This window comes from Excalfactoria chinensis, chromosome 12 (genome assembly GCF_039878825.1).
Source record: "Excalfactoria chinensis isolate bCotChi1 chromosome 12, bCotChi1.hap2, whole genome shotgun sequence".
NCBI lineage: Eukaryota > Metazoa > Chordata > Aves > Galliformes > Phasianidae > Excalfactoria > Excalfactoria chinensis.
In genome coordinates this window covers 17,782,205-17,924,742 of record NC_092836.1, presented here as the reverse complement: position 1 = coordinate 17,924,742, position 142,538 = coordinate 17,782,205, and the positions used below count along the sequence as shown (strand labels likewise).

Below are 142,538 nucleotides of genomic sequence, written 5' to 3'. Positions count from 1 at the left end.
TTCCGCCGCCATTTTGGACATGCGCAGTAGCGTCCCTTCTGCCGCGGTGCATTGTGGGATATCCCGCCAAAATTGGAGGACGCCATTTTGGACATGCGCAGTAGCGCTGTATTCGCCGCCATTTTGGACATGCGCAGTAGCGTCCCTTCTGCCGCGGTGCATTGTGGGATACCCCGCCAAAATTGGAGGACGCCATTTTGGACATGCGCAGTAGCGCTGTATTCGCCGCCATTTTGGACATGCGCAGTAGCGTCCTTTCTGCCGCGGTGCATTGTGGGATATCCCGCCAAAATTGGAGGACGCCATTTTGGACATGCGCAGTAGCGCTGTATTCGCCGCCATTTTGGACATGCGCAGTAGCGTCCCTTCTGCTGCGGTGCATTGTGGGATATCCCGCCAAAATTGGAGGACGCCATTTTGGACATGCGCAGTAGCGCTTTTCCGCCGCCATTTTGGACATGCGCAGTAGCGTCCCTTCTGCCGCGGTGCATTGTGGGATATCCCGCCAAAATTGGAGGGCCCATAGGGTATAATGGGGGCCTGCAATACCATTAACAGCCACCAGGCGGCGCTATAATGGAGCCCATAGGGTTTAATCGGGACCATAGGTTTTAATGGCGCCAATAGGGTATAATGGGGGCTGCAATACCATTAACAGCCACAAGGCGGCGCTATAACGGAGCCCATAGAGTTTAATGGGGCCCATAGAGTTTAATGGGTCCCATAGGGTTTAATGGGGACCATAGGGTTTAATGGGGCCCATAGGGTATAATGGGGGCCTGCAATACCATTAACAGCCACAAGGCGGCGCTATAACAGATCCCATAGGGTTTAATGGGGCCCATAGGGTTTAATGGGGACCATAGGGTTTAATGGGGACCTGCAATACCCTCAATAGCCACAAGGTGGCGCTTAAATGGAGCCCATAGGGTTTAATCGGGACCATAGGTTTTAATGGGGCCCATAGGGTATAATGGGGGCTGCAATACCATTAACAGCCACAAGGCTGGACATGCGCAGTAGCGCTTTTCCGCGGCCATTTTGGACATGCGCAGTAGCGTCCCTTCCAGAAATATAGTTTTATTAGTTGTTAGTTTATTAGTTTATTAGTTTATATTTCCGAAAATATAGTTTTATTTCAATTAATCTTTTCGATTGGCAATGGAGTCTCATTTATGGGCAATGGAGCCTTACAATCAATACACTCTTACTTATTGGCAATGGACTCTTATTTAATGGCAATGGACTCTTAAGTCTTAATGGAGTTATATTTATTAGCAATAGAGTCTCATTTATTAGCTATAGAGTCTTACTAATTAGCATTGTAGTCTTGTCTGATGGCAATAGAGCCCATAGGGTTTAATGGGGCCCATAGGGTATAATGGGGGCCTGCAACACCATTAACAGCCACAAGGCGGCGCTATAATGGAGCCCATAGGGTTTAATCGGGACCATAGGGTTTAATGGGGGCCTGCAACACCATTAACAGCCACAAGGCGGCGCTATAATAGAGCCCATAGGGTTTAATGGGGCCCATAGGATATAATGGGGCCCATAGGGTTTAATGGGGCCCATAGGGTATAATGGGGGCCTGCAATACCATTAACAGCCACAAGGCGGCGCTATAATGGAGCCCATAGGGTTTAATGAGGCCCATAGGGTTTAATGGAGCCCATAGGGTTTAACGGGGCCCATAGGGTTTAATGGGGCCCATAGGGTTTAATGGGGTCTGCAGTCTCCAGTCTAAAGGGGCGGAGCCCCATATGCTAATGAGCCATGAAGCCACACCCCCGGTAGGCTGGAGTCCAAAGGGGCGGCCACCAGGTGGCGCTCTAACATAAGCTATATGGGACCCCATAGGGTTTAATGGAGCCCATACGGTTTAATGGGGCCCATAGGGTATAATGGGGGCCTGCAATACCATTAACAGCCACAAGGCGGCGCTATAATGGAGCCCATAGGGTTCAATGGGGCCCATAGTGTATAATGGGGCCCATAGGGTATAATGGGGCCCATAGGGTATAATGGGGGCTGCAATACCATTAACAGCCACAATGCGGCGCTATAATGGAGCCCATAGGGTATAATGGGGCCCATAGGGTATAATGGGGCCCATAGGGTATAATGGGGCCCATAGGGTATAATGGGGGCTGCAATAACATTAACAGCCACAAGGCGGCGCTATAATAGAGCCCATAGGGTTTAATGGGGCCCATAGGGTATAATGGGGCCCATAGTGTTTAATGGGGACCTGCAATACCCTCAATAGCCACAAGGTGGCGCTATAATGGAGCCCATAGGGTTTAATGGGGCCCATAGGGTATAATGGAGCCTGCAATACCATTAACAGCCACAAGGCGGCGCTATAATGGAGCCCATAGGGTTCAATGGGGCCCATAGTGTATAATGGGGCCCATAGGGTATAATGGGGCCCATAGGGTATAATGGGGGCTGCAATACCATTAACAGCCACAATGCGGCGCTATAATGGAGCCCATAGGGTATAATGGGGCCCATAGGGTATAATGGGGCCCATAGGGTATAATGGGGCCCATAGGGTATAATGGGGGCTGCAATAACATTAACAGCCACAAGGCGGCGCTATAATAGAGCCCATAGGGTTTAATGGGGCCCATAGGGTATAATGGGGCCCATAGGGTTTAATGGGGCATGCGCAGTAGCGCTTCTCCGACGCCATTTTGGACATGCGCAGTAGCGTCCCATCCGCCGCGGTGCATTGTGGGATATCCCGCCAAAATTGGAGGACGCCATTTTGGACATGCGCAGTAGCGCTTCTCCGCCGCCATTTTGGACATGCGCAGTAGCGTCCCTTCTGCCGCGGTGCATTGTGGGATATCCCGCCAAAATTGGAGGACGCCATTTTGGACATGCGCAGTAGCGCTGTTTTCGCCGCCATTTTGGACATGCGCAGTAGCGTCCCTTCTGCCGCGGTGCATTGTGGGATATCCCGCCAAAATTGGAGGACGCCATTTTGGACATGCGCAGTAGCGCTGTTTTCGCCGCCATTTTGGACATGCGCAGTAGCGTCCCTTCCGCCGCGGTGCATTGTGGGATATCCCGCCAAAATTGGAGGACGCCATTGTGGACATGCGCAGTAGCGCTGTATTCGCCGCCATTTTGGACATGCGCAGTAGCGTCCCTTCTGCCGCGGTGCATTGTGGGATATCCCGCCAAAATTGGAGGACGCCATTTTGGACATGCGCAGTAGCGCTTCTCCGCCGCCATTTTGGACATGCGCAGTAGCGTGCCTTCCGCCGCGGTGCATTGTGGGATACCCCGCCAAAATTGGAGGACGCCATTTTGGACATGCGCAGTAGCGCTTCTCCGCCGCCATTTTGGACATGCGCAGTAGCGTCCCTTCCGCCGCGGTGCATTGTGGGATATCCCGCCAAAACTGGAGGACGCCATTTTGGACATACGCAGTACCGCTTTTCCGCCGCCATTTTGGACATGCACAGCAGCGTCCCTTCCGGCAATATAGTTTTATTAGTTGTTAGTTTATTAGTTTATTAGTTTATGTTTCCGAAAATATAGTTTTATTTCAATAAATAATAAATAATAATAAAATAAAATTAAAATAAAATAAAATAAAAATAAAATAAAATAAAAATAAAATAAAATAAAAATAGAATAAATAAATAAATAATAATAAATAAATAAATAATTTAGGGTATAATGGGGGCCTGCAATACCATTAACAGCCACAAGGCGGCGCTATAATGGAGCCCATAGGGTTTAATGGGGCTCATAGGGTTTAATGGAGACCATTGGGTTTAATGGGGACCTGCAATACCCTCAATAGCCACAAGGTGGCGCTATAATAGAGCCCATAGGGTTTAATGGGGCCCATAGGGTATAATGGGGGCCTGCAATACCATTAACAGCCACAAGGCGGCGCTATAATGGAGCCCATAGGGTTTAATCGGGACCATAGGTTTTAATGGGGCCCATAGGGTATAATGGGGGCCTGCAATACCATTAACAGCCACAAGGTGGCGCTATAATAGAGCCCATAGGGTTTAATGGGGCCCATAGGGTTTAATGGGGTCCATAGGGTTTAATGGGGCCCATAGGGTATAATGGGGGCTGCAATACCATTAACAGCCACAAGGCGGCGCTATAATGGAGCCCATAGGGTTTAATGGGGCCCATAGGTTTTAATGGGGCCCATAGGGTTTAATGGGGCCCATAGGGTTTAATGGGGGCTGCAATACCATTAACAGCCACAAGGCGGAGCTATAACGGAGCCGATAGGGTTTAATGGGGTCCATAGGGTTTAATGGGGTCCATAGGGTTTAATGGGGCCCATAGGGTTTAATGGGGGCTGCAATACCATTAACAGACACAAGGCGGCGCTATAACGGAGCTCATAGGGTTTAATGGGGCCCATAGGGTATAATGGGGCCCATAGGGTATAATGAGGGCCTGCAATACCATTAACAGCCACAAGGCGGCGCTATAATGGAGCCCATAGTGTTTAATGAGGCCCATAGGGTTTAATGGGGCCCATAGGGTTTAATGGGGGCCTGCAATACTCTCAATAGCCACAAGGTGGCGCTATAATGGAGCCCATAGGGTTTAACGGGGCCCATAGGGTTTAATGGGGCCCATAGGGTTTAATGGGGTCTGCAGTCTCCAGTCTAAAGGGGCGGAGCCCCATATGCTAATGAGCCATGAAGCCACACCCCCGGTAGGCTGGAGTGCAAAGGGGCGGCCACCAGGTGGCGCTCTAACATAAGCTATATGGGACCCCATAGGGTTTAATGGAGCCCATAGGGTTTAATGGGGCCCATAGGGTATAAAGGGGGCCTGCAATACCATTAACAGCCACAAGGCGGCGCTATAATGGATCCCATAGGGTTTAATGGGGCCCATAGGTTTTAATGGGGCCCATAGGGTTTAATGGGGCCCATAGGGTTTAATGGGGGCCTGCAATACCATTAACAGCCACAAGGCGGCGCTATAACTAAGCCCATAGGGTTTAATGGGGTCCATAGGGTTTAATGGGGCCCATAGGGTTTAATGGGGGCTGCAATACCATTAACAGCCACAAGGCGGAGCTATAACGGAGCCCATAGGGTTTAATGGGGTCCATAGGGTTTAATGGGGACCATAGGGATTAATGGGGCCTGCAATACCATTAACAGCCACAAGGCGGCGCTATAATGGAGCCCATAGGGTTTAATCGGGACCATAGGGTTTATAAGAGCTGCAATACCCTCAGCGGCCACAAGGTGGCGCTATAATGGAGCCCATAGGGTTTAATGGGGCCCATAGGATATAATGGGGCCCATAGGGTTTAATGGGGCCCATAGGGTATAATGGGGGTCTGCAATACCATTAACAGCCACAAGGCGGCGCTATAATGGAGCCCATAGGGTTTAATCGGGACCATAGGGTTTAATGGGAGCTGCAATACCCTCAGCGGCCACAAGGTGGCGCTATAATAGAGCCCATAGGGTTTAATGGGGCCCATAGGATATAATGGGGCCCATAGGGTTTAATGGGGCCCATAGGGTATAATGGGGGTCTGCAATACCATTAACAGCCACAAGGCGGCGCTATTATGGAGCCCATAGGGTTTAATCGGGCCCATAGGGTTTAATGGGAGCTGCAATACCCTCAGCGGCCACAAGGGTATTAATATTAATTAGCAATGGAGTAGTATTAGTGATGGAGCATTATTAATTAGCAATAGGCCATTATTATGGTGATGAAGGTGATGACGATGGAGATAGATGATCCTACAGCACACAATGGGACGATCCTACAGCACACAATGGGGTCCTGCAGCCCATGGGATGATCTTACACCTAATGGGATGATCCTACAGCACACAGTGGGGTCTGTGGTGCACAATGGGGTCCAGCAGCCAATGGGATGATCCTGCAGCCAATCGGTGACTGGTGTTTCATTGTGCACACAGATGCTGAGCTGACACACATGGATGCGGAGCGGCAACAATCTGGACTCAGTGGAGGAATCCAACCTGCAGCATGTGAGGATGGAAAGCAGGGAGGATTAATAAAGGCATCAGCAATAGGAACAACAGGATGGATATGGGGTATAAGGGATGGTTAATAAAGGCATCAGCACTGCAATAGGAACAACAGGATGGATATGGGGTATAAGGGATGGTTAATAAAGGCATCAGCACTGCAATAGGAACAACAGGATGGATATGGGGTATAAGGCAGGGATGGCTCATAAAGGCACCAACACACAACAGGAACAGCATAGGGACAAAACTCCATCCAGCTATGGGATATAAGGCCATTATTCAGACACACACACAGACACACACACAGACACACACACAGACACACACACAGACACACACACAGACACACACACAGACACACACACAGACACACACACCTCACATCAGTTCTCTATTGGGTTTAATGGAGGCCTATGGGGTCTTATGGGGTCTCTATGGGGTCCTATGGAGTTCAAATGGGTCTTATGGGGTCCTATGGGGTTCAAATGGGACCTATGGGTTCCCATTAGGGCCTATGGGGTCTCTATGGGGTCCTATGGGGTTCAAATGGGGCCTATGGGGTCTCTATGGGGGCCAGTGAGGTCTTATGGGGTATATGCACACATACATACACACACACACACACACACACACACACACACACACATCATGCCCCATAAATATCCCAGAAGATCCCATTAAGCCCCATAAGGACCCCATAACATCCCATAGGCCCTTATTAAACCCCCATAGGGATCCCATAAGACCCCATTAAACCCCATCGGACACCCTAAGGCCCCAAAGGCCCCATTAAACCCCATAGAGACCCCATAAAGGCCCCAAATGATCCCATAAAACCCCATAGCGCCCATTAAACCCCATAGTGACCATAGAGGACATTAATAGCAGCAGTCTGAATCTCCCTTTGCATTGCAGCCCTATTAACAGCAATGGGAGCTACAACAGCGCCGCCTTGTGGACACAACGCAGAACTGCAACGGAGGAGCAACAGCAGCAATAAAGAACTGAATGGAGCCATGGGGGAACAGAAACGAACTTGAGGGGCAGAATACGATGGCTGGACTTGGGGGGCAGAACGTGATGGCGGCACTTATGGGGCACGACACACAGGCTGGACTTGGGGGGCAGAAAGAGATGGCTGCATTTGGGGGCAGCAAAAGGCAATGGCTGCATTTGGGGGCAGCAAGAAGGGCACTGCAATAAGAATTAAGCACTGAAGTGCAGAAATGAGCTCTGGAACGTTACCTTGGGTCTCAGTATGGAACAGATCCAACACAGTCAGTGTGTGCTGCTCTTATCTGCTGGGCAGGCAATTCCCGGCCAGCAAAGTTGAGTTCCGAGGCGTTCCAGGCAATGCAGGTTTCTGTTCCTCGCTGTTCTCGTCAGGAGCTGCACATCTCTCAGGGCTCTGCTGGCACCTGTTGGACACAATGCAACAATGAAGGCACTACCCACATGTGCAGGGCAGCACCTTTTGCACAAGCAGGCACTGCAGTGGTCGGGATACCTAAAAATGGCAGAGCTCACAGCCCTGAAACAAAGCAGAAACCAAAGACAAACACTCACCCACAGCCCGCAGGAGGCAAACTCCAGGGAGATACACCACCCGTACAGCTGCTGACACTTCAATGTGGTCAGGCTGCCCCAGAAATGAGGGCAGCACAGCCCTGACATAAAGAACCCCTCACCCCAATCCAAGGCCCAGAGCTCACCCCACACTCCAAAGGAAGCAGTCCCCAAGGAGAGATACTGCCCTCATGGCTGCCAGCCTTCCAATGCAGCTATGAGCCCCAACAGGGGCAGATCACAGCCCTGCAATAAGGCAGGAATCACTCACCCCTTCCCAAGGAGCGGGGCTCACCCCACAGAAAACAGTCTGCAAGGAGATATGTGTCCCTTGCAGGTGGCACCCCTTAAATATGGTCACAACCCCCTGAGAAAAACAGAGCTCCCAGCCCCAAAATAAAGGAATCACTCACCTCATTCCAGAGACAAACAGCCCACACTCCCAAGGAAGCAATCAGGTACAGATGCTGCTCCTGCCGCTGCCAGCCCTGAAATGGGGTCAGGATCCACTAAAAGGAGAAAAACACAGCCTTAAAATAAGGAAAGGATCACTCACCCCACTCCATGGCTCACCCCATAAGGAAGGGAACACTCACCCCACCCCACAAGGAAGGAATCACTCACCCCACCCCACAAGGAAGGGATCACTCACCCCACTCCATGGCTCACCCCCACACTCCTAAGCAATGGAGGGCTATAGGGGGCAATGGGATGATGGGGGGCTATAGGGGGACATTAGCAGCAATTTTATATATCATAAGTAAACCAACAATAGACGACCATCTATTTCATACTCAGTCACACACACTGCCGGCTTCACACTGCACTGAGTCAGAGCTGCAGGCCTTCTTTCAAGCGCTTTGATAGCACTGACTGCAATACACGGTACCTGGCCATAAGCAATAGATGGGAACAGCAGCACGAACACACCGTTATCGTTGCCATGGCTGAGAACAGCAACGAGGCAACAACCTGCAGCTCCTGCTGCGACGCTCCCGGACTTTTCCCTGCGTCCAAACGCTGTTCCACGGTCCGACTGTTGTTCCCCGGGCAGGAACTGCCGGCAGCTTTTCTACCCCAGCCGGAACCAACCGGACCCGGGAGCTCACCCGGCCGGGGGCAGCGACGATCGCTGCGCTTCTACCCCGCGTAGGACGGCTCCGTCCGGCTGACGGGCTGCCCTGATCCCACGCACAAACCGCTCCGCCGATGGCGGCTCCTTGGCGGCTCCTTGGCGGCTCCCGCGGGGTTCGGCTGAGGGAGAACGAACGAGAAACCGCGGGGCGCGGCAAAGGCGGGAGAGAACGCCGCTAAAATAGGAGGTCGCCATTTTGGTCATGCGCAGTAGCGCTTTTCCGCCGCAATTTTGGACATGCGCAGTAGCGCTTTTCCGCCGCCGTTTTGGACATGCGCAGTAGCGTCCCTTCCGCCGCGGTGCATTGTGGGATATAACGCGGCAGGAGGAGGTCGGCATTTTGGACATGCGCAGTAGCGCTTCTCCGCCGCCATTTTGGACATGCGCAGTAGCGTCCCTTCTGCCGCGGTGCATTGTGGGATATCCCGCCAAAATTGGAGGACGCCATTTTGGACATGCGCAGTAGCGCTGTTTTCGCCGCCATTTTGGACATGCGCAGTAGCGTCCCTTCTGCCGCGGTGCATTGTGGGATATCCCGCCAAAATTGGAGGACGCCATTTTGGACATGCGCAGTAGCGCTGTATTCGCCGCCATTTTGGACATGCGCAGTAGCGTCCCTTCTGCCGCGGTGCATTGTGGGATATCCCGCCAAAATTGGAGGACGCCATTTTGGACATGCGCAGTAGCGCTTTTCTGCCGCCATTTTGGACATGCGCAGTAGCGTCCCTTCTGCCGCGGTGCATTGTGGGATATCCCGCCAAAATTGGAGGACGCCATTTTGGACATGCGCAGTAGCGCTTCTCCGCCGCCATTTTGGACATGCGCAGTAGCGTCCATTCCGCCGCGGTGCATTGTGGGATATCCCGCCAAAATTGGAGGACGCCATTTTGGACATGCGCAGTAGCGCTGTTTTCGCCGCCATTTTGGACATGCGCAGTAGCGTCCCTTCTGCCGCGGTGCATTGTGGGATATCCCGCCAAAATTGGAGGACGCCATTTTGGACATGCGCAGTAGCGCTTCTCCGCCGCCATTTTGGACATGCGCAGTAGCGTCCCTTCCGGCAATATAGTTTTATTAGTTGTTAGTTTATTAGTTTATTAGTTTATATTTCCGAAAATATAGTTTTATTTCAATTAATCTTTTCGATTGGCAATGGAGTCTCATTTATGGGCAATGGAGCCTTACAATCAATACACTCTTACTTATTGGCAATGGACTCTTATTTAATGGCAATGGACTCTTAAGTCTTAATGGAGTTATATTTATTAGCAATGGAGTCTCATTTATTAGCTATAGAGTCTTACTAATTAGCATTGTAGTCTTGTCTGATGGCAATAGAGCCCATAGGGTTTAATGGGGCCCATAGGGTATAATGGGGGCCTGCAACACCATTAACAGCCACAAGGCGGCGCTATAATGGAGCCCATAGGGTTTAATCGGGACCATAGGGTTTAATGGGGGCCTGCAACACCATTAACAGCCACAAGGCGGCGCTATAATAGAGCCCATAGGGTTTAATGGGGCCCATAGGATATAATGGGGCCCATAGGGTTTAATGGGGCCCATAGGGTATAATGGGGGCCTGCAATACCATTAACAGCCACAAGGCGGCGCTATAATGGAGCCCATAGGGTTTAATGAGGCCCATAGGGTTTAATGGAGCCCATAGGGTTTAACGGGGCCCATAGGGTTTAATGGGGCCCATAGGGTTTAATGGGGTCTGCAGTCTCCAGTCTAAAGGGGCGGAGCCCCATATGCTAATGAGCCATGAAGCCACACCCCCGGTAGGCTGGAGTCCAAAGGGGCGGCCACCAGGTGGCGCTCTAACATAAGCTATATGGGACCCCATAGGGTTTAATGGAGCCCATACGGTTTAATGGGGCCCATAGGGTATAATGGGGGCCTGCAATACCATTAACAGCCACAAGGCGGCGCTATAATGGAGCCCATAGGGTTCAATGGGGCCCATAGTGTATAATGGGGCCCATAGGGTATAATGGGGCCCATAGGGTATAATGGGGGCTGCAATACCATTAACAGCCACAATGCGGCGCTATAATGGAGCCCATAGGGTATAATGGGGCCCATAGGGTATAATGGGGCCCATAGGGTATAATGGGGCTAATAGGGTATAATGGGGGCTGCAATAACATTAACAGCCACAAGGCGGCGCTATAATAGAGCCCATAGGGTTTAATGGGGCCCATAGGGTATAATGGGGCCCATAGTGTTTAATGGGGACCTGCAATACCCTCAATAGCCACAAGGTGGCGCTATAATGGAGCCCATAGGGTTTAATGGGGCCCATAGGGTATAATGGAGCCTGCAATACCATTAACAGCCACAAGGCGGCGCTATAATGGAGCCCATAGGGTTCAATGGGGCCCATAGTGTATAATGGGGCCCATAGGGTATAATGGGGCCCATAGGGTATAATGGGGGCTGCAATACCATTAACAGCCACAATGCGGCGCTATAATGGAGCCCATAGGGTATAATGGGGCCCATAGGGTATAATGGGGCCCATAGGGTATAATGGGGCCCATAGGGTATAATGGGGGCTGCAATAACATTAACAGCCACAAGGCGGCGCTATAATAGAGCCCATAGGGTTTAATGGGGCCCATAGGGTATAATGGGGCCCATAGTGTTTAATGGGGACCTGCAATACCCTCAATAGCCACAAGGTGGCGCTATAATGGAGCCCATAGGGTTTAATGGGGCCCATAGGGTATAATGGAGCCCATAGGGTTTAATGGGGCCCATAGGGTTTAATGGGGCATGCGCAGTAGCGCTTCTCCGACGCCATTTTGGACATGCGCAGTAGCGTCCCATCCGCCGCGGTGCATTGTGGGATATCCCGCCAAAATTGGAGGACGCCATTTTGGACATGCGCAGTAGCGCTTCTCCGCCGCCATTTTGGACATGCGCAGTAGCGTCCCTTCTGCCGCGGTGCATTGTGGGATATCCCGCCAAAATTGGAGGACGCCATTTTGGACATGCGCAGTAGCGCTGTTTTCGCCGCCATTTTGGACATGCGCAGTAGCGTCCCTTCTGCCGCGGTGCATTGTGGGATATCCCGCCAAAATTGGAGGACGCCATTTTGGACATGCGCAGTAGCGCTGTTTTCGCCGCCATTTTGGACATGCGCAGTAGCGTCCCTTCCGCCGCGGTGCATTGTGGGATATCCCGCCAAAATTGGAGGACGCCATTGTGGACATGCGCAGTAGCGCTGTATTCGCCGCCATTTTGGACATGCGCAGTAGCGTCCCTTCTGCCGCGGTGCATTGTGGGATATCCCGCCAAAATTGGAGGACGCCATTTTGGACATGCGCAGTAGCGCTTCTCCGCCGCCATTTTGGACATGCGCAGTAGCGTGCCTTCCGCCGCGGTGCATTGTGGGATACCCCGCCAAAATTGGAGGACGCCATTTTGGACATGCGCAGTAGCGCTTCTCCGCCGCCATTTTGGACATGCGCAGTAGCGTCCCTTCCGCCGCGGTGCATTGTGGGATATCCCGCCAAAACTGGAGGACGCCATTTTGGACATACGCAGTACCGCTTTTCCGCCGCCATTTTGGACATGCACAGCAGCGTCCCTTCCGGCAATATAGTTTTATTAGTTGTTAGTTTATTAGTTTATTAGTTTATGTTTCCGAAAATATAGTTTTATTTCAATAAATAATAAATAATAATAAAATAAAATTAAAATAAAATAAAATAAAAATAAAATAAAATAAAAATAAAATAAAATAAAAATAGAATAAATAAATAAATAATAATAAATAAATAAATAATTTAGGGTATAATGGGGGCCTGCAATACCATTAACAGCCACAAGGCGGCGCTATAATGGAGCCCATAGGGTTTAATGGGGCTCATAGGGTTTAATGGAGACCATTGGGTTTAATGGGGACCTGCAATACCCTCAATAGCCACAAGGTGGCGCTATAATAGAGCCCATAGGGTTTAATGGGGCCCATAGGGTATAATGGGGGCCTGCAATACCATTAACAGCCACAAGGCGGCGCTATAATGGAGCCCATAGGGTTTAATCGGGACCATAGGTTTTAATGGGGCCCATAGGGTATAATGGGGGCCTGCAATACCATTAACAGCCACAAGGTGGCGCTATAATAGAGCCCATAGGGTTTAATGGGGCCCATAGGGTTTAATGGGGTCCATAGGGTTTAATGGGGCCCATAGGGTATAATGGGGGCTGCAATACCATTAACAGCCACAAGGCGGCGCTATAATGGAGCCCATAGGGTTTAATGGGGCCCATAGGTTTTAATGGGGCCCATAGGGTTTAATGGGGCCCATAGGGTTTAATGGGGGCTGCAATACCATTAACAGCCACAAGGCGGAGCTATAACGGAGCCGATAGGGTTTAATGGGGTCCATAGGGTTTAATGGGGTCCATAGGGTTTAATGGGGCCCATAGGGTTTAATGGGGGCTGCAATACCATTAACAGACACAAGGCGGCGCTATAACGGAGCTCATAGGGTTTAATGGGGCCCATAGGGTATAATGGGGCCCATAGGGTATAATGAGGGCCTGCAATACCATTAACAGCCACAAGGCGGCGCTATAATGGAGCCCATAGTGTTTAATGAGGCCCATAGGGTTTAATGGGGCCCATAGGGTTTAATGGGGGCCTGCAATACTCTCAATAGCCACAAGGTGGCGCTATAATGGAGCCCATAGGGTTTAACGGGGCCCATAGGGTTTAATGGGGCCCATAGGGTTTAATGGGGTCTGCAGTCTCCAGTCTAAAGGGGCGGAGCCCCATATGCTAATGAGCCATGAAGCCACACCCCCGGTAGGCTGGAGTGCAAAGGGGCGGCCACCAGGTGGCGCTCTAACATAAGCTATATGGGACCCCATAGGGTTTAATGGAGCCCATAGGGTTTAATGGGGCCCATAGGGTATAAAGGGGGCCTGCAATACCATTAACAGCCACAAGGCGGCGCTATAATGGATCCCATAGGGTTTAATGGGGCCCATAGGTTTTAATGGGGCCCATAGGGTTTAATGGGGCCCATAGGGTTTAATGGGGGCCTGCAATACCATTAACAGCCACAAGGCGGCGCTATAACTAAGCCCATAGGGTTTAATGGGGTCCATAGGGTTTAATGGGGCCCATAGGGTTTAATGGGGGCTGCAATACCATTAACAGCCACAAGGCGGAGCTATAACGGAGCCCATAGGGTTTAATGGGGTCCATAGGGTTTAATGGGGACCATAGGGATTAATGGGGCCTGCAATACCATTAACAGCCACAAGGCGGCGCTATAATGGAGCCCATAGGGTTTAATCGGGACCATAGGGTTTATAAGAGCTGCAATACCCTCAGCGGCCACAAGGTGGCGCTATAATGGAGCCCATAGGGTTTAATGGGGCCCATAGGATATAATGGGGCCCATAGGGTTTAATGGGGCCCATAGGGTATAATGGGGGTCTGCAATACCATTAACAGCCACAAGGCGGCGCTATAATGGAGCCCATAGGGTTTAATCGGGACCATAGGGTTTAATGGGAGCTGCAATACCCTCAGCGGCCACAAGGTGGCGCTATAATAGAGCCCATAGGGTTTAATGGGGCCCATAGGATATAATGGGGCCCATAGGGTTTAATGGGGCCCATAGGGTATAATGGGGGTCTGCAATACCATTAACAGCCACAAGGCGGCGCTATTATGGAGCCCATAGGGTTTAATCGGGCCCATAGGGTTTAATGGGAGCTGCAATACCCTCAGCGGCCACAAGGGTATTAATATTAATTAGCAATGGAGTAGTATTAGTGATGGAGCATTATTAATTAGCAATAGGCCATTATTATGGTGATGAAGGTGATGACGATGGAGATAGATGATCCTACAGCACACAATGGGACGATCCTACAGCACACAATGGGGTCCTGCAGCCCATGGGATGATCTTACACCTAATGGGATGATCCTACAGCACACAGTGGGGTCTGTGGTGCACAATGGGGTCCAGCAGCCAATGGGATGATCCTGCAGCCAATCGGTGACTGGTGTTTCATTGTGCACACAGATGCTGAGCTGACACACATGGATGCGGAGCGGCAACAATCTGGACTCAGTGGAGGAATCCAACCTGCAGCATGTGAGGATGGAAAGCAGGGAGGATTAATAAAGGCATCAGCAATAGGAACAACAGGATGGATATGGGGTATAAGGGATGGTTAATAAAGGCATCAGCACTGCAATAGGAACAACAGGATGGATATGGGGTATAAGGGATGGTTAATAAAGGCATCAGCACTGCAATAGGAACAACAGGATGGATATGGGGTATAAGGCAGGGATGGCTCATAAAGGCACCAACACACAACAGGAACAGCATAGGGACAAAACTCCATCCAGCTATGGGATATAAGGCCATTATTCAGACACACACACAGACACACACACAGACACACACACAGACACACACACAGACACACACACAGACACACACACCTCACATCAGTTCTCTATTGGGTTTAATGGAGGCCTATGGGGTCTTATGGGGTCTCTATGGGGTCCTATGGAGTTCAAATGGGTCTTATGGGGTCCTATGGGGTTCAAATGGGACCTATGGGTTCCCATTAGGGCCTATGGGGTCTCTATGGGGTCCTATGGGGTTCAAATGGGGCCTATGGGGTCTCTATGGGGGCCAGTGAGGTCTTATGGGGTATATGCACACATACATACACACACACACACACACACACACACACACACACACATCATGCCCCATAAATATCCCAGAAGATCCCATTAAGCCCCATAAGGACCCCATAACATCCCATAGGCCCTTATTAAACCCCCATAGGGATCCCATAAGACCCCATTAAACCCCATCGGACACCCTAAGGCCCCAAAGGCCCCATTAAACCCCATAGAGACCCCATAAAGGCCCCAAATGATCCCATAAAACCCCATAGCGCCCATTAAACCCCATAGTGACCATAGAGGACATTAATAGCAGCAGTCTGAATCTCCCTTTGCATTGCAGCCCTATTAACAGCAATGGGAGCTACAACAGCGCCGCCTTGTGGACACAACGCAGAACTGCAACGGAGGAGCAACAGCAGCAATAAAGAACTGAATGGAGCCATGGGGGAACAGAAACGAACTTGAGGGGCAGAATACGATGGCTGGACTTGGGGGGCAGAACGTGATGGCGGCACTTATGGGGCACGACACACAGGCTGGACTTGGGGGGCAGAAAGAGATGGCTGCATTTGGGGGCAGCAAAAGGCAATGGCTGCATTTGGGGGCAGCAAGAAGGGCACTGCAATAAGAATTAAGCACTGAAGTGCAGAAATGAGCTCTGGAACGTTACCTTGGGTCTCAGTATGGAACAGATCCAACACAGTCAGTGTGTGCTGCTCTTATCTGCTGGGCAGGCAATTCCCGGCCAGCAAAGTTGAGTTCCGAGGCGTTCCAGGCAATGCAGGTTTCTGTTCCTCGCTGTTCTCGTCAGGAGCTGCACATCTCTCAGGGCTCTGCTGGCACCTGTTGGACACAATGCAACAATGAAGGCACTACCCACATGTGCAGGGCAGCACCTTTTGCACAAGCAGGCACTGCAGTGGTCGGGATACCTAAAAATGGCAGAGCTCACAGCCCTGAAACAAAGCAGAAACCAAAGACAAACACTCACCCACAGCCCGCAGGAGGCAAACTCCAGGGAGATACACCACCCGTACAGCTGCTGACACTTCAATGTGGTCAGGCTGCCCCAGAAATGAGGGCAGCACAGCCCTGACATAAAGAACCCCTCACCCCAATCCAAGGCCCAGAGCTCACCCCACACTCCAAAGGAAGCAGTCCCCAAGGAGAGATACTGCCCTCATGGCTGCCAGCCTTCCAATGCAGCTATGAGCCCCAACAGGGGCAGATCACAGCCCTGCAATAAGGCAGGAATCACTCACCCCTTCCCAAGGAGCGGGGCTCACCCCACAGAAAACAGTCTGCAAGGAGATATGTGTCCCTTGCAGGTGGCACCCCTTAAATATGGTCACAACCCCCTGAGAAAAACAGAGCTCCCAGCCCCAAAATAAAGGAATCACTCACCTCATTCCAGAGACAAACAGCCCACACTCCCAAGGAAGCAATCAGGTACAGATGCTGCTCCTGCCGCTGCCAGCCCTGAAATGGGGTCAGGATCCACTAAAAGGAGAAAAACACAGCCTTAAAATAAGGAAAGGATCACTCACCCCACTCCATGGCTCACCCCATAAGGAAGGGAACACTCACCCCACCCCACAAGGAAGGAATCACTCACCCCACCCCACAAGGAAGGGATCACTCACCCCACTCCATGGCTCACCCCCACACTCCTAAGCAATGGAGGGCTATAGGGGGCAATGGGATGATGGGGGGCTATAGGGGGACATTAGCAGCAATTTTATATATCATAAGTAAACCAACAATAGACGACCATCTATTTCATACTCAGTCACACACACTGCCGGCTTCACACTGCACTGAGTCAGAGCTGCAGGCCTTCTTTCAAGCGCTTTGATAGCACTGACTGCAATACACGGTACCTGGCCATAAGCAATAGATGGGAACAGCAGCACGAACACACCGTTATCGTTGCCATGGCTGAGAACAGCAACGAGGCAACAACCTGCAGCTCCTGCTGCGACGCTCCCGGACTTTTCCCTGCGTCCAAACGCTGTTCCACGGTCCGACTGTTGTTCCCCGGGCAGGAACTGCCGGCAGCTTTTCTACCCCAGCCGGAACCAACCGGACCCGGGAGCTCACCCGGCCGGGGGCAGCGACGATCGCTGCGCTTCTACCCCGCGTAGGACGGCTCCGTCCGGCTGACGGGCTGCCCTGATCCCACGCACAAACCGCTCCGCCGATGGCGGCTCCTTGGCGGCTCCTTGGCGGCTCCCGCGGGGTTCGGCTGAGGGAGAACGAACGAGAAACCGCGGGGCGCGGCAAAGGCGGGAGAGAACGCCGCTAAAATAGGAGGTCGCCATTTTGGTCATGCGCAGTAGCGCTTTTCCGCCGCAATTTTGGACATGCGCAGTAGCGCTTTTCCGCCGCCGTTTTGGACATGCGCAGTAGCGTCCCTTCCGCCGCGGTGCATTGTGGGATATAACGCGGCAGGAGGAGGTCGGCATTTTGGACATGCGCAGTAGCGCTTCTCCGCCGCCATTTTGGACATGCGCAGTAGCGTCCCTTCTGCCGCGGTGCATTGTGGGATATCCCGCCAAAATTGGAGGACGCCATTTTGGACATGCGCAGTAGCGCTGTTTTCGCCGCCATTTTGGACATGCGCAGTAGCGTCCCTTCTGCCGCGGTGCATTGTGGGATATCCCGCCAAAATTGGAGGACGCCATTTTGGACATGCGCAGTAGCGCTGTTTTCGCCGCCATTTTGGACATGCGCAGTAGCGTCCCTTCTGCCGCGGTGCATTGTGGGATATCCCGCCAAAATTGGAGGACGCCATTTTGGACATGCGCAGTAGCGCTTCTCCGCCGCCATTTTGGACATGCGCAGTAGCGTCCCTTCTGCCGCGGTGCATTGTGGGATGTCCCGCCAAAATTGGAGGACGCCATTTTGGACATGCGCAGTAGCGCTTCTCCGCCGCCATTTTGGACATGCGCAGTAGCGTCCCTTCTGCTGCGGTGCATTGTGGGATATCCCGCCAAAATTGGAGGACGCCATTTTGGACATGCGCAGTAGCGCTTTTCCGCCGCCATTTTGGACATGCGCAGTAGCGTCCCTTCTGCCGCGGTGCATTGTGGGATATCCCGCCAAAATTGGAGGACGCCATTTTGGACATGCGCAGTAGCGCTGTATTCGCCGCCATTTTGGACATGCGCAGTAGCGTCCCTTCTGCCGCGGTGCATTGTGGGATACCCCGCCAAAATTGGAGGACGCCATTTTGGACATGCGCAGTAGCGCTGTATTCGCCGCCATTTTGGACATGCGCAGTAGCGTCCTTTCTGCCGCGGTGCATTGTGGGATATCCCGCCAAAATTGGAGGACGCCATTTTGGACATGCGCAGTAGCGCTGTATTCGCCGCCATTTTGGACATGCGCAGTAGCGTCCCTTCTGCTGCGGTGCATTGTGGGATATCCCGCCAAAATTGGAGGACGCCATTTTGGACATGCGCAGTAGCGCTTTTCCGCCGCCATTTTGGACATGCGCAGTAGCGTCCCTTCTGCCGCGGTGCATTGTGGGATATCCCGCCAAAATTGGAGGGCCCATAGGGTATAATGGGGGCCTGCAATACCATTAACAGCCACCAGGCGGCGCTATAATGGAGCCCATAGGGTTTAATCGGGACCATAGGTTTTAATGGCGCCAATAGGGTATAATGGGGGCTGCAATACCATTAACAGCCACAAGGCGGCGCTATAACGGAGCCCATAGAGTTTAATGGGGCCCATAGAGTTTAATGGGTCCCATAGGGTTTAATGGGGACCATAGGGTTTAATGGGGCCCATAGGGTATAATGGGGGCCTGCAATACCATTAACAGCCACAAGGCGGCGCTATAACAGATCCCATAGGGTTTAATGGGGCCCATAGGGTTTAATGGGGACCATAGGGTTTAATGGGGACCTGCAATACCCTCAATAGCCACAAGGTGGCGCTTAAATGGAGCCCATAGGGTTTAATCGGGACCATAGGTTTTAATGGGGCCCATAGGGTATAATGGGGGCTGCAATACCATTAACAGCCACAAGGCTGGACATGCGCAGTAGCGCTTTTCCGCGGCCATTTTGGACATGCGCAGTAGCGTCCCTTCCAGAAATATAGTTTTATTAGTTGTTAGTTTATTAGTTTATTAGTTTATATTTCCGAAAATATAGTTTTATTTCAATTAATCTTTTCGATTGGCAATGGAGTCTCATTTATGGGCAATGGAGCCTTACAATCAATACACTCTTACTTATTGGCAATGGACTCTTATTTAATGGCAATGGACTCTTAAGTCTTAATGGAGTTATATTTATTAGCAATAGAGTCTCATTTATTAGCTATAGAGTCTTACTAATTAGCATTGTAGTCTTGTCTGTTGGCAATAGAGTCTTATTTATTGACAATGAAGTCTCATTTATTAGGAATGTTTAATTAGCAATGGAGTCTTACTTATTGGCAATGGACTCTTCAAGAAAAGGAGTCATAATTATAAGCAATGGAGTCTTATTTATTAGGAGTGGAATCTTATTTATTCGCAATATAGTCTTACTAATTAGCAATTGAGTCTTATTTATTGACAATGGAGTCCTACTGATTGGCAATGGAGCCTTATTTATTGGCAATGGAGTTATATTTATTGGCAGTGGTGTCTTAGATATTGGCAATGCAGTCTTATTTATTAGCAATTGGGTCTTACTAATTAGCTGTGGAGTTATATTTATTATCAGTCGAGTCTTATTTATTGGCAATGGAGTCTTATTAATACCAGTGGAACTTTATTAGCTATAGAGCAGTATTAGTATTTGATGGAGCATTCTTAATGAGCGATGTTACATTATTAAAGCACTACAGCATTATTATTGAATTTCAGCATTATTAGCAATGGACTATTAGTAATTAGCAATGGAATGTTATTAAGTAATGATGGAGCATTATTAGTTATTGATTTAGTATTAATATCGATGGACTATTATTAATTCTCAATGGAGAATGATTAATTGCCAATGGCAAATTATTAGTGATGGAATAATATTAATTAGCAATGGAGTAGTATTAGTGATGGAGCATTATTAATTAGCAATAGGCCATTATTATGGTGATGAAGGTGATGACGATGGAGATAGATGATCCTACAGCACACAATGGGACGATCCTACAGCACACAATGGGGTCCTGCAGCCCATGGGATGATCTTACACCCAATGGGATGATCCTACAGCACACAGTGGGGTCTGTGGTGCACAATGGGGTCCAGCAGCCAATGGGATGATCCTGCAGCCAATCGGTGACTGGTGTTTCATTGTGCACACAGATGCTGAGCTGACACACATGGATGCGGAGCGGCAACAATCTGGACTCAGTGGAGGAATCCAACCTGCAGCATGTGAGGATGGAAAGCAGGGAGGATTAATAAAGGCATCAGCACTGCAATAGGAACAACAGGATGGATATGGGGTATAAGGGATGGTTAATAAAGGCATCAGCACTGCAATAGGAACAACAGGATGGATATGGGGTATAAGGGATGGTTAATAAAGGCATCAGCACTGCAATAGGAACAACAGGATGGATATGGGGTATAAGGGATGGTTCATAAAGGCATCAGCACTGCAATAGGAACAACAGGATGGATATGGGGTATAAGGCAGGGATGGCTCATAAAGGCACCAACACACAACAGGAACAGCATAGGGACAAAACGCCATCCAGCTATGGGATATAAGGCCATTATACAGACACACACAGACACACACACAGACACACACACAGACACACACACAGACACACACACAGACACACACACAGACACACACACAGACACACACACAGACACACACACAGACACACACACAGACACACACACAGACACACACACAGACACACACACAGACACACACACAGACACACACACAGACACACACACAGACACACACACCTCACATCAGTTCTCTATTGGGTTTAATGGAGGCCTATGGGGTCTTATGGGGTCTCTATGGGGTCCTATGGAGTTCAAATGGGTCTTATGGGGTCCAATGGGGTTCAAATGGGACCTATGGGTTCCAATTAGGGCCTATGGGGTCTCTATGGGGTCCTATGGGGTTCAAATGGGGCCTATGGGGTCTCTATGGGGGCCAGTGAGGTCTTATGGGGTATATGCACACATACATACACACACACACACATACACACACACACACACACACATCATGTCCCATAAATATCCCAGAAGATCCCATTAAGCCCCATAAGGACCCCATAACATCCCATAGGCCCTTATTAAACCCCCATAGGGATCCCATAAGACCCCATTAAACCCCATCGGACACCCTAAGGCCCCAAAGGCCCCATTAAACCCCATAGCGCCCATTAAACCCCATAGTGACCATAGAGGACATTAATAGCAGCAGTCTGAATCTCCCTTTGCATTGCAGCCCTATTAACAGCAATGGGAGCTACAACAGCGCCGCCTTGTGGACACAACGCAGAACTGCAACGGAGGAGCAACAGCAGCAATAAAGAACTGAATGGAGCCATGGGGGAACAGAAACGAACTTGAGGGGCAGAATACGATGGCTGGACTTGGGGGGCAGAACGTGATGGCGGCACTTATGGGGCACGACACACAGGCTGGACTTGGGGGGCAGAAAGAGATGGCTGCATTTGGGGGCAGCAAAAGGCAATGGCTGCATTTGGGGGCAGCAAGAAGGGCACTGCAATAAGAATTAAGCACTGAAGTGCAGAAATGAGCTCTGGAACGTTACCTTGGGTCTCAGTATGGAACAGATCCAACACAGTCAGTGTGTGCTGCTCTTATCTGCTGGGCAGGCAATTCCCGGCCAGCAAAGTTGAGTTCCGAGGCGTTCCAGGCAATGCAGGTTTCTGTTCCTCGCTGTTCTCATCAGGAGCTGCACATCTCTCAGGGCTCTGCTGGCACCTGTTGGACACAATGCAACAATGAAGGCACTACCCACATGTGCAGGGCAGCACCTTTTGCACAAGCAGGCACTGCAGTGGTCGGGATACCTAAAAATGGCAGAGCTCACAGCCCTGAAACAAAGCAGAAACCAAAGACAAACACTCACCCACAGCCCGCAGGAGGCAAACTCCAGGGAGATACACCACCCGTACAGCTGCTGACACTTCAATGTGGTCAGGCTGCCCCAGAAATGAGGGCAGCACAGCCCTGACATAAAGAACCCCTCACCCCAATCCAAGGCCCAGAGCTCACCCCACACTCCAACGGAAGCAGTCCCCAAGGAGAGATACTGCCCTCATGGCTGCCAGCCTTCCAGTGCTTCTATGAGCCCCAACAGGGGCAGATCACAGCCCTGCAATAAGGCAGGAATCACTCACCCCTTCCCGAGGAGCGGGGCTCACCCCACAGAAAACAGTCTGCAAGGAGATATGTGTCCCTTGCAGGTGGCACCCCTTAAATATGGTCACAACCCCCTGAGAAAAACAGAGCTCCCAGCCCCAAAATAAAGGAATCACTCACCTCATTCCAGAGACAAACAGCCCACACTCCCAAGGAAGCAATCAGGTACAGATGCTGCTCCTGCCGCTGCCAGCCCTGAAATGGGGTCAGGATCCACTAAAAAGAGAAAAACACAGCCTTAAAATAAGGAAAGGATCACTCACCCCACTCCATGGCTCACCCCATAAGGAAGGGAACACTCACCCCACCCCACAAGGAAGGAATCACTCACCCCACCCCACAAGGAAGGAATCACTCACCCCACTCCATGGCTCACCCCCACACTCCTAAGCAATGGAGGGCTATAGGGGGCAATGGGATGATGGGGGGCTATAGGGGGACATTAGCAGCAATTTTATATATCATAAGTAAACCAACAATAGACGACCATCTATTTCATACTCAGTCACACACACTGCCGGCTTCACACTGCACTGAGTCAGAGCTGCAGGCCTTCTTTCAAGCGCTTTGATAGCACTGACTGCAATACACGGTACCTGGCCATAAGCAATAGATGGGAACAGCAGCACGAACACACCGTTATCGTTGCCATGGCTGAGAACAGCAACGAGGCAACAACCTGCAGCTCCTGCTGCGACGCTCCCGCACTTTTCCCTGCGTCCAAACGCTGTTCCACGGTCCGACTGTTGTTCCCCGGGCAGGAACTGCCGGCAGCTTTTCTACCCCAGCCGGAACCAACCGGACCCGGGAGCTCACCCGGCCGGGGGCAGCGACGATCGCTGCGCTTCTACCCCGCGTAGGACGGCTCCGTCCGGCTGACGGGCTGCCCTGATCCCACGCACAAACCGCTCCGCCGATGGCGGCTCCTTGGCGGCTCCTTGGCGGCTCCCGCGGGGTTCGGCTGAGGGAGAACGAACGAGAAACCGCGGGGCGCGGCAAAGGCGGGAGAGAACGCCGCTAAAATAGGAGGTCGCCATTTTGGTCATGCGCAGTAGCGCTTTTCCGCCGCAATTTTGGACATGCGCAGTAGCGCTTTTCCGCCGCCGTTTTGGACATGCGCAGTAGCGTTCCTTCTGCCGCGGTGCATTGTGGGATATAACGCGGCAGGAGGAGGTCGGCATTTTGGACATGCGCAGTAGCGCTTCTCCGCCGCCATTTTGGACATGCGCAGTAGCGTCCCTTCTGCCGCCGTGCATTGTGGGATATCCCGCCAAAATTGGAGGACGCCATTTTGGACATGCGCAGTAGCGCTTCTCCGACGCCATTTTGGACATGCGCAGTAGCGTCTCTTCCGCCGCGGTGCATTGTGGGATATCCCGCCAAAATTGGAGGACGCCATTTTGGACATGCGCAGTAGCGCTGTATTCGCCGCCATTTCGGACATGCGCAGTAGCGTCCCTTCTGCCGCGGTGCATTGTGGGATATCCCGCCAAAATTGGAGGAGCCCATTTTGGACATGCGCAGTAGCGCTTTTCTGCCGCCATTTTGGACATGCGCAGTAGCGTCCCTTCTGCCGCGGTGCATTGTGGGATGTCCCGCCAAAATTGGAGGACGCCATTTTGGACATGCGCAGTAGCGCTGTATTCGCCGCCATTTTGGACATGCGCAGTAGCGTCCCTTCTGCCCCGGTGCATTGTGGGATATCCCGCCAAAATTGGAGGACGCCATTTTGGACATGCGCAGTAGCGCTTTTCCGCCGCCATTTTGGACATGCGCAGTAGCGTCCCTTCTGCCGCGGTGCATTGTGGGATATCCCGCCAAAATTGGAGGAGCCCATTTTGGACATGCGCAGTAGCGCTTTTCTGCCGCCATTTTGGACATGCGCAGTAGCGTCCCTTCTGCCGCGGTGCATTGTGGGATATCCCGCCAAAATTGGAGGACGCCATTTTGGACATGCGCAGTAGCGCTGTATTCGCCGCCATTTTGGACATGCGCAGTAGCGTCCCTTCTGCCGCGGTGCATTGTGGGATATCCAGCAAAAATTGGAGGACGCCATTTTGGACATGCGCAGTAGCGCTTTTCCGTCGCCATTTTGGACATGCGCAGTAGCGTCCCTTCTGCCGCGGTGCATTGTGGGATACCCCGCCAAATTTGGAGGACGCCATTTTGGACATGCGCAGTAGCGCTGTATTCGCCGCCATTTTGGACATGCGCAGTAGCGTCCCTTCTGCCGCGGTGCATTGTGGGATATCCCGCCAAAATTGGAGGACGCCATTTTGGACATGCGCAGTAGCGCTGTATTCGCCGCCATTTTGGACATGCGCAGTAGCGTCCCTTCTGCCGCGGTGCATTGTGGGATATCCCGCCAAAATTGGAGGACGCCATTTTGGACATGCGCAGTAGCGCTTTTCCGCCGCCATTTTGGACATGCGCAGTAGCGTCCCTTCTGCCGCGGTGCATTGTGGGATATCCCGCCAAAATTGGAGGACGCCATTTTTGACATGCGCAGTAGCGCTGTATTCGCCGCCATTTTGGACATGCGCAGTAGCGTCCCTTCTGCTGCGGTGCATTGTGGGATATCCCGCCAAAATTGGAGGACGCCATTTTGGACATGCGCAGTAGCGCTTTTCCGCCGCCATTTTGGACATGCGCAGTAGCGTCCCTTCTGCCGCGGTGCATTGTGGGATATCCCGCCAAAATTGGAGGACGCCATTTTGGACATGCGCAGTAGCGCTGTATTCGCCGCCATTTTGGACATGCGCAGTAGCGTCCCTTCTGCCGCGGTGCATTGTGGGATATCCCGCCAAAATTGGAGGACGCCATTTTGGACATGCGCAGTAGCGCTTCTCCGCCGCCATTTTGGACATGCGCAGTAGCGTCCCTTCCGGCAGTATAGTTTGATTAGTTGTTAGTTTATTAGTTTATTAGTTTATATTTCCGAAAATATAGTTTTATTTCAATTAATCTTTTCGATTGGCAATGGAGTCTCATTTATGGGCAATGGAGCCTTACAATCAATACACTCTTACTTATTGGCAATGGACTCTTATTTAATGGCAATGGACTCTTAAGTCTTAATGGAGTTATATTTATTAGCAATGGAGTCTCATTTATTAGCTATAGAGTCTTACTAATTAGCATTGTAGTCTTGTCTGTTGGCAATAGAGCCCATAGGGTTTAATGGGGACCATAGGGATTAATGGGGCCTGCAATTCCATTAACAGCCACAAGGTGGCGCTATAGTGGAGCCCATAGGGTTTAATCGGGACCATAGGGTTTAATGGGGGCTGCAATACCCTCAGCGGCCACAAGGTGGCGCTATAATAGAGCCCATAGGGTTTTATGGGGCCCATAGGATATAATGGGGCCCATAGGATATAATGGGGCCCATAGGGTATAATGGGGGCCTGCAATACCATTAACAGCCACAAGGCGGCGCTATAATGGAGCCCATAGGGTTTAATCGGGACCATAGGGTATAATGGGGGCTGCAATACCATTAACAGACACAAGGCGGCGCTATAACGGAGCTCATAGGGTTTAATGGGGCCCATAGGGTATAATGGGGCCCATAGGGTATAATGGGGCCCATAGGGTATAATGGGGCCCATAGGGTATAATGGGGGCCTGCAATACCATTAACAGCCACAAGGCGGCGCTATAATGGAGCCCATAGGGTTTAATGAGGCCCATAGGGTTTAATGGGGCCCATAGGGTTCAATGGGGGCCTGCAATACTCTCAATAGCCACAAGGTGGCGCTATAATGGAGCCCATAAGATATAATGGGGCCCATAGGGTTTAATGGGGCCCATAGGGTTTAATGGGGCCTGCAATACCTACAATGGCCACAAGGTGGCGCTCTAACATAAGCTATATGGGATCCTATAGGGTTAATGGGGCCCATAGGGTATAATGGGGCCCATAGGGTTTAATGGGGCCCATAGGGTTTAATGGGGGCCTGCAATACCTACAATGGCCACAAGGTGGCGCTCTATCATAAGCTATATGGGACCCCATAGGGAATAATGGGACCCCATAGAGTATAATGGGGCCTCTAGGGTTTAATGGGGCCCATAGGGTTTAAAGGGGCTCATAGGGATTAATGGGGTCTGTAATACCCTCAGCGGCCACAAGGTGGCGCTATAATAGAGCCCATAGGGTTTAATGGGGCCCATAGGGTATAATGGGGGCTGCAATATCATTAACAGCCACAAGGCGGCGCTATAACGGAGCTCATAGGGTTTAATGGGGCCCATAGGGTATAATGGGGCCCATAGGGTATAATGGGGGCCTGCAATACCATTAACAGCCACAAGGCGGCGCTATAATGGAGCCCATAGGGTTTAATGAGGCCCATAGGTTTTAATGGGGCCCATAGGGTTTAATGGGGCCCATAGGGTTTAATGGGGGCTGCAATACCATTAACAGCCACAAGGCGGAGCTATAACGGAGCCCATAGGGTTTAATGGAGCCCATAGGGTTTAATCGGGACCATAGGGTTTAATGGGAGCTGCAATACCATTAACAGCCACAAGGCGGCGCTATAATAGAGCCCATAGGGTTTAATGGGGCCCATAGGATATAATGGGGCCCATAGGATATAATGGGGCCCATAGGGTATAATGGGGGCTGCAATACCATTAACAGCCACAAGGCGGCGCTATAATGGAGCCCATGGGGTTTAATCGGGACCATAGGGTTTAATGGGAGCTGCAATACCCTCAGCGGCCACAAGGGTATTAATATTAATTAGCAATGGAGTAGTATTAGTGATGGAGCATTATTAATTAGCAATAGGCCATTATTATGGTGATGAAGGTGATGACGATGGAGATAGATGATCCTACAGCACACAATGGGACGATCCTACAGCACACAATGGGGTCCTGCAGCCCATGGGATGATCTTACACCCAATGGGATGATCCTACAGCACACAGTGGGGTCTGTGGTGCACAATGGGGTCCAGCAGCCAATGGGATGATCCTGCAGCCAATCGGTGACTGGTGTTTCATTGTGCACACAGATGCTGAGCTGACACACATGGATGCGGAGCGGCAACAATCTGGACTCAGTGGAGGAATCCAACCTGCAGCATGTGAGGATGGAAAGCAGGGAGGATTAATAAAGGCATCAGCACTGCAATAGGAACAACAGGATGGATATGGGGTATAAGGGATGGTTCATAGAGGCATCAGCACTGCAATAGGAACAACAGGATGGATATGGGGTATAAGGGATGGTTAATAAAGGCATCAGCACTGCAATAGGAACAACAGGATGGATATGGGGTATAAGGGATGGTTAATAAAGGCATCAGCACTGCAATAGGAACAACAGGATGGATATGGGGTATAAGGGATGGTTAATAAAGGCATCAGCACTGCAATAGGAACAACAGGATGGATGCCGATGGAGGCTCCTTGTCTGCTCCCGCGGGGTTCGGCTGAGGGAGAACTAACGAGAAACCGCGGGGCGCGCCAAAGGCGCGAGGGAACGCCGCTAAAATAGGAGGTCGCCATTTTGGTCATGCGTAGTAGCGTCCCTTCCAGCGCGGTGCATTGTGGGATATAACGCGGCAGTAGGAGGTCGCTATTTTGGTCATGCGTACTAGCGTCACTTCCGGCCAGTTGCATTGTGGGATATACCGCCTTAATAGGAGGTCGCCATTTTGATCATGCGCACTAGCGTCACTTCCGGAAAGGTGCATTGTGGGATATACCGCCATAATAGAAGGTCGCCATTTTGGTCATGCGCAGTAGCGGCTTTTTCGGCAAGGTGCATTGTGGGATATAACGCGGCATGAGGAGGTCGCCATTTCGTTCGCGAGCAATTTCACTTCGTGTTCCGTTCAAAGTAATGCCTGCTGACTTATTAAAGTTTTGTTGCTCCGAATGTAGTGCCTCCTTGTTGTTTGGGGTTTGGGTCGCTCCAAAAATAATGCCTCCTGACTGACTGCACTTATTGTTAATAGGAAAGTATGGCGCAAAAGTGCGCATGCGCTGACTCAGAACTCGCAGTACCTTTCACCTTTTTATGAACGCTTCCGGCATTGACGCGAATACTGGCGCATGCGTGTTGCCGTTCTGGCTGTTGCGCATGCGTTTTGCAATTTCAGAATCTGCGCGTGCGTTCTGCTACTGCCTAAATTGCGCATGCGCACTGCTTTTCTGGAATTGGCGCATGCGTAGTGTTTCTCTGGATTTGGCGCATGCGTACTGCAGTTTCGAGTCTCGCGCATGCGTATTGCAGTAACGGAGCTCGCACATGCGTAGTGCGATTCCAGACGTCACGTTTCCGTAGTGCCCGGATGGAGCCACTGGCGTTATTTGTTTGTTGTGCGTGTCTGGCGGCAGCTCGCGTTAAAACCGAGCGGCATCACCAGGCGCTCATTTGTCTAATGCTATGCATCACTATTCGTGACATCTCAAAGCTATCACAGCTTTGCAAGCAAAACCTGTTCGCACACCACAACAATTCAATAGTAACATCCCTACGAATACTGAACGATAGGGCATATTTACTTTTCCAAATCAGAAGGAAAAGACACGGGGCACCACAACCGATATTTACAGCGTCCCCGTGCCGCTCCAGCGCCTCTGTTCTGCGCAGGCGCACGCAGCCAAGCGGCAGCGGGACACGCAGCAGCTCGGGCTGAGCAGTCAGGCTGAGCAGTCAGGCTGAGCAGCGCACGGCGCCGCCCGGGGGAGGTGCTGCCCCAAAGGCGGGGCGGGGCTGGGCGGGGCGAGGTGGGGTCCACGTGTGGCGGCAGCATGGCGGCGACGGGGCGGCGTGCGAGAGCGGCGCGGCGGCGCCGGCGGCTGCAGGTGTCGGTGAGCGCGGGGTCCGACCGGGCGGGGCGGTTCCGAGGGCGGTTCGGCGCTGACGGTGCCGGCGCGTCCCCCCAGGGTCCAGGCGGCGAAGGGAAGTCCCGTCCGGCGCCGCCCCGGAGCCGCGACGAGGAGGTGTCCAGCGAAGAGGAGGCGGAGAGGTGAGCGCCGATCCCGCGGCTCCCGGGTTTCCGGGGCTCCCGGGGCTGACGCGACTCCCGACAGCGCGGCGGCGGGGCGGCGGCGGGAGGAAGCGGCGGCCGAAGAGGAGGTGGAGGAGACGCCGCAGGAGAAGAAGCTGCGCCTGGCCAAGCTGTACCTGGAGGAGCTGCGGCGGCACGGTGAGCGCGGGCGGCGGCGGGGCCGCGCGGCGGTGGCGGCGGCGGGGCGGCTCTGAATCCCGTACCCGTCGTAGAGGAAGAGCGGGCGGAGGAGGAGGAGGAGGAGGCCGCGGGCTTCCCCGGGGACCCTCTTGGCGAGCGCCTGAAGGAGGCCGTGGTGAGTGGGGGGCGGGCGGCGCGGCGGCGGGGCGGCCTCGGGGCCCTCCCTTAACCCGCTGCGCTCCCCCAGCTCGAGCAGCAGGGCCGACTGCGACGCCCCGCAGCGCAGGACGTGAGTATACGGCCCGCGGACCCCGCTCCTTGCTCGTGGCCAGGCCGAGCCTGAGCTGCCCCTAGCACGGCCCTGCTCCCATTAGGTGTGCCCTCCGGCCCCGGCCGCCATCCGAGTACTGCGGGGGCACCAGCATTCTGTCACTTGCCTCGTTGTCTCTCCGGATGACAAGTTCATCTTTTCAGCCGCTAAGGATGGCTCTGTCATCAAATGTAAGTGCTTTCGCTTCCCTTGCGTGCTGCAGTCGGCTGTTGTTGTGGTGGGGACCTGGTGGGAGTGGGGGCTGCAGGTGGAGGTGGCTCTGACTGTCCTTTGGATGGAAGTGGCTGCATAACACAAGAGCTTCATGTTCAGCCAGGATAAGGCTTCAGGGAGACCCTGTTGTGGCCACCCAGGATTTAAAGGGAGTCTGTAAACAGGGAGAGCAACTTTTTACATGGGCAGATGGTGGTAGGGTTGGTTTTGTACTAGAAGAGAAGAAATACAGATTACATGTGAGGGGGAAATTCTTTTCTCAAAGGATGGTGAGGTCCTGGCAAAGGCTGCAAGTAGAAGCTGTAGCTGCGCCTCTCTTGGAGGTGCCCACGAGACAGGCTGGGTGGGGCTCTGGGCAGCCTGATCTGGTGGGGGGCAGCCAGCCCACAGCAGGGGAATAGGAGCTAGATGGTCTTTAAGGCTTTTTCCAAGTCATTCTATGATTGGCCTCTGGGCAGGGTGGGTTGCATCCTTCTGGGCTTTGTGCACAGCTCATTTGTGCCTCCTGAGGCAAGGGAGGCTTCTGTGAGTGATGGCGCTGCCTGTCCTGCAGGGGAGGTGGAGAGTGGGAAGAGACTCTGCGTGGTGCCTGGGGGCAAGAAAAGCGTGGAGGGGCAACCCATGGGGCACACAGCCCACGTTCTCTGCATTGCCATCTCATCGGACGGCAAGTACCTGGTATGGTGACTGGATGCTGGTGCTGTTCCGTGGTGCCATGTGCTGTCACGAGTAGCTCTTGTCCCTGTTCCCATATTGTCATGAACCTGTGAAAGGGGAGGCTAGGTGGGGAGGTACATCCTTTTCTAGGATTCTGGAGCACAGCTCCTTGTGCCCAGCTTCTTTTTGCTGGTGAAGCTGGATTGAAACAACTCCTGCTTCAGCCATCATCAGGAGTGGTCCTGGGCACCTTCCCCCCAGCAAAACACGTGGAGTGGGAGTTGTGGGTCTGCTGGGGCACTGTTGGCCATCCCCTCCTTTCTGCCAGGCTACAGGAGACAGGAACAAGCTGATTCTGATCTGGGAGGCAGCCACCTGCAAGCGCCTTTATACATTCACTGGTCATCGTGATGCTGTGTCGGTGAGTAAGGACGTCCTTCCACTGGTGGGACCAGCGGGGCCTCCCTGCAGTGAAGACCCAGCTCTGAGACTGCCCTCAGGGACACTTGGGCAGGGCACTGTTTCATCTGTTGGTCTGTCCCTCCACAGGGCTTGTCCTTCCGGAAGGGCACGTATCAGTTATACAGTGCATCCCATGACCGCTCCGTCAGGGTCTGGAATGTGGAGGAGAATGCTTACGTGGAAACCCTGTAAGACTCCAGTAGAGTGAGGATTTGCCACCATATCCCCAAGCAAAGGGAGGAAGAATGAGGGTGCAGGGTCATGGCCTCTGCAGCTTCTCCTCATCTCCCCTGCCAGTTTTGGGCACCAGGACATCATCACAGGGATGGACAGCCTGAGTCGGGAGTGCTGTGTGACCTCAGGGGGACGGGATGGCACCGTGCGTTTCTGGAAGATCCCCGAGGAGTCACAGCTCATTTTCTATGGGCATCAGTAGGTCTGGGGCAGGAAGGGGATGTGCTTCCTCTGGCGGCTCCAGCAAAGCTTCTGTATGTGTTCATTATCACCAGGAGCCTGTCAGTACTGTGGGAATTCTGTCAAGCCCTTTGTGCCTGGAGCTCTGCACCCTACAGGATTCCACGGTATGTTCATGGTTACTGTTAACTATCTGCTCTTGCAGGGGCTCCATTGACTGCATCCAGCTCATCAATGAGGAGCACATGGTATCAGGTGCTGATGATGGGTGAGTGCAGGGCTGGGAGTATGCACAGCCTCGCCAATCCTTGTGCCTCCAGTGCCTTCAGCCCCTTCCCTGCAGGTCAGTGGCCCTGTGGGGGCTGGCGAAGAAGAAGCCACTGGCGCTGGTGAGGCAATCGCATGGGACGCAGGGCTCTGCCCAGGATCTGCAGCAGCCGTACTGGGTATCTGCAGTGGCTGCCTTACTCAACAGCGACCTTGTGGCTACAGGTGCCTGGTGCTGGGAGAGCTGTGTTCTCTTCTGGCAGTGCAGGATTGGGATCCTGTGCTTTTGCTGGTGCTAGGGTGTGTGCCCTCTTTGCTCCAGGTTCCCACAGTGGCTGTGTGAAGTTGTGGAAGTGCGGTGAGGGATTTCAGAAGCTGGAGCCCCTCTGTGATATCCCATTGGTACAGATGGGGGATGTTGGAGCTGGGGGGGAGTAGGCCTCGGGCACTTGCAGTGTGCTGGTGCTGACACCTCTGCTATTTCCCCCAGGCTGGCTTTGTCAACAGTCTGAAGTTCTCATCAGCGGGAGACTTTTTGGTGGCTGGCATTGGGCAGGAGCACCGGTATCATCCCTGTGCCCCATTTTCCAAGGCTTAGACTCTTCCTCCTTGCACCTGGCTGGACCAGGAAAGGCACGAGGGGACACTCTTTTCACCTGCAGGTTGGGCCGATGGTGGAGGATAAAAGAAGCCAAGAATTCCATCTGCATCATTCCCCTTAAATGTAGAGCTGGAGCCCCTGGTCCCATGGCAGATGATAACTCATAGCCTTCAAGCACTACCCCGAGAGTTACAGGAACTGGATCGTTAAAGCCTGTGTAGTACAGAGGACAATAGCTCCAGTGTTGTCAGTACTCCTTGGGGCTGCAGTAGTGCACCAGCCCCTGCCCAGATACCTGCTGTGCCCTTGAGTTTCAGCCAGACCTGTGGTCAGGTAGAATGCATTGGAAAAACAATAAACAAAAAACATTACTAAAACCAAACAAAAACCAGCACAATTTTGTGTACAGAAAAAGATGGCTTTTAACAAGGGATAGGGCTCGTCTGCTGTGGCTGTTACTCAGCTGTGGTCTGAGCCTCTGCACAGGAACTGCTGGGATCAGCAGCGCCCTGAGGCGTGGAGCAGATGTTTGCAGTGGGGCTCTTTTCCTGTTGCCATGGGATCAGTGGTGTAGAGGGACCTCTGGTTCCCCAGGGAGTCCCATCCCCCAGAGTGGATGGGATCATTACAAACCCAGGAGTAAAAGTGACAAGGAACATGGAACTGCCAAAGGTACAGCCCTCTCTGGTCAGTGCTGGCTGCAGATGTGTTGGGAGAGGTTATTTGTGGCATGGATCAACACAAGGGAAATGTGAAATTTGAGAATGTGAAGGAGAAAGTGGTGTGAGCAAGAGGGGTGCGCTCCCAAATTATCTCTGCATGGGGGAGGCATAGGGTGGGTCATGGCACAGAGCAAGTGATGCACGACCGATAAGCATGGCTTAGTGCAAGGGAGCCAAGGCTGGCAACCCGGGACTCGCCAACGCCTTGTGCTACGCCGAGCAGTTCCGCCCCGCGTCCCGCTGTCTCGCCCAGCCACGAGCAGCAGCGGGCCGGTGCCGCCCGTTCCGCGCGGAGGAGGGATGGGGCCTCCCTGCCGCCGGGGGGCGCTCGACAGCTCGCCTGTCCCCGCGCGCAGCTTCGTTGCTACGGGGGCGGGGAGGAGCCGAAAACAAACGGCAGCGCGCGGAAGGGCGGCATGGCTGCTGGCGGCACGGTGAGGGCTCGGGCTTCCGCGCTGCTGGGCCCGGCTGTTCGGGGTCCGTGAGGCCGCTGAGGTCGGGTCGGAGGCGCGTTAGCGGTGGGCGGGGAGTAGCTCTGGTCCTGCGGGGGCCTTAGCGCTGCCGAGGCCGGGCTGCATAGCGGGGGTAGGACTGCGCTTGGTTGGGGGCGGGGGCAGCCAGGCGCGATTGGCCGAGACTGGAGGATTAGGGGGAGAGCTGGGCTCGGTGGGGCTTAGTGCTGCTCAGTGCTGCTCTTGGGCTTGGGATCCTGTCAGCTGCGGCCGGTTCCGGTGTGTGGGGACACCTGGGGGCGTGGGGTGCTCGCAGTATGAACCTGGGGGGCTGCAGAGTGGGAGGGACTTGTGATCAGCAGGGGCACAGCGATCGGGATGGTGCTCATGCATGAGCTTGGTTAGGGAAATGGGAGCGGTGTGTGTAGGAGCAGGGATTGAAGGCTGATGAGCTACTTTTGAAGTCTGAAGGACTTTCCTTTTGTGATTTTGTTTTCAGCGATTTGTTTGGTTATTTTTTAATTTTCCCCTAATTCCATGTTTTTTCTTGGCCTTTGCAGCACATCATGGTGTGGAGGTGTGCTGTGCTTGCCATCTGTGGGGGGATGCTAGCAGTCCTTTTTGCTGCAGTTCTGTTTATATCTATTTTTGTAGGTGTGCTGACTTGCGAGTTTGTCCCTTCTATGCAAAGCTCTTGTGTACACCTGATCTGAAACAGGCAGTTAGTGCAAAGCTGTACCTGGTGACTGATGTTCCGGGGTCAGCTGTGGGTTCTCCACACCAGTAGCGGTGGGAGGTATATTGCAGAAAATGCACAGGTGGTTTGCACAAGTTGGTAAGACCAGGACAGATTATCAGCATGGATAATCTGCCTTTTCAAGAACTTAATGGTATATGGGGGAATACATGTTTTGTCCTGCATAATAATGTGTAATAATACCTGACTGTCATGAAGTGAATATGTGGCTTGGTTAGCTTGCCATGGAAATAAAATGATTTTATTGTGTGAAGGTGATTCTTAATCTTGCCTGACCATCATTGTTTTCTAGGAAGATCCATCCCTAGAGAGACATTTCAGAGGCCACAGAGATGCCATCACTAGCGTGGACTTCAGTCTCAATAAGAAACAATTGGGTAAGTCATCATCTCTTTGTATTTTGATGGCCTGCTGATAAAAAAAGGATTTCTATTCTTAAATTATATGAGGGGAGCTATGGAGGTCCTGAATTCTAAAAGAATTAATGTATGGGAAACTGGTAATCACAGCCTGAACCTCTGATTAATCAGCTGAGGCAAGTGTGGGGTCAGCTGTGGGAGCACAGGTGAGAGTAATTGAGCTGTGCTCCCGGAAGGGGTGGAGCTTGACTCCACCTCCTCTAGACCTCATTTAAGGGCTGACCACCACTAAAGCAGCATCTCTTGGAGATTGCTTCTTGGTGGAGGTTGCCTCAGCATTTCCCAGCAGACTGAAGGCTTCTATATGGGTGAGTTTTTCCTGTAGATAACCTTTTGGGTATTTATTACCACCTCTCTTGTACCATCTTTATGTTGTTGTCACCGTACAATTAAGAGTTCATTTTTGCAATGAAGAGGTTGGTAAGTTTTGGGATGAATGTTTTATGTGTGACCGGAAGAATCACAGAACTGCAGAGTGGTTGAGGTTGGAATGGACCTGTGGAGTGTGGTCTAATCTCCTTATTTTTATTGGATTCCTGAGAGGATGTTACCCAGGACTCTATACATACGGCTTTTAAGCATCTCCAGGGAAAGAGTCTATAGCCTTTCTAGGCAACCTGCTCCAGTGCAGGGTCACCCTCTAGGGGAAGAAATTCTTCCTTGTATTCATTTGCAGCTTGCTATCCAAGTCTCTTGTCCTGTTTTTGAACTAGGGTGACAGGTTGTGAGCATCCTGTTGGAGCATTAGGAATGTCTGCTGCTGCCTAAAGCTACCTTGCTTTACAGTGCGGTAAACAAAGCTACCTTGCTTTACAGTGCGGTAAACAAAGCTACCTTGCTTTACAGTGCGGTAAACAAATCTACCTTGCTTTACAGTGCGGTAAACGCAAAGTAAAACTGTACCTTTTTTTCTTCTTTTTTTTTTTTTTTCTCCCCTATTCTGTGTAAGTGTTTTTCTTCTTCTATCTTCTGTTTCTCTTGGTTTGGCATTTGCCTGTGGTTACACCAAGGCTTGTGTCAAAGGTGTTGTTAGTTAACTTGTGTAGTCTTGGAACAGGAACAAGTAGGAGTTTCGGCTCTTGATGATGCGGTTGTTTGGTTTGTGAGAATGTTGCTTTGGCTCAAAATAAAGATCAGGCAGAAATGGTTCTTTGAGGCAATGTGACTGGTGGGCTGTGGACACAAGCATGAGTAAACAGGAATACAGCAGTCTAGCAGGTGTTGCAAGTTGTAATAATCCTATTCTGTGTCTTACAACCTGCAACACTGTAGCTCTAGAAGATGCAAGGAAAGGAAAATTAAACCTGTCTTGGACCAATACTGTTTGTATTGTTTTCTGCTGTCTTTTTCTGTCATCCTTCTCCTTGTGTCTTTGATTGTGGAGTGAGATTTTGTTGTTTTCTTTGCATCCGTTATTGTTTGGCTATCCCTAAAAATGTATCTAGTCAGTGCAAGTCTCTGCTCAGCAAGGATGCCCTCAATGTAACTTAGCATTGCTTTGGCCTTTCTGAAGTAGCATGTGAGCCTTTACCTCCTCCAACCAAACCTTGAAAGAAGTACTCTTGATATTTTTAATAAATGTGATCGTGTAAGAATGCGAATGTGTTTTAAGCATGTTTCTTTTTTTTTTTAAACTGTTGAGTATAGAAGTAGATATGAGAATGCTGAGTGGGTATGGGTAGGTAGAGGGACTCGTGTTTCCACCCATAGTCTCTTAAAGCTTCTTTTGATTGCCATGAAGTCCTACTAACCCCTCCTGTTGCAAAATGAGCACTGCTCTGATTTTATTGCAAGCTTGGATTTTTCGTAAGTCCTGAGCTAGGTGTGATCAACATTTTGCTACAAGAAAAGAGCTAGGTGTCAGGGAAACGTGTATGGTTTGCCCTTAAATCATAGCTCCACAGGGCTTTCCTGCCTAATCAGTAGGGTGCTACTTGATATTTAGACTGCCTGTTTTTCCACAAGAAAGTGATGAGATAGCCTTCCTCCATAGAACTTCTATACATTTCCTTAGTGTGTGTTTATTTGGCTTTGCAGATTGTGTGGCCTTTTCCTCTGCAGCTGTTGCATTATCTTGGGAGCTGAAATGTCAGTTCAATCCAGTGCAAGGGTATGAATTTCTAATTAAATAAATAGTGTGCAACATATCAGTGAATTGTAACGGTATGTGTGAAGCGGTTGGAAGCTGTGTTGCCAAATGGAGTATGAAAAGCAGCTTCATTTTAATTGGAGGAGAAGTAATGCAAGTTACCTTTATTCTTTTCAACACAGTAAGTGGCTCAATGGATTCATGCCTGATGATCTGGAGTATGAGACCTCAGATGAGAGCCTATCGTCTCGTGGGCCACAAAGATGCAGTGATGTGTGTTCAGTTTTCCCCTTCTGGCCACCTTGTAGCTTCAGGCTCCAGAGACAAAACGGTCTGCTTATGGGTTCCAAGTGTGTAAGTATCTATTCCCTGTGTGTCTTTCTTTGTGTTTAACTCTGGCCTGGGATTTTTACCTCCCTCTTGAGAGCAGTTCTCCAGGTTGTGGACTGAGGAAAGGACAGTTTTATGCAGCAGCTCAGACAGAGAAAAGATAATTCAGTTTTGAAATACCACTGGAAATAAAATTGAAGCCCCTTACAAAGCTTAAAGTCACTAATGTAACTCCTTCGTCCCCACCCTTCTCAGTTTTTTGTAGCAAACCAATCCTTTGCTTCTCTGCCAATCTAAAGCAAGATGCTTGAACTCAAGCTGGAGTACAGTGATGAAAATAAACGTTCTGTGAACAGGGTGAAGGTTACTAGCTTTCACGCCTGTTGTAGTCCACCCAATATTAGATGGTTTTTAATCTTTATTTCTCAATCTAAAACTAGTAACTTTCATCCACTGGCTGTAAATGATGATGTAGTAATAAAAGATGATTTTTGGATTGTGTATTGACTGTTGTATGGGAAACTGGTAATTACAGCCTGAACCTCTGATTAACCAATTAACCTCTGATTAACAATTAATTTAATGTTTCTTTCAGTACTTTGCAGAGGTCATTACCTCCAGTACATTACAGGAATTTCCTAGACGTGTTTGTTGTGGCAGTGTTAATGAATTTTATGATTTTGTTTCTCTGCTGTGAAATTTTGCCAGATCTGGGAATGTTCTGTGGTTTTGTACAAAAAGGAAACTTCACCAAGAAGAAACCGTTACTGTTTTTTGCCTTCTGGCAATTAATGATTAAATAAAACTTAGCAGCTTTGACCTTTCTGAAGAGCGTGGGGGTATTGCTGGAAAGCATATACTGTGATTTTCTGCATTTTAGTTTTGGTAGTGCCTAGGAGCTCAGCATATGGCAACAGAATCCACTTTTGCAGAAGATTCAGTAGAATGCTAGGTTGCTAAAGAGAATGGGAGTAAAACGTCTCCGCTGTCCTTGTAGTTGTATTCATGATAGTACAGAATATATTGTGCGTACATGAGACTCTTGGTCCAACATACTTGTTGAATCTGTAAATACGTTGCGCTCTGTCGAGCACTCATTTGGTGGAAAAATGCCTCTTGCATTTATCTGGGAATGTTGGAGAAAGAAGAATTATCTGTACCTTGTCTTTTGTCTAGCCTGACTGCGTTAACATTACTCAGTGCTGTACAGCAGTGGTCATTCTGGATTTAGTTGTAATGCTTTTCCTATGATGCTACATCTGAGGCTGTCAGCTGAAGTTTTCTCCCTAGTGTCAAACATAAATTTCCATAGAAATAATGGTTAATAGCAATTCATAGACATACAGAAGCTTCATTACAATACCTGAAAATATGTCTTTGCTGTGCCTTTGCTCAGTTCTGAAGTTTTCTTTCCTTCTGCATAGCAAAGGAGAATCTACTGTGTTCAAGGCTCACACAGCAACTGTGAGAAGCGTTCATTTCTCCAGTGACAGCCAGTCCTTAGTTACAGCTTCTGATGACAAAACAATCAAAGTGTGGACAGTTCACAGGCAGAAGTTTTTGTTCTCACTCAGTCAACACATAAATTGGGTGCGTTGTGCCAGGTAAGTACGGCGCTCTGTTGCTGGCTTATCCTCCAAAATAGAAACTGAGCGTTGTGGTCTCATGATTCAAATGTGTCCAGTGATCGTAATGTGTTAGTAACCTGCAGAAAGCGGCCTCAGATATCAGTTGTGTACCCATTTTATATTTCTTTAGTGATCTTTTCTGCTTAGTTCTGTCTTTCACTTTTTATCTGTCACGAGTTTTAATCTTGAATTTACCAACAGAAGTAAATGAAGGATTGTAATATAATTGTTTTTGCATCTTGGTTACTTACAGTATTGTCACGTGTGTATTCAAAAAGGTCATCAGTGCCTCATCATTAACATCTGGTTAAGGAGAGTACTTACAAGTACATAATAATCGACAAATGTTTTGGTGCATCATGTTATTTGTTTTACACACTCGGGAAGTTCAGCTAATGATCTTTGCATTTTCTGTGAATAAGAATGCTGAAAGGGCTGCCATTACAAAAACATCATTTCCTTGTTACTGCCTCAAAACGTCAGTTTTCAGTAATATGTCATAGTTCTGAGGGATTTCTATGTATGTATGTTTTTAGGATAAAGCTGCAGGTTTACTTAAGTGTGATTATTTCATTAGATACTTTCATAGTGGCAGTGACCTGTAGTATTATAGATGTCCACAGCAGAGTAGGAGGGAAGCGTTTTCTGCCATGCGTGATGATCTTAGACTCAAGTCCTGATCCTGTGTTATATTTGCCTCTGAAGCTGTATGTTGATTTTTCTTCTCTTACATTAAGCTCCCATCTAAAAATTTCACATATGTTCATTTGATGTGCTAGAATGTTGAAGCTTATCCTTTGAGAGCCATTATCTTGGAAGTAGTTACATCGCTGTGAATACTTGTGCCAAAAGTAGGAATTGTTTTGAACCAGGATAGAGAAACAACTTGAAATACATTTGAAACAAGTCAGACAAGAGACCTTAAGTCAGACTGAAGACTTGCCTGGAGATGATGTAATGCACTTATGGCATTAGGGATAGTTTGAGGACTTACAGGTTGCTTCTTTTATCTCAGCCTCTGACAAATGGATTTTCAGTCTAACGAATGTTGGTGTGGCTTCCTGAAGAATGAAGTGTGTGTTTACAGACTGACTTTGACAGCTGTATAATCCAGTTGATCCTGGACATCTTAAATTTGGGTACACTTCTTTACTGCCATAACTCTTTTCCTAGATTCTCTCCTGATGGACGACTAATAGCATCAGCCAGTGATGATAAAACTGTTAAACTGTGGGATAAAACTAGCAGAGAATGTATACATTCCTTCTGTGAGCATGGGGGGTAAGTACCTGCCAGGGCGTAAGGACTGGCCTTGTGATTGTTGAAGTGGGGATGTGTGATGGATGTTCATTTGTTTTTGTTAGTGCAGCCAGAGATTCCTGCCCTGGAAATAATTTCCTTCTCTGAGGGTAGCATTAGCACCTACTACAAAAGCAGCCATCAGAGAATGAAATGCAAGAAGAGCATCCAGAATTGCTCTGATCTTGACCTAAGTTGAAGTGAACTAAAAGCAAAAAATGCTTTGGATGTTTTGTGCATCCTCAGAAAGACAAAGAGTTACTCAAAAAAAGTTTTTGTTTTTTTTCAGTTGTCAGATCAAGAAATTTTGTTTCATACAAGATGTTGAACTACAACAAAAGTTAATGTGCTGAGAAATACAAAGTGTCCTTACAGTACTGTAATGGGCCTGTTCCCGGGTTCTCAAGTGGTCATGAATTTTGCCCAATTTCGTGCAAGATGTTTTTCACTAAAGATTGAGGCTTTTACTGTAGTTTTGTTTTAGAAAATAAAAGAAAAACGATTGCAAACAAGTCCAGAAACAAGTTGTTTTCAACTCCACTGAGTGAGTAGCAGCATGGGATTTGAGGTGGAAATTTAATTCAGTTCTATCTTTAAAATTAGTTAAGACTAATAATGGAAAAATACAGTATCTATGTTTATTTTTGTATATGCTGATTTAGAAATACTGCTAACTTAGTAAAGTACACATATTACAGAGACGCACTTGAAAATGTTTTATGGTCAGATCCATCGTATTTCAGGAGGCTCTTTAGTACCTACAGCTCCTAACACAAAGCAGTAATGAAGAGCTTTGAAGACAGTTATTTTGAGATATGATCCTGCAGTCTGCTTGGGTTTATGAGCTTGGTCCTAAGTGAAATTTGCCAGTGTGAATTTTCAATTTGTTTCCTCCTTTCCTCCATTACAGCGTAACGTTCGCTGTATAGTGATGTAGTTTTGTCTCCTGAAAAGACCTTTTTGATCTCAAGCAAAAGCTGAATATAAACAGTTGGATTTAACTGCAATTTGCAGGTTTGCAAATCATGTGGAGTTTCATCCCGGTGGTACGTGCATTGCTGCAGCTGGCACAGATAACACTGTGAAGGTGTGGGATGTTAGGATGAACAGACTCCTCCAACATTATCAAGGCAAGTTAAGATCTTTGAAAAACCTGACCTGTCCATGTTTTGGTATTGATCATCTACAGTTCTCGGAATGTCTGTTACCTACTGTTTTTGCAGGAAGGCCCTGGCTTAGGCTCACAGGGGGAAGCCTTTCCTCACCAGCCTCTTGCTTTGCTTTTTCTATCTTGGAGATTAATTCTTGCCTATTGATAAGAAATACTTTTGTTCTGGTTTCTCTTTGCTCTTGGAGCTTAATTTACTGCTCTGTGCTACTTGAGCCTAAATTTGGGCGCTCTTCCATTACCACTAATGATTTTTGCGAAAAGAGGTTGGTGAGGAGCAGGAACAATCTGCAAATTTTGGAAACCTTCAGTAATTCTCCATGTATAGTGGGCTGTTCTGCTGTTTGCATTTTGATCACAAAATCTGGCTGTTATGTACTGAATGTGACATCATCATCATTGATAGTTTTGTTCTTGGGTTAAAATATATGTTTAGGGTATTCCTCTACCTGGATTATGTTTCGTTTTTAGCTTCTAAGTTCAAGCTCACCTTTTCAAGTGTATTGTCTCTTTGCAGCTGGGTCAAATAAGGTTTGAACTCTGAGCATCTCAAACTCTCTTATAGGGTTATTTTTATTTTACTTATTTCCATGGTTATTACTGACTCATAATCACTTCTAGTTTTGATAGTTAACGTGCTCAAGGAATAGAACTTTTTGACAATTGTTGTTCCAAATCATTGTAATTGTACCAGCTGTATCATCAGCAGTGAATGCTGAGAAGTGACTGCGTAGTATTTTTGTGAACCTCAACATAACTTGGCGATGCCTTTCTGAAGTCTTGCTGCTAACGTAGGAAGCAAGTTTAAGTACTTGAATGGCATTGCATTGTCCTGAAACCTACTTATCAGCTTTTCAACAGTGACAAGGTTTGCAGTGCTTATTTCCAGCCACTGTATCATTTGGCTAAAAAATGATCTCTTCCTGCTCTCCTCTTACTGCTATTAAATTGTCCGAGTGTAATGTAGTTTAGGTTCGACTGCCAGGTTTACTTTCATCTTGGAGTTGTATATTTTGCCTGTTTGCTACCCTTGCTAAATCGCATTTTTGTCTGACACTCTTTCTATTGAAGTGATCTTTTCCTGTTATGGGTGTTACTTTTAGCAGCTGCTGTTCCCAGTCCTCATAATTTATTAAATTTCGAGCTTAGAGTTGTCATGAAAGCCAAAGAAACGTACAACAGCAGTGATAGCTGATACATTTGTGTCTTCAATGTGATACGTTTATATCGTATTTTCAAGATGTAAATCCTGCTCTGTGAGGGGCTGCACCTTGGGCCTTCTGGCTAAACCTGATGTAGTTTTGTGGCTTTCCCAGGTGGATCTGCCCGCTCAGCCCCACTAGGGGGCGTCTCTTTCCTTTGTATGTGCGTAACGCTGCCTGATTTCAGGGAACCCATTTTAAAAACGCATCGCGCTCAGGAGTTAACGGCTAAGCAGGTTTACCGCAGACTCTCCATATTGAAGTCTGGTTGTTTAACAAAAGGGACAAGTCTTTTAGCTGCGTTGCTTCTGCTGCCAAGGCTTGCTCCACCTATAACATTTGCAAAGGAAAATTGGATGTGGAGTGCAAACTGCAGAACTTCCCGCATGGTGTGTATTTAGAAAAGTAAAGATGCTCTGGTCCCATTTGCTGTTCAGAAAAGTACACAGATGTTTTATTCACTTAGCTAGCTAGTGCTAATGCTTTTTGTGCAGTGAGTCAACCCCTAATTAAAGAAGCCAGTATTTATTACCTGAAGACGTTTTTTTTCCTGTGTAAAGTTGTGTGTAGGGCATCTCACTCACATGTCTGTGGAAACATCCTCAACCTAGTTTTTCATTGCTAGTTTGAAAGAGCACTTGGTACATGTCTACACTTCAGACAGCTGGGTGGAGGACAACAGCTTCTGGGGTTGTGGCAGTGTCAAGTGCACACTGGGATTTTTTTGCCCGCTTGTCACTACTTCTGTGTAGTCAGTCATAAGCTGGAGTGACAGTATTCAGCGGCTAACTTGTAAATGCTATGATTGAGCACGACATCAGTTGCTGAACTGGAAGTTATTTTTCTCAGGCTTTGACAGCAAAAGAGTCAGATTGTAGCAGCATGGCTGTGGGAGATGCCACCTCGTGCTGCACCCCATTTATTGGTTATGGTGTGAAATTGCAGGCTGTGTTGGCTAGTTTCTGGGGAGGATGTTGTGAATGCTTTTTTTTTGGGAGGTATGAGCTGGTGTGGCAGAAGAAAGATGCTGTTTTCCCTGAGCTTACGGCAGTCTAGAACTGTGACCGCTTCCATGGGCACAACCTGTGTGACTTCTTTCCATTACGAAAAGTTTTTGTCACAGACCTGGAAATACTTCATTAACTATCTGGAACTCCAAGGTTGTGTCTTTAGTTTCATTTCTTTCTTATTTGATTCCTGTTAGGACTTGCTTTTGTTGGCATAACATGTGCTTGCTTCTATCTGAATGTAGACACTGAAGGGCCAAAGGATATTACAAATTACTCAGAATAAAATTTTCAAAGGAAATATGTTAACTGAAAATCTACCTGTGCCTGTGACAGGGGGGCAGCTGGCCCGAAAAGGGGAAAGGGAAAAGAAAACAGCGGCAACGATCTAAGGAGGCACACTTATTTACTATTTACATGATGTTATGTGGAATACTGATAGCAAAATTACAAAACCATGACATATGTATTTAGTGTTCTTTTAGAGGCTAAAATTCCACATACGCTTTTTCTCCAGTATGACATAATAAGGGCGAGGGGTTGAGAGGAAGACCTAGCTGTTTGGTGCGGGTGGTGTTCACCTTCAAGAACAACTGTGGAGAAGTTACCAGCCTTGTGTTAAGATGGGGATTTTTTTTTTTTTTAAACAGAGGGAAGGGCATTCTGTATGAGGCAGGTTATTGATGTTACAGTAATGTAAAAGGTGTTTTTTTCCTGGAGCATTTTCTTTATCTCTCTTCAGAGTAACTCTTAGGTTACATGTTCAAAAAGAATTGCTTTATTGGAGTCACAGAATTGTAGCATCACCAAGGTCAGACGATACCTTCATGACCATACTACTAACAGCTTGTCTACTCATTCTTGTTATTTTTATTTTTTTTATTTTTTTTTTTGTGGGAGGGAATTGGACGGATGAAGAAATAACATTTATATTGGACCATTTTCAATTGTGCCGGTTCTTTTTTTCACAATTCTCGCTAAACCTAGTGTTGGTTAGAGTCAGGGAGTAAATAAAGAATGATAATTAAAAACAAAAGCAACCAAATGAACACCATTGTGCAATACTAATGTTAAGTTTGTCTTCCACAGGAATTCCAGTCTTCTTGTTAATATATAAGCTAATAGATTCTATTCTGGAGTTATTTGGGAACAAGAACAGCAGTTCCCCTGTGGTCAGATACATCAGTATCCTTCCCTGTCACAGAAGTGTGTAACTCACTTGTGAATATAGTTACATTATCAGACTACACTGGAAGCTTTTGTAGTCTTAAATCTCAGAATAATTGCCAAAGCTTCCTTTTTCCCTTCAGTGAAGTAGTGGCTGTTTTTACAAGAATTGAATGCTGCCCTTGTTCCCTGGTGCTTTGAAGAATTTGATGGAATGTTTCCCCCTTGATAGTTTTCCTATTTGGAATATGCATGTACTTTATTTTTTGCCTTGGGCTTATGTAAACTGGTCTTGGTGATTATTGTGTACATTTTTTCCATCTCTTAGTGCACACTGCTGCGGTAAACAGTCTTTCCTTTCACCCCTCTGGAAGTTACCTGATTACTGCTTCCAATGACTCAACTCTCAAAATTCTGGACTTGCTCGAAGGAAGACTTTTGTATACTCTTCATGGTCACCAGGTGAGGAAAAGCCTTTTGTATAAGAGTACAGAAACACACAACTCACTGGGCAAATCTGTGCTCAAGCCCTATGTGTTTGCACCTGTTTGCAGCCAAAAGTCTTTAACTTCCTTGCTTATTAAATTAATAATGATGATAATAATGAAAACCTCTGAGATCATTCTGGAGGGAGGGAGGTCAGGAACAGAGAGAATAGATGATGACACAGCAAGACGGTATTGGTGCTCAAATACTGAGGGTGAAGCCTGAGGGATACCACCAGTTCTGTGCTTCAGACTCTGACACTGCTGTGTAGTCTCTGTTCTGCAGATCAGACCGTCTCCTGCTCTCTAAAGAGGTGCAGACAGCACTCAGCCATCTGACATGAGTGAGGATATATGCTGTCTGTCTGACAGTAGGTGTATAATAGAGGAAATTATATTTTGAGACATCATTTGGGCACGTTTCTATTTTGTTAACTGACTGAATTAAATAATTGAGGGTGATAAATGCTGCCAGCTGGTTAGGTTTAACTGATTGAACTATTAGTATTATGCTGCTAGATGTGTTCCTTCTAAAGTTAATTATTATATGAATGCTTGGAGCTCTCATTTTAAATTGATTAATTTCATTGTCCGTTCCAATTGGGGCTCAAAGGCACAAAAAAGCAAATGTGTTTTAAAGATTCATTTTCCTAGGGGACAAAACAAATTTCTAACCCACTTGTCTCTTTGTTATATTGAGGCTGAGTTTTGAAACATCAAAACTATCTCGGGAAAGTCACACCCTGAAGCTTTTGAATGGTTGATTCTGGGCAACAGCAACATCTGTGTAAGCTGCAGAACTATTAATTCTGATTTCTTGCGGCTTTATGTTTAGCGATTGCTTTGTGTGATATATAAAATCCCTGTATTAATTCTGCAACTTCTCCTTAAGTGTGTATTAGTAAACTTCTTGTGGTATTAAGGGGTAAATGCAACAACTTCATACTTGAAGCTCTGCCCCATGGAAAGATCTGATTTTTAAACTCCTTTGGTCAGTTTTTATGCTGAAAGGAATGGAACAAAGATTTTAGGAGAAGATAATAAGTGCTGCATATCTCAAGACATAAACTTTAACTGCATAAAACTTTTCTTTGGATAGTGGTGAGTGGGTGCTAATATCAGATAGGACTTGGAAGCTTTTACCTATTGTTCTAATCTTATTTTCATATTTGTCTTTGTTAATTGGCAAAGCAAAAGCTTAGGAAGTAGCTTTCTGGAAAAGGGTCAGTGTGGAGGGACAGTGGATCTTTATGCATTCCAAAATGTAGACAGTTTAGCTCTGAATGAGAATCAAACATGGATTACTGCAAACTAGTGTTCCTCAGAATTAGATGATAGAGTGTTTAGACCGATGCTGTATTAAACTCAGGGTTTCTACAAAATGATTTTTTCTTAAGTCATCTATTCAGATGTGGGGTTAAAGCCCCTTGATTTTTTTTTTATTTTTTTTTTATTTATTTCCCCCCCCCCGTTGTTTCAGAACAGTAAGATAACAGCCTTCGCTCTCTCCTGGTTATCTAACTAGAATTGGAAAGGCTTTGACTGCAACACAGCTAGCTGCTGTTGTAGGGTTGTATCTCTTCCATTTTGGAAACAAGTAGAAGTATGAAAGTGGCAGACAGTGCTTTCTGATCTTTTAAGGGTATTACATTAAGCTGAAATGGGAATAGAACCAGTTCTGGCATAATCCTGAGTTGGCTTTCACTCTGTTGATCACTGTATTACGAGGTTTTTGATTTCTGATTCAGCAGATGTATCTTACTTTTTCACTTGACATGTATGATAACCTGTTCTTTGTTCTCGGTGTTGGTATATAAATGTGGATTTTTTTGATCCTTAGGTCTTTTTTCTTCCAGTCTCACTGTGATTTCTGCCAGCATCTCTAAGTGGCGAAAAATGAAGTGGGTGTGGATTTTTGTTGTTGCTCTTCATTAAGTAGATTTGTCTTTTCAAGGAAGGACTGTAGGTTAGTCACCAAATGAACAGCCCATTCTGAAGACATTCTTTAGTTGTGACTTTGTGTGGGTGACTGTGTTGGTCCATAGTTCTTATTCTGGCAGCTGCTGTGCTGTTCTTGGAAGGCTGTGTTTAAGCGGACACTTGAAGGAAAATGCCTTCATGTCCTTCTGATGTACTTTGACGCAACTGTTGGAGTGCTGGGAATTTGTTACCAGCTGATTAGCTGTAGTTTACATAGGGAGGACTGCCAAATTTACATTCCTGTCTTTTTAATGTTGTGATGGAGCTGGCCCCGTTGTAACAGGGCAAAGGCTGAAGTTGTAAAACCTGACTTGTTCCTCGCTCCCTCTTAATGCCATGGATAGTGAACAGAGAGTATCTTAAAATGCAAGCAAAAGTGGGGGAAAGGATAACTAAGTGCCATTTATCCTAGTGCAGTAACTGTGGGGTGTTTACCTGACAGAGAAGGTTTTTGACATCTTGCTGACTTCAGAAGAGAAATACCTTGTAGTCAGTGGACCTTGTTTTTTTTTGTTTGTTTTTTCCATATTTGTTTTAAATCTGTCTTTAAATTTTATTCACAGGGTCCAGCCACCTGCATAGCATTCTCCAGAACAGGAGACTTTTTTGCCTCTGGAGGATCTGATGAGCAGGTTGGTGACTGGTGTACTTGGTGTGTTGCTTCGAAGTCCTCTAGATATGTCTAGTTTCATGATGTTCCTAACCCAAGAAATGTTGACAGAAGACACTTTCAGGTTGAGAACTACATCTGTATTCAGTAACATCAGCCTTCTCTGATGTGGAGGTGAAACTGGCCTCTAAGCAAACGTAGTAAAAAGTTTTCATAAAGGTAACTTATCCATCTGACCTTGTTCTGCAGGTGATGGTATGGAAGACTAATTTCAGTGCAGCAGATTACAGTGAAGTTCTGAAAACACGCAAGTCTGATGCTAATGTGGATGGGACCCATCACAATCTGGTAGGTCAGCATTCAGAATTACATAAAGCTGCTTTTGGGGAACGATGTCTACAAATTGAAAAATACATGACCCAGTTTCAGGTGGTTGAACTACAGAGCCATCTTTTTCCTTAGTATTAATTTGAGTTGTCGTTTACTTGTTTGGTATTGGTTTATTTAGACATATGTACTTTTGTGGAAAATGATAAAATGAAATAATGATTAAAAAGAGGAATAAATGTAACTACATTTATGTGCATGTTTGTTAGCAGCCTGTGTTTAAGAGTATGTGAGCGGATTGACAATATTCTGCGCTCCCACCTCTCCTCACCTCTCAAAAATAAAAAGCACAGATGTGAGTAACAGCTGAAAGCACTCTTACTAGCTGGTAGACATCCTTGAGTGCTGCCACTAGTTCTGAAAATAGACATTCATTAAATCTTCCCATTGACAACTATCAAAGACAGAAGAAATTTCTGTGCGGAGACTTAATGCAGATGAGAAATAGGTGACATTGTACTGGAGCTTTGTTTCTAAATATTTGGAGACATCTTAGTTCTGACTATATCTAATGGATGGATCCATTAGCTGAATAATACAGTATGATGCAGTGATCTAAACATTGTGTTGATATTAGATGTCTTGGATATTAGAAGAGTATTAAAGCTGTTTCCAGTGTGAGTGATGTTTCACTTGAATTTTTGTATACTCTTACAAACCTTTGGGTGTTTCCTTGATCTGTTGAAGTATAACTGCAGCGTTATTGCTATGATTGTTTTGTTACATGTGGTTCAACATGTGCTTTAAGATAAAAAATGGGTGTGTGAGTTGTTTTTGCGTGTACAAAGTCTTAACTGGAAGGTAAACTTCTACCTGATACCTTTTACTTTGTGGCAGTATCTGTAGTCTTTCCAATTTAATTTCTTTTTGCTAAACTACTGAACTATGCTCTCTCTTATATATAATAGTGTTTTTTTACTTAGTAGAACCTCAGCCTGTTGCTGAGGTTGTTGAGGTTTCTGTTTTGAGCAAGGCACTGCTTTTTATTTTTGAGTAACGGATATCAGTCTTACTTTTCCCATTTCTCTCCTAACAAAATGACTTAAAGCAGCAGCATGTGCTTTCTCATTGCCTATTGATGGCCTTTAATGGAAAGAGAAACTGTTTCAGTCTTCTCTACTGCTGTGCAGTAGTACCAAGATTCTTCTGGAAAAGGACAAATTGTGCAGATGTTCTTTATAGCTATGTGCCAGGGGCATGTTGATTGTAATTTATTTTCAGTAGCTGTAAAATAAATCAGCATTGTTCTTGACATGTTTTAATCTGTGCACCTTTTACTTAAAGCAAAGAGAATATTTTTCTTAGAGCAGCATGTGCTGTATTATATAGTTCTGTAACTTTTTTTCTTAAATACTTTAAAAGCGTGGCTGCTAATCAAAGCAGTGGATGTGTAAAAACTGTTTTGTATTCAGTTTCTCATGGAGGAGTCAGGCTAACATGCAAGTGCTAGGAAAGAACAACTGAATACAGACTTTAAAATGAGTCCATCATTGAGGTGAGTAGGAAGAAAAAAAGAATTTTAAATAACTTCTGGCATAAAAGAGGCACGAAAAATCCTGTTAGGGTGGTGAGCTTGAAAACAAACTTGCTCTGAAACAATTTTCATTTCAGTAGATAGATGGAGACTGAAGCCTATAGAAGATGCTAATTTCTAAGGCAGGCGGTTAAAGTTCATTGTGAATCAAGGCATAGAGCTTGTTTGCAGTGATAGGTGTGAACTTCAAAGTTGCTCTGCCCGCCTGCTGTTGTTTACAATATGGGGCTGCTTGGTGATGCAGCTTGCTTTGAAAGCAAAGCTTCTCTCCGCAAGAATGATTGCAAATTAAAGAAGGCTGTGATGAGTAGGAATTACAGTCACAACTGTGGTGTAAAAGCATAAAACACAAATATGTGGTAGGAAAGAATGCTAAAACTGTCTGATATAAACTATAAATATGGTATTGTAGGTGTGAGAGATTCTAAGTACTTGATCAGAATTATGGAATCTGAAATGCTTACTTACCATTTATAAATTAATAACTGCTGCTAGAAAGTGTTGCCTAATTGCCCTGAAAACATCAGTTAAGGGCAAACACAGTGAGTGCTGTGTGAAGCTCAGGGGAAGAACTCTTACAGTCCTGTATCTTGATTTAGTTTTTGGTTTCGATCTAAAATCTAATGGGTACAAGTAAAATTATGTCCTAAGCTGAAATACTAAGCATTGAAGACCTACAGGAAGGTCATAATAGTCATTCATAGATTTTTGTCTATTGTTTCATATGTATGGCTCCTGCTGTTGTCCTGAGGACAGAATAGGTCTGTATAAAGAGCTGCGCTAGATAGGATCAAAGGACATGTTCTCAGAACGGGTATGTTATTGAAAATATTTACTTAATTCTACAATTGGTTATTTTTCAGAGAAGGTAGATAATAATGTGTTTTGGGGTTTGATTGTGGCTATCTTCTGTTGTTTGTTTTTGGTTTTTTTCAGATATGAGGAAAGCTTTGTACATGCAGCTATTGCTGACATGAATGTACAGTAACACTAGCTTATTTGTTGGATGGATTTGCTGCTATTGCTTGGCAAATTCCAAGCAGGTGATCTATGGTAAAGTGTAATGAACAAATGCTAAGCAGTTTGTGTTGCATGGACAGTTGGAAAGTGCTTGGCTATTTCTCTGTATTCATACTTATTGAAAAATGATGAGTGTTAACAAAGATATTGAGTGAGCCAAGTTGGTTAACATTTTAACGTAATGTTCTGGAAAATAGGAAATACTCATTGATAGAAGGATTCTTTACTCAATCTTAAATGTAATTATAGACATTCTTTTGGCATGTTGCAACTTGTTGTGCCAAGTACTCCTATGGGCAAAGGAGGGATGATGAGGAGACTTTCCATCTAACTCTTTGATTCTTCTTGCTGTTGCATCAAGCTTTCTAAGGAAAAATACTTCAATTGTAAGCTTTAACAGAGGGAAGGGTGGTTTTTCATGTTCAGAAGGCAATGAAGCCTGTGAGTTTTGTGAGTGCTTTGCTTGTTCGTCTCAGGGTATCCTGGTATCCAGGGTATCCACTTAAATTTCTTTTGCCCTTTCAGATTTTCCCAGCATAAAATGTTTTTCCATGTTTACCCTCCATAAAACAGTGAATCTTTTCTAGTTGTTTCTGTTGCAGTAGCAGACTATATCTGTTTATTTTTCTAGCCATCTGAGATGGATTGTGGTGTTCATCTTAAGAAAACAAAATCTCCAGATACTGGTAGGAGCCATGAACGGCGAGAGGAGGATATGCAGCTTGCAGATACCTTGGAGCATATTATAGGACAACTGGATGTTCTGACTCAGGTATGGTGTGCTGTTTGATTTTATTATGACAATGAGAACGTTTTGCAGTAGATTCATAGAATAGAATCACAAGGTTAGAAAGGGCCTGTGAGATCATCCAGTCCAACAGTCCTCCCACTACCACTGCTACCACAAGCCAGTAAACTTTCTGTTAGTAGCCAAAGTTTATCCAACTGAAGGCGTAGCTAAAATTGCAGGTAGTAGAACTGTCTCAGTGAGTAACTAGCTGGTTACACTTCCTTCCCCCACTTATGTTGCATTCTGTTGGCAAACTCAGATCCTTTCTCCCACCCAACATTCACCTATGCCATCCAATTTCTGCAGTATTCTCATCTTACATATCTGGGCCTTCCTGGGCCCCGTCTCCCAAATGAGCTTTTCACCTACATCTAGCTAGCAACTAATCCCTTGCAGAGCTTTCACATGCTGTTCTTCCCCAGAGACCCAAAGTAGTGCTGGAATGGTACCAACTGTTAATGATGGTCTATTGAAGTGTGTTAACTCTATCCCAAAATTCTTAAGCAGTCTCTTCTATTTAACCAAATCATTGTTCGTTATTTCTATTAGGAAATGTTTGTTTCTGAACATTTCTTGGGGCTAAATTTCATTGTATATTTTTGAGGGATATGAGAAGTGGGGAGAAGGCATAGGACAGTAAACATCATCAATTTGTAGAGCACACTGTTGTGTATGAAGAAAGAAACCTGTATGGGAGTTATTTTCTGCAAGTTTGAGTGTTGTTTCTGGGGAAGAGCAAGCAGATGTTTAACACTGAATGTTGAACACACTAGTTACTGGTTTGAGTTGGCTTTCTTTTCTTTAGAGAAGTACATGTCCAAAAAGAAGTCAAGGATAATGCACTGGAGAACCCAACAGGTATTGAAGAATGGCTGATTTAGGGGTATCAAGCATTGTAAGACCACAGACTGTCTAAAATAGAGTGAAAACCAAAAGAAATTCATTTGGCAGAAGTGCAAGAAGGCAGTTTTCTGTAGTTTTTAAAGTCTTTAGAGCACTGGAGGGGAAAAAAAAAACTTCTGTGACATTGGTTCTGCATTTTTATGATGAAGATACAACCTGGTATATATATAAAATACTTTTCTGTTTTTGTCTCCTTAATAGGTTTGTGTTATTTATCTTTGATTACACAAATCAGATCCATAGTTCTGATGAAGCATGTGTAGTGTCTTCTTTCCACTTCATAGGTATTTAGAGGAGGCAAATATTGCAGTAAACGGTATGTGTGGGGTTTAAACTAGATAAAAGCAATTCAAACGTCTCTGCAAGTCATTGCATAACTGAAAAAAGATAATTTAAAGATAATTATTTAAAACCTAGCAAAAAGAGTGAAATAGAGATCACTGCGGGAGGAATAAATTAGTAGGTTTTAGGATAAAATTGTAACTAGCCCTAAAATAGTGTTGTTTTTTTTTTTTAAAAAAAAAAAAAAAGCAAAGCAAACAAAAAAAGTAGAAGCTGCTTTGAGTAACTGTATCCAGCAGCCTTTCAGCTGTAGCCTTTTTTTTTTTTCTGCCATCTGTGCAGTATTTTATTTTTCTTTGGTTCTAGTCTGTTGTTGTATTTTGTTTTAACATCATGTGTATGCACAAGTAAATGTACCCAACATGTTGTTCAAGTGGTTTCATAATTCATTTTAATTTTAACTTTGTAATATTTAGAAGTGAAACAAGTCTACGCAAAACCATCAAGCAATGCAAATGAATGTGGAAGTATCCCTTATGTTTAGAGGAGATTCCTGAAGGAGGAGGGACACAGGTGCAGTTAGCAGTGCAAAGAAACAGAAGGTAACAAAAAGGAGCCTGCTTGTTTAGCTGCACATTTTTTTTCTTCTGATAGGCATACTGTGTGGATGAGTTATAACAGGGAAGGGAGCACAGATTTATCAAAGGCACCTTTATCGCCTCTTCCAATCTTTTATCACCTGGTCAGCACCAGTTAGATGTTGTCCAGGTGGAACCACAACATGCTGGTTGCTAGCTGAGATCTGAGTGAAGAGGAAACAGCAGCTGGTGATAATTGGCTGATTGTTTTTCTTGGCTGCTCCTCCCAGAACATAACAGAGCATTGCTTTCTGCTAATGTCATCAATTTTTGCAGAGTTCCACCAGCTTTGGAGTTTGTGACTTCTTTCTGTGAAAGGACACCACTGCTGCTTTTTTTTTTTTTTTAAAAAAAAAAAAAAAGTTTTCACAAATAAACAACAAAATGTCTCCATGAAGAAATAAGACATCACAAGCTTCATCATCTTTCTCTCTTCAAGAAAGGTGGAGACTATACCAGTAGTCTCCCAATGCTCTGTTAAAAGTCATTGCTATGTAATTCCTGTGTATTGATCACTTAAAGACAACACTAACAGCATATGTAGGTTGATTTTTAAGCTATTTACTTAGCTGAAGAGAAAGGACAGGCACACCTCACCTGCACCCCAAAAGTATTTCTGGAAATTTTCTATTGATATAGCTATCCATGAGTTTACCAAGAATTTCTAATTTGGTGGTGGTGTGGGAGCTTGGGTACGTTTCAGTTGTGACACCTTGAGTTCCTGCTGTCCTTGTGCTTGTCACATTTTCCAACGCTGTTTCAATATAACATGGAGGAAAGTTGAAGTTGTGATAAACTATTCTGCAAAGTTATGCAAATGTAAAATTAATCTATTGAGTTTATCATTTTGTAGCATCTCCTTAGCTAGAAATAATGCTTCTTTTTCGGCTATTTGATGCATAGTAACTCTGCAGAAAACTGACAACCATTAGGGATGGAATGAACTTTAGGAATCTTTTTACAGAAGGAAAGTTAGGAAACTACTTCTACATTCAACTGAGAAAGGGATTTTATGGTGTGATTCATGATGTCAGGAATAGAGGAAGTATATGTGTAACATTTTGCCTGCAAGAGTGCCTGTACTCTGTGGTTGGTGTTTGGCTGTATTCATTGTAGTCATAACCAACACCTGATATCAGTAACATTGTGCAGATAAATGTTTTGAAGGGTCTTGCAGTGATCAATCAGAGTGGCATTATGTCCCCTATCCTTTACTCAATCAAACCCAGTCCCATCCCCAACTTGTTAGGCATCCTGTAGCCTGGTGTGCACAGTGTTATTTGTTTTTATGCTCTTGTCTGCCTCACTACCAGTTCTGTGCTCAGTAGTTAGTTTTAGATAATTACTGGCCTTCTGTCCGGACTGCTCGCTCTCGTGGTTAACCACAGGGACTTGTCTCATTGCTGTCCTAAATGGGTATGATGGCTACTGGGTATGATGAGGAGTCTTTGTGTCACCTGAGGAACACAAATGTCCTCTGCTCTGGACTCTGCTGCTTGGGTTCCCTTGGGCAGTGGAGGAACTGGTTTCTGCTGACATTCAGTTACTGCTGGGCTCTGCTTATCTGTGGTCCTCAAAAGTGGCCAGCTGTATTGCCCCACAGGGCTCTGCAAAAGCCTCTGCCTTGAGGCTGACAGGAATGTTCAGCTAAGTGGTGGTGTCCCCAATGAAAGAATTTAATTTGAATTTAAAAATAAAAAAATAAAAAATCGATAAAAGCTGAGACTGTTGCAGGATTGTACTTGGTCCACTGTCACTACAATAACAAGGGGGAATGAGATGGGGAGTTTATCATCATGTAAGCAAATACGACTGCTACATCTCTCAGCTTAGAGGAGAATGAAGCTGAATATTCTCTGGACCTTAAAAAGTAAATGATGTCTCTTTTATGTGGCTCTCCTCACCATTTCCCAGTGTGCAGTAGACATGGGTAAAGATACTGACATCCTGAGAACCTAAAATCCTGCCACAGAGAAACAGTTTGAGTGCAAAGCTGCACTCAACTCAAAGCAGACTGATGGCATTTGCTTCCTTGCATTGGTTCTTTACCTTCTGAAGAGTGGCACCAGTTGAATACATGTGGTTTAATTTGCTTCCGAAGTGTTTGGTTTGAGAATAGGCCGTAGAAACATTGTAAAACTGTCAACTGGAAATGAAGTAACCTTTTTGTGTGGAAGTTATTTTCTTTCTCTGCTTGAGTGTGTGTGTGTATATATCAGTAATGGCATTTTCACACTTTCCTGTACCTTTCTATGACTGCATATTTTAAGCATTGTGTATTCAAAATGGTCTGTGTTCATCTTTGAATTTAGTGCATCTCCAATCTTTTCTAGTTTGCAAAACAGTGCTCACTACAAATTTATTGGAATGAAAATTATGTGAAAATATTAAGCAGACAAGATCTTCCTTGCAAATCTTCATAAAAATCAGCATATTCTGTAGTCCACTTTATCTGTGCTTTGTTCCACTGCGTTGTGTGTAGGAGAATGGTTGGCTCCTATCGGCTCTGATATGCTGCCTGGTGCCTTAGTTAAGATTTGAGCTGTGTTTGGAGGGAGAAAAGAAGGTGTGTTATGGCAAATCTTGATGCAAAACCCTTTCTGACTTCGTGATGTTGCAGTGTGGCTGAGGGGGCTGGCTTTGTAGTAGTGCTTGGTGTGCTTTCACCACGCCTGTGTTTTCGCTTCATCCCTTCCAGCCGTTCCTCTCATTTCCCAAATGGTTTTGTAGGAGACATTTCCTCTTCCATCAAGTGACCTTAGCCAAAGTATTTCCTTTCTTTCTTTGCATTTTAGTTTTCCCAGTAATAAAATGGAGATAAAGAGACCTGCTTTCTTTTGTTAAGCACTTAGTCATGTGCTTATGAAATGTGCTATTTAAAGATTTTCTATTTGTAACTTCTATACAAACAGCCAAAGTTTGTTTGAAATACTTTATTAAAGTCTGAGGTTCCGAACATCCTTTGTTTTTGACAGGGTATATTATTGATGGCAGTAAAAATGCTCAGAATATGAAGCTATTGACTGCTGCTGCAAGTTGATGGGTATTAAAGCATTAAATGTAATTACTGCCTATTATCAGTTATTCCAGTGTCCTTGGAATCTGAAAGTGATTTTCCACAAATAGGTCTCTTGGTTACCTCAGAATGGTCCATTAAAGGGTTTTCAGAAGAGGCTTTTATTGCTTCATGGTTAAAATGTTTTTCTTGTATATTCTGCCCGTGATGACTTCAGCTGTAGGAAGAGGCTATAAAAATCCCTTTGTGAGGTAACTGGATTGCACAGAGATGTTTAGGCCGTATGTTGAGGTATATGCTACCAGTTTGAGTTTTAATTCCCCTCCATCACCCCACTGTGCTCCCTTACACTGGGAGGGTTTCTTGCTTGACCCTGGCGTTACAGCTCCAAAATAGCTCAAGAGTACTTCATTGAACATAACATTCCATTGCCCTCTGAGAACACAGCATGTAGCTTGTCTGAGTGGCTTGGTGGCAGCTTTCCTTTTGTTTTGCAGACAGTTTCCATCCTGGAGCAGAGGCTGACGCTCACAGAGAACAAGCTGAAGGAGTTTCTGGAGAACCAGCAGAAAATCATTCAGAACAAAGAGAACTGAGTTTGTAAAAGAGGAGCAGTGCTGAAGGCCCTTGGAGGTTGCAGAGGTTTATATTCCTAATAGACTGGGTGACTTTAATGATTTGGAGAGCAATCAATTTTTAATTGATATGTACAGTTACTGTATCTGTAAATACAAAGCTTTATTACTTTACTAAAATAAAAAATTGTTATTTGTAGGAGTGGATGTTTTTTGTGATTTCTTGTGTTTTCCAGGTACTATAGGACCTAGTGAGGGGTCTGAGGACCATCTGAAAAGATTTCATCTCTCCTGCCTTAGCTGCTGCTCAGTTAAAGTGTTTAAACATCGTAGAGCTGCCAAATGGTTTGATGCTGGCTATATGGCACAAGCAAAAAGCTCCTGGAATATCCTGGCCATTGGGAGCTCACCTCCGTTCTCAGATCACAGCAAGCATGGAAGGTCCTAGTCAGCACCTGCTGAAGGGTCTGCCTCACCTAGTTCCAGTCTGTGCCTGGCAAATCTGACAACGTGTATTAAATGCTGAGTTTGTGCAGAGGCTGGCCCAGTGGTGGGAATTAACTTGTTTCCTCATGCGGTTTGTGGAAAACTATTTGCTGTGCTGAGGCTAGAGGAGAGGACCTAACTACTGGGTCAGATGCTGAGTGGATTGTCAGGCTGCTTGTTTTGTATCTTTATTTATTTATTTATTTAAATTAAAGGCAGGGTAGAGGGGAGGGAAAAGGCAACCAGATAGCATCACGCTGATTGCAGTCAGAAACCTTTTCTCTTTTCACACTGGATTGCCTTTGATTTTCAGTCATTCGGTAGAAGATTTTACAGCTGAATAGCTCATCACTCACCCTGTTCCCTGAACCACACTTTTAAGACCTTCAGGTCTTTAGCAGGTGTTCAGTATGTAGCTGCACAAGATTTTGGACTTCCAGTAAATACTGCTCTGTAACATCTCTTTTGCTAACACACACTGCATTATCTCCTTTCTTGTAATAAACTGTTATGTACATTCTCAAGAAATGACCTGTAGGAACTTGAGTGTCTCAGGGTTAACTAGACCCTCCCCATGACTGTCTTTCTGAACTGTTAGAAGTTCTCTCCCTACCTGTGACAGTCACACTTATTTGCCAGACTCCAGAGCTTCCAAAGCCCCCATCTCCAGATGTGCTGTGGGCATCACAGATGCTTGAGACTTGGCTGGCACCCTTATTTCGCATGGGGCTTTACCGACCTTAAGGCTAAACCAGTTTTTTGTGCCAGTTCCTGTTGCCATCTGCTTGTACTGTGTCTGGACTGTGTTAATCCTCTTCCCATGTGGACAAAGCTGTTTGCATCCCCTGCCATTGCCAAGAGGTTTTTAGTCTCTTTCCATTCTGGTGCTTTCCACGTCTTTAAGAAACCCCTGTTGGTATTGTCACAGGAGCAATGGATCAGCTGTGAAAAAGGAGGAGCCTGATATTACTTCTACACCATGTGAGGATATGGCTCGGCATGTAAATGCTTGTGGTAAGCTCTGCAGGAGGAGGCTACAAAGAGTTAAGGTTTTGTTAAGGCACACAGGCAGCCAAGCCAAGTTCTTAAAATAGTTTAATTTGGTTATATTTGCCAGATGTATGACCTCACTCAAGTTTTAGCAACAGTTCTTTGTGCTGAGATTGGTCCCTTGGGGAGCAGGTTGTGCCTAGAGACTGCTCCAAATGACTTTTTAATCACTCCGTGAATCTGTGATTTTGGCTACTATGAGTATGGACCATGTTAAGTGTAACTGTGATTGGTGGAAAAGGTTAAGAATCCTCAAACGCTGCCCCCTTCCTGTGGGAGAGCTGGAATTGGCCAGATATAGCAGTTGAGTTGGTAACTGAACAGACAAAGGCACCAGAGCACTGTAGTATTGATTCTTCTGTCTGAGAAGTGAGATGGCCAGGAGAATCCTCTGCCTGCATAATGGTTACATGCGTTTGTCAGCCAATCAGAAAATAAAATCCAGCTATGATCGAAGTCTCTTGGTACTTACCGCTTTGCATAATGTCTTTAAGGATCTGCTCTTAAGCAAAAGGTTTTTTGAAGCCTGAGTGAGTAGGAGGGGAGGGAAACGGATCAGTTTGCAAAGATTTGTGTGATGCAAAAGTGGTGCTGCATTTCTTCCCTTGCTTTTAGAAATTGTCTCCTGGTACAGTGCAAATGCTTCCTAAATTGTGCATACCGGTCAGCCATAGCTTTAGGAACAAAAGGAAAAGGACATCAGTATGAGAATATTCTTCTATATATTTAACCTGGATTTGGCCTGCTTTAGAAAGCCGTGTATCTCCAGGAAAGCTGGAAACTATTTCTAGCTCTGTGGAGAAACTGCCATTGCAGGCAAACATCACTCTTCAATTCCCTGTTCTCTTTGTTGCTGGAGATGAATATAAATCGCTTCCTCTCTTGACATGCAGTTTCTGTGGATGAAGCGTTAATTGAATGTTTGTAGTGTGTCAGGGAAAAGAGAAGTCAGCTGATTCCCTGAGCACGTCTCTTTCTTCCTTTACCTTCTCCCTTCCCGTAGCCCAGCAGCTGGTGTTTCTGGGGGTGTGACCGCAGACCACCCTGCTGTTGGGTAGTGCACCCAATGCTGTCACCTGGGAGCTTCAGCGTGAGGCTGCAGCTCCTTACTTGGTGAGTGAGGTACTGCTCCCCAGGATGCTTTCCTACCGAAGAGCTTATCCTGAACCCCACAGCCATCAAAATGGCCTGGCTTTAGAGGAGAAAACAATCCACTGAAGTTAAATGGGATCATTTCTGGGCAAAAACTGAGGTACGTGTCAGAAGAGGGAGCTGTGGGGGTGATGTCTGGGTGGGGGGTGAGCGCCATGAACAACTGGGGATGCTGTGGCACACGGTATCTCATAACCTGCTTAGCAGCACCTGGGACAAGCTGGATGGCTTTGAGTGTGTGAATTTGCCATCTGCAAGGAAGTTTTTCCATGCTAACTACCCTTAGATTTTTATCCTCGCTCCAGCCCTGTCTTAGCAGTAACCTAGCGCTGTCACCAAGCAGGCTAAATTAGCACAGTAACCCAGCACCAAAAGCATGTCTCATTCACTGTTTCTTATCCCTGCAGTCCTCTTCCACACTACTGACTTGCTGCTGCTGTCCTCCAGACACCCGTCAGGCTGAGAGTATCGTGATGTTCTTCATGGTGTAATGCATATAGTTAACCATGAAGATGGTTTCTCAGCAAAGTTCCAACAAGTGGTACTACAAAGGTTGATCCCAGTTACTCTGAGAGCTCATGGCTGTGCAGTTCGCTGATGGCGGCAGCTGCTCTTTCAGCTGATGACCAGAAGGGTTAAACTAAGCTGTTGCCTGGACGGAGCTCTGGCATTGCTTCACTTCCCTTTCTCCACCCCTTCGGTCACTGTTTTCTTAGCAGCTGTCTGGAAGCTGTTCCACTCAGATTTCCCCCCCTCATGTGCACCTACAAAAACACTCTGGTTTGGGCAAAGTTTCCATTGTCACATTTGCAGCCATCTGAAAGCCAGAGCCAGGCTTTGGTGCCTGAGATATAGGAGATCTGAATGGAGGAGAAAGTTCCCTTCTCAGCCTTCCCAGCTTCTGAGGGTGCTAAGCACCTTGAGGTCATCCCTGGAGGATAAGCTTTTTGTAACAGGATAAAATCTCCTTGAGGGGTTGTTGCTTCAGCTCTTCTGTAAATCTACTCTGCATGTATAAATGCTTGGTCCATTCAGTGAAGCAAGGCTGCTTGGTGTTGATCAGGTTAGCAATCTGTGGTTTCTATCCTATGAAAGCCTAAGAATATCCTTTTTTTCTTTTTTTCTGTCTTTTTTTTTTTTTTTTTTTCTTCATTTTGGGGAAATGTCAATCTGCCTGAGGGTAGGTGGAGACCTACAGAGGAATCTGGGCTGAGGCCCCGAAGAGAGGTTGTGGCAAGGTGGGGGTGGGCCTCTTTTTCCAGGTAACTTGCAATAGGACAAGAGGGAATGTCCTGAAGTTGCTCCAGGGAAGGTTCAGATTGGATATTAGAAAAAAATTATCCTCAAAAAGGTGAGGTTTTGGCACAGGCTGCCCAAGGAGGTGGTGGAGGTTTTCAAGAACTGTGTAGATGTGGCACTGAGGTTTAGTGGGCATGGTGGTGATGGTTGGACTGCATGATCTCAATGGCCTTTTCCAGCCTTAATGATTCTATGGTTCTATGACTGAAAGCCACTAGAAGAGCCAGCTTATGAAGTGGTCAGTGTACTGTTTCCCTTCAATACTAGCTGGGGGGAGTAGGCAGAGGCATCTGCGGGACCAGGAGGAGCTCAGGGATGCACTGGCCTTTTGTTTCTACCAGGTAATTGAGAACTCTGAAGACCAGGTGATAAACCACTCCAAGCTCCAACATGGACAGAAAGGAATGAGGGTGGGGTGGGGAGCAGCACCCCGGGGAAACCCTGGCTCCGTCCTGCTTCCCACTGTGGTACTTTATGATAGCATCTCCAGACAGAGCTGTTATGGTCTGTGTCTGCAGCCCCTCCGGGATGGGTGTAAGCAGGAGTGTTTGCCTGCTTGCAGTTATCTCCCTGAAGCTGTAAGAGGCAGGGAAGGTCAGTGCTATCTGATTCAGCCAGGGGTTGTCCTGTTCCAAGGCTGTGGGTGAGGGTGCAGCCATAGCAACTGGCTCCGCAGGGCTCTGATGTGCAGCCAGCTCTTTTGCCACCTCTGGCTATCTGCTGCCTCTATCAGCTGCCTGCTTTGCTTATGCCTGTTGCTAACCCTGCTGCCTGCTTGCTAACAAATGCAGCGACATTCAAGAAAGTAAGAATCCTGATGGAGAGCTTGGGGTTGGTGCTGAATCATTCCCTCCACTAGGAGTAGATCCACTTGCTTTATTTCAAGAAACAGTGAAACAGTCTCTGGCTTTGCTCCCTTTTTCTCACCAGACAGGTGCCAGTGCTTCACTTCCCTGCAGCTGGTGGGCTTCCCTGTGGTTACTGCCCTTTGCTCTGAGCAAACTTGTCTCAGAGGTTACATTCTTTGCTGCAATTACTCCAACTCTTTCCCCACCTCGTTATGGGGCTTCCTTTACTGCCAGGTCTCAGAGGAGAAGCTGAGATTAAAGAGAGCAGAGATTATTATAATTAATAGCAGTGAAAATTGGCAGGGTATTGGCAAGGATTTGAGGGATGCATTGCACCTTCCCTCCTGCACCTTCCTCCTCCCACTGCTGTTGCTGCTGTTTGGGATATGCTGGTAAAAGGTTATTGGAGGTGGTGAGCTGCTTTTTCACCCACCTTCATTTTGAAAGGTGCAGTGTTTCCCTTGGACTTGAGCAGGGGCATGTGTATACCTCCCTCTTTTATCATTCCCAACCTATCTTGGGTTTAATAAGAGGTGTCCCCTTACATCTTCGGACACTGTCATGTACCTTAGGTTACTTGAGTGTCATAGAAGTTCTGTGCGCAGTAGGGGACTGTGACTGTGGTACCACAGACCACCGTGGTTTAAGAAAGCATTCTATTGCAGCTAAAACCATCTGAGGGACCACGTCCTTGCTCTGGGTGCTTGTAGGATAAGGCTTCCAGTTGGTATTTGTAGATTTGATTTTAATGTATTAATATTAAACATGTGTGTGGGCTCCATCTCCTCCCCAGATATCCTGGGGGCACAAAGCATCACAGAGATTTTGGCGAGCTGTGGTTTCAAACAGTGGGAGTTGTAGCTTCTACAGCTCTAGGCTTCTGTGATCAGCTGTAGCTCTTGGGAGCATGCAGGACATGTGCTGGCTTCTAGACCCACCAGACAGCAGCATTAGCCAAACATGATGGAGAGTGCTTCTGATCCTTCATGCTCCTGGTCCTTCCAGCTCCTTTCAGCTGCAGGCTGGAGCCTGATACTGTTGTATCTAGGAGGAAGGAGCTTGCTGGTCTAACCTTATACATAACCTAGGGCAGGAGAGCCTCTATGTTGAAATGAGCTGTGGCTGTGAGACACATAATGTACAGGAATTCTTGCTCAAGCCAGCCCACAGAAAGGCTTTTAGGGACTGCTTGAACTCTTTCTCACATCATTCTGCACACGTGGAGGGTGAGCAGCAAGTATGGGCAGCCACAATGGCTTGTCTGGTCATCAGCATTTACAAAATGAAATGACCTTCCTTTCCCTTTCACTCCTGTTCCAGGCTTTGATACATGCTCTGCATTGGCCACACTGCATCTTAGGATGTCTTTCTCACCAACATTCCTTGTTTTGTCCAGTGACAATCTGTATGATTTCAATAATTAATGAAGGTTGGTTTTTCTTGTTCTATTTTCTTTTTCTTGCTACTGCTAATTCTCTGTCTGTATGGAAATTAAAGAGATTCACATTGATTTTTCTGAAGTCAATTCCTTAGCAGTCTAAGCACAACAGCTGTAATCCATCCATTGCTATCATCATCCATCTCTATCTGCACCAATTTAACTAATAAATCAGCTGAAATTCCCGAGGTTAGTTAAAGTTAGCCCCTGTGCCTAAATCAAAGGATTTCTGCGGTTGTGTCAAGCCTGCAGGGAAATTCCAGCTGGGGACTCTCTAGCTGTTGACCTAGAAGGACTTAAGGCTTAGGGGGAAGAAGGTATTTGAGCCTTTTCTTTTCTTGAATCTCAGTCTTGGCTGATATAAAGCCGCTATGTGTCCCTGTAGGACAAAGTGTGTGCTGTCTTGCAGCTGGTAGTACAGTTGGGTCAGGACACATTTTAAGCAACATGTTGGCTGATGGTGATCCCACCCCAAGTAGAGGTAAAATGCTGGATAAAGGAATTGAGTGTGCCCTCAGTAAGTTTGCAGATGACACCAAGTTGGCAGGAAGTGTTAATCAGCCTGGGGGTAGGGAGGGCACTACAGAGGAATTTGAACAAGCTGGATAGCTGGGCTGAGGCCAATAGGATGAAGTTCAGCAAGACCAAGTGCTGAGTCCTGAGTTTTGTTCACAGCAGCCTCAGGCAACAGGTTTGGGGCTGGAAGACTATGTGGAAAGAATGTACCTGGGGGTACTGATCAATGATTACTTGAACGGGAGCCAGCAGAGTGCTGGTGTAGCCAAGAGGGGAGGAGTCTGTGCATTTGTGTAGTATGCCTTTTGGATGTCCTTTGCTCTGCAGCTTTCTGAGGGTAAATTTTGCTGGCAAAAAAGTTTGCAGTTCAAAAAAAAATTAATTTTTCTACTTTCTTTCCTTTTTCCTGTTTCAGCTTTCTATAGCCTTGTTAAACGAAGCCTCACAATAAAAAAAAAAAAAAATCCAAATTTTAGGAAAAACATACTGAAAATGGAAGGCTGGAGTTGGAATCCATTTGGTTAATAATAAATAATCTGGGGCTCAGAAAAATCTCAGTTTTGTGTTTTTTTTCTTGTTTGCTTTTTTTTTCTTTTTTTTCTTTTTTCTTTTTTTTTTTTTAAAGCAGCTGATGAACTACTAGCTTGAGTTGCTGCTCTAAATACTGGCCAGGTTCTTTCAACTCTTCTGAAGGCAAATGAGAAACAGCTGCCAGGTTTGCTTGGTGTTGCATGTCTGGGATAATGAAAGGGCCAGAGAAACTGGAAGATCTGTAATTGTGAGTGAGTGCTCAGCCATGCGGTCTGGGAGCCCAGGCTGCTGGGAGTGGCAGCTAGGCATGTGCTTGATGTGGGATCAACCTTCACCATACTTAATACCTGCCAAACCCCAGTGTGGCAGATAACTCTCACTGGCTCCAGCATGGGATGTTGAAAGTGCTCCTGTCCAGACAGTGAGACCAGTCTTGGTGATGTGACTCTGGGTGCACCTCCCAGCTGTCTCATTGTGCTGCTGATCAGCAGTAAGGGGCCTAGAGCACTTCCTGCTGGTGACAACAGCTGGAAATCAGTGGGCAGGTTGGAGTATGATGCTGTTCCTTCGTTCCTTCCTTCCGGCTCACGGGGGCACTTTAGCTTCCTTGACTACTACACATGACAGCTGAAGTTTTGTTCTCTGTCTGTTTTGGTGATTTTAATTTTTACTCTATTTTGTGTCTCAACTTCCGTTTGGTGCAGTAAAGCCCTTTCCTCTTTGACATCTTGAAAGGGCTTGTCTGCATCCCTCTGTGCTTGTAAAGCCCTTGCTGCTGTGCAGTTCTGAGGCAACTATCCCCTGTCCAGCCCATGGAAGAGATGAGCGGAGGACTGTGTGCACTCTTTGGCAAGAAGAAGCCTCAGTGACCTGAGCTGTGCATTTGGGCTTCTCTCCAGCCCTGCTCATCATGGGTGTTGAGCATAAGCCTGATAGAGGAGATGAGCACAACTTTTATGGGTCCAGCTGGAAGCAGCACTGATGAAGCTGTGATTTTATAAGCTGTGATGGTTCCCAGCCATTACCTGGCCAAAGCCTTGAAGTGCCTGAGAGTAGTTTTGTGAAGAATAAGAAACTTGTAGGGATGTTTGTTGCTTAGCTTACCCCAAGGATATGAATGACTTTTCTATTGAACTAATTTAGCATTTATAACAGCATGGCTGCGCTGCTACCAACAGAAACATCAAGTGATCTTCAAGTGCCTCCTGAGGTAATCACCACTGCTGCTACTGCAAGGCTCAAACAGCTGTGAAAGCATTTTGTCCCTGGTCTAAGAGGGTTTTGCTGTTGTTTATTTCTATGACTACAACAAGGTGTTATCCTGCCGTGCTGTATAGGGGGCCAGCAGTGCTTCATTCTGGTGTCCAGGCATGCTGCAGCATTCCCGTGGCAACAGCACATGCATGGCTGGAGAACAGATCATAGTAGCTTCTCTGTACATGCAAACATGGAAGGAGTTTGCTGAGGTAAGAGCACAAATGACATTCAGAGGAGCATTTTGGCTTGGGAAAGACAGACTTTCCAGTGCCTAGGGATGTTTTGTGCAATGCTAGAAATGCTTGTGATTGTGGTTTGAGTGAGGTTTCTTGGGATCTTGTTTCACTCTGCCAAAAAAGGGCTATAGAGCAGATATCTGAAGCTTCTGCCTGTCCCTCAGGGTAATAAGGTTGGCTGTATATTTCCTTAGAAGATGCATTAAGGCTTGCTTGCTGTGGGATTCCATTCTCCAAAGCTCACACACACTGATTAAGGGTCCTGTGCAGACACTGGGCTACAGGATGAAGCAATACTGGGCCTTTTTCCGGGTGAAAAGAAGCACTTTTGCTCAGTCTACCACAGCAGTTTTTGTAAGTTTTCTCACAGACACCAGGTGGTGGAGACAAGTAACTTTTGTTAGCATGTTTCTTTTTGTGCTGCCTGTTCCCTCCATGCACTTGATTCCTAATGGATCTCAGGATGGACAGATGAAGTCAGTGCTGGCATGGCAGTAGCCAGGCTTCAGCCTGATGCAGGTGTGGCCAGCCACAGGGAGCTTGCTAGGACTGGGACACAGATGCTCGTGGAAGAGACTGATAATAGCAGCATTTGGTTTCTTGGTATTGCTGAAGTTGCATTAACTTTTACCTTTTCTTTGTAACCCCAGCCCTGATGCAGTGGCACATTACACAGAGGACAGGTGAGCTAGGAGGGTGTGACTGGATGGAGGAGCAGCAGCTTTCAGTGCAAAGAAGCAGGACACAGGCAATTTGTTTTTGTTGTTTCACTGCAGGTTGTTTTCCATGTTTGCAAAAAGATTTCTGAGCAGGGTGTTTCCCTTGTTTCTGTGTTCCTCATAGAACCAGGCTGGGCTATAAATCCCCCATCCCCTCCATTTTGTGTCTCTGTCAGAGTGAAGGTACTAGAAAGAGAATCCTTGCCCAAAGGCTTCGATACCTCCAAGCCTCTCCAGGAAACATTTGGCAAATGCTTCACCTCTGTGCTTCTGCTGCCTCCCTGCGCTCCCAGCCCAGCAGCACCTCCACAGGCTGCAACATCTTCTATCTTTAGCTTATCAGATCCAAAATGCACATTGGCCTCATCGCATGCTTAGCACTGATTGTGGTACATACACAAATATTAAGTAATTTGCTAATGGATCTGTCATGGGCTGATGGTATTTGGGCTCTTTGTTTTCATTTGGGTCCCCAAGGGTTGGATATTTAGATGAGATGGTGCCCCAAACTGATGCCAGGTACTTGCTTATCACTGTCAGAAATAGAGGAAATATCGGGGAATTGGAAACGCAACTCCAGAGCTAGATTTTGGGGGTCTCTTTTTTCAGAGTGGAAATTAGTGCTGGGGAAAAGAAGAGGCCAGACTGCCCCGTGGGTCAAGTAACACTGTGAATCTGGCTGTTCCCATCAGATCTCTTTAAATCCAGCTCTGCTTGCATGTTGAGTCTGATTTAAGCAGCATGAATGAATCTTTGCCAGCAGGGAAGCTATGTTTGACTGTGGAGGTATTAAGATGATTTGAACACGAGAAGTGGTAGTTTCGAGTAACTGAAACTTTGCCATATAAAGCATTATTGTCCTGCCACAGTAGTCCTCTGGCCAGGAGAGCACAGCTGCACAAAAGCTCCTTTTCATTTTATTTTTTTCTTTCTTTCTTTTTTATTCTCTCTCTCTCTCTTTTTTTCTCCCCTTTTGTTGTTTCTTTAAAAATGAGTACCTTGCACTGGTTTTCTGGCATTGGTCATGATGGTATAGTTGGCGGGATGCGGGCCCTGAGCTCTCAGAGGGAGCTGGGGCTCAGTGCTCCGTGGGGTAAACTCCTTTTAATCCTGGGAACTGCATCCCAAGCAGAGCCACTCATAAGTCTGGATTTAGTTCAGATCCAGGCCAAATCCCAGCCCCATTGAAGTTGAATGGGAACTTTAACTGCTGGTTTCAGAGGGATCAGGGCTAGCTGCTGAGCACATCTGCCCTGACAACCTCAGCAGCCAGTTCCCCATGGGATGAAAGATTTGTGGAGCAGTTAAGATGTCACTGGGTACCCTCACTGAGCTTTCTCCCTCCACCTCAAGACCAGCCCAGGCTTTGCTCCCATTCAGCCCCTGTGTAACCTCTCTGAGCAGCAACCACTTCTGATCCTTCAGCTCCTTCTTGAAACCATTTCATGTCCACCAGTGCCTGCTTTGGATGTGGAAGCAAACAGCTCCAGGACAATTTCCCATCTTAAGCAGAAAAGCACTGCCATCAGTGGCATCATAACAGGGCTGCTTCTCCTCCACAGTGCCATAGAGCTGAGAAAAACAATTCCACACAGATAGCTGCCTCACTGTGTTTATAAAATGGATTATATATATATATATGTATATATATATATATCTGAAAACCCAAAAGGATATACTCAAAATCCAACTTGTAACTGGGAGCAGATTCTCCACTTAAAAGAAAAAAAAGAAAAAAAAAAAAAGTGTTTGAAATTTTGTTTTTAAAGTTCTTGCTTCAGGCTGAGGATGATGAAAAAGCAGATGGATGTGTGACAATGCTCCACCTCTGCAGGTCCCCAGGTGCTTGGAGCTCAGACCTGAATGGAGGCCACGGTGACCAAGTCATGCAGCCAAGTTGATTTTCAGGCAGTGTAGGCTGTTTTATGAAGGTAAGGAAATATACTCTCTCTCTTTCTCTCTCTCCATACATATTTATATATATAGTATATATATACACACACTTTGATCTATTGAGGAGGAAAAAGCAACTGTGTCATCTCATGCAGGTGGCAGTGAGTACACTAGAGTCCCCTCACTTCCATCAAGTATTGGTGGGGAGAAGCTCTGACAGAACAGATTTGAGAGCCCAGTTCCTGTCTCTACCTTCCTGTGAAGGAGACAGTACTGTCCATGCCTCCCTCCCTGATCTCCTGAGCTAAGGAAACAGCGGCACTTGTGGCTTTGGTGATATACTGGATAGCTTGTCCTGTGTCGTAAGGGATGAGACGAATAGTGGTGGCTATGAGGCTGCTTAGGGTTATTGGGAGGGCAGTCTTAGGCTGGGTGCTTTGCAGAAGGCCTGGAAGGGCCAAGATGACTGCTCATTGTGAGTACAGCCAGACGTTATCCGGGTGCTTTGCAAGATTAATGAGAGGTTCTTAAGGTAAAAGGAATTAGGCTGGCAGATGACTGCATCATCTATGTGCAACCTTGTCTAAGCATATTTATATAAATCATGTGGAACTCAAATTAGAAATTCATCCATCTGCTCTGCAGCAAGTCACTGTTCTACTGGCAAAGCAGGCCAAGAAAATGCTCTTAAATTTGTAAGATCTGCCTCCAACTGAGGAAACTTCATACCCTGGTCTCAGTTCTGGTGGGGAGGCTGAGGTGCTGCACGTTCCAGAGGGTTTGGGGCAGATGAGTTTTCAAGCAGAAGAGCTGTGGGAATGCCCAGGCATTGCTCTCGGGACCACAGCAACAGGAACAGAATGCAGGGGAGAAAAAGAGCTCAGAAACCAAGACTCAGCCACATTCACCTGTGCAACAGAGGTTTGTACTTACTGACACAGTAACTATTTCTGACCAGGATGGTGTCTGGTGGATAGGAGGAGAGCAGGCATTTTTTGCTAAACACGCTGTCCTGCTTGGCTCTTGCTTCTCCCTGAAGATATTCTCTAAAGGCTGCAGTGCCCAAACACCAGGGTAACCTTGTGCTGAGTTAGCACACTGAAGACGGTAGGAAAATGCCCTCTGTTGTCTCATTGCATTTTCCCTAGGTGCCAAAACACCACAGATGCTGGTAAGAAGGGGCTTGGGAAAGAACATGTCTCCATGTCTCCATGAAACCTTTGTGCTTCTCTTGCACTGCTGTTTTATAAAAAGGCAGAAAATAAAGAGGTCTGGGACCACTGAGCTCCACAGTGCTGCAGGGCTGGTAGGAGCTGCAGGCACCCTGTCCTTCCCAGCCAACTTCTGGTTTTGAGTAAGTGCTGCCCTTTAGTCCTTCCACCACGCTGTCCCTACTTTGAGAATGAGTTTTCATCTGGAAGGATGATAGCTGGGCTGGTGAGGAGTGTTATGTGGTGGGGTGTTAGAGCTGCCCACCCTCTGCTTACATTGGAATGCCTATACTTGTGTCAGTTTTGACCAAAAATAACATCTCTTGTCTCAAGTAGTTAAAAGATTTGGTTCTCTTAGGTTTGCCTGAGCTTTTTGGTCCTAGCAGCAACATTATTCCCTACCCCAAAGCAGGACCGAGCCTCCAGCCTGTGCCCAAGAGCTGCACACAACTTCTGCCACTGCAAGGAAACAGTGCTGATATGGTGACCTTTGTGTAACTGCTGCTTGCAGTCCCTACCTGACATTTCAAGAGCAATTATAAGAGCAGGGGATATGATAATGGGGGTGCTGAGCTAAGTAGATTAATCTTATCCTTGCTGGCAAGGTACTGGGATGAACAATAGGCTGTCCTTTCTCTTTCTGGAAGTCCCAGTTGATTCACACCTGGATCCACAAACAAGAAGCCTGACTCCTGACCTGGCAGAGTTTCACCACTATTTGGGCATTCCTGGGACTGTCTATGACAGTAGCAGACCTGGACAAGGGTGAAATATTTGACTTTTTGGGGTGGTATGTCCATCACATCGCTGGGATGGGACAAGAGGGGCCCTGCTGGTATTAGTGTCGGGAGGAGAAAGCAGGTAGGTCTGGGCAGGGGAGAGCAGTAACAAAGAGGGACTCCCCTGTGGCCCTTCTAAGCACTCCCAGCCTCTTTTACTTTATTTGCTGCTGTTGCAATCGTTGGAAGCCCCGTGGTTGTTTTGTTGTTGTTGTCGTTTTTGTTGTTGGCTGTTTTTAATCTGAAAGCAGAGATTTGTGGGATTGGTAAGAAGCTTGGCCACTGGAACTGACAGCCCTGGGCTATGCCTGTCTGCGGCCATCAGATGCTTTGGTTTGACATCTTGTTGCTTTAGAGACAGGTAGCAGAGTAGAGCATTTTAATCTGTAACCTAAGCTTAAAAAAATAAAAAATAAATAAAATAATATTAAAAAAAAAAATGGAGAAAAGTACACAAAGTAGGCCATGACAACAGTCTGTGAACATCTGAGATCCGCTCCTAATTAACAGCAGTTCCCATCCCAGAAATCATACCGTTCAGCAAAAGTTAATCATCTTTGCTCATACATACAATGCTCTTCAAGAGGGAATGAGTCACCCTCATTGAAATGTCTAATGTTGTGAAATCCAATGTGACTGATGTAATAGACCCAGCTAAGCTCTCCAAGTTGGCTGGGAGAACCAACAGAAATATTCAGCCTGTCTGTAAGCTGACTTCATTGAACTTTTTGTGTTTGTACCCTGGCTGAGTTTAGCCTTTACTAGTTAAAACAGTCTCACAGGGAATGGCCAAAGAAGGAGTTGGGTGGACTTGTGACTAGGGACTGGGTGGCAGAGGGACAGACAGAGGCCAAGAGCAGTGGTACTACCAAGCCTAGTGATACTCCTGGCCTGGAGCTGACTGTTCCCACCGGAACAGAATGGTAGCACTGGAATCACAGCATACTACATACATAAGCATTCACAAGCCTGAGTATTAATACTCCATTTTGTGGTTCAAAGAGATATATTGGCTGAATTCAGAGTTTAGATCCTGCCTTGATATCAGCTGCTCCCTCTTAATTTAAGTGCTATTACCTGCAAATGTTTCTTTCAAGCACTGGGTGCCATTTGCTTGGCATCCTTTGTTTAAATGTCACTGTATGAATTGCTGAAAGTAATTTAAATACTTAAAATCATATACCACAAATCTAATTTTATTTTGAAATACCAAGCCAGACTTGTAGCTGATGCAACCAACAGCAGCTCCACCCAGCACTCTGGGTTCCTGTCCCAGTTCTTTAATGATTTGCATTTTCAATACATTCCACACAACAAATCTGGGCTCTCAGATTTCTTTTTCAGTGCACTATACCACTTTGCCAATGGCTTTTACTTGACCTGAATGGTTTCCAAGGAAATAATGTTTCCCCTCAGGAAATGCCACCATCACCCAAGACTGTCCTAACTTTCACAAGAAAAGCCTGGCTCCATGGAAGTCATAATTTCTCCAGCTCCTGGCAGCAGCCTACTCCGATGAGCCATTCTCCCACCAGGATTCACTTCCACATCCCTGTGGCCACCTGGCTTGTGTGGCTTTATGCTCATGCCTCCAAATGCCATCTCCCACAGTCTCCTAAAATAAGGTCCAAGCTGCTTTCTAATCATGCAGCCTGCAGCTCTCCAGGACACTTATTTTGTCATGTGTCCTCCCTGCTCCGTTCCATCCAGGGATGAGTCTTGCTTCTGCTCCCCAGAACATACTTAAAAGTTGCCTGGTCACTTCTCTCTCTGCCTGCTCTTGCCTTGCTGCTCAGACTAGGAGTGAAGAAATGGTGATACAAGCACAACGCAATCTGTGCAGCAACAGCACGATCTGCTTGCAGGATCTCGTTCTCCTTGGGTTTTATATGTCCCCAGATGTATATCTCCCTTCTTGCAGCAGAGGTCAGCACGGCGCACGGGCATGGTGAAGGAGGGAACCTGTATCTCCTCTGGGACAAGGTTTGCAGCGCTGTCATCTGCTCTGCAAGACCAGATAAGCCCTCTTTCAAAACTCTTGCTCCTTTTTATGATATTACTGGTCATAAAACCAAGGCAAGGAGAAAATGCGGGTCCACTGTGTAACTCTCAGAAATGAGTCTCACATATATTATATTACATGCTGTGTATTTTGTGCCCATCTGGATGAACTGGAGGCTGCCTTCCTGGCTAGAGGACTATCTCATCTTTTCTCCTTTCTCTGCTGGGTTTTACAGGGAGTCTTGTGGACATCCCAAGCTGTCATTTAGCCAGTTGTCCCCAAAAGCAGTGTAAAAAAATAATTTCCAGGATAAATTAGATTTTGGCTTTGCAGATTGGATTTATTTACGTATTTTTCCACCCAGGCAGAAGCAAAGCCATGTCCTCCTGCTTAGTGTTTGTGGGTGAGGTGCTTTACCAGGCAAAAGTCATTTGACATTGTTCTATTGGGTGTCTAAAGCTAATGAACCTGGATTAGGCAGTGCGGAGGCTGGGGAGCTAGGTTTCTGCTGAATATGCATAAAGGCAAATATGAATTCTAAAAATTTTAGGAACTATTTCTACCCTTGCTCAGTGCTAATGTTGATAAAAAACAGTCACAAATTAGTACAGGAATAGGAAGAAAAAATGGGCTTTGTCTTTCCAACTGCTAAAACTGGGCATCTATTTTTCTACCAGGAGTTAATTTCTTACATGCAATAATGAAACATGGAGTAAACTATTTACACGTGCCCTTCCCTGGCAGAATAACTCCCACCTCAGTTAAGTAAAAAGGAAGAGGAGCAGAAGTTAAATTAAACAAAACAAAACAAGAAACATTGAAAAAAAAAAAAAAAAAAAAAAGTGATTAAATCAGAAATGTAGCACTTCAAGGAGGATGCCAGCATCAGATTAACCTTTCTGTCTGGTTCACTAGCACCTGAGTGCTTGCAGAGGTAATGAGGAGGCAACCAGCTCTACTCTACAGATGGGAAAACTGCAGTACAGAAAACAGCAATTTCACCGAGTGTCACAGAGCAAAGCAGAAGTCACCCTGGTGATTCAGATGAATCCTGAGCCAATTCCCAGCTGAAATACAGCCTACACAATGCTGCTTGGAGCATTCGTGGTGATGTGCCTTCTGTGTGATGTTCCTGACCGAGGTCCCAGAGAGGCAGCAGGCTGCCCTGTGCTTAGGAACTGGTCAACATATCGAGCCCTCGGTTCCCCTTAGGAGTCAGCTATGACAATCGTGTTTCTGTTTTTCCTGACAGAGAGAATCCTGGGGCATGGGGGTGGCTGACTCACCCTAGACAGCCTTCTGCATGGATTTCTTCAGCATCCTCACTTACCTGTCCTTCAAGACCCAGGACAATAACCAGAAAGATGTACACAGATCTGCATATTAGAACCCCCTGTCCAGTTTTGGCGGTACGACATGGAGAAGGAAGCAACCTGCTTTAAGCACTTGGGACTCTTTGGAGCTGAGCTGAATGCTGCTCATTTCTGGATATGTACTGAGTTTTGATCTCAGCAAAGCTGTGTGCGTGGTCAGAATATCATCACCAAAACACCAGAGCCCGCACTGTCGTGCTGGAGCATCCTCATCCCAGACAGGTGCTTCTGCTCTGCCTTGTTTTTTGTCTGCGGAGAAGGAAATCAGACGTGGCGTGCACGGTGCAGGAGACCGAAGGGGATGCCTACAGCGCTCTGCAGAGCAGAGAGGTCTCCCTCTGCAGAAGTCCTCCGGCAGCAGGTGGCTGCGAGGAGGACGCAGGCGGGGGAAGGGTCCTATCGGGTGAGGATCGCCACATTGTTTCCACTCACTCCTCGGCTGCCCTGCATTTTGGAGTAGCTGACTCAAGAGGGCAGCAAGCCGACGGGCTGCCACCGGCTCCAGCGGCCAGCCCTGCCCCGCTGGATCCCTCCGACGGCCTCCGCGCGAGAGCGCTGGGTGTCGAAGGAATGCGGCGGGATGAGGCGTGCTCCTGATCGAAGGACACGGGAGGACCCGGCGGTTCTCTGCTGCCCTTTCCCCACGCCCCTCGGCTCCTGGCTGGAGAGGCAAGGGTGCCTCAGTACTGCCAGGTGAAATCTGGTCTCACCTCTGCAGGTGACACGAGCGTGGAGCATGTCCCGTCCTGAAGCTTACGTGGTTGTCAGTGTGACCTCGAAATGGAGGTGAAATCTCTCCCTCCTGCTGTCACCGTGGTTACAGCTGCCTCCCTCGCACCTCCGAAGGGGAGCCAAGCAAGTTTCTGTGCACCGAGAGCTCCAAGTACATGCGGCGGACAAAGGGCTTTAGATAAGCCTTCCTCGTACAGCCCATTGCTGTTCTTTGTATGGATCGAAGGTGCTTTGTGAAACACGTGGAAAGGTCAGCTATTTTCACCACGGTTTGCATAAGAACCTCAATATCCTTTGCTGTGAGAGCTGCGTTGGTGACTTCCTACTGCAGCACTGAATCACAACAGCTTCCCACAGCAACCAGCAGTAAAAATAAACCAAACAAGGGGAAGTGGCTGCCTTCAGCCGTTCTGCTTTCTGGGACACACGCTTGAGTCACGGAACAGCGACGACAAAGACATTTATTTTGCTGATAGCAAAGAAATCCTCAAAGGGCTCCGAGCACGGCCCTGCCGAACACACACAGCCTTACGGGACGCTCAGCCTGCTTGGAGGTAACGCGCTCAAGCGCCGTGTCGGCTCTGCGTTTCCAGAGGGGGCCGGGCTTAAGAATTGGCCTAAGAGGAGACGGGCACGACGAGGGCCGCCCGCCTCGAGGTCCCTTCCGCAAACGGGCGGGGAGCTCCGCCAGCACCGCTTTTGTTACGGAGCGGCACCCGGCGGGACCCCGCGCCCCTTCCCGCGCTTTGCCCCCGCCCCCTCCCGCAGCACCTCATTGGTGCAGAGCGCTGGGGGGGGGGCGTGGTCTCTCAGGGGCGGGGTGTACTGGCCCCGCCCCCGCCCGCCCCCCGCGGCATGACACGCACGGCCGGCGGCGAAGCTCCGCTTTAATTGAGGCCGCCGGGATGGGGCGCGTCGCGTAGCGCGGAGCGGGGCCGCTGTGCTCCGGGCAGCGCGTACCGACAGCCGCGCGGAGCCCGGCACGGCGAGCCGCCGCGGCGGAAGGGGGAGGGGGGAGGGCTGCTTTGGAGCCCCATGAAAACGCAGGTCTGGGGGAGCTCCCCGCGGGCGCCCATGGCTGCGGCGATGCCGTGCAAGAGCGCCGAGTGGCTGCAGGAGGAGCTGGAGTCGGGCGGCGGCCGTTCGCTGTTGCTGCTGGACTGCCGTTCGCACGAGCTGTTCGAGAGCTCGCACATCGAGACGGCCATCAATCTGGCCATCCCTGGCCTAATGCTCCGCCGCCTCAAGAAGGGCAACCTGCCCATCCGCTCGATTATTCCCAACCACGAGGACAAGGAGCGCTTCGTCAAGCGCTGCAAGGCCGACACCGTGCTGCTCTATGACGAGGCCACCGCCGACTGGCAGGACGCCGGGGCCGCCGGCTCCGTGCTGGGGCTGCTGCTCCAGAAGCTGCGCGACGACGGCTGCAAAGCCTACTACCTGAAAGGTGAGCTCCCCGCCAACGAGTCTCGTCCCTTCTCCCCCCCCCCCCCCCGCTTCCATCTTCCGCACAAAATGGTGGGAGTTGGGATCGCCCCGCTCCCTTCTGCCCCTCTCCATCCCCCGGTCTCCGTGCCCGCCCCGCCGCGCTGTCCTCGGCCGACCCCGGCTGTGCCACCGCCGCCCTGGGGTGCCCCTCCTCTCCAGGCCTCCCAGACCCCTCTTCCCCAAAAAAGCGTTCCTCCCTCCTCCCCCCTCGGAAACGGCAGATTGCATGGGAGGGGGCTGCCCGTCCCCGGCAGGGCGCTGGAGAAGTGAGGGATCTCCGGGTACTGCACACGTGCCCTTCGCGGCGGCTGGGGGCGGGGGGCCGTGTCGTAGCACCCCCCGGCCTCCACAGCTGGCGCCGGTCCCGCTCCTCTCCGGTCGCTGGGAGGCGGCGTTGAGAAAGAAATAACAGCTGGGCCGAGGCGGGGGAGGCCGCTGTCGGCAGATCTTCCACGACGTCGCTGCTTCTCGGGAGCCCTCAGTTAGGGGAGCTGGGGAAGCCCCTCCCCCCGATACGGGCAGGGAAAGTGGGTGTTTGTAGAGGAGCCGCCCTTCCGAAGTGACCGGAGGTGCCCGAGAGTCTGGCCCCAAGTGAGGGGCCCCTTCCCCACTCCTCCTCCGGAGCCGTTTTTCCGCTGCCCGTCTGTGCGGGTGGGTGCAGCCCCCGCCCGTCCCGGTGCGCTCTGCCGGTGTTCTGCCTTGCCCGCGGTCCTTGAACCCGTCGCTTCCAGTATGCAGGAGCAGCGGGCAGTGCTGAAGTTGTTCTGAGCGCGGCACGAGGGGGCTGAGCAGCCCCTTCCTCTCTCTCTCTTTCTTTTTTTTTTCCGGGAAACTGAGCTGTTTCGAATTAAAATTCCAAAATGGCTTCTCGGTGCTGTCGGCCGCGGGAGGAGGAGGAGGAAGGCTTGTTGGTGAATGGATGCGGCAGGAGCTGCCTGTCCTGCTCTGTCACCCTGAACCCACTGCTAACAAAGTTTCCAGGAGGCCTTTCTAATTAAACCATTTGTCAGTGTCAGCTGCTGATGGCTCTAAGACAGTTTAGTGCTTCCTGGAAGGAGGCAGGTTGGTAGGGGGTTTTGCTTCTCTCTGTCTTTCTTCCCATGCTGTTGAGATGGAGAAAGGCCTTGGACATGAAGGGTTTCATCCCTTCAGTCCTGCTTTGGTTTAGGTGAAGGGTGACCCTGTTCTGCTGTCCTGTCACAAAATGTGTTTGTAGTGATAAGTTAGAGGTGAGGATGGCTCTTTCAAGACATACAGCCTTTTTCCCTGCTTGACGTTTAGTTATTGTATGGGTTTTTATGGCCTGGATATTTGTTGTTCTTAGTTTTGTCTTCACAGACTCAGATACCACCTGGGTAGAAAAGCATGGAAGTATAATAGCTCCTGCCTAAACTGCCCCAGCCTGGCATCTCATGGAGCTAAATGCAAAAAGATTGTCTCTTGCCATTTGTTTTGTTTTTCAGTGTTTGTTTCTTCCCGTGCAATTGAGATTTGGTTGGTATTTGTCAGACTCAGCAAGGAACTCTCTTTGCTTGGGACTTGTATGCTCAGAAAGAGTGTGGGAGAAGCCTTCCCTTGGGTGCTTTTTGGGTGTTTGAAGGTGTGTGCATGTGTGTTCAGGTGGAAGAACATCCTGTGCGGAAGAGTAAAACATGTTTCTCTCTGCCTTTTCCCTTTCCCAGGTGGCTTTAACAAGTTTCAAACTGAATACTCGGAGCACTGCGAGACAAACCTTGACAGCTCCTCACCCAACAACTCTCCCCCGGCATCTGTCCTCGGCCTGGGAGGACTGCGGATAAGCTCTGACTGCTCGGATGGGGAATCTGACCGGGAACCCAGCAGCGCAACGGAATCAGATGGGAGCCCCATTCCCAGCAATCAGCCTGCCTTTCCAGTCCAGATCCTTCCATACCTGTATCTGGGCTGTGCCAAAGATTCCACCAACTTGGACATCCTGGGCAAATATGGCATTAAATACATCCTGAATGTGACTCCCAACCTGCCAAACATGTTTGAGCACGACGGAGAGTTCAAGTACAAGCAGATCCCCATCTCAGATCATTGGAGCCAGAACCTCTCTCAGTTCTTTCCCGAGGCCATTGCTTTTATTGGTAGGTAGCTGGCAGAATGTCTCTTCTCATGCTCACCACTTGGGAATGTGAGAAGCAGCTTCCCAGTGCTGCGGTCGGTCTCTGGCCTTACCTCTCCGGGACATTACATTGTTGCTAGCTTAGCAGCTGGATGGCTCACTGCTGGAGTGATGCCTTTGGTGCATGTTTGCTGGAATGGATTCAGGGAGTCTTCCCCATCTGAAACTCCAGCACTCCAGCCAGGTCTCCTGTGAGCAGTGCTGGGGAAGCAGCCCTGCTGCTTCTTGCCCTTCAGTGGGTGTTTGCTATAGTGTGAAATCACTGGGTTGAGGCAATGTGGAGCTCTGGGCACCTGCTTTGCTTGCAGGAAGGAGTACTGCTGGTAGCTCTGTTATTGTCTCTGTTATTGTGAATAGTGCCAGCAATTTCCTGAGTGTGCTTAGAGTCTTAGGGTGGGGAGAGCAGGGTTCTCAGTAGAAGACTTGCTAGTCCAGCTGTGATCCTGCTGGAAGACTCCCTAGTGTAACTAACTCCTTTTATGGTTATTTTTCCTAAGGTAAGTGTCAACACAATGAGTGATTATAATTATACTCCGGAGTTCTGCTGGAAAAAGTGCTGTGCTGTGCAAGACAACCTCTGAGGCAGCCTGGGCTGGGTGTTGAGACGGGCACAAGGGCAGATGCCTTTTCCCTTTGAACTTTCCCCTGAACTTTGAAAATTACTTCTTTTTCTTGTGGAAATGTCTGTTGGGCTGAAAGTAGATGCTCACTTCCAGTGTGAGCTGCATGGTGTGTTGGGATGGTCATCAGCCTCATCAGTCTTGACTTACTTGAGAAATTGAAACAGATCATCATTAGCACTATTAAAAGCTTGATGGCTTCTTATTTGGTTGAAAGTATAGTGGGGTAGGTATGGGCAAGGGGCACCTTTGCCTGTGTCAGGGACCTGTCTGATGATCTGTCTGTACTTCCCGTGCAGAACTCATTATTAAACTTTTTGGGTGGCTCACAGGGTCCCTGCTGGCATGTGGCTTTTGGGAGCTGTCTTCTCCAGTCAGGCAGTGTCCCTGTGAACACAGTGCTCGTGCTTTCCATTTAATAGCAGGAAATGAAGGATTACCTCACTCTAAAAACTGAACACCAAGAAATGCAGCACAAGTTAGATGAAAAGCAAAAATGCCTTGGAAGAATATGGAGTAGGAAGAGAGTGGCAGGAGGGCTGGATGTGCTGGGGGGTGATTGCTCACAGCACTGGAAATCCCTGCCTGGTTTTAGAGGCTAGTACAGGGTCCTGTTGTGGCTTGGGTATGGATTGCCTGTAGCTTCTTTGCATTCCCCCACACTGATGATGCCAGAGTGTCTCTACATCTGGCTTTGCCTGGGAACCCTTTCTCTTGCCACCTTCTCTCTCCCTGCCAAACTCTGTCAAGCAACAGATTGCAAATATAGCTGCCCAGAAGTAAGTGAAGCTGTGTACTTGTATGCGCTCAGTGGTGTGTCCCTCTTATAGCACCAAGATGTCAATTCATAAAGGGGTCATGCTGTTCTGGCTGTGAGAGAGACAATGAGTATGTGTGTGCTTTTCAATCAGTGGCCAAGAAGGGGAAATGTTGTTTGTGTTCTCTTGCAATTTTTTGGTACAGCCTGCATTCCTACTCCCTGCTGCCATTCGTTCTGAGAATCGTCTCTAACACAAGCATTTGTTTGTAGTGAAGTGTACTTCTTTCAGTCCTAAAAAGGATTTCACAATAAGGGAAGTTCCTGCACTTCAGGCTTGGCTTCACTTGTCTTTGACTACATTCAAATAACTTTGTAGTGGAAGGATGAGAATAGCAAAGGAGAGTTGTTTACATGGTGCTGGGCCATGCTCCCGTGTTGTGTGCAGCTAGGTGTTGCTTTGGTGGTGGTTGTGCTATGCCCAGCATCTCCCTGGAGCTGTTGTCTCCAGCTGTCTGCCTTTAGAGGGTACTGATGCTCTCTGGGAAAGGGATGTGTGCCAAGCTTGATCAGCCCTCCTTTAGTGTCTGAGATGCGTGGTCTTGCTGTGTCAAGTGGGACCATGTCATGTTGCTGCATAGTGGGAATCTCCCAGTAGCTCTTTCAGAAGGGATGAGGTGTCAAAGGGATGTGAGATGGTGTCAGTGGGAGCAGAGGATCCAGTTCTGGCAGTCATCCTGGTCCTTTGAGTATGCAGCTGTCACCTGGCCCTGCTCCAAAGCTTTGCTTTCTTGGTGTGGAATAATACACTCCCCCTTCCCCTTGTCTTGTTTCAGATGAGGCCCGTTCCAAGAAGTGTGGGATCCTTGTTCACTGCCTTGCTGGCATCAGCCGGTCTGTAACAGTCACCGTCGCCTACTTGATGCAAAAACTCAACTTGTCCCTTAATGATGCCTATGACTTTGTGAAAAGGAAAAAATCCAACATCTCCCCAAACTTTAACTTCATGGGCCAGCTGCTGGACTTTGAGAGGACTCTGGGACTAAACAGCCCATGTGACAACCGCTCACCCAGTGAACAGCTCTACTTTACCACCCCCACCAACCACAACCTGTTTCAGCTGAACACACTAGAGTCCACATGAAGAAGACACCATCTGGTTGGAAACTTGGGCATCAAATTGCTTCTCTTGAGCATTTCAACTCTTACAAAAATCTGTCTTGCCAGCCAGCTCTGGGAGGACTAGCTTCTCTGGGCAGATGTGTCACGTTGCTGCTTTAAGAAGGCTAGTGCCGTTCACTAGTATCCCAATGAAAGTGGTTTGAATAGGTAGCCTTTTTACGGGGCTTATCTAACACGGGCGATGTTAAAGCATTTTGAATGCAGCTGTTACCAGCAATAACTCATTTCCTGGGTATATTGGGACCGTCAGAGCACGCACGTGAGAAGAGCTACCAGGGGTTGGCTTGCTGTGGAAAGTGAGGAGATTTATGCACTTGGAAACCTTGAACAAAAAGTGTTGGGCCAAGACTGTTTTAAAATCCAAGTTTACTTTTTAGATTTAAAGGAAAAAAAAAAAAAAGTAGATCTTACTCAAGCTTTGGGTTCAAACTCTTTTTAAATATGTAAGTTCCTGACTGTACAGACGAGGTTGCAAAACCGGTATTTTATTCTGTTTCTTGTTTGATCATTTATTATTTTTTTAATCAAATGTTTATATTGACCAAATGCATTTTGCACACTTTGTGAAGCCTTGGTATGTCCTGGCATATTACTGGGTACTCCATAGAGAGATACATGCTGCTGCTGCTGCTGTTGTTGTTAGCATCTAGTAGGAAGCTTTGTGATGTGTGGAAGGCCAATTGGGCTTAAGCGCAACCCCTTCACCACTCCTGCATTCGCAATCACAATCTCTGCACTGATTCAGCCAAGGTGACTAAGCTGCAAGCTTGTTTTAATGCTACCCCTGCCAAAACACTGCTATTGCCCAGAGGGAAAACTTTGTAGCCACCAGAGTTGGTAGAAGCATGTCTGAGCCCAGCTTTGTTTTCTGCTGTCTGTTGACTGATTTAAAGTCATCCAGCTGGCCTGAAGTCATTCCAGCTTTTTGAGAACAGAAAGGAGGTGTGATGTTGGCATTCCTGGTGCATGGTCGAGTCTTTTCCACGCGTGCACACGTCTGGGGAGTTGGATGACATGGCACGAGCCTAGAGCAGAGCGGGGGTTGCACAGCAGAATGGGACTGAATTGGCACACACTGAGTGTGCAAGAGGAGTAGAGAGATGTGGAAGTGAAGTGATGACAAGAGTGTCGTAACAGAATTTTATATATATATATATGAATATATATATAATAACTGGCAAATTCTGAGATGACTGGAGCTTTCAACAGAAGTTCTGATTTTTATTTTTTTCTTCCTCTTTCAAATAACTTTATGCTGTGCCTTCTATTCTGAGAAGACTTGTTTATATTTTTGGCTAGTGTTTGGCAAACACCTTATACCAAGCCGGGAGGGGGAGGAAGTGATAATAATCTCTGGGAGGAGAGCAGAATGGATTTGGAGATTTCTTTATTGGCTGCAATGTAGTCCTTCCTTTCTCCCCCCTTCCCTGGCCACTTTAACTCTCATTTAACTGAAAAAAAAAAAAAAAAAAAAAAAGCAAGAAAAAAAAAGCCACGGATTTTTTTCTAAGTATCCAATTTTTTTGTACATTTTTCAAGAAAAATAAAAATAAAAAAAAGCAACAACAACAACAAAAAAAAAACCTCCATCTGGAGGAATGTTTGATGCTGTCACATCCTGAAAAAGTTCTTTTTGTTAAAGGTGTTACCAGAATGTTGGAATGAGCTTCTTTTCTTGTTTTCTGGTTGTTTTTTGTTTGCCTGTTCATTAGGTTTTGTTAGTAACAACGTTGGGGTCATGGGTCAGTAGGAGAGAGCATGAATGTAAGTACGGTTGTGAGTGAGCAAACTGAGAATATCTGAATTTCATCTTACCTCATCGAGGAATTTACTTTTTCAGGGATTTTTTGACAGTGCATCTGTATTGTGTTACAGCTGAGCTGGTTTGTAAAGGCTTCCTTGTGCTGTTAGTCGGCTTTTTTTCTTTAAAAGAACAACAACAAAAAAAGAATCTGATTAGTACAAATGGAGCTTGTTAGTGAGGAATGGTTCTGCCTTGTGAGTTTTGAAGGAAAACTAGTGACCCCATATATACTGATCCAATATTGGGACTTTGTTTATATTACAAATAAATATTATTTTTTCTTTAAAATTGATGTTTGTCAGATGCTTGTCTAGCCTCTGTCTATATAAGGGCATGCTGTTCTCCTATCCCTGTTTTTTAGTGGTTGATTAGTTTTCTTCTGTGACCGTGAAGAGCATTTGTTGGGAGATGTTCAAGTGTGGAGTTTGGTTTCACGCACAGTTTAATTTTTGAGAGGGGTACATGGGAGGATGAGGTGAGGGAGGGGGTACTGGATAAAGCAGGTAACAAAGAACAGCTTGAGAATGGGACTGGCCTTGACCCCAACCATTTCTCTGTGCCAAAAATAAAAAGATAAAGAATTTTGCTGTTAAGCATGGCCTGTGAAGGTATAACAAAGCTTTGATCACAACTGCTGTAGTAAAAGATTTTCTTTTTGTAGGAGAGCAAATAGTTATTGCCTTGCAGGCAACTGGTGACTTGGTCCTGTGGCTCTGTTCACAACAGAGCGGGACTTACTGTCCTGAATGCTGGCAGAGCCATCTTCTTTTTTCCTGAGTGCTGGTGCAAGTGAGCTATTAAGAATGGTTTAGGAAATGCTTGCCATTTGCAACTCACCTGGAAACAGACAAGAACTGGCTGGTGCTTGTTGTAGAGCTGAATGCAGAGTCCATTGTCCTAGCTCAGGAGAAAAGAGTATATGTATAATTTTTTTTTTTCCTTTCCATCATTCTTTTTTCTGATCCGAGCAGCAAGAAATAAAATTGCTATCTATTTAATTGTTTGATTCCTCAGCTTTGTGGGTATTTGTTCTTCTAATCCTAGAGTCTGAGCACAAAAGATCTCTAGTTTTATTCCATAAGGAGCTTGGGCCATTGCAGGAGCTTAGGGAGTGTGCACAGTGAGAATTTTTTTTACTCCTTGACTGCGTGGTGGGAATCTATATATTGATTAGAATCTTGTTTGTGTCTCAGAAAAATGAAAATATCTACCTGATATGTGGGGGAAATAAGACCTTTAGGTTTTTTCCTGTAATTGGAGCATTTTCCAAGCCTTCAGGGAGCAGCATGCCTGCCTGGTCCTCAGCCATCATAGTTTTACCTGTCTTGGCTTCCTTACTTGGGATATTTCCTTGGAGACCCCTTGTCTTGTCAGAGTAATTCAGTGAGGAGACAAGCTGACATTAGGAAAGGGTCAATGCTGGAAAAAGGCTTACATGAGGGAACAGAGTGTGGGGTTTGTCTGCACTCCCTTGCAGAGGTGGGCATAAGCACTAGCTAAGCGTAGGAGCAAGGGCTGAGTGAGAAAGCTGGTTATGTTCAGATTGGTGGAATTTGGCAAGGAGATACTGCTTCCCACATGCAATAGAGTGAAGCTTCTTGGTTAACCCATTGATTGCAGAGCAAGATGCTGTGTGGTTCTCTGCTCTACAAAACCAGGCTCCTGATCTGGCTGCAAGGTCTGTTACTGGGTTTTTGTATGTGGTGCTGTAAGCCCTTAGCAAATGTGGGATTTTATTTTTTTTTTATTTAATTTTTTTTTTTTTCCTGACTCATTGGACCCCCTTGACTTCTCTCTTGAGCAGCTAAAGGGATTGCAGGTTGGTGCTTATAAAAAGTGTCTCCCTTCATTTCCATTAAGGGCAAAAGTTTAAGAAGCTACTTCTAAATGCTTCCCATAGGCTTTTGCATAGTCCATCCTAGTCTGTCTCCTTCAGTGCTCATTGGCAGAGCTGGCTGCTTACTCTAGCCAAAGAGGGAAGGGCAAGGAGAGCAATTACATACTGAGCATGAGGGTAACTACATGTGAAACAGGGGAGTAAAAAGAGCATGTTCCCTGTGCAGTGCAGCAGGGCTTATTTATGTTTCCTCTGATAGGGCATAAGCAGGGGTCTTGGGCTCTGAACAGTTGCAGAATGAAGATGGGAAGGACTCTGCAGCACTAGAATCCCAGGCAAGCAGCACACAAACTTAGGGCTTCAGAGTTAGTTGTATCTTGCTTTTCCTCTCTTGTCTACTTTTATTCCTCTCCTAGGTACTTACTTCTTGGTGTGGCATCCAATGCAATTCAAATGAGATGTAAGTCAGACTTCACATCACATCTTGCCTCCTTTTGTGCCACCCAAAGATGCAATTAGGGAATCACACTCTTCCTGCTACCATCTGAATGCAGAGGCTGATCTCTCCAGAAAAGTTACTTTTGATGGTGTTTTTCATTTTCTATCCTCTGTGTGAGAAAATCCAGCTATGTGTAGTGTTGTAACATCATGTAGTTTGTTTCATCAATGCATCTGTGTGTTTACAACTGATCAGCTCAGTCTGACAGTTATGTTCTGGGCTTCTTAGGAAATATGTGAAAGTGGGATTTCCTCTGGATGTCAGCTCAGTTGCCCCTGTGTCTTCTCAAATATTTCTAGTAATAGTATTTCAGGTCAGAATGCTTGGTTGGTTGAACTTAATGGAATGGGGAAGGGAGATAAAATGTCCAGAAGGCTGTGAGAGTCAGAAGCAGCCTCTGGGTCCTGTTTGTCTTGTCCCTCAGGAGAAATCTCCATCAGCCTGGGAAGGGGCAGCCATTTAGTGCATACCCCTCTCTGTCATGTCTGTCACCCCCCTGTGGTTCTGGAGTGGTGGGACAAAGGCCTCTTCCTGAGCTAGGAGAAATTGGAGCACGGTGGAAATACCTTGATAAGCACTGTATCCTTTTAATAATCTGGCTGTGTATCTGCTTTCACCCTTTCCCTCTTCAAAATACCTCCAGGATCTACTCTTATCCCTGTGCATGTTTTGCTGCCTGGGAACATGTGGAGGAACCCTGGCTGGTGGCCTGGGAATGTCTGATGGGCCTGCTGATGACTGTTGCAGTGGCTGCAAATGCACAGCTGAATCTTGCAAAGGAAGCATGGAAGAACTTGACCAGAAGTTGTTCTTCAGCAGCTGGTGGCAGCTGAACACCTTTGCCTGTGGTGTCTGTGGCAGATGTTGGCAGTCCTGATGGCACTGATGGAGCAGCTGGAGATGACAAGCCACTTGCAGTCAATCTGTGTGAGTTTGTTGTGCCTCTGGGCTGCCCTGCTCAACTGTATCTTGATTGTGTCACTGGTCCAGGAACTCAGTCAGAACGGAAGCTGTGGTTCTGCTTTGGTGGACAGTCAGTGGTTGGTGATTAATTACTGGTTGGAAATTAATCACAGGGCAGGTGCAGACACCCAGACTGCTGACACTCAGCATCTGTGGTCAGCTTGGACCCACCTTACACCATATGGTGGGGCCCCCATCTCCACGTGGTGTAAGGTGAGATCACCAACACTCCCTATTCAATCTTTCTATTCTGCTCTGGTTGTTGGTGGTCACTGCTAAATCTGCACATGTTTTGCATTATCCTTTTTTGCTTCCTTGCTGCTTCTTTTTGCTCAAAATAATTGGGATTTGAAGTATTCTCACCTGGCAGCTGTTCCTATGAATCCGGAGTCCTTCTGCAGGAGGCTGGAGTCTGGGCTTTCTCTTAAATATCAGGGCCGGTTGGAAATGGAGACCAAATGCACCACAGGGAAGATCATCATGGCTGCTCTGTGGCACAAGGAATCCAAAAACATGTAAGGCCTTGAAAAGTAGCTGGTAAGGGAACAAAGTCCAAGTAGAAGAAGAAGAATCCAGACAGGTTTATTTTCCTACTTTATTTATTTATTTTTTTCCCCCGGAGAAACATCTGGCTTATGTAAAGTCATTTGCTGGGGTTTCTCACTGCTTTTTGGTAGCAAAAATAAAAATCTCAGCATTCAGACACTCTGTACTTCTTCTCTTCAGTATCTGCCTCAAGGGGAAACTCTACATAAATTGAAGTTCTGTTTTTATGAAGTTCACTCTTTGTTTCTGGTTGTATTGTCTTTTTTTTTTTTTTTTTCCTTCCCCTCTTCTTTTCTTGTTAGGAGGGCTGTAGTTTCACTTGTGGTTTTGTCTTGTTTTTGTTTTTCTTTCTTCCTTCTGGGAAATGAGGTATGATAAAACCTGCACAAAAAGGGAGGGACCATACTGATGTGTTGGCGAGACCCTGGTTACTGATCCAGTGTTTATGAAAGCCTTCTGCTAGTACGGAACAGCTCTAAGGTTGAATAGCAGATGAGACCCAATAGCAAGACAGCATTTTTCTGTATTGGAGATTTTCAAGTGATAAGAGATGCTTGTGCCCTCTCTTGTGGTGTTTGCTCCTGCCTCCCCCAGAGGTGTCCAATTCAAAGCCACATAATTTGTCTGTTCCTCTCCAGTGGTGCAGTTTTGTTCTTGCTCTAAAATTCTCTCTTTCCTATCCCTGAATGGCTGATGTCCTTTCTGCCGCTTGGAGCAGGCAGCAGTTGTTGCAGGATTCCTCCTGAAAGCCAAAGCAAGATTCTCTTAAAGTTGCTTGAAGCAGGATGCTGGATGTGAGTTTGAAGGGATTCTGGATGCTCTGTCCAGAGAGTCGTCTCCTTAAACAGCATAATGATCAGCTCTGCCATCAGTTCTGTCTGCGTTCTTTTCACCATTCATCACCTTCCTTCTACTCCTATCCAGGCTGCTGTCTTCAAGTGACCCTGCACAAGAAGTTCATGCAGCCAGGCCTTGATCATGTGTCGATTTGGCAGAAAGCTGAGAGAGATGTTTGGGTAAGGCGATTTCTTTATTTATTAAACAAGAATTTTCACTATTAATTTGTTCTTCAAATAGCTTTCTCTCTCACTGGACAACTTCCTCCTGCTAGAGGACAGTCCAAGGCTGCTCCAAAAGGCAGCTTATCTGTCTCACAGCTCTGACTGCTTCCTCTGTCTCTCCTTTGTGTGGGAGGTGTTTTCTCTTTCACAACTTTTGCTGACTTCTGTGGATGCTAGCTTGTGCCCAAGCATGCACTGATAGTGCAGTTCAGTGCTGAAATTTGCTACTGATTTCATTTATGTTTCTATAGCATGTTTTCCTTTGCAAAGGGAAGGACTGAAGTTTGTTTGGGGAGGGGCTGGAGTGTTGTTGTGTGTTAGGAAAGGAGTGATTCTCCCCCCCAGCTGATACAACAGTAGGAGAAGCAGAAAACTGAAGTGCCCTTGGCTCTATGCAGCACTGCTCAGTGACAACTAGAAACATCAGTATGTTACCAGCGTTGTTTTTCTCCTAAAACTAAAACACAGCATCATAGCCATGCTATGAAGAAGAACAACTCTGTTCCAGCTGAAACTAAGACAACTGGAATGGGGCTGCCTCACCTAGAGAATGGTGGCTGTCCTAGCTAATGTTAATTGGCCACCAATAGATGAAGATGCATGCGGGAACATTCTCCTTGCCTCAGTGTTAAAAACCAAGCTTTGATGTCTGGCAGTCCAAAGTAAGTCCCAGATGTTGCCATCCTGAAATAACTATGAATAAAACTAGATGAGGGTTAGTCATCTGCAGTCTCCAAAAATTCTGTCCAAAAATTCCATCTGTGAAGATGGAATTGCTTTTGTCTCAGGAGATCTTCACTCTTCTCTGTGAAAGTTGGGATTTTTTATTTATTTTATTGGCTTTGTAATGTCACTATGTATCCAATGCAACTGCCTGTACAGCAGAAGCCCAGGGATGTTTGTAGGTCAGGCATGGCAGATTCTCAGTGAGACTCACAGGTAGTATTTAATTGCATTCCAACAGCAGCGAAAGCAGTAGCAAGGGTAATAAACGAATTATAAGCTACATTATGAAGCTGACAAATGCCGCCCACTCATTACCTGTCTGTAACCACACATTGCTAGCCAGCCTTTGTGAGAACTGATTTTGCTTTTCAGTGTCCAGCTTGTTCACTTAATATAATTACATTACATGTAGCAATCAGCCATTCCTTGTGAAATAAGAGGAAGATGCTTTTCCTTGGGGTTGTTCTCTGAGTGCTGAAATGTGGGTAGCTCTGGGCTGGAGGATTTTGAAGGACACAAAAACATGATGTGGCTGGGAGGTCAAGACTCCTCATGAACAATGGGAGTGGGATGTGGGTGTCAGGATGGCATATTGTCACTAGGGCAAAAAGGCTGTGCTCTGTTCATCTCTGTGGTATTGAAGAATAGTACCCTGGGAAAGAATGCTGAGAAAAGACACTTCTTTTTTTTTTTTTTTTTTTTTTCTTTGGATAATTTCCAGATCTTGGGAGCGAACTGGGTTGTTGTATGATGACAGCTCACTCTGTGGCTGCTCCAAGCCCAAGGTGTTGCAGGAAGAAGTCCTAGTAGAGTTTGTTGAGGCTCCTGCAGAGAGGAAGGGGGGGGGAAAAAAAGGATCAGCTAAGCTCCGCTATTCTTTTTGCAGTAGCTTGAGTTCAGGAGAGCTGAGGATGCTCAGTCTGAGGAGAGAAGCCTTGGTGTCTGGCTGCTGCCATTGCATTGTGTCAGTCTGTACCAAATACTATGACTGCGCTGTGCCTTGGGTGCAGCTGTTCTTCTCTCACTGGCATAGGCACCTTATACTGGGACCCTTCATGGGTGATGTAGCTGAGGCCTACAAGCAGAGAAGTAAGGTGAGAATAGACTGGGAAAACACTCCAGGATCCAGCTACCCATGGCAAGCTAGAATTCCTATTATGCTCTTTCCCAGGCGCTACTATCAGCTACTGTTGGAGACAGAGCAGAATGGAGCTTGGTCCAGCCTAGTGGCTCTGATTCTTCTGCTCTTGTGAGCAAACGGATCTAGCTGTAGTAGTCCCTCTTCATTGCATGGGAGTTGGACTAGGTGACCCTTACAGGTCCCTTCCAACTCAAAGCATTCTGTGACTCCAAGATTCTGTCCTGGAATAAGCCATGCATGGTTGACTGTGGCTGCATGCTTGTGAGGAAGCTTTATGGTGGCTGGAACTTGTCCTCTCTCTCTTTCTCTGTTTGGAGAAGAAAGATGCCTAAGTACATGGCTGGAGGAGGAAAATTCTTGAAGTTATTGTATGTCTGTTCTCGAGAGTACATTGAAATGCATGGGCAACGTACTGTAGGACAAACAAAGCAGGGAGAGAAACTTCTGCTCAGCAAGCACCCCGGAGTTCTTGTTCTTCACTACCCCTGGCTACTGAAATTAACAGCTTCCTTAGGTGATGGAAAGCTATTGCTCTGGTCACTAAACCTGCCTCGTGTTTTTCTGAGTAAGGCTAGGGCAAGGCACCATTAAAAGTGTTTCCTTTGTTTGATCCGTCATCTCTCATTGCTGTGTAAGTATTGTGCTTCTGCTTAAAGGAGAAGAGGGTGACATGGATGTAGCTGGGCGGGCCAGAGCAACTTATCTCTTCAAGGCCCTTGTGTGCTACTTTAAACCATGCTACAGTAGGATGAGACACTGTTTGGGAGAGCAAGAGTAAGATGGTTTCCTAATGTTCCTGTTGATCAAATGGGCCTGCTGAGTCTCCTGATCTACTGTGGAGATATGTCCCAAGGAGGACTCTCTCTTAATCCTCATAATCCTTTGTTGCTGCTTCCTGCCCACATACACTAGTTATTTCCTATCAATAGGGAGTAACCTCTGTGGAAGATAGGATCAGATTCCCAGGAATCAGGCTGTGGTAAGAGTGAAGGAAGACTGAGGAAACTGTCCCAGTTTTAGGCTAATCTTGTACGTACATGGCTGGATACAAATAGGAAGGAAAATGTTAGCTTTAGTATCTGGTGAGGGAAAGGTCATCTTTTGCAAAGAGTAGCCTTAGTTGTAACTTTAGACGTGCTAAGGCTGCTGTTTGATCTCAACTTCAGCCGAAGGGATGAGACAGATTTTACTTTGTGTCTCCGAGGACGAGCTTGAAAAAAGGACAGGGACAAAGGGGCTTCAAAAGCTGTATTTCATGTTGCTCTTGTACTGACTGAAACTACAGACGGAGTGCTTTTTGATTTCTCAGTTTGGTTTTGGTTAAAACACTACATGAAGAAGAGAAAAATGGCTGTGTGGTTTCTTATTTTTTTCTGAAGTAGACATGCTAATGGGTATTACTGTTTGGCATTTAACATTGCAAGGACACTGGTGAAAATACAAAAGATGACAAGTCTTTTCTTCTTAACTGGAGTGGGTTGTCGGAGGTCTAGAGTTGTCCCTTTCTCCTACCTAAAGCTGGAACTGGAGCCTGTAGCAGGTTTCATGACACCTTTCATGTGCTCTGGGTGGAGTGTGCTGGAACTGTTTGTGGTGGGAAATTCTCTCAAGACAGTTGTTTTTATAACCCTTTTTGGACATTCTGCAAAACTCGTGAATTATCTTCTGTCTTACCTGAATCACAACACCATACGCAAAGCCTGCCGTTGCCTCTATGTGTTTAATTTGCAAGCAAGACGAGAGCATGTGCGTGTTTGTGAGAAATTAATTACTTTTACAGAGGCGTGTGAGGTTCTTTACCCATACATTCATGCGAAGCTGTTGTTGTAGTGCAACCTGGTAACCAGGCACATGACTACAATGCAATAAGGCATGGACACTGGTTGTTCATCTCCACCCTGAAGGCGGTGTTGCAAGTTCACAGAAAATCCCATCCTGTCCTTGCAGGTATGGACTTGTTTGGCTTTTCACTATCTATCCTCTTCGGAGGCGTTTAGTTCTATTGGTGCTTGCTGTTTTATTTATTGCCCAACTCTGAGCTGGTTGCTGCTTGTTCTTTCAGAAGCTTTACACACTTTGTCTTAGATTGAGTTTGTGAAGTAGAGGTGATGTCCAGAACCCCTGCTGTTTCTTAGAAGGTTTCAGACTCTTTGAGTTAGTCCCAGGAGAACAGATCACACCAGACTTGATATCTCCATTTCCCACTTCAGTTGATTCTGGCCCTCCCAAGATGGTTGATTTGTGCCTGAAAGTCAGCAGAAGGGTCGTGCCATGTAGCTTTCAATAGCATACCTAAAAGGTTTTCTTTGCTATTTTCTTGTTATTGTAGCAGGTTAAGTCTACTTCATTATAAACAGTGTATCCAGTGTATCTATGTTCTTATAAACAGTACACAGTTTAGTTCTGGTGACTTTTTTTTTTTTAAAGTTTCTTTATTTTTTTTTTTAATAAAATGTAAGATGCCTTTTGTCAGTGTTGAAAGTGAACTCTATCAGAGATAAAGAGACATAACCAGATTTTTTCTTGAATATCTGGTGGCAACCCTATGCATTCCATTTGAGAACTTGCAGGTAATGTATATTACGTCAACAGGAAATTAAGTCACAAATACACACACAAAAAAAGGTTTTTTGTTTGTTTTGTTGTTGTTGTTGTTTTTGTTGTTTTTGTTTTTAGCAGGTTTCAAGACTGCACTCAAATTCCATTATCAAAATGGAAAGCAAGGCTACATATTTTTTGCTGTTTGCAGGACTGTTTAGCCAGTGTATCAAAATGCATGAAATTATTTGCTATAACTTGAGTTAGCCCTGCACTGTGCCTTCCCTGCATCCTGGTTTTAGCCCGGACAGTTTTAGTAGCACACCAGTATTTGGCTGTTGCTGAGTGATGAGTGCTCTCTACACCCCCCTGAAGGGAGGCTGTGGTGAGGTCAGCCTCTTCTCCCATGTAACTGGAGATAGGACTAGTGGGAATGGCCTCAAATTGCAGTGCAGTAAATTCAGATTGTATGTAAGAAAAAAATAATTGTTCTCTGAATGAGTGTCCAGGTGCTGGAATGGGCTGCCCAGGGAGGTGGCGGAGTCACCATCTCTGGAAGCGTTCAATAATCTTTTAGATGTTGTACTAAGGGATGTGGTCTAGTTTGGAAATACTGGTGGTAGGTGAGTGGTTGGACTGGATGATCTTGGAAGTTTTTTCAAACCTTAGTGGTTCTATGATTCTAATTATGACTCCTGTGCAGCAGGCTGGTAGTTCTGAAGACTTCAGTCAGGGTGATTAACAACTGTACTTTAATAAAAAATGTTCTGCTAAAGCCTCCTGAACTGCAGCCCTAATTACTCTGAAGCCTGACGTGCAACAATTGCAAAGCTTATAGGATCACCTGAATCCAGTTAATGAACCCTCTGTTCCAGCTTGCTGTGACTCATAAATTGCGTAGTATGAATTCTGGTCTCCCCTGCCCTGCTCCATTCCCTAGTGAATATTTATGCTGTGTGTTGCCAAAGGTGGTGGTAGGGTGCTTTGAATAAATTAACTTAATATCTGTGCATCCTTCCTCTCATTATTTCAAGGGACTGTAAGGATTGAGAGCCTGGATGTTTTGCTTTGGTCTCAAGGTGACTTCCTTCAAGAAGTCACCAGTGGCTGCTACTGCCCAATAGCTCTTTTCAGGCTTATAAGTTCTGTGAGACATCAATACAGCTCCACTCTCTGCTTCCCCAGAAGTGCTTCGCATCTGTTAGAGAACAGTTAGGAGAAACTCTTCTCCTTGCTAGCATTTTGAGATCATTTGGCCCTTATCATGACAGGAAAAAGTATTAACCCAGAAATAATTTGTTTTTGTTGGAATACTTTCTCTCCTGGTTTCAACCCTTTGTGTGTCAATTTGCTTCTGCTTCTGCAATGCTTTCAAAAGAAAAAAGGCATACTGACCCCCAAACTACCCGTCTTCATTTTTGACAAGGTTGCAAGTGGGTGGTCTGGGTTTAGGATGCTCAAGGAGATTCAGGAGAGTGGGACTCTGTGTGAACAGTGGGAACTCAATGATGGTTTTGGTTTAAAGTTGCTTTTTCTTTTACAGATGGAGGGCATAGGTGAGGTTTGGTTTTGTGGCAAATTGTTGTGTTAAGGAATCAGCCTGAGCCAGGAATAAGCAAAAGTTTGTTATGAAAGTGGTGGTTTAGAACTTCCTCCCTTGTTGACTTCTCATCTTAGATGTACTGTTTCTTTAAAAGATTTAACCTAAATAGAGTTATACATAGATTTATAGGCACGCTGTTTAGACACACTGTAAAATGCACTTCTTTATGCCTTATGACTACCATAATAGCAAGGAAGCCCATCTGATGAATTTAGTGGCAGGAAGCAAAGTAAACATCCGAAGGATGTATTGAAGAGATTCAGAGGAAGGGTAGGACTTAGCAACATACCAAAGGAAAGACTTGACACCAGTTACATTTCTGGTCCTGTAACTCCAGAGCAGTTCTTTACTAACATAATGCCACAATCCTTTACTAAACATAATGCCACAAGCCATTTGTCTTCACTGCTCATGAGTCTGGGTTCATGGTTTTTTGGTTGTTGTTTGTTTTTTGTTTTTGTTTTTAAAAAAAGGAAAGCAGATGTGAGGCGTAGCATTAACTGTCCCTAAACTGTGGCAGCAATTCAGCAGAGAGGAGGATGTGTGCACAAGATCTTTCTCTCTACCTTTGCTTACACTCCAGCTGCCTTCAGATATGGGTCAAGCTGAAAAAATTCCAACTCCCTTGGAGAGTGTGAATATGGAGTATCAGGTTGGGGGTTTTTGGAGGCTTAATTAAATCTCTTGAAACTTGAAAGCCTTGGCTAAGAGGGGAAAAATGCTAAATGATTCAAGCATTGCAGCAGAGAGGTGAATGAAGTTACAAAGGAAAGACAAATGTTTTTTGCATGCTAGAAACAGATTTTAGGCCAGTCTGTTACATCTGTGGGGAGAGAACGCTAGTGTTTTATTATTATTTTTAAGAGCACAGCTTAAAGAAAAAATGCTTGGTGGCATTTAGAACAAGAAAGAAAACCAAACAAACTTCCTTGGAAATGGTAATGAAGGGGAGATGATGGATAATGATGGAGACTTTCTATTAAAACTGCAGCAGCATCTCTGGCTGTTCCAGCCTACTCAGAACCTGCAAAAAACCTCTGGTGAGCCACGGGCTGAATGTGGGAGGAAGGGTTTTTCAAGTAGTACCCAACTACTGTGTGCTTAACTTTCCCCCTCTGTTTGAATGCTGCTCTCTGGTGATAACAGGCATTTATCTTCTGTCCGATGTCTGGCAATGGGTGAGGGAAGTAGGAGCTGTAGTATATATAAATAATGGTTTTAGTTGCTTGGATTTTTGTTTTTTGTTTGTTGTGTTTTGTTTTTCCTTATGGAAGAAATGTGTAATGCGTTGTCAGGCTGAAGCCAACTTGGCTCTGACCTCTGACTCCAAGAAGCCAAGTGACTTGCAGTGGCATTGTTATCTAGGTGGCTCGGGAAAAAAGGAGAATGCTTGTGATCCCTCACTGCTGCCCAGAGGGTCTGCTGGGTTTCCTCAGGGTGGGTGGGAAGATGTCACTGCTTGCCTCTTCATCAGGCAGAGCAGAGGTCAGCCATAGATTTCACTTTCTCTTGTTAATGAATATTTGTACTTTGGATATTTTGGAAGCTGAGCATGAGAAGACCAAAACTCAAACTTGTCAGCTTTTTGGGGGAGTGGGAACTGGCTGTATCCCATGCACTATCTGTGGGATTGCTTCACAATCCGCAGCCGCTCCATGTTTCGGGAGTGCCTTGTACTTCCCTCAGAGATGCTCCAGGTCCTTAGGACTTTCTCCTGCAGGAGCTGGGCACAGAGGAGCAGAGCAGTCTGTTGTGCACCCAAAGGGAAGAAGACTGTTCCTGGCTCCAGCACAGATCTAGCTCCCTTAGATCTTGTCCACCCACCTTCACCGTCTTGGCAGGGTGAGGAGGAAGCTTGGCAGAGCAGTGTGTGAGTTGTGCTGCTGTTCTCTGCTAGAAGCAGGCTGTCCTCACTGTGTGACACAGTGATAGATCACAGCCTGCTGGTCGAGTTGCAAGAGCAAGCGCTGTCTGACTTACTGGAGATGAGTCCAGCTTCCAGCAGGGCTGGGAGGAGTTGCAGCACTGAAGCTCTTGTTGCCTTCTCACAACTTACTGTAACTGGTGGGAGTTTTCAGCATTCCCTAGAGTGGGACAAAGATTTTAAACCCTTACCATGGGGCAAGTATTCAGGAGGCTTTCATCTTTGGATGAAAGAGCTGTTATTTACCTATCAACAGTATAATTCCCCTCCCTCCTACACGTTACAGGCAAGCTCCTTGGGGCAAATGGCGCTGTAATTAAGAGCAAATATTTACTATGAAGGACTAGCTGAGGCCTGGCTGGGCAAGCAGCCACGAGCCTTGTCTGCACTTGTCTTATGTTTGTTCCCTTTTTGAAAGCAAGGAGTCGAAATCTTTTGTCAGAGGAGTGTTTGTGAGGCACTGAATGGGTAGGCTGGGCCTCCGAAGCAGCCAGGAACCATCAGGCTGTTTGTTCCACGCCTAGGAAATCCCCCAAAAACTAAGTTACTTGTGTCTAGCTAGGGGTACTTAACGTCTTTTGTTAGGGGCTGCTCTGAAGCGCATCTACAAATCAGGGTGAGTGCCGAGGTAGGCTTGCATGCAGGAGGCACAGCTACCATCATACTACAAGCAAGTCGTGCTTGTTGACATGCTTTAAAATCACAGTTTAACTTAGGTTTCATTTGCTTCTGCCTTCCCGTTTGATTCCTGTTGCAATTCAAGAGTTTACTTCCCAAGCCTCGAGTTCCAGTGTTGTGATGCAAGGAAACTTGGCTCCTGAAGAAAGCAGGCACTTGCCAAATTGCTGTGTCTGTTTCACAGGTCAAACTCGCAGCCAACTCATCTGCCCTCTGCCACGCTGGTAAGCTGCAAGGATGGCTGACAGGGTCCTTGTCCATCTTTTTGGCAAAGCCCAGCAAGCTGAAATTTAAATGTCAATTGCGAGTAAGAGGAACAATTGCAAGGATGTGGTGTGTGGTTCAACCATTGCTGGTGTAGTAATGCAACAAGGCATGTGATTAGACTTGTGAATTGCTGTAACATATCAAGATACACAACACAGATGAGTAAACGTAGGAGACACGTATGCAGACATGCAGAGCTTGCAAAGAAGAGAGTAGGGTATCCAAGCAATGCCAGCACCAGCTTTCAGGCTGCTAAGAAAGCCATGCAAGTAACTGGAGAGCTGCCCTGCTGCACACTGATGTCTGCTATAAAGCTCAAAGCTATGGCTTGATAGAGCTTTTGAGAAATGTGTGATCCAATGGTCTGACTTAAGAGATTTTTATTTGTTCATCCTCATGGTGGAGGTTATCATGTATACTTTGCTGCAAAAAAGCTGAAAACGGGCACATGCACCTACCTGCCCGGAGCTCTGATCATTAGAGGTCTGTTGCTGTATTTAGTGTCTGTTTCAGATATTTTTAAATAACCTCCTTTGCTATCAGAGAGAAGCTGTTCTCTGTGGCTTTATTCTGACCACTGTGATGTTATTGGCAGCTTAGCTGCATTGCTGAGGTGAAGGCAGCGTTGCATTGCATGCTGCATCTGGGAGGGCTGCACAGGGGATGGGCTCACAGCAGTCAAGTTGCAGAAGAGGAAGCAAATGAGCTAGAGGCCCTGGCAGGCTTGAGGTTATTGCCCCTTATGGAGGGCAGGGCTCAGCAGACAATATGCTTCCTTGCAGTGGCTTTATCAGAGCCCACCTCCTGTTTTGGTCCATCGTGTGTGTGTGAGGAGGAAGTGGCTGCGCTGCTGCTCCAGCTTGGGCCATGACTAGCGTGCTAATGCTGGCAAACCTCCCACTAATCAGACAGCTTGAGTGGGACAAAGCTTGCTAGCTGATTTTTGTGTTAAACCCAACTCCATCCTCTTTTGTGAGAGAGTGCATTTTTTTACTTTGGTGGCAAAAACAAATGCCAGAAGGGCTACTGGGTCTCTGATTTGGCTTGAACAAAGGAGCTGTCTGTTATGGTGTGTCTTGTGCACGTGGACTGTAGGAGAGGAACATGACTTTTGGTTCCTGATTTTTGCCTGTGAGCCAGACATCTAAACTCCCTTCGTCAAGCCCCCAGGATTTTTGCTTAATTCTTTAAAGGAGAGATGTGAGTAAAACTGCCTGGAAGCTGTGCTGTGCCTTCTGAAAGGGAAGTAAGTTTTGGAATTCTGGTCAGAGAAAGCGTATCTTGGTTTTTTGGGGGAATGAGTCCTGCATTTTTGTTGGTTCTCATTTACTGCTCTTGTTTCCCGGTCACATTTGCCCCTATGTAGGTTGCAGGCTATGTGTATCTGAAGCACTATGCTGTAAAAATGTAGTGTAGGAGAACAAAATTTTGCTATTCCCATCTGTTACTGCTATTTCTTGGAGCTCTTTGTGTTTTTCTTATTAAAACATGTTCTGGAAGGTGAGAGATGCCTTGGAACCCAGGCAGATGCTAGCTCAGGCAATGCAGCTGGAGGTCAAACGGACTTTGTTTTAGCTGCTTGATGTCTTTGGACTGCTTGAGACACTGCCTGGTAGGAAATCCTATGGGTCCCAATGAGATGCATCTCAGAGTCCTGAGGGAACTGGCTGATGTAGTCACCAAGCTACTCTCAGCGATATTGGAAATGTTGAGGCAATGGGGTGAAGTTCATGGTGAGTGGGAAAAAAGGCACCATCACACCCACTTTTAACAAAGGTAAAACAGATGACCCCAGAAACTACTGACCTGTCAGTCTCACCTCTGTGCTGGGAAAGCCCAGGGTATGGTTGGCTTTCTGAGCTACAGTTTGGCCATCCAGTTGTACCCCAAGTCTTCTCCAGTGGAGCAGCAAGCAGTCACTAGGCCTGAGTAGAACACTGCTTTTTTAAAATTGTTTGATGTTTTGTATTGAGCACAAGCCTGTTCTTAAACTGAACGTACAGGAGGAAGAGTTAACTCTTTCTGCTTGAGCCAAGCCTGGAAACAGATGCTGGATGGCTGAGCATTGGAAATCTCTTCGTGCCAGGTATAACAAGGATCATCTGGACAAAATGTGTATTTGCTTGAGACAGCTCTGTTTTAGGCATGCACTGAGTGCAAAAGGAGTTTGCTGTCTACTGGAAGAGCCAGGTCCCCAGCCTAACAGAAGCTGGATTCAGTCCAAAGTGTCTGGATGGCATATGGTATTTACTGAAATATGGCATTGCTTGTGTAAGCGATGCACCCTTCTCCCTCACTCTGAAAACCATCTGGGCTTCATGTATGAGCAGTTAAAAGCCAAGAGCAAGAGAGTATCTGATACTGTATAGCTCTGGCAATGATACTTCCATTCTGGTCCCTCCACCTTGGGTTTCCCTGTTTTTTTGCAGGCATGGGAGTCTCAGCCATGCCTTGGTGTCCTATTATTATTATTATTATTATTATAATATTATTTTTCCAGCAGTAGTTTTAAACAAGATAGGGTTGCATGAAGAGTTTGCGTAAGGCTTTACTGCCTGGGTAAGAAGCAGACTTTCTTGTCTGGGCCAGGGGACAATTGTTATGCTGGCCAAACCTTTCTCTGTTTCTAGCTGGCATCTGTAGCCTGTAGCTTCGACTCTCCTGATTTTTACACCACCTGGGTCCAAGCTCCTACAAGTGAGAAAGAGATATTAAGCATGTTTGTGTCCTGGTACAAAGAGGCATTTTATCCAAAGGGAGCTAAGAATTGCTAGGAGAGGTTTGGGATTGGTTAGCGTTCCCTGTTCTACATGTAGCCAATCTGAGAAGAGAGGGTTTGCTCAGCTGCTGTGTTGGAGAGTCAGAAGGGGCCAGGAGAGTGCAGAGAATTGCCCCCTGCCTTTAAACAGTGAGAACTTAGCTGTGCTTTTCATTAGCTTCTAGAATAGGGTTTAGTTAAAGGTGGTGTCCTCTGCTGTTTTTGAGGCTTTGTAACTTCGTCTTACCTGTGCACACACTCTGTGGGTTTTGTTTCCTAAAGGGAGCATCATAAGACAGCCCCTACACCACTGATCTTTCTGGCAGACTGATCCCTCTTCCTTCCTGAACCTGATAAACAGTCCGAGAATCTGTGTGTGAGTGCATGTATGTCTATGAATCCCACAGCTTGCTTCTCTGGTTCTTGGTGTGGTTTTTATATCCTTCCGGCAGTGTTTCTGTTGCTGCGCTGCTTCTCCTTCTTATTTCCCTTTCTGCTGTGGTTTACCAGCTGCTGCTTATTGTGAAGATGGAGGTGATACTGCACAACGCATTTCTGAGAACCTTGACCTGTACTTTCCAGTTTCACAGCCTGATGCAATCCTGAGGGGTTTCTGAGGTAGTTAAAAGTTTCAGACACCCCTGAATAGACATTGCAATGCTTTCTGTAACCAGCTTGCTCTGAGGGCTAGCAGTTTCTTGCTGGAATGTGGGTGCTGTGACTTGCGTGTCCCAGTGTGAACATGCTATCCCTGTCTGTGCAGAGCACTGTTGCACATCAGAGCTCTGCTTTGAACCTGGGTTCAGCACCAGTGGCATAATTCAAATTGTTCCCAGGCTCCAGCTGCCTTTTGCCTAAGGAAGGTAAGTTACAGAGGCACTAAAACTTTCAAGCCCAGCACTTTGTGCTTTTTGTGGCCAAAGGATCACATTCCAGCTATGCTTCCACTGTTGGAAAATGGAAGTGCACCCAGTGTGGACGCACCCATCAAAACCTAGGGATTGGGAGGCTTGGTAGTTGCACCTCTCCTGTGTGAGAAAAGCTGGTTCTCATGGGCTGGGACTTCTGAAAGCCATGTGGGGCAGTGTAGTCTTTTCGGCTGAGAGGAATGCTTCTTCTACAGTTCTTGAAATAGTGTTTGTGTCATTCTTATCTCTGGAGAGGATTACAGTGAGAAGTGAGTTCTCGGAACTAGGCTGGTCTAGTCTTGCACTGTCTCCAGCTCTTCCAGCCGAGTCTCTCTTTCCTAGAGCACAGCTGGTGCTTGAAGAGCGATATGTTTGTCTCCATCTTCCACACAGGGAGGAGGAATCCCATTACTGTTTTCCCTTCCTCCATCTCTCAGAGCCTGAGTGAGCAGCTCAGCATTTATTGGCAGCATTTAAACAGGTCACTTCAGTACTCAGGCACCCTTCTCTTTCCCCCCCCATGCCTCCTTTTTGCTACTTTGGCAGATTGCCATTGCCTGATTGACTGCATTTCAATTCATCTCAGATATTTAATCTTCTCCCTGGAGAAAGATAGACTGGAATGAAGCTTTTGCTGCCCTCAGGAAGGAATCAAGAGCTTTAGAGTGTTACTTCATTCAGTTCAAAAACAGCCCTCTAATAACACAGAGGAGGATGTGCTGTGCTGCAGAGAAAAGCCAGCTTTAAGAGATCATATTATCTGTCTTTACCTAGCCTTGTGCTGTTTCTTGTAGAGCGGGAATCAAAATAACACTGCAGATTCTGCCGCTGAGGTGATGGGAGCCGCTTGAACTGGTTCCATCTGCATGTTCTGGAGGAAGGCCTTTCTTCCTTCCCCATCCTGGTCAGGACACTTGGTGTCAAAACTAGGAGTTCTTTTTTTCTAAACTAAGGTGCTTGGAATAGGAGCAGTTCTGTGTGATTTTGATTTATTTATTTATTTATTGTCCAATAGCTTGCTCCCTTTCACTGGGAGTACCTCCTCAGGGAATGGTGGAAAGAGGTAGTGCTTTCACCTTGGCTGCTACTTTGCTTCCTCCTGAAGCTGAATACAGCTGCCACTACTCTTTTGCTTTGAAGGGAAGTGGCCTGCAGCTTTATTTGCATGGTATGGGTGGAGATGCAGTAAGAGGAAATGAAGAAGCCTGCACTAACAGCAGCGGCTTTTGTTTGTCACCAATACTGTGAGACTGGCTTCCTTAAAAAGCAATTGCTGACTGGCCAGCTGCCACCCCCTTTGGGCTCTGACTGTATGCTCTTGTCTGGAGCACAGAGCAGAATCCTTCTGATTCGCTCACTACAGGTTCTGCTGCATGAGACAATGGGAAAGATATGATGCTCTTCCCCAGGAGTTAATATTGGATGAAGCACATGTTTAACCGCGGTAGGTCGGGCTCTCCAGGCATTCTCAGAGCAAGACCCCCTCCTCTTTCCAGATGGTGAAATGTCTCTGAAGAGCTCTTGGTCTGGATAGATTTTTTTTTTTTTTAAACTGCTTGGCCTCTGCCCAGTGGAGTCTCTGAGGCTTTATGGGAAAGGATTTTCAGTTGCTCAGTAATGGTGCTGCGAGCATTTTAATGGGTGCACTCAGTGGATCATTCAGCTAGGGATGGAACTGCACTGCTGACCACAGATGTTTGTGCATATGCATTGATTGCATTTACCTGTAAAGTTACAATCCTTACTCAGTCCATGCTTCTGGTATTAGGAGCCTGCTTGTTATTCTGTATCTGTGTTCCGCAGGCCTCGGTTAAGCCAGTTTCCACTTCCTTTTCTGCTGTGTACTGCTCTGTATCTTCCTGTGCCTTGCACCCAGTTGGAAAGCTGCTGCATCACTGGGCCTGGCTGCCCAGCTGTGCTTGTGGGAAATGCATGACTTCCTTGGGGACTGCTGGCTGGTGATGGTTAAACAGCAGGCTGGGGACACAGACAGTCTTCTTTGCAATCCAGAACAGGACATGGTTTCTCTGTACCTCCCTAGAAGGATGTGTAGGCATACTGAAGCAGAGGATAAGAGGGAGCAACTTTTTTTTTTTTTTTTTTTTTTTCCCCTTTCTCTTCTGAATGGGAAGAAGAGGAGGAGGGAGAGCTCTGAAAACCTAAAAGGTGAAGGTGTGGTAAGACTAGTGAGGATCTAAGTTTGAAATTAGGTATTTCCCATTTACTCTGAAGCTAGGATATCAAACAGCTTCCAGAAAGATCAGCATGAGGTAGATATAAGAAGCTGAATTGTTCAGTGGAGAGACTTTTATTATTTTCTTTATGTGGACGGGTTGTGAATTAATGCTGTCTGCTGGCAGGGCTTGGACTGATAGCTGAGGAAATCTCTCACTGGTGTGTGGACATGTCTGGGTACCTTGCAGCATCCTGCCTTGTCCCATGTTGTTGCTGTGGCCTTGAATACTGCTCTGTTTTTTGAGATGAAAACAGATCAAGGACTGTGAAAGCCAAAGCCTGCAAGCAGTTTAAGATCAATCTAATTTCTCCTGTGAGGTGCGTCTTGGATGTGAGGGAAAGGGAAGGTTTTGGCTGCAGTGCTGCTCCAAGGCTGCAGCCTTGTGGAGAGGAAGATGGTTTTGTTTAGTTTGCTTACATACAGAAAGCCTGTCAAAATAGGATTTGGGGGAAAAAAAAAAGGGGGGGGGGGAGGGAGGAGGGAGCAGGAAGTCTTCCTGATGGCATTATTAGAAGGGAAATGAATGGTTTAAGTTCAGGGACGCTGCTGGAAGTACAGTGCTCAGGGACAGTGGTGTCGTGAAAACCTCATGACTTCCTGAGTGTGGGGTGTGAATGTGATCAGGAATAAGCAAGAAAGGGCTAAATATAGAAGCTGCTGGCTCCTGTCCTGCAATGGTGGCTCTGCCCTCCCTGCAGTCCTGGAGATAGTAAGTTCTGCCTATTGTTCCGGTCACATTCTTGTGTCCCACGATGGGGCCTCTGCAATGGAATGAAATGAAGAGAAACAGATGGGAAAACAATAACCCTAGGAATAAGCTCTGAGCTTTGCTGGCAGCTTCCAAGAACCCATAAATCCCCAAATGCGTTTGTGCTAGATTAGGGAACTGGAGCAAAGCAAAGGTCAATTACTTGCTTTCCTGTCTCCCTGTGCTCCCAGTCCTCAGGGGAAGCTGTCTGCGGGGGTTCTACCTTACAACAAGTCATTGCAATGTTTCCTTGGTCTTTTAATTCTGGCCTCTTCTTCATCTGTCCTGTCTCCAAGCTCCCTGACATTTTTGTTTTCATCCCCTTAGATAAAGGGAGTGTGCAGCAAGGCAGCTTGCCATTCTGTCCTTCTCAGGTACAAGGGAGGGACCCTTGGAAAGTGGTGGTGCAGTCTTTCTGAGTTGCTGATAAATACAAAAAGGAAAACCATTAGTGACTGTGAGCCTCTTGGAATGAGCAGCTGACTGAAGCACTGAGCAAGGGAGTGTTATGTGTTTGAAATGCTGCATATGGTGAACATGGAATAACTGGATGGTTTGGGTTGGAAGGGACCTTTAAGATCACCTACTTCCAACCCGAGACACCTCCCTCAAGCCCTGTTTGCTCACAGCCCCAACCAGCCTGGCTTTGAGTGCTTCCAGGGAGGGGGCATTCATAGCTTCCCTGTGCAACCTTTTCCAGTGTCTCACCACACTCACAGTAAAGAATTTCTAATAGTCTAAATCTACTCTCTTCTAATTTAAAGTCATTTCCCCTCATCCTGTCACTACCTGCCCTTATATACAGACTGCATGTGCTGGGGCTGTACTGCTGCAGCTGTGTTGCTACAGCACTGGAGCTAAGTCTCTTAAAGCCAGACAGGAATCTATACTCCAGCATTCATCACCCTCGTTAAAATTCCCCCTTTTTTTGTTTTCTCTGCATTCTGTTCCCCAAGCATATATTCTTTCAGTCACCATTCTTCGTAGTGTGCTTGCTCTTTCCTTCCACTGCTGTGTGCAAAACAGCTGTTGCTGCTCCGAATGGACAGATATATCCATATGCCAGCAAAGAAATGGTGAAAGCATTCATGGGCTGAGGTGGATAGTCCAAAGCTGCTGAGACTGCCAACCAGGCCTGTGTTTTAACAGTCTTTGGATTGATTAGGCTTGATATAATTTAAGCAAAGTGGCATTTGTAGGGCGCAGATTTTCTCTGTAGCTTTTTACAGTTCTGTGTGCAGGTAGATGTGTACTCTGGATCTGTGATAGTTTATTAGCTTTATTTTTCCTTGTGCAGCTTTGAGTAGGAGATTTTTTTTCTTTGCATTTATAGACTGTTTATGCTCTTGTGTTCTTTGTGTACATGAAGCCACATAGGAACTTAAGTGACAGGTAAAAGGTGAACTTGAAATCACCACAGAACACTGTTTTGTGCACAGGGAAGTGTATTGCTTCCTTTGACCAAGTGCTGTGCTGTAATGCTTAACATGGTTTTTCCTATGCTGCATCCTTTGCCATTCTGCAATGCTGTGATGCAGCTGGATGTGATGAGCACACGTTACAAAGGGTATTTCAAAGGCAACATCTGGGAAGTGCAACTGGCTGCTGCTCTGCTTCCTGTGCTTGTTTCTGACACCTTGGCAGGCTTTCCTAGGAACACACAGCAGGCATGGGGAACTGTTCCTGTGATGCTACAGGATGTGAATCTTCCTGTTTTGTTACCCACCTCAGCTCTATTTAGGGTGAGCCCTGCTTCCTGCTCGGAGCCAAACAAGGTACTGTTGGAGGTAGATTTCATGAGGGAACATGAAACCCCTTTCCTAGGGGTTGTAGCCACTCAGAGCCTTGTCATGTTGTCTGATTGGGTTATGGGAGGAAGAACTGGAGAAGAGACTCCAGGCTGATTCTTCTCTTTTAGGGTATTTTTCCCATTTCTGTTGTCTCAGGGAAGAGTGGTTTACACTACAAGTCAATAACCTTTTCTCAAATGAAAAGTAAATATTTTCTCAGCAGCATTTTCTAACCACTGCGGAAGAAAGTAGAAGGCGGGCAGGTGACAGGTATCTTTAGGTGTCATAGCTCTGGTACCATGAACTAGATGGATAACACTGGTGAAACCAGCAGGAGCAGAACTCTCCAGCTTTTAGAGAGGAAAGAGAAACCTGGGCACCTGTGCAGGTTGGGGATACTGAGTGGTTAGATGGTGCCCAAGAGGAGTCAGTTAATGGTATGTTCTGTTCTCTCGCTGCCAGGAAAGCTGGGCTCTTTTTTTTTTGTCCAGTGCTGGTAAGGGGACAGTTGATTTCTGCAGCTCCATCCTGCAGGAGCCAGAGCATGCCACTGCCAGAATACTCTTCTGCTTGGCAAAGAATATCTCATTATCTTGTGTCCAGAAGGGAAACAAACACAGCACACTGAGTAATTATCTCTGCCATCCTTTCTGCCTCTTTTTCTTACGGTTAGCACACTTGCAGTTAACTCAGTTAACTCCAAAATGCTTTTTTTCCCCTTCTTCCTCACAGTTCTTGCAGTTGTACTGCCCTGAGCAACCAAGGCATGCTTGAAATAAAGCTGTTGCCTGTTCCTGCCCTCTTTGGTTTAACTCTGCCTGTTGGGAAAACCAAGAGATCCAGCTCTCCCAGACAGAGCAGTGAGACATGTAAGGGAACCAGGGACAGGCTATGTACACCTCTCCGCTTGTCCTTGCTTCTCCTTTACCCATCATTCTTCCACATGAGCCCTGTACATAGCCACGAGTCTGAACATCCAACAGAACTTGTTGCTGATCAAACCAAGCTGGGGTGTTTCTGGGAAAGGCCTCTTCCCTCCACTGAGTTTTCTTCCCCCTGTTCATACCAGCAGTGGAGGAGCAGGAGCACTCAGCCAAGGGAAAAATAATGTGATTACTGCTAATTATTTATCGTCCTTGTGAGTCTGTCTGCAGGGCTGCAGCTTGGCTTGAGGACTGTTCTGGGCATACTTGACAAAGCCAAGGGCTTGTGACAGCCATCCCGGGACCACAAAGGCTGTGGATACTTCTGCCAAACTGCAGCTCACTAGGGCAGGAAGCTCCATTTACCTCCTTGCTGAGAGGCCAGAAAACTAGCCAAGGAAGTGAAGTCAGCAACCACAGACAAGGATCAGCCATGAATTCTTGCTCATCTTTCTTTGTCTCAGATATTTGTCTTGATATGGCAAGTCAACATGCTTAGCTAACCTAAAACTGAGACACTCTTTTCTTGCAGGCACGCAGCATGGCTATTTCATGTACATGGGACATCTGTTTGAGGACATGTGGGGAAGATGTAATATTTTGAGAGGCCTAGAAGACAGCGAAGCCACTGGCTTTTCTTTCCATGAAGTATGGGGTCAGGCATCTCATGCTTCTCTTGTCTTGCAAAACTAAGTGCTGCTTTTTCAGAGCAGAAAAGAACTGAAGTTACTTACCCCAGCTGCAGTCAACTCACACTGAGTATTTGTGCGGCACTGACTTTGCTGATAGCTGTGAGGAATTTGCATTTTTTAGACTGCGAAGGGCAACAAGGCTTGTGAAGGGCTTGGAGAATATGCCCTAAAAGGAGGGACTGAAGGAACTGGGGCTGTTTAGTCTGGAGAAAAGGATGCTGAGGGGAGATTTTACTGTTCTCTTCCGATATCTGAAAGGTGCTTACAGCAAGAGCAGGGTTGGTTCTCCCTGGTAACAGGACAAGGGGAAATGGCCTCAAGCTGTACCAGGGTAAGTTTGGGTTGAATATCAGGAAACACTTTTTTACAGGAAAGGTTGTTAAGCACTGGAGTGGGCTCCCCAGGGATGTGGTTGAGTCACCATCTCTGGATGTGTTTAAAAGCCATTTGGATGTGGTGCTCAGGGACATGATTTAGCAAAGAGTTGTTAGAGTTAGGGTAATATGGTTAGGTCATGGTAGGACTCGATCTTTAAGGTCTTTTCAAATCTGAGAAATTCTATAGTACTAATAACAGGTAAATTGGACAGACAGATGTTTAATAAGGCCTCACCAGGATCTGTGTTTTCTTCTGAGCACAGGTAGGAGTAGTAGATACTGTGCAGCCAGATGGTTTCATTTTTTCAGGAAGATTAATTACCTAGCATCGACTGCCCAAGCACAGCATCTGAGAAATAAGTTCTTAGGGCAACACGTGAGCTATGTAGTTGTTCCCTCTGGAGCTTGCTGGAAAAGTTCAATGGACTTTTTTCCAGGATGTTGGTGCCTAGATGTTGCATGGTTCCATATGTTGCACTGTCTCAGTTCTTAAGCCGTCTGTTAAAGCTTGTGTAGTGGGCATGTAGATGTATTAAGGAAGGAATGACCAAAGTCTGAGTGTATTTTCAGGATCCTCTGTGCTCAGTGGGGAGCAGCACTCCTGATGACTTCATGATGACCTCTCTTCCTGCTGTGCAGGACAGGTGTTTAAGTCTGACAAGCTTGACGAGACTGCAGCAGATACGGCTACAGGAGCATGTTTTTGTCTCCTGGATACTCCCACAGCTCTGCAGAAGCACTCTGAACAGCCACAAGTAAGTTGGTCTTTACAGCTTGAATTTTTGTGGACCATGTCTCATTAGGCAGTTGTGAATGAGAAATGGTATCTGGAATGGCAGTAAACTTGGCTGTGCTAATCTGGTAGCATTGGAGGTGACAAATGGATTTAAAGACTATTCTTTTGAGCCATGGCTTGATTTGGAGTTATCTTGATCTAGGTGGTCCTACAAAACTAGAAATTTGATGGAAATCATCTTAAGTAAAAAGGCTTGATAATACTATTAAAGCCCTTGAAGCAATAGGTTAAGCGATGCCACAGTTTCTTATTCTCTTTTTCTGATATCTGTGCCCCAGTGCTGGAGTGCATGGACCTGTCTGTTCAGTTTCCTTAATCACGGGCAGAGAGATTTAGCTCCTTCCCTTTATGCAAGTCTCCTCTTGTTTCCTGGTACCCATTAGTGACCTTCTTGGGAGGGTTGGAAGCCGCAGGGTTTTCCCTTGAGGGACAATTCCTAATCCTTGAATAAGATGTTTACTCTTGTCTGAAACTGCATAGGGCTTGAGCAGTGCAAAACCCTAACTATGCTTCCTTCCCATTTGATTGCCTTCGTGTAGAGACATGGGTGTGTGAATTGCTTGGGGTGGTTCAAGCTGTGGCATGATAAGCTTCATCTCTAGTCACTTTCCCAATCTATTTTATCAGGAGCAGGTTCTGTTCCTTGTCCATATTTTGCAGTCCCTACAGTACATATGGATCTCCTGGCTTTTTTTTCCCACTGTTCAGTCCACCTGCAGGTCACAGTATGTAAGGGAAACGGTTACTGGTTTTTAAAACGGAGGACAGGTGTCTATTATTCCACTTTGAAAAATGGGTAGATTTGGAGCCATGGAAGGGAAAGGGCTCAGCAACTGTTGCACTATTTGTTTTGCATATTGGAAAACAAAAATATTTACCAGGCTACTTTCAGCTGCCAGCAATCCATAAGCTTGGTTTTCATTTAAAAAGCATTCATTGTACTTTCCTTGAGGATTTAGTGACATTTCTCAAAATTTTCCATGTACAATAATTGCAATTTTTTGAAATCAAATTTGGTTCTGACTCTGTGACCACAATAAAGTTTAAGAAACTATTATTAATTATGGGTTAAAAATATCCTGTGATTCTGGCTGCTTTGCTTGATTACTGGACGATACTGTTATCTTTCTCCCAGCTGTAAACCAACACTGTGAAGGCTGCTTTCAGACTCTTATGGGTTGTTCACAAAATGTCTGGGAGAGCTATTGCCCACTAGCATCAATTGCTCAGCTGTGCTACTGGGACCCTGTGAGGAAAAACTTGAGGATGGATGCCATGCAGAGCGAGAAGGTTTTTTTTGGAACCCCTTTCTCCTTCATGGCCTGTGTCTCATCTCTGTCTTCTCTACACTAAAGAAAGGGATGTGTTTCTTTTTGATGCTGCAGTTTTACATCAGATGGAGATCACTGTTGGTCAGAGGTTAAACTCTCCAGCCCTTCCTTAGTTTGAGATGCTGCTTCTTGTAGCACTTCAGAACTGAAAAAGGAGGTGTCTTGGTGAGGATAAAAAGCATTAAAAGTCTTCCTGCAAAGGAAGCCATCGTGCATCCTCGCTAACCAGCTCCAGGGCTGCTTATCATTTCTTCAAGGATAGGAAGAGAGAAGAAGATTCTTGGAAAGAGGATTCTTAGAAAATCCATACTGGCTTTGGAGACAGGGAGGTGACCTTTGGAGGCACTGGAGAAGATCTGATGTTTGCAGAGCTGGTCTCCAGCTCCCTAAAGACACCTGAGGAGATGGTCAGGACAATAGCTAGATGGCAGTCATCATAAGGGGTGTTTGCTGAGCGTAAGACCAGTGAAGCCACCCACATCATCATGTTGAGATGTGTACATACATGATTTGTTGAGGGGAAGTAACTTCCACAGAGGATACTTCTCAGCTTTCAGACATGGTGTCCTGCTGACACGGGGAAAGTATGTCTGTCTTCTGTCTGTCTGGAGCTGATTCATGACTGACAGGTCATTGATGTGCTTTTGGGTAATGCTGACTGTAGGTCACTGTTTACTGCCACTAAATTTGGAGCTCTGGACTGTACGTTCACAGTACCTACCTTGTTAAAAGCCCTCAGATGTCCTCTAAGAATAGAAATGCTAAAGTTATGTTAACAAAAAAACATCCCCTTCCCCCTCCCCCCCCCCCCCCCCCCTTTATTTTTCCTCTCACAGAGGAGTTGTTGCCTTTCCATTCTCCTAGGACACACTTTGGCACTTTATTCCTCTGGAATATTAGCTCTGGAGGTGAGCTAATAACTGCCTTGATTTATGAGAGAACAAGGATTCATCACTGCTTTACAGTGAGACTCGAGGGGTTTTGAAGAATGATGCCATAATCCAGCTGCAGTTACTGATTACAATGCAGAAGTGGTCAAGTAAAATTTGTGATTTGCCATATGGAAAGGAACTGTGAGCTACTCTTAATCCTAGCAGAGGTACAAGACTGCATGAGATGGAAGGCCATAGAGGAAAGGCCCTAAATGTATTTGTCTGTTTCCAATTTGCCACTTTAAAGAATGGCTAAAAGGTGCCATGTGATTTTTTTTTAAGTCCAGCTTCCTTTATCCAGCTTCCTTTTCAGCTTATGGCCTGAACTTTCATAACTAGATTTGTAAATAATTCATGAAGTGTCCTAACTATTCTCCTGCATGTTAAACTGCATCAGCTGGTGTAATTGCTTGCAGATATTGCGTAGAACAGCAAGGGAAAAGCCACGTTTCCTTTGTATTTATTGTATTTCACTCAGCTTAGCTACTGGAAGCAGCCTGAGTCAGCTTTCACACCCTTAACCTAAAGCTGAGTTGTTTAGGTTCCTAGTAGAACTGGTTGGGAGTCTCTTGATGATTATTTGTTAGTAAGTGCAGCATTACATAGATGATGACTTTTAATGGAGAAATGTAAATTTCAGTTATAATTATCGCAACCAATACAGAATTAATGTGCTGCTTCTTGTAGAGAGATACCTGCCCTAGTGCAGCCTGGGAACAGGCACTAAGGCTGTGGTGTGAAAGCTCTTTCCTTCAGATCCAGTCCCACAGGTTTTCAGACCTCTTTCTATCTCAGTGTTGGAACTGTTGACTCTTCTTGGATAGACTCATGGGGTCGGGTGTACTCTGAGTAGTGGGTGCTACTTTTTTTCCTTTTTTTTTTTTTTTTTTTTTTTAATTCACAACACAGGTTGTTTGCAGTTCAGACATAAAATGTAGGGGGGGTTGGTTGTTTTTCTTTCATAAGGGGGCACCGGGTGTCCAGGTTGCTAGAACTGATTGGACTGAATTGTAGATCTTTTCTCCTGAAGCCAGTTGACAACTTTGAACTATCTTTAAATCATACTTTTGTGGTTCAGATTCACCAAGAGCTTTTTACAAATGAAATGCAGAATCTGGTGCTCTCCACATGGAAGACAAATTCTTGAATCTATCTGCCTGTATATCGACATAAAAGTGGGCTCTCAGAAGTATACTTATGCGTACATGCTGCTGATCTCTGCAGCAGTGGTAGACGCTCCCAAATGGCCTCACTCAGAAAAGAGAGGTAGTGTTGAAAGGCAGATCCTGCAAGCCTCATAGATGCATGGAAGTGAGGGATCTGAAGTGGGTTAATGGCACCGGTACCTATAAATCCAGTGTGCTAGTCTTTCACATGGAACAGCTACCTACAATGTAGCTTTAAAAATAACAGCTGCCTACTAGATCTCCTAGGAGGTCTGGCACTTGTACAATTGAATGTGCTGAGGCCAGACAGCAGAAGGAGGTCCATGAGTGCTGTTGCCCCACTGTCTTTTTTTTTTCTTCTCCCTGTTCCCTATCTCGTTTTATTTTTCTTTGGCTGTCTTTTTGTTACTGAAACACAACTCCTTTGTGCCTGCAATCTTTCACAGTTGCTTGCTGAAGATGAGTGATTCATCAGGCCCAACCTGGTTGAATTTTGCAAACCAGTCACCAAAGTTAATCAGACCAAAAGGAAAGAGAAATGGGAAGGGAAAAACAAACAAAAAAGCCCCAGAGCTAGTTCTAATTTTTTAACCACCCCTAGGAATTTAAAAATGCCTCTCAGTCTGGGTTCTCCATCCATCCTCCTGTCTTCAGTGGGGAATCTGAGGACAACCTAGGTGATGGGTTTTGAAGTGCAGCTTGCCCTGTTGCAATGCAGAAGAGCACCTCTGACTGGTGCCCATGGCTCTTCCATGGCGCCTGTTTGTGTGGGAGCTGGGAGGCAGGCGACTGCGGTTGCAACGTGCTAATCACTTCCACTCGGATTTGTTGTGTTACACCAGCAAGGGCTGAGGTGAAGGGACCAGGCAGCTACTGACATGGATCATGGTGCTCTGCTGTGTAATTAGGAAGGAACTCTGGGGTTCTTGGTGCACCAGTGATTTCTCAGGCCTTAAACATAATAAAGACCTCCACCCACTTAAGCAGTGAATTAGCATCTTCCTTTCTGATCCTGAAAGAGGATGAGAACTTGCTGGAGGCCTGGCTGTCTGGTTGGGGAGGTCCAGGGCATGACTATATTGGGCAAGGCTGATGGCAAAGTCATTGCTGTGGCTGGAAGGACAGATTTAGGAGGAGGGAAGACCACGAGTGGGAGTAGAGAGCCTAGGGGCGCTCTGTGGGAAGGCTGTTGCTTCCCACTGTGGGTGAATCCAAGATAGTGTTGCTCACATCCACTCTGTGACTAAGTGGAAGCAGAGTTGCTCAAGCACTGGCAATGGGGTGTGCCTCTTCCATGTGCTGTGATGTGCTGTGGGTTCCCAGGCTGTTTTCTGCTTCCGTGCTGCTGAAGGATACCCTTCTGTTCTTCTTGTCTGGTGGCAGTGGGTGAGCTGGCAGAGGTACTGGGATGAGCCTACTGGCTTTTAGGCCTGTCATGGCCATGTGTGCTTTAGGGACGAGTGAAAAGGGGAGCATGGTCATGGTTAATTTGCAAACAGGTTCATTCTGTGTATCCATGGTGCTATTTGCTCTAGGAGTTACTATGAGCTCATTGTGGACATGGAAACACATTAAACGCTGAAATCTTCACACCACCAATGGCCTTGTTCTGGAACAAAGAGACTAATTAGTAAGAAAGCTTCAAGGGATTACATATTGTCTTGTAGTTCTTTCTAGCCTCTGATTCCACACTGCATTTCCTTTACTCTTCCTCAGATTAGTTTAGTTCTGTTTTGGTATGTTTGGTTTTTAATAACATTATATCAAAATAACATCTTCAAGTGATCTTAATTTAAATTCCCATGATACTGTCAGGACTGTATGCCAGACCCTCAGCTGCTATGAATCAGCAGCAAGTCACTGACATGAGCAGGTCAGTGCTGATTTATTCAGCCAAGGATCTGGCCCACCCTTGTTTGAAAGCAAAACCCATTTCCTCACCCTGGTACTGAAAAGTTACACAAGATGAGCTTTTTAAAGCCACCCCCTTTTAATTTTCACCACTTGTTTTGTTGGTGTTTTACACTGCTCTCATTCTTTGCTGGGGCAGTGAAACTTTTCTACTGGGAATCACTTCACTCCAAACTCACAAGACTTGACACAGCAGTTTTGAGAGGATGGGCTTGACATTGCATTGAATATGAAAATGAGATTAGCTTCTGCAAAATTAGACTTCTGACTGTATTATTTTATTTCTTTCTGCATGTAATATTCATATCGTACAAGGGGGAGTAATTCCTCCTACTCTTTTCTTTATATGGTGCTTCCAGATGCCAAGGGTTGGTGCATGACTGCACTCTTCAAGTCAGAGAGCACCTGAAGAGCTGGGTACCCCTTGAGACAAACAAGGGGATTCCAGATTGGCGTTTGTGCAATTTTTCTGTAAGAAATACCTTTCAAAGGCTGAATGAGTGTCATTTTATTTTTATGAAAAAGCATCTGCTTTCCATAGCACAGCTGTAATTTCTGTTGGCACTGTCAGTCTCCTTTGTTTGAACACTGCAGATGGCAGCTCCATCACTGACTGCATCCCTTTCTCATGGGGGCTGACACATTAGCATGTGGGAGAAGGAGCCCAGTTCTGTCTTCCAATCCAAATGGTTCCAGGAACTCTTCTGCCTGGCTTGGGGCTGGTGAGCCCCAACTCTGCCTTTGGACAGTTTGAAAATGAAATTACTTGGAAAACAGAAGGCATTGGCAGTTAACAGCCTGTTACCAGAATACCAGAACCTGCACCAACAATGTACAAGCCAGGTGAGTGGATCACAGATGGGGTGCTCCTAAAGTGAAAGGCCAATGTATGTTCATGTTTATGAGCACTGCTCATAGAAACTGGCCCTGCACTGAGAGTTGATGCTTACAGTCAGTCCAATATGGATTTCTTTTTCCTCATGGATGAGTAATTTTTGCACTCTCCATTGTGAGGATTGGACAGCAGCAGCTCAGGTAGAGGCTGCTGTTAAATCAGTTGCCAGACTCTCATGGTTCTTACCGGGGCTTACCTCCTTTCCTTTAGGCTAGCTGCATGGAATGGTCTGGAATCACAGAGTTTCCTTGTGCACTCTTTTTTTCTGATGTTTCTCAGACAAGTTGTTATGGCTGATGCAACTTTGAAGAGTAGTTGAGGAGGACAAAGTCACGAGTAGATTTCCTGGGCAGGCTGTAGAGTCTCAGTCCCTGGAAGTTTTTTGGAAGAGTTTGGCCTTGTGCCTCAACCATGTTACACAGTAGTGGAACCTGTTTTAAGACAGAATGCAAACTTGTCTTTGCACCATTTGTTCACCTCTACTTTGCAAATAGTATTTTCTAGTTAACTGGTAGTGACAAATACTCATGGAATACTGCAAGTGGGTGAGTAAAAATCAAAGAAGTATTTGGAAGTAGTTGCTCCTGGTATGCTGGGTTTGAGCTTCCAAACAAGAGCCCCAAATAAATGTGCAAGAAGATGGCTTTAGCTGTGGGTACGTTTTGCTGAAAGGGTGTGGGCAATAACCCCATGTAGAAACCGTTAGTAGGCCTTGCAGGCTCTGATGTGGTCACAAAACCACAGGTTTCTTTTATATGTGAATGCAATCACTGGCTTTAGATATGATCTCCTTTTTTCTCTTCTTGTTTTCTAATGTGAAGGTGAAGGTTTTTTTTGTTTTGTTTTGTTTTTTTTCTTTAGGTTACTTAATCACTAGGGAGGGGTAGTGCAGGCTTCTTGGAAACTCAGATGTTTTGCTCTTCAGTGTTGTTCTTCCCCTACTTATGGACAAACAGATCTGGGTAAGGAGAATCAGTCATGAGGCTTGAGGAGAGCTACAGGCATGAAAGAGAGCCTCTGAAGACAGTGAATGTAATGGCAGAAAGGTGGCATTTTTTCAAGAGATTTGTGCATTGCATGAGCAGGGATGATCCTGCAGCCTTTTCTCCAGCAGGTGACTGCAAGTTTCATTTATACTTTGCTTATTCTTTGTGACCAGAAAGTGTTTCTCTTCCCAGCTCTTAGCTCTTCCTTTGCTATGAGTCTTTTGATTTTTGTTGTTGTTGTTTTTCTTTTTCCTCCTCAGCTCTTCACACATGAAGCACAAAGAAGAGACCTGATGTGCCTGCTACCCCATTTGATATCTTCACAGCGTGATTGATGCTAGCCAGGCTTTGAAACAGAGGCAGATGTGCCACAGGGCCTCCTCAGCAGCTCTCCTGTCCTGCTTCTGTTCCAGATACATGCATGCATTCAGTGCAGCCAGCCTGCTCCCTAATACCATGGCTATGGCTTCAGCCAGCCAGAAGTGATCTACAGTTTGCCTCTTGTGACACTGAGTCACAGGGAAGAGGAAGATCTTGGTTTACTGTCTCATAGGAAACACTTCGGCTCCAGGCTTCCTTGAGCTGTCTACACCTTACCACTCCCCACAGTATGACAGTGAATGTTCTCATGGTGCTGGTGGTTGTTTCCTGAAGAAGTATCAGCTATATGAGGTGGAGTCGGTTGCTTCGGTGTTCCCTATTCACAAACAATATTAAAAATGCTTCACTAAAAGTCATGACTTGTGGCAGAGGATTTCTTCCTTTTAATCTTTGGCAAGCTTTATCTGTTCAGTAGTACGGAAATATGCATGAATGATGGAGAGAGGCACTTCTTTGCTACCAAAAGAAATGCAGCATTCTGGGTAAAGAAGAAAATTCTGTGTTGCTTTCATCAGTAAATGAAACTTCAGAAAAAGTCTCTCTCAAACACATCATTTTGGAGGAAATTTTCCACATTTTTGGAGGCACTGGATAGGTCTGCATTGGTCTTGGTACAAAAATGTCTCAGCTCTCCACAGCTGCCCTGGAAACATCACTAGAATAGCCTTTACTGAGAGATGTTGGCTTCCTTGCTGGGTTGACAATGCAGCCAGACTCAGTGGGATTTCCTCAGCACTGTGTGTTGTGTTGTGGCTGCACAGCAGAATCTACGAAGACGGAGGTCAAATTAAATACCCAACATTTTCACAATCAAGTGTTTTACTAATGGTAATACTTCAAAACCTTCACAGTTTAAAGCAGCCTTTAGATTCATCAATCTTAAGAAAAAAAAATTAGCGTATTGCATCAGAGCCATAGAGAACTACATTGGGAAAACTAAGAATACAACACCAGCTGTGTCTGGGCAGTATTCCTTCACTCTTTTACTGTCGGCTCACCTCTAGCAGGTAGCACATTTGGAGCTACACTGACAGTAACACTCACACATCAGGTGCTCCGGATGGTGTTAGGAGCCATTAGGTGCCTGTTTTAGGCATCAAGGGAGAGGACTGTTCAGACAGCCTTCTTGTTTTATTTCCTCCTTTCCCAATCAAGATACTGAAGTCCTGTAGCTCCACCTGGGCAGGTCTGGGTTGGGACTCAGAGCACTCATTAATTTTACATCAGTGGCTCAAGTGCCATTTGAAGGTAGTGGTCCTGGTGGCATTCAAGATGATGTCAAACCCCTACAGCCTCTTTCTAAATGCTTGGTGACTCCTGTCTCTCTTTCTGGGATCTGCTGTACTGCCGACCATGTTTTAACAAAACCTACTGGGCTGGAAGGTGCAGCTGTTCCAATCACATTCACAGAGGGCTCATGCTAAACATAAGCCTATATTATGTTTGTTCTTCTGTCATGCTTATATTTGTCTTGTACTTTGTCTGGGAATTCAGATTGTGTGTCTTGGCCTGCCTCTGTCATATATATTTAATCCTGGTTTCTTTGCTTTCTTGCAGAGACTTGCTAGGGAACAAAGCGAAGGGAGAGTCTTGGTGAGACAATGTGTAGGGAGAGCTGACAGCCAGCCAAAAGCCCCATCCAGCCACAATAAGTTTGTAGGCAGAATTATTTTCTTAGCACCTCATCATGCTTCCTGCAGAAGCTTGGGCAGTCAGACAGGTTTTCCATCCTGGTAGGCTAGAAAACGTGGGGTGGTTATTTAGACAAGATGGTGAATATTACTTGATGACTGCCTTGCAGAGAGGGCTGCCGATAGGGGACAGGGGAGAAAAAGTCTGGAGGCATAAAAAGAGGAACACTTGAGCCAAATCAGTACTGGGTATTTGAAGTCAGATTCCCGTCTTTTTCCTGTGCCTGCTAATTCTAAGTCCAAACTAGAGCAGGTTTGCCTACTTTTACAGCTGGATCTGGGAGATGTGTAAGTGCATGTCTCGGGCTCAGCAGAAAGCAGGAATTTTCATAGGTGGTGAGCACAGTCTAACTGCAGGACTGGCTTTGTTCTGGCAACATCTCTCCAAGCCTTGATCCTGTCTGGTAGTACTTCTACACTGAGAATTACGTGGAAATAAAAAGTTAGAGTTCGGATGGTAACTAGCACAAGAGAAACCTGCTACTTGTTTCTGACATACAGGTCCACTATCAGTTTTCTTGTGTCAGTCCTCTGCCAGCGTCCAAGGGTCTGCTGGGGATCTGCTGCATTCAGGTACTGGTATGGAACTGCAGGGACCTTCTGGATAGAGGGGATTGTGTGCCCACCCCCACCCTGTATGCTCATGCCCTCATAGAAAGAATGACTGACCCATGCAGAAAACACTTCTGACACAGTTTACAGCCCAGTGTTAAAATAATGCTAGTTGGTGCCGCTTCCTCCATGGAGTTATGTGTGGAGTGACAGCTTGTGCGTGATGCTGCTGCAATCCCCTGTGATTGTGAATGGCCTAGCTATCTTGATGTGATAGACTGGAGGACTGCAGTTCACAGAGAGACCTGGGATCTTCTTTTCTTCCTCTCTATGCTCTTGCAAGGCACACAGGGCTCTAATTTATGTTCCCACAATTCTCAATTGGCAGCTTGGTTCTGGCCGACTCTATTGTGCCTCACACCAGCCTCCAGAACACCTGTGTCATGGGGTGATACCTTTCTGCTGGGAAGCCTGTTCAAGTTTCTGTCTAGATCCTCAGGTAAGGTTAAATTTGTTTTTGTTTCTGAAACACAGAGCAGTTAGAAGCAAGTGCAGGGTCACAGATGGAAGCATGGCCTTGCAGCAGAATGCAGCATCCTTTTCTTCCTGCCCTAAACTGTTGAGTATCATTTGCAAATACAGGGATAAATTTCACTGGATAAAGTGATGTCTGAGCATGGATGGAAAACAGATAAAAGCATAGCGTAGGTGACCTACTCAACATATGGTTAGATAAATGTAAGCATGTTTTTTAACAGTGACTGTATAACAGTTGGCACCAATTACCAAGGGATATGGTATTTTTTTTCCTGTCACTTAAAGCCTTTGAAGAAATGGTATATTTTTGTCCCAGCCAAGGGTTGGTTTTGGGAAATCAGAAGAAATTCGAGGACATTTCTATGCAGTGTAAGTGATCATTAACAGTCTTGGCTGGTCTATTCAAATTTGGAATTCTAAACCCTGTCCTTTGAAAGGTGCTTGGCATTCTTTATAGTAGATATCGCTGTCTTTAGACAATCCTTCTTTCCCTCTCCTCAACCTATTTTCCCAGTATATTACTATGGGCAGGTAAGCACATCTTAATGCAACCAAAAAGCAGTCGAGAGATGTATTTATTAAAGACTTCTGAATGTCTGTATAATGTGGAGTGGTATCTTACACCAAACACAGAGGTTGGTGTTTAAAGAGGCTTTGTACTGAGGACATGGCTTGCTAAGAATTTCTTCTGGTAGCAGTACGATCAGAAGCATCTACCATTCACACCTGCTGCTTTTTTGTTTGCTTCTTTACTTCTTTTTTCCTTCCAGCTGCAATTGGCAGAGTTCTTGGTTAATCTCTATCTATAATCATTTCCTCCCACCTGATAAAGAAGATCCAAATCAATGCCTCTTTCTAGAGTAGCCAGCTTATCCCCTAGCTCCTACACTCTTCAGCTGCTCTTGAGACACAAGATCAGATAGCCCCACAATGAGAGCTATGCCTCAAAGTCAGTGTGGTCATTTTTTAAAAGCATATTTGATTTTTTTTTTTCTCTCAAACTACCTAAGCAAGATCTCATGTATTTTGGAACCTACTGACTTCAGCAATAGCTGCGAATGTGTCTGAGAGATGCAAGCAGTTGCTGGAGATCTAGTATGTAGTGGATTGTGGGGAGGAATCCTCAGGTACAAAATTACATCTGCTACAATGGCATTTCAACTCTAGCTCTAGATTTTTGTTTTTTCTTCCTCTGCACACCAGGTCCTCTGGGAGTGCTGCCCCTCCCATCCGAAGACCCAAAATGGCTGTAAAAGGCAGTAAACGGAACAAAAACATGAACTCGAGCTCCCATTATTTCACATGATATTCTGGTGTAGAATACCGGCAACAAAAAAAAATCACAAAACCACAACAGGTATACAAGGTCCCGTTACGATAACATCTGACAAATAGAAAGCAATCACTGCACAATGATTTATCATTTAGTCATTTTTATCTCAGCAACAAACCAATCTGGGCAGCTTCCCTCAGGATTTGTTATCTTGGTTTCCAAGTTGTGTACCAGGCTTTGTACAGGGCAACACTTTTTAAAGTTTAATTTGGGAAAATGTACCATAAAAAAGACATTGAATTGTTATTAAATGGAATGTCTTAAGTTTTCCCATGGAGAGAAAACTTAACTAGATCAATTATGTCACAGTAATCTATGTTTGTTGTCATAAGTAAGTTTGTTTCTGTGTGGTGTGTGGAATTTAAACAATCAATTTCTAAGTTTTCAGGAGTCAGAGAGGTCACACATGCTTGTTGTTACGCTCCTCAAAGCTCCCAGCCAAATGTGCTGACAGAATAAAGCATTCCCAAGTGCTTCAGCACTGCGGAGATCTTCTGGTGAGTCTTGTTCTTTCAGTCTGCGCTGTTCACACTCATCATAGGGGAAAAGGTGAGTCCTTAATATGTGTTTTATTGTTGTTCATATACACTGTCAGGTTAAGGTGGACCTTAAGCCCCCTGTCACTGCTAAATTGATATGCTAACATATATTTAGAGCTCCTGCATGTGCAAGATGTCTCTTTCCATGCTGACTGAATGTGTAAGATGTCTCTTTCCATGCTGACTGAAACCAATATGCTTTTATTTTCAAATACTTAAGAGCTGCTCAGATTTGATCTTCAGTTTGTTTGACTGTCCTGAGCCAGTACAGCAGGTGTTACCCCCTTGGGGAGTATCTGCTCTGAAGCAGATGTTGCTCTGTGTGAATCAGTTTCCCCCATTTCTCTTTTCTGTATGGATGTGGATGCAGTAGTAACAATCTCTTGCTTTCACTCACATTTTAATGCTATTTGGAGACAATTCACGATTGCCCCCTGGCAGTTGCATATACTATTGTAATTGAAAAATGTCTTAGAGTACATTTTCATACATAATGCTGTTTTGCCAAGGATCTCTGCACACTGGCTTACAGATCTTTCTGTCAAGGACTGAGATGATCTGCTTTCAAACTGACCAAAGAAAAGGTCAGATGCTGAGCTCTTCCGTGTTGGGATCCCACAATCAAACATATAGTGCTGCTAGTTTCCGAAGATAGACATTTCATATATTCTTCTATGGTAGCAGTGACCTCAAACTGACCATCATTTCTAACAGCTAGGAGGGACTCTTGTGCTATCCTACTTCACACATTGCTGGAATCATACAATGGCTTAGATTGGAAGTGGCAATCAAGACCATCTTGTTCCAACCCTGCCCTGGGACCCACCAGAGCAACCACATCGTGGATTCACCAAGGGAAAATTGTACTCAACCAACCTTCTATCCTTCTATGATGGCATCGCCAGCTGGATAGATGGGGGGAGAGCAGTGGATATCATCTACCTTGACTTCAGCAAGGCTTTTGATAACAAAGCTGAGAAAGTGTGGGACAGATGCGTGGGCAGTGAGGTGGGTTGAGAACTGGCTGACTGGTTGAGCTCAGAGGCTTGTGATCAGCAGTGCAGAATCACAGTTCAGTTAATTTGAAACATTCAAGTGTACCTGTTCCTGTTGTGGGCAAAGCTAATCTTGCCTTCTGGAAGCATCTTAAGAATTAGCATACCTATCTAGCTTGTTAAAAGGAGGATTAGCCCTGTCATTAATAAGCAAATGTGTGTGAATGAGAGAGGTGGGGTCAAGATCTCAAGACAGCTGCAAACCTCTCTTCAAATACTGGGCATAGTTTACCCAAATGATTATAAGGAATGTGTTCTATTGTTCTAATGTGTTAGGGGAGAAGGATCCCAGTGTATTTGGTGCTGTGTTAAAGAATGCATGCTTCTTAATACCACATTGTTCTTAAGGAGTTTTATTTGGGCTGCAGTTTGTCTGGTAACATTTTGAGGTTGCTTTGTTGTTTCTTTCTGTATACATGTTCTAGAAAGCCAATTTTATCACAACTGAATGTTCAAATTGAGAACTTGTGGGTAATGGAAGGTGTCGAATGCACGAGGTGTTGCTGTGAGATGTTACCCTACATTTAGCTCCAGAAAGAGAGATGCTGCTTCTAGGTATTTCTTTATTGCAAAAGAAATGATTTTAAAAACTGCATAGACCTAAAACTGTACAGGAGCTTGGTGTTTATGAGTTTAACCCAAATATCCCCAAAATGTTAGCACAGATGACCCATTGAGTGTTAATTGTAGTACTGAATTTCATTTACAGGCTCGTGGTACTCAAAACAGTTTCACAGGAAATGCTGACTTAATTGTGTCTTCTCTGAGCTGGGGACATTGGTTCTAGAAAAATAAAACTAAGCACCATGTGAAGTCTGCATGGCTTGAGAACTCTTTTGTTGTTGTTGTTCCTGTGTTATCAGCGGGTGTTTAATTTTTCTCTCTAAAGTTCAAGTGGGGAAAACAATCAGAATTTGTTGATTTGTTTCCAAAATGTCTTCTGTCATCTTTGCTGAGCAGGACACTTGTCTATCCGTGTGACTACGCTACTTGTGCTCTTAGTGGAACTCATGGTTTCGTATTGCAAGGGGAAGGTGAACTTGTAAGGCGAAAAAAAGCTATTCTGCTTTGAGCTGACCTTCCCTGCTTGCTCTAAGACAGTTCAGTTACTTTAAAATGTTTCAATCAACTAGTCTGAAAAAACAACCTGGAAGACAAAAGGGGGCAGGGTAAATGCCCCGATGGATGGAAGTGATAGGTGGAAAATCCTTCTACTCCTGAGAACTGAGAAATGGTACTTCAGAGGAAAGGATAAAGAGCAGCTTCCCTGGACAAGTCCATCTTGGCCTGAAATTTAGCACCAGGAGACAGGTGAGACATTCCTCAGTCAGCTCTTGAGGGAGGAAATTGAAAGCAGAGACAGCAAGAGGTTGTGGGACATTTGAATTGCTTTAGTTACTCAGTTAATTTTGCACCAGTGTTGGAGATGGGAAGATGGAGAGTTCTGATAATGCAGTTCAGATAATGGACGGTTGCTGGAGAGTCCTCAGGACCTCCAGAACACTTTGGTGACTTGCCTGATAAAATGACTGCATTGAAATCAAGGCCAGAATCTTTACAGGAGTCTTTTGAGTGATGGGTTCAGGAAAGATAGCAGCTTATTCTTGTGAAAGAGAAGTTTGCCAAGGCAAACCTTGCCTGGTTTATTCTGCTTACTGTGCATGGCTTTGTCTTAAAGCACTTTACTCTGCACTTGACTTATATCTAACTTAAATCTATCCTCTTTGAGCTTGAAACCATTTCCCTTTGTTCTGTCACCTCCCCTTTTTTCTTGTCGCTCCCCTTTAGATACTGACAGGCCACTATCATGTCACTTTGCCGCCTTCTCCATGCTGCACAGCTCCTCTCAGCCTGTCCTCACAGGAGAGGTGTTCCGTTCCATGGACTGTTTTTGTGGCACTTCTCTGTATGTGCTCCAACAGATCAATGTCTCTCCTGTACTGTACTCCTTATCTGGATGCAGTGCTCCAGGTGAGGCCTCACCAGCACAGAGCAGAGGTACAGGATCACCTCCCTGACCTGCTAGCCATACTGCTTTAGATGCAACCCAACATACATCTGTCTTTCTGGGCTGCAAGGGCGCAGTGCTGGCTCATGCCCAGGTTCCCATCCACCAGTACCCCAGGTCTTTTCTGGATGGGCTTACTCACTCAGGAGTGAATGGTGATTCTTTCCGTCTTTCACCAGGATTCAGTTTCCAGGTTGGATATTATGCACTGCAAAGTCCAAGGGTAGGGTTTGTGCTAGCCAGCTTCCTGCCAAACAGATTTGACAAGAGGCAGTATCTTGCCCACATTCCCTCCTCCTAGTTGGAGTGTTTACTTTCTATTCAAGTACTGAAGCACTCCTTCTGTATTGCTCTGATTTCCAAATTGATGGAGTTCAGAGACACGGTGTCTACAGAGAATGTGGAGTTTTGTGTTGTATTTTTAACAGTTCTGTCTATTTCTGGGGAACTGTGACTGTCATTTGGCAATATGCCTGGTACTCATGCCAGCCAGCACCCACAGGTGTATGTCTGCCCACCATTGACTCAGCCTCTATAAATTCCTGCTGAAAGCTTTGGTCTCTTCTCCTTTATTTAGTATGAGTTGTTCAGCTCTGCTGGAGCCTGTTTAGGGACAAGGCTATGAGCTTAGCCCTGACATGTTACCCACGTCTGCACAGATGAGCATAGACAAATCTGAACTTGTTGCCTGTGCAAAGATACAGACAAATGTGAGCCAGACACTGAACCTCTGAGGATGGCGTCAGCCACTTGTCATTAAATCCCATCCACAAACAAGAAAGTAGTTAGGATTTGTAGGCACCTGCACTATTCAGGACAGCTTTCAGATGCAGAATGAGAAGTAAAACTTGGAGTCTCAAGGGGCCTAACCTTTCATGGTTACTTAAAAGATCATTTTTGAATTGAGAATCTTTGGGGGGGAAAAAAAAAAAAAAAAAAAAAAAAAAAGTGGAAGTTCAGCATATATTTGGAACCTACCTAAAGAAAAATGGCTTTATTCTGCAATAATAATATCTCAAAGAGATACTGCCTGTCTGTTTGCTAAGATGGTGTTTGTGTTGGGAAACTGGGAGGTGTGGGCTGTGCCCTGTACAAGCACAACCCCTGGACTGGGGTCTGGCTTTGACTGGAGCACAGTTGTGAGCTGGGGTGTGGGGAACTTATTGGGATCCAAAACTGTATTGAGGGCTGTTTATATAAGAGGCAAACTGGTGACAAAAAGGAAGGACTGAACCCTTAAGTTTGCAAAGAGATCCCTTGAGCAGTGTTGTGCCTCAGAAAATGCCAGCTGAGACAGAACAGTTTCATGGGAAAATGCTAGTTTTGATGAATTTCAGTTGCTAAAAAATACTGGATGAAAACGTTTTGAAAACTGTTTGACCTTCTCTAAATGGCAAAGTTTCAGTGTTTTTAGGTCCAAATGCTGCTTCATTCTGATAGTTAGCATTAATTGAAGGTTAAAAAATGTTGGAACTGAAATGAAAATCCTGAAAATGAATAGAAACAAAATGTTCTCTTCCTCTTTTCGTTCCCCAGTGTTCTTATTTCTGGGGAACTTGGGGAGGATATATATATTTTTTAATATAATTTTAATTTCTCTAAAATGGGATATTTAAAACCTCACAAACTGTTGTGGGAGGGCATCCCATACAACTCACTGGCCACCTTCTTCAATGCAGGCTCAAGTACAAAAGTGCTCTTTTAATTTTCAGTCTACTGCCATACCACCACCACCATCTCTCTTTGATGGTGTGGGCCAACATCATAGAACAGGAGGAAATACTTTTGGAGTATCCCTTGTAAGCATCTACCAGCTTCAGAGTCATCCTGATACTGTAAGCACATGGCATCTCGTGGTCAAGACTTAGATGATGTCCTTTGTAAGCAAAAGAGCCTCAGTTTAGCAAAAAAATCCAATTTTAAATGGAATAGCAGGCTCTTAACAAACAAACAAATAAAAAAAACCCACAATCAAGGTACCAGACTGCATAATAGATATTAACCATGCTCCTAAGTGTCTTCCTGAATGAAGGCCATGGCCTATTGATTACAGATGATGTATTAACAGCATAATATTCTCAGAAATGATGAAGTCTGCATCTAGGCCAAGGTTATCCGCAAGGTACAGCAATGCAGATTGACATGGGAGTTACAAGCATGATATTGGACAGTCACACTAACAGCACATGGCTCCCAGCAACCCACACTAACAGCCCCCACTCCTCTGAGCTGCACGCACACCTCCAAGTGCCACATGAGTCCAGCACAGCGGGTTTATCAGCACCTTGTCCTGCCAGATGCAATTCTGAGTGGCAAAAACTGCTACCGATTGTACATGGGCTGCCATGATTTATAGCTGTGCCTAATCATGCAGGTCTCTAAATGAGAGGTAATTAATAGAAATTAATTAGCATGTGTTAATTGAGTAAAATCAATTAGAAAATGCTATAATAACAGCTGTGTGGTAGGAGTGCAAAGGATAGCTCTGCACCTGTGTTAGGCTGAGCAGCCAGCAGAAGACATAGCTAGCAAGCATAGGATGTTGCATTTTTCTCTGTGGTACTTTGCTGCATGATGCTGCAACCCTGGGAAGTGGTAACAGAATGTATAAGTCTAATGTCATTTTTCCTGAGCAACATGAGATCCACCTCACAGGGTCTGAGATTCTTCATTTCCTGAGGTACAATCCTATGCTTACAATACCTTGCAATTAGGAAGAGGGGCTTAGAAGATGAAATCCCATGGGTCTGGACTGGTGCTCCCAGTTCTAGGAATGAAGTTTGTGCTCATCCTCTTGCATGAGCCTACAAAACTGGAGCCTGTAGTGCAAATAATAAGTAAAATATTAGTGCCATATTGTGCTACAAATGCTACAGGAGTGGAACAACCACAGACTGTCATTTCAGCATTGCACTGGCAAGAGCTGTTTTTATTTACATCTGCTGTTTTCACCATTGCATGATGAAGCACATCTCCTACCCAGGGGACGGTGATCTTTGGCAGCTTCCGCAAGGGCTGAGTTCCCCTCAGAATAAATCCAGGCCCAAACCCATGCCCTTCTCAGAACCAACCAGCTTCGTCATTCACATCCCAGAGGCTGCCCTGAATTAAAGCTGGTTCATGCACAGCAGTGACATCCAGGCAGCTCAGAAGTTAATGATGCAGGAGATCAGCTGGGTTTGACTGATATGAAATGGGAGAATGTGCTTCTAGCTTTTCAATCACAGTTAATGATTAAAACTTCTCATGGTCACAGGTGCTGGCTTCCTTACAAACTCTCCTTATCAGCCATAATTATTTCCTGATCTGCTTTCACCTAACTGCCTGGCAAATTTATGCTCAACACCCTTGGATCACCTGACTGCATTGATTGCCCTGTAATCCAGGTCAAATGGGCCTCTGCTATGTCAGCTGCAACATTTACAGTATGTTATTTCTCCCAGCTCATGACCAAGCGTAAGAGCTGTTCTGCCTACTGCCTTCCCTTTATACTATTCCTCTATCCATAACAAAGCAAAACAGAGTAGCAAGCTAAATATCGCAGAACATCTACCTTATCTCCTCCACCAAAACAGAACTCCTGCATAAGGCCAATGAGAGTTCTGCTTCCCCTCCCACTCCAATTCCACTTCACTCTACATTTTCAATCATTTTAAATCTACAGATATTGTACAGATATTGTCTAGACAACCAAATTAATGCTTTTCTGTTTACTTTTTTTTATGGCCTAAATGCATCAAAGCATGTTATTAACCATGTCAGAGCCAGCAGAGCTGGGACTTAGCTTTCTGCTGGGTACAGTCCAGAGTTAACAACTTTTACTAAATAAAAATGTATAGAATAACCTTGACCAGCACTGTAGCTTTGAACACATGAAGTCAAATCCTGAAGCCCTGTGTAAGTGGAGCCAGTGGAAATTTCCAAGATAAGGAGGGGGCCTGCACTTTGGCAAGTATGAGCAATATACATAAATAAAAGTAATGACTGGAGAGCCAGTTCCCATTTCAGCTCTGATTAACACTGTTCTCAGTGAAGCAGAAGCAGCTATCCCATCTACAGGTACTGTGACACTATACATGTACATAAACCTGTGCTGTATAGCACCTACCTGAGCTACTAACAAGATCTTTCTATTACAGCATAGACAAAGGGGACAGAGGTCTTCACCCAGGGAGAGGAAGAATTGAGAACTGGAAGCATGGCATTTCATGATCAAATTCATCTTGGTGAGACAGTAACATCTACAAAAAGGAACAAAAAAGCATTGAAGGGGGATTTTGTTTTCACTGCATAAGTTCATGAAAATACTGTTTTAGGGAAATTCAAAACCACGTAGTAAGCAGGGAATGTACATGGAATAACCCCAAGGCCCAATTGTTGCTTAATCCTGGTGTTTGATACGTGATTGACTCTGCTTGCAGGCAATTGCAAGGTCATTGTGAAACACTAGTAATCAACAATTCAAACCAATGCTTCCTTTTTCTTTCTAGCACAGTATTCACCTAAAACAGCCACTAATTCAGAGAGCCCTCAAATATGAACAAGAATTTGAAAACGCTCTGCTCGCTGCAGTCAGGTCTCTTCTGAGGACCAGGGCACTGCGTGGACACTGGGCGTACTCTGAGAGCTGAGGCACTACACCAGCGAAGTATAAGACAGGAACTCACAGAAATGTCTACCCAGACGTGCAATTCTCTGCTATCTATCATTCTGCCTGTAGCCACCGCATATAGTGCTTTAAAAATGCCAGCACAAGGCATATTCTGGCATATACCTATTTCTTCTTGCTCAGTTCTTACTTTCTTGTTGCTGGGACACGTTCCCAGTTCTGGTTCACTGTAGGCATAGGTGGGAGTTGCTGGCTTCTGCCAGGTTAACAGCAGTGCACATAAGTCCCTTCTCTGTCAAGCTGCATCTTGCCCATCCGCTCAGCCTTGTTTAATCACAGGGAGGGAGGCAGGGGATTGTTTCTTGTCTTCTGAGAAACGTTTCATAAAACCGGAATTTTTTTGAGGTCTTTTTCTGCGGTTGGCTTCTTGGTAAGTCTTCTTTCTTGGAAGGGTCACTTTTCCCAGTGAAACGTGCATATCATTCCAAGAAATCACACTTCAGGCTTTGGGACAAAGGTGTTGGATAAGTGAGGGTTTGGTTAGCAACAATTAAGCATTTTGCATGGTTCCCCTTCAAAACAAAACAAAACACACTAAGCTAGAAATAGCTTCTTGTGGGACACACATACCCACCACCAAAAATCCCCAGCTTCCAACAAACAAAACAAAAGAGAAAATACTTGCAGGTTTCTTTCTGATCTGAACGTGGCCCCGAGGCAGGACTAGTGATTGAAGTCCACCCAGAGTGTCTCACAAACGATTGCAAATCACTGCCCTTTGCAAATCACTGCCCCAAGATGCCTCCCAGCTACTCCTCTGTCCTGAGGATGCACAGCCCAAGCCTGCTGTGCTTTGCTGTAGGCTGGTAGGTCCACTTGCTTCCTGCCATCAGCACGAACACACACCACCAGCCATACCCACTCTCCACGGCACAGTCAGGCTATCAGCCCATGACAGCTCTGCTTCATGATGTCTCTTGAACTGAGCAGCTCAAGAGGCACCTGGGAGCAGTCAAACTCTTTTATGAGATTGAAGTGTATCCATCACTTTAACTCCACTTTCTGAGGGCTTTATTTTCCATTTCCCCATATCTATCTCTGTCTTGCTGCAAACAGACAAACCAACCTACCAACCAGCACTTTTACTGGTAGCCATAAATAACAGCTGAAGTGCAAAGCCCTTTGGGACAGCCAGTGGAAGATAAGTGCCTAAAGCTCTCAGTTTCTGCTTCCTCAAGTTCCTAAGCCAGAGGGTATTCATGAATGTCATTTTCTTTTATTGTTAACTTTGAAAAAGGAGCAAAATAATGAAGGTGAGACTCTCAAGCAGCTGCATTACACCAACTCACAGAGGAAACTGAATTACATGATTGGGAAACAGTGGCAACTGCCCAATTTTTGTGCCATCCCACTATTCTGATGCCACCAACCCATATGCTGTGTTTTTTGTTTTTTTTGTTTTTGTTTTTGTTTTTTTTTTTGTTTTTGTTTTTGTTTTTTTTTGTTTTTTTTTGTTGTTGTTGTTTTGTTTTGTTTTTAAGTATCTCATCTTGGGCTGAGTTTTTTATTCCATGTCTCCTAGGCCAGGTATGACAGGAGTGAGTGCTGCTGCCTACCAGTAGAAAATGAGTGTAGGAGACCTGGGAGGGTCAATAGGCAATCAGCCAGAAAAAAGACTAGGCTAGTCTCTGTGCATCCCAGAAAACTGCACACTACTGACTTTAACCTCTGCTGCCATGCCCCAATTTCAGCTAAACTCATATTTTGCTAAGCCTTTCTGAAGTTACCTTCAGAGCATCCATGGTCACCCAGGTAACATAACAATGACTGAAACTTTAAAAGAAGTCATGCTGATAGGCCCTGTTAAGGTCCTCACCAAAAGCTACCGAGAAAGCATTGATTTAGTCTTACCAGCAGGAAAATGCTGTTATTAGTAGATATATTTTTGTTATGCAGCTGTCAGAGATGCTTTTCTAGAGGTTTCACTGTTTAAGAATGTAGGACTTGATGAATATCCAAACAACTGACTGATTTTAAACTTTCAGAACTACCAGTGGTGGCTGAAGTTGAAGATAACTTGAAGCCAGTACAAAATGGTGGCATCGAGGATCCTACGGATAAGTATAATTTCATGACCAAGTTACCAGAGAATAACATTAACTCAGTTCCTGGCATCAGCTGAAGTATCTGGGCACACTCCTGTAACCCATGCAAATACTGAAAGATTCAAGTTTCATAGATATCCGTGTACACAGACAGAAGCAAGCAGCAACCTTTGGCTGAACACCCAAACACCCTTCAGAGTAAGAAACAGGAAAGAAAGTTGTTCATTTCATTCTTTCTTACTGATGGAGACCTAGGCCCAGGGCAGGAACTGAGAGGGTACTCCCTGATATTTTATTCTGACATAAAGGTAATTTGTATTTCATGTTTTGGAGCTCAGATCCCTGAGCAGAAGCAGACAGCAAAACTACGTGTTTTCTCAAGCTCTTATGTTGGGACTGACATGCCAACCAGCCTTCTCCTTATAAAAGCAGCAGGACTAAGTTTTTAGGAAGAAGATAGATTTGCCTTCCCTTGTACTTGAGGACTTTCCCAACCACCACACAACCACAGAGTAAACACATGTAACCAGGGTGAATGAGGGTGAAGAGTGACTCAGGCTTTCTGAGGCAGCATCAAGTGCAAACAAGACCTTTGACATGAGTTGCTGACTTCCTCAAAGTGAAACATCACTTACAGCTGCACAGTGCATCACAGAACAGTCATTGCTTTCCCTTCGGAGATTATTTTTCCTGAAGATCAGATCTATGAAAGTGGCATCTGCCACAGAAGGACCCTGCAGCCGTTCCTCCCAACACACCAGGATCTTCTTCCATGTGCAGTCACACCATGTGCACAGCTGCCTGTGGGAGCTGCTGGGAACTTTTGCATATCTTCAACTGGAATGTGAAGGAAGGGCCTCCAAAACACCAAATTCAAATGAACAGCAAGAAAAATAGTGACCAAATAGAGCAGAAAATCTCTGTTAGTGCCCCCGTTATGGCAAAGACAGATGAAGTGAGCTCTCTCTAGGCCCTGGAGAGCTCCCAAAAGGACATGTTAGAAAGTAGATCTGACTCCTGCTGCTAGTTGTGAAGTTGCTGCCTTCTTTCTTCCTGGTAGCAATACTTCTGGGCATCAGAGCACAAACTCTAGCAGCATTCAAGCTTTCCCTCCTCAACTCTTTCAAGACAGCTTGTTCCTGTAAATGCTTTCAGACTCCTCCAGCTTCTAGAGAGCTCTCATTTTTGGGACCCCCTGGAGGCAGCTCTGAAGTATGCTAAGCTAACAACCCATTAACTTGATCCAAAGCCTGACTGTGCAAGAAGTTGACTCCCAGTTTCAGTAGGCCTCCAGCACAACTCATATCTCCACTACCTGCAAGAGGAATGTTTAAACAAATGCTCACAGTGAATAGCAGCTGATGCTCTCAGTCATCACTGAGAGGTAAAGGAGGGATGGAAAAACATGCACCTGTCAGCCCTCTTACCAAGGCTTCAGGGTGAGACCTTTTCTTGGAAGGCAGAGGGCTGGTCTGGTTCTCTACTTTGTTCATTTGAAGCACCCTAGTCTTAGATGCTTTTGGAAAGAAGTTACTGGTAATCTTGGTGGGCAACTTATTATGGGCTTCCCCAAGCAGCTGAGAAAACAGCAGAGAAGTCAACCGAGAATCATTCCTGTATCTATTATGAAATGGCCCTGAGACTTGAAATACTGCAACAGCTCAACAATAGGATAGTGTATCAGTATAATATCAAAGTCTCTAAAACAGAAGTTCCCCAGATTTTCCAGTCCTCCCTTGTTATTCAAAGACTCCTCCCCCATCAAAGCTCAAGCCTTCCCAATCACATGAGAGGCATCAGAGAATCATTAATCTGAAAGAAATTGGTGGAAAGTGTGTCAAGCACACCCAGTCTTTGAACTGAGTACTTTAGAAGATCATTGCAAAATAAAAGATAACTGTACATTCATTTCCCTTTAGAAAGAACATACAGCACAAAGCCACTAAAGTTACATGACCTTCATGTGAAAGAGAACAGAAGGACCAATCTTCATTCATTGCAAAATGACTTAGAAAGGCAACAAAGCAATGTCAGTTTTCACCATCTGAAGATGCAACCAAATGTCTGAGGTACACTGAAAACTATAAGGCCTATTCATTGTGAATGCTTCTGGGCATATGACAATCAATGAGAAATTCCTTTCCAGAGATGATTATGCTGGTGGGCAGCAACTTTGCTCATGGCCAGGCTTGGAACTGCATTAACTTTCCTGCAGTAACACCAAAACCAATGATCATTTTGGAGCTGATGGAATTGCCTGAAGGAAGCATTCAGTGCTGTTTCCTCATCAGCCTGACTGGTTCCAAGCAACACTGCAGAAGCTCAATTACTCAGCTACCCACTCAGACTTCCTCTCCCACACCCAGCTCTCCTACCCATGCAGATACCCCAGAGGATGTCACAGAGCCTTATGTAAAGGATCACAGCCCTATAATTCCTTGCTGACGTACCTCTCAATTAATGTGATTAGAACCACTGTGGATCCTACAGGTGGAAGAGACAGAGGAGAAAACAAAGCAGTGCTAAAATCCCTGCTTTGCAGAATTAAGTAGCTCAGAAGACAGAAATGATATGGGAAAGGAGGAAGGCTTTGGATTTCTGTCAAAGATGATGATGAAGATTCTCATGACATCGTTTCAATCAAGTGACTTCATTTTCAAGGAAATTTTGTAGAACAGAAACAGCCCAGGTGACAACATATTCATAGAATCACAGAACGATGTGGGTTCAAAGGGACCTTAAAGGTGGCAGGGCCACCACCAACTAGATCAGGCTGCCCAGAGCCCCATCCGTATCCTAGGACCTTTGCAAGTGTAAAGGTGTCTGGGTATCCAGTTGTCCTGTAGGTCCCCAGAAGAACACTTCCTCAATGTTTGAGGTTTTCCACAGCAACATTAGATTAGGAAGCCAGGCAGACAAAACACCAGTCGTGAAGAGAGTCCTCCCACATCCATTTACAACTTCTCCAGAGTAAACAAACTAGGGGCTGCTGATGTTCTCCCTCTATACCTATCACAAACTTTCAGCTACACTCTACGTTACAGAAAATGTTATACTTACCTAATATGTATATTGCAGGTTATGTTACTGCACAGCCTGCCCAGGACATTTCAGCATCCAGCTCTAGTTTCACGGGGAAATGCTCACATCTGCATGACTTGGAACAAGTCCACAACATACATTTGCACTGTCATCTCTCTTATGGAGCAGCACCTATAATGGAAAGGAAGAAGTGTCATTCTGTGATTCTGTACGGTTTCATGCTGCTCTGCAGACAAGCCTCACATTTGACCTGATGTAGTCTCATTGAATCAGTCTCCAAGCTGCCCGCAACAGAGTGCCAACTATGCCGTGGTGTGTTTGGCTGAATTTAAACAAGCAAATGTAAAAAACAAAACAAACAAACAAACAAAAAACAAAAAAAAAAAACAAAACAAAAAACAAACAACAACAAAAAAAAAAAACAAAAAAAAACACCTGTAGGCTCATAGGAGCTGTTAGCATTTGTTTTACTTTGTGACCTAATTCCTATGCCTAGGTATCCAAAATATAATCACCTTTGAAGCCAAAGCTTCCAATTCCTTGCTTACAGCTCATTCCTTAACACAAATGCAACTTGACGGTACCTGGGGAATAAATCCGTAACTAGAGTCTGTTAATTCTTCCAGGAATAAATGTTGCCATTTACAAAGTGGCAGTCAAGCTTGTAAAAGGAACAAAAGAAACATTACTTGCAACCCAAGTGATTCCTTCTGTTAAGATAGACTTGAGGTTTTTGTCTGACCATTCCACTTATGTGACTGAAAGGTTTTACATAGTTGCTGGAAGAGCTGAAGGTCCACACACAAGGTTTTCTGCCATCCTGCAACTGTTTTTTAAGCTTTTTGTTGAATCATTATTTCAGCTCTCAGAGCTGAGTCATTTCATCTGTGTGAACATGTATGAAGAACAGGATAAGCAAGCAGTATCAGTTGTGCTGGAGTCTATGCAATTTCATTTTCAGCTGGCATGCTCATTTTTATGATCTCCCAACTCTAGAATCCCAAAGGTCTTCGATGAAGATCTCCACTTGTCAGGACTGCTGGTGATGGAGGCACATTATTAACAAACCATTTCTCATACCACCACACTCACATGCTGTTGAGAGACTGCTTTGGCCTCTGAGCAAAGGTTGGCTCTTGCATTTTGGGTTAGGGAAGGAAGAGGGAACACAGGAGCATAGAAAAGCAGCACCATCAGCTTGCCCACATTGGCTCCTGGCTTTGTGCAAATGTCCTTTTGTACAGTCCAAATCATTGATTAAAAGAAGTATCAATTCTCTGAAGGCATTTTTCCCCCTGTGCCTGCCTTTGTATGTCATTTGCTGAAATAGTCTAAGACCTCATAAACGTCAAGCATTACTAAAATAGATTTTTTTTTTTTTTTTTCTCCACTCTCCCTCCCTCCCCCTTCTCTGTTTCAAGTGTATGTAAAATCTTTTGCTAGAGATCCAGATTCTCCCACAGAAAGCATGTGATTCTTGTCTGGAAATAGATCTCTCTGCTCTGCCTCTAAAAGCATCCAGAACAGATGGGTAGGGACAAGATGCTCTGGTATCACCAGCTTGCACAGTCTCTCTGATAACATATCAAGAGAATGGTTGGAGGAGAGCACACGGCCAGCACGACCTCTTACCAGGTTCTTCCACTGAAGGGACCAACATCTGACCGAAATGGAGAAAAGAGCAATACATGTCAGTACTGGGGATGCCACCGTGGACCTGAGTTGCCTTTAAAATCTCCTAATGCTCAACCTGGTTGCCAACCAGAGCAAAAGATAGAACTCCCACAAAACGCTTCTCAGGAGAGCTGATCAGGAACAGGCACACTCAACTAAAAATAAAAATCTCTCTTAAGGAACTGGAAACTGGGGATATCTAAGCTGCAGACCTCGCTTCAGAACAGACAAGGGCTGCTAACATTATGCTTTATTTTTACAGAGCATGAATCATTTCTCAGTTGAAGGTAGCTGGGATCACTCTGCTGTCAGTATCTCTGTCATCAGCTATGCTAAAAATACTAAAAGCTCCAAAGTCAGCCATGGCACTTTGTCAGCTCTGGACCTGTGCACATGACTGCTGGGTCTCCTTCATGGGCTGCCAAAGAGCAGCAGCAGGTACTGGCACCTTTCATATCAGGCTCTGTGATGTACCAGGGCCACCTCCTGCGCGCGTACACACACATGCATAAAGCTCTTGCTTCTCAGTTCATCCCCAGCAGTAAACATTTGATTGCACTGCCTGCTCTGCCAAATAATGGCAGCCTACAATTACAGTTAATCCTCTAAAGGCTGCTGTGCTGTCACACACTTTGACTCTCAGTCTTGCTTGAAGAACCATACAGCTGCCTTTAGTGTACTGCACAGCTGGTGAGCTTACATGCATCAAGGATGTACATTACCCAACATTGCCTACAAAACCGCAGGTAAAGAGTAAGCCAGTAATGAATTCCTCATTTTAATTATTTGCATATACATTAACATCCACCTCCTTCAGAAAAGAAATTATCATGTACCAAATGAAGATAACTGAGTTAATTAGGATTTTAGTTGTCATGAAACAGCCCTCAAATGTGGTCCTTCCCATCTTGTCATAAACAAAGTTTAGGTGTGGCATGCTCTACAGGGAGCAGTGCCTGCAGTTGCATGAGTAGTGTATTTTTTCCATGTACAATGGCATTATGCATCTGCATGCCACTAGCAGTTTAAGAGTCCAGAATTGGTTTTCACATTAACATAGAAAAATTCACAGAGAAAAAATCCACTGAGTAGAGGCTCTGCTTCTCAAAACCTTTAAACAGCTACTGAGGGAAAACAGAAGAGTGCTGAGGAATAGTACTGTCAGCCATCTCCTGCACTTAGTGCTGCTGCACAGCTGGAATGCAGGAGGTGAGACCTGCTCTCACCTGATCCACTGGTCAAAGTTGTGAACTTGCGATAGTAATAACCTTCGCCCAGGTGTGGGACTCAAAGATTTTGATGGATCCCTTCCCACTCAGGATATTCTATGATTTTATAATCTGTGGTCTAAGTTACACAATACTGTATTTCACATGGTGGCATGGGAATCTCATTTTGTTATTCCTGGGAGAGTTGCTGCTCTGTCTCTTGTAGCACCAACTCTAACTTAGTACTAAGCTGATACATGAAGGTATAAGGGAACAGCTTGGTTAGCTAGCAAATTTCAGCATGACATGTACTATAAATAAGAGTTCCTCTGCCCTCGTGGAACAAAAGCCAGGACATCGCATATTTCTCAGATGAGGAACACAACCCTTTTAGTATTTTCATTTGCCTAACACAGCAGGAGCCCAAAAAGATGACCTCAAATTCATTACTGATACACTATCCTTCTTCCCAATGGAAAAGGGAGCTGTGCACCAGGAGTTAGCTACTGCAGAACAGTCCAACAGTATCACAAGGGGCATGAGGACACCAGACCTGGCTTCCAAAGGACACTGGGGCACACAGCTGCTGCTCCAGCAATGGCCATTTGAAACAGCAGAATGATTGTGTTCAACTCCATGCCAGTTCTTCAGCATGAACAGCCAAGATCTGTCATGAGGGAGTTAGAAGAAAATGCTGCCAGACTACAGAGATCATTGGCCAAGACGTAGAGGGCTCCTGTAACTCTGATGTCTTTTTTGCTTATGCATGCAGGTTTCAATGCAGAACTTTGTTCAGTGACGATAAACCACATGCCCTCAATCTCAGCAGCCAGACTGCTGAGTACATCCCGCCTTTTTTTTGTCCCTAGTATTTGTAAAGATTCATAAAATAATTTTAGCAGATCATTTCAACACTCTGGGTTATGTTCTGAAACAACTCTGAAATCCCTGCATAGTAGGTTCACTTAACAGAGGCATCAATGCAAAGGGGCTGCTGCAAGCCTTACTCAATGCCCATGCATCATTCCCAGTGCTCCTTCTCAGTGCAACTCTGCCAAGCCCATGAGTATAACTAACAAATATACAGTGATGTGGTTACGCCATTATCTACAGATCATACAGCTAGAAAGATTATCACATTGGAAAGGGATAGTCAAAAATAAATGAAAATGCTCACCCATGTCCTACTCACTGAAAAAACTCCAAAAGGAGGTATCTCCTTGAAAAGGGGTTTCAAGAAACACCATCCTGCCAGGTCCATGAGCTCCTTCAAATCAGCACAGCCCACTGATGCCAGCAGGGGTTCAGTTTACACCAGCTGGGGACAGGACCAATTACTGTTCAGCTTGTGAGACTGTTTGAAATGAGCTGATTGTGCCTGAGCCATTAAGTGCTTCTGTAATGTTGATGGACTGGTGTCATGGATTGGGATGATGCGGCTGTGGCTGCCAACAAAGAGGCCATGCCCAGATGTGGAGTCCTCAGTACAACAGAGACATGGACCAGTTGGAGCACATCCAGAGAAGGGACCAAGGGATAGAACACCTCTCTTACAAGGACATGCTGAGAGCTGGGCCTGTGCAGCATGGAGAACAGAAGGCAGCGGGGAAGCCTGAGAGCAGCCTTGTGGTTTCTAAATGGGCTGTAAGAAAGAAGGGTGTATGCAGGACAAGGGGAAATGGTTTCAAACTAAAAGAGGGGAAGTTTAGACTGAACGTATGGAAAAAATTGCCTTGTTTTGTTTTTTACAGTGAGGGTGGTGAGGCACTGGCACAAGTTTCCTGGAGAGGTGGTAGTGGCCCCATCCTTGGAGACATTAAAGATCAGGCTGGAGAGGGCTCTGACCACCTGATTGAGCTGTAGGTGCCCCTGTTCATTTCAAGGAGCTGGACTAGGTGAACTTTAAAAGGTTCCCTTCAACTCAAATGATTCTGTGATCTATTACAACACACTGAGAAACCCATTTTCATAGAAATTCAGGTTTGCTACAGATTAAGAGAGTTGTGCAAAAAAAAGAGCTTATTAAAACGTGAACAGTCATCGGATGTGTCAGTTAATCATTTACTTGACCCATCTGATAATAATTTTCCAAGGCAGCAGAAATGAAGTTTAACTGGCCATTGGCTTCTAAAATGACCTTGTCTGGCAGGGAAGAGAAAAGGGGAAACAAAAGTAACATGACCTTCCTGTGTCAGTTTCAGGTGGGGACGGGAGGGGACAAAACCACTGCTGGCATGTTTCAGTTAGCTGGCTACTCAATTCAAGCTGCCAGAAACCTCCTGCCTCCAGGGTCAGTAGGGTTATGCCAGTTTAAAAGGCTCAGCATGTTACTTTTGTTAAGAAGCCTACCCACATGATATATCAGACACAAAGAAACACTTTGGAGAAGGTCCAGAAACATCACAGCATTTGGTTCCGATTTGCCAGCAGAGATGGACGCCTTTCTGCTCAGCCACCCTGAGCTGCAAGGACAAGTGATGGAAGCAGCACAAATAAGCGTTTAAAAAAATCCAAAGCACAGATAGCAGTGAGTTTTCAAACAGATACTGAGTGTAACAACCTCCCTCGTGGCATCCATGATCAGCAGGAAAAAAGCCCATGAGGTTGGAACATAAATAGTACCCCTGGTGTTAACACAATTTTACCACTGGATCGACTGCAATTCCTGCACCATGTACAGAACTATTTTATCATGCTAGCAGTGGGACAGGGATGAACCTTAACTTCTTCCAGATTGACAGTCAAGGAAACAAAACAAAACAAACAAAAAACAACAACAACAAAAAACCAACCAAACAAAAAAAACACTAGATGTGAACATTTCTACTCCAAGTCAGACTTCACCTGGCAACCAGATGCACTCTGACAAGACACTGGGAAGCCAGGGCTGGTCACAAATCAAGAGCTCCCCAGCCAGAAGACCCTTCTCCCCTACTTGTATTCTTGGTTTCACCATATACTTCCAACAACAGGCTTGGAAGACAAAGTCCCCGTCAGGGCTGCTGAAGAGCCAAGGTTTCTGAGCTCCCTTGGTGCTCAGACTCAAGCCAGAATCCCTAGGTAGATTGCTCAGCAGTTCTAGATTCACCCAGCTGTTTTGCCAGCCGTTTAGTGAGGTGCTGCTGTTTTGGAGACTGTCCATGAGGAAACCTGGAAATGCACCTCAGACTCCATGAAAGTTCAGAGCCTAAAACACTTTCATCTCAGTTCCCTGGTTTCATGGGAAACCTTACATCCACTGCCTGGATTCAGCAGGTTGTTTTGTACTCTATTTCCCTGCTGATCTGGCTGCATCATGATGCAGGTGCTAAAATCAATCATGTTATTGCATTTTTCCCTTCCAACTTCAGGTGGAAGAGACTCAGTAGTGCATCACTATACAAGTGGAGAGGAAGAGGACACTGCCAAATTCCCCACTGGATGCAATATTTATCCTGTAAGCAAGGATTAACTGAATAACTTGATAGCTTTGTGTCAAGGCTTGTAAGAAGTGGTGACTAATCCTAGCTCATGGGGATTAACAATGTTTGCTGTGGGAAACGTGCCAGAATTTTCAATTATATCTTGTCTTACAAACAGACTGTAATAGCTCTACATGCATACAGCCACGTTCTTGCCACAGCGCAATGATAGCTGTGTACGTCCTTTCTAGTTTTTGATGCCACACACTGGAATGCAGTGCAGTCATCAGCAAGATCATCATGTGGACAGAGAGCAGTAGTTTGTCCTTCTCCTTAAGCAGGGTAAAAACGCAGACACAGGGCTTGCTGCAGCGCATGGAGAAAGTCTATGTTTTGTCTAGGAGACAGGCTATGTTTGTCTGGATGTGTGGCTCACTTCCATGTGCCCGTGGCCGGATGGAGAGCCCAACTCAGAGCCTTTCTGGATCTTCCATTTGGTTTTAAAGGCCTCTGGATAAAAAACAATCTAAACCAAATAAAAACAAAACAAAGTAAACTACAGAGGTTCAACTAGTAAACACAGTTGAACAGAGGTTCAACTAGTATTACTCTTCCACTTACTGAGTTGAGAGAGTGCAAGACCCAAGAACTAAACCATTCACCTTTTAACTACTCTGATGTAAGTCTGCATTCCAATGCACCCACAACAAGCTTTGTGTTGTATAATACAAAATTTTTTTCTGAGCTCCTCTCAAAGCTCTCCTAACAAACTACCTATTACACTTAATTTCTCCCACACATATCAATAGTTACTACTACTTAATAGCGCTCCAAGGTATATGGGAGTAACAGCAGTGCAGAGGTAATTAGAAAGGAAGAAATATCTACTTATGACTAAGATATATGCATCTGAACAGAACATTTCACAGTGGCTTGACTGCCCAGGGACAGCTATTTCAGCACACCAGAGATGTGACAGTTTGACTGATTTTAATTTTTTTATTATTAATCTGGAAGCAAATTGTTTCAGAAGTCTGCATGAAGTGGAAACAACAGCAACTGACTAAGCAAACTGTTCCATTTGAAGATACTTTCAACAGCCTACGTTTATGAGATGCTCTGTTTGCTATCCTTTTCTCCTAAGGAAACAAAAGACCATGACACAGGATACATGGAAAGAGTCAAAACTCCCCTTTGCCTCATTCAAAGACAGGGTTTGAAATAAATTGCTTCAATTTCAAGATGACCAAAACACAGCACCTTCTCTTGTGGTTTAGCCTCACAGAGAGCTAAGCACCACAAACCCATTCACTCACTCTCCTGCAACTGGGGGCATGAAGAGAATTAGAGGAAAAAATAGAACTTGCAGGTTGAGACTGAAAAGGAAAGTGGGAACAAAAATGCAATAATGACAATATATGGGAATTGCTCCAAAAGTAATGCCTCCTGTTTTATGATGTTGGCAGGATGGCAGTAGAGGCTGAACCTTTCCACCTGTATTCCATTACACGTTGTTATCACGTGACAGGTGGTGGCAGAGGGACAGTCTAACAGAATACAGAAGTGTATATGAAGATAAAGGCTGGAACTGAATTTTCTCCATGAAGAACAAATGGCACCCATGGCATTCATCACCACTTGCTGAATGTTTATGGAGACCAAACAGCAGATATGAGCTCAGTGAGGGGTGCATGGTGCATTTCAGTAGTGGCAATAGTGATGCGAAATAAAAGCAATGTTCCAAACAGCCACACACAGCCATCACACCACGAAATGAAGAGCATCTCAATTAGTTCATCCACACAAATTGGCTGAAGGTGGTGACTATGTTGAAAAATAATATTTTGTAGCTGAAAACTTGCTCTATCAAATAACACTATTGTTCTCCTTGTAACTGTTGTAGTTTCCATGGAAATACATAGGAGACATTACTTTCAGAGTGACCTACATTTGTATTCACAATGCAGTTACTCACCACCCAGCTGACACAACTGCTTGCTGACTGACACCCAGCTAGCAACACAACATCTCACCACCCAGACAACTCCCCCCAACAGCCCTCAGCTGCACCACACACATCTTCACTGCCTACTGCATGATGTCAGGAGGTATGGAATAACTGCTATCCTAATTCAGGACAGCTGCCCTGGCTCCACCACACTCCCTGCTGCCATGCCATAAAGGCAGTGGCTCCTTCTCAGCTTTGGAAGCTCTCTCCAGCACCCAGGAATGTGGAAAAACACACCCGTACACCTTGTTCACAGTTCTCATCCCAAGGGACACAGGTCCTTTCAACTCCTGTTAATCCCCAATGGAACTTAAGGCAGCTGCATCCTCTTACCTCCATACCTTTGGCAGGATGGAGGAGGAAACATGGGTTGATGCACTCAAATGGATGCATTCACAGGGCCCTGCTCTGGACAGTATGCCACCAGGTGAGTGGGACCTCAGTGATGGCTCAGTATCCCAAAGTGGAGCACTGGAAGGAAACAACCAAGACCTGACATTTTACCTTTCCTTGATTGCTATTTTTTTCCCAGGAACTTCTTAGAACTACAAGTACAATGAAATTTCAAATTAATTCTTTCTGTCCAAATGCATTTCATTTGTTCTCTTGGACATACATCTTGCAGGCCAGGAAACAATATGGTAAATGTCAGGGAAATGAGCAAATTTCTCTCACGCCCAACAGACAGGCTGATTTTGGAAGTGTTCTGTATCTCACACTGGCATTCAATCAGCAGGAATTTCACAGCCTTGTGGCAAAAGGTTGAGGCTGGTACCAGACTGCACCTCTACCAGTTCAGAACAGAGTCTTGACATTTATACACAATTTCACCACCACTCAAACCAAAAGCCAAGCCTAGCTGTGCGAATATTAATCATCCCCTATAGTTCTGGGCTTTCTTTACAAGTGAACCTGGCTACTTAGCAGCTGCAGCTGTCTCAGTATTCTGCTCCTCAATGGCCTCCCAGCATCTTTGTCTCCACCAGCATCTGAAAGAGGCTAGCCCAGGATTACCTCAAGATTAAACTCATGCCAGGACAGAAGGACAAAGTTACAGATGTGAGAAGATGGGATTATATGCTTGGCTGCTGCTTGCTCTGAAAAACTTGCAAAGTCCAGGACAGTAAAATTTCCACTGAGCCTGCATTTTCTGGGATGTAACTTCTCTTAAATGATTAAAAAAAGAGAAAGCAAATTAGCTGCTGACAAAATCCCATACAGATCACTTTGACTAGGCTTGTTACAGTCCAAAGAGGAGCTGCTCAACAAATAGAACACAAGTCTTTTTCAAACTCAGCAAGCAG

General features: G+C 45.9%; 3 protein-coding genes and 1 long non-coding RNA gene across 9 annotated transcripts in view; 3 read left to right on the top strand and 1 right to left on the bottom strand.

The window, feature by feature from the left end:
- The first annotated feature begins 29,491 nt into the window (after positions 1-29,491).
- RRP9 (ribosomal RNA processing 9, U3 small nucleolar RNA binding protein) lies at positions 29,492-33,265 on the top strand. Of its 2 annotated transcripts, none has more exons than XM_072347584.1 (15): positions 29,492-29,612; positions 29,688-29,770; positions 29,835-29,950; positions 30,025-30,107; positions 30,180-30,221; positions 30,307-30,433; positions 31,030-31,154; positions 31,462-31,554; positions 31,683-31,783; positions 31,893-32,027; positions 32,215-32,277; positions 32,353-32,501; positions 32,599-32,678; positions 32,767-32,840; positions 32,939-33,265. In XM_072347584.1, exons 1-15 carry the CDS (start codon positions 29,553-29,555, stop codon positions 33,042-33,044), a joined length of 1,437 nt encoding a protein of 478 aa, XP_072203685.1. In that variant the 5' UTR covers positions 29,492-29,552; the 3' UTR covers positions 33,045-33,265. The 2 variants fall into 2 exon arrangements, with proteins under 2 accessions (XP_072203685.1, XP_072203686.1); XM_072347585.1 differs by having other exon boundaries at positions 29,505-29,606.
- Positions 33,266-33,345: 80 nt separating this feature from the next.
- Positions 33,346-57,536, top strand: POC1A (POC1 centriolar protein A). 3 transcript variants are annotated; one of them, XM_072347586.1, is made up of 11 exons: positions 33,346-33,549; positions 35,101-35,185; positions 37,499-37,670; positions 39,071-39,250; positions 40,448-40,555; positions 41,588-41,703; positions 45,446-45,579; positions 48,146-48,214; positions 48,442-48,540; positions 51,765-51,905; positions 57,260-57,536. In XM_072347586.1, the coding sequence occupies exons 1-11, from the start codon at positions 33,403-33,405 to the stop codon at positions 57,356-57,358; spliced, it is 1,350 nt and encodes a 449-aa protein (XP_072203687.1). In that variant the 5' UTR covers positions 33,346-33,402; the 3' UTR covers positions 57,359-57,536. The 3 variants fall into 3 exon arrangements, with proteins under 3 accessions (XP_072203687.1, XP_072203689.1, XP_072203690.1); XM_072347588.1 differs by lacking the exon at positions 33,346-33,549 and adding an exon at positions 33,965-34,033; XM_072347589.1 differs by lacking the exon at positions 33,346-33,549 and adding an exon at positions 34,240-34,330.
- An 18,159-nt stretch (positions 57,537-75,695) lies between these two features.
- DUSP7 (dual specificity phosphatase 7) lies at positions 75,696-121,937 on the top strand. 3 transcript variants are annotated; one of them, XR_011905101.1, is made up of 6 exons: positions 75,696-76,306; positions 78,030-78,458; positions 87,629-87,720; positions 115,352-118,214; positions 119,974-120,134; positions 120,657-121,937. XR_011905101.1 is itself a non-coding variant. In XM_072347169.1 (5 exons), the coding sequence occupies exons 1-5, from the start codon at positions 75,895-75,897 to the stop codon at positions 115,383-115,385; spliced, it is 1,152 nt and encodes a 383-aa protein (XP_072203270.1). In that variant the 5' UTR covers positions 75,696-75,894; the 3' UTR covers positions 115,386-119,954. The 3 variants fall into 3 exon arrangements, 2 of the variants coding, with proteins under 2 accessions (XP_072203270.1, XP_072203271.1); XM_072347169.1 differs by lacking the exons at positions 119,974-120,134; positions 120,657-121,937 and adding an exon at positions 107,645-107,829 and having other exon boundaries at positions 115,352-119,954; XM_072347170.1 differs by lacking the exons at positions 87,629-87,720; positions 115,352-118,214; positions 119,974-120,134; positions 120,657-121,937 and adding an exon at positions 80,710-83,821 and having other exon boundaries at positions 75,699-76,306.
- Positions 121,938-129,410: 7,473 nt separating this feature from the next.
- Positions 129,411-142,538, bottom strand: part of LOC140257689 (uncharacterized) — a 14,625-nt gene continuing 1,497 nt past the window's right edge. Inside the window, exons 2-4 of the long non-coding RNA XR_011905102.1 lie at positions 132,962-133,114; positions 131,329-131,478; positions 129,411-131,216 (exon numbers count right to left, since the gene is read on the bottom strand). This is a non-coding gene — a long non-coding RNA (uncharacterized lncRNA). The remainder of the gene's footprint in view (positions 131,217-131,328; positions 131,479-132,961; positions 133,115-142,538) is intronic.

Excerpts from the sequence above, each read along its gene's own strand:
- RRP9 (XM_072347584.1), top strand. The coding sequence starts at position 29,553 with ATGGCGGCGACGGGGCGGCGTGCGAGAGCGGCGCGGCGGCGCCGGCGG. Across the intron at positions 31,555-31,682 it reads GTCATCGTGATGCTGTGTCG|GGCTTGTCCTTCCGGAAGGG; the intron begins GTGAGTAAGGAC and ends GTCCCTCCACAG. Across the intron at positions 32,028-32,214 it reads CTCATTTTCTATGGGCATCA|GGGCTCCATTGACTGCATCC; the intron begins GTAGGTCTGGGG and ends CTGCTCTTGCAG.
- POC1A (XM_072347586.1), top strand. The coding sequence starts at position 33,403 with ATGTTTGCAGTGGGGCTCTTTTCCTGTTGCCATGGGATCAGTGGTGTA. Across the intron at positions 35,186-37,498 it reads TCTCAATAAGAAACAATTGG|TAAGTGGCTCAATGGATTCA; the intron begins GTAAGTCATCAT and ends TTTTCAACACAG. Across the intron at positions 41,704-45,445 it reads ACTCCTCCAACATTATCAAG|TGCACACTGCTGCGGTAAAC; the intron begins GCAAGTTAAGAT and ends TCCATCTCTTAG.
- DUSP7 (XM_072347169.1), top strand. The coding sequence starts at position 75,895 with ATGAAAACGCAGGTCTGGGGGAGCTCCCCGCGGGCGCCCATGGCTGCG. Across the intron at positions 76,307-78,029 it reads CAAAGCCTACTACCTGAAAG|GTGGCTTTAACAAGTTTCAA; the intron begins GTGAGCTCCCCG and ends TCCCTTTCCCAG. Across the intron at positions 78,459-87,628 it reads CGAGGCCATTGCTTTTATTG|GCTGCTGTCTTCAAGTGACC; the intron begins GTAGGTAGCTGG and ends ACTCCTATCCAG.